At 36.8% G+C, this 127,394-nt stretch overlaps 2 protein-coding genes across 9 annotated transcripts; both read left to right on the top strand.

The window, feature by feature from the left end:
- Positions 1–31,365: 31,365 nt before the first annotated feature.
- LOC121417545 (2-hydroxyacyl-CoA lyase 2-like) lies at positions 31,366–81,085 on the top strand. Of its 3 annotated transcripts, XM_041611281.1 has the most exons (14): positions 31,366–31,505; positions 59,524–59,682; positions 62,178–62,348; positions 63,817–63,955; positions 65,592–65,703; positions 66,132–66,232; positions 66,975–67,084; positions 70,647–70,754; positions 70,941–70,956; positions 71,293–71,387; positions 73,019–73,173; positions 74,971–75,108; positions 76,054–76,327; positions 79,776–81,085. In XM_041611281.1, the coding sequence occupies exons 1-14, from the start codon at positions 31,389–31,391 to the stop codon at positions 79,959–79,961; spliced, it is 1,881 nt and encodes a 626-aa protein (XP_041467215.1). In that variant the 5' UTR covers positions 31,366–31,388; the 3' UTR covers positions 79,962–81,085. The 3 variants fall into 3 exon arrangements, with proteins under 3 accessions (XP_041467215.1, XP_041467214.1, XP_041467216.1); XM_041611280.1 differs by lacking the exon at positions 70,941–70,956 and having other exon boundaries at positions 70,647–70,770; XM_041611282.1 differs by lacking the exons at positions 70,941–70,956; positions 79,776–81,085 and having other exon boundaries at positions 70,647–70,770; positions 76,020–76,254.
- Positions 81,086–89,063: 7,978 nt separating this feature from the next.
- Positions 89,064–121,073, top strand: LOC121417544 (MYG1 exonuclease-like). 6 transcript variants are annotated; one of them, XM_041611275.1, is made up of 9 exons: positions 89,064–89,217; positions 101,186–101,311; positions 102,794–102,899; positions 111,077–111,307; positions 113,843–113,921; positions 115,183–115,323; positions 115,674–115,855; positions 118,029–118,263; positions 118,380–121,073. In XM_041611275.1, the coding sequence occupies exons 1-8, from the start codon at positions 89,070–89,072 to the stop codon at positions 118,201–118,203; spliced, it is 1,188 nt and encodes a 395-aa protein (XP_041467209.1). In that variant the 5' UTR covers positions 89,064–89,069; the 3' UTR covers positions 118,204–118,263; positions 118,380–121,073. The 6 variants fall into 6 exon arrangements, with proteins under 6 accessions (XP_041467209.1, XP_041467208.1, XP_041467207.1 ...); XM_041611274.1 differs by having other exon boundaries at positions 115,180–115,323; positions 118,029–118,254; positions 118,383–121,073; XM_041611273.1 differs by having other exon boundaries at positions 115,180–115,323.
- The last annotated feature ends 6,321 nt before the right edge of the window (positions 121,074–127,394 follow it).

The following is a 127,394-nucleotide window of genomic DNA, read 5'->3' as shown; positions in this document are numbered from 1 at the left end:
TAAGATAGAGAGGGGCTCCTTTTTTCCTCATGTGAGTCTTGTAAGGTAAAATACCAAATAGCCCCGACAAGCTCGTTAAATATAACCCCCCCCCCCCAATTACATTAGGTTGCCTTTGGACTGTATACGTGTCTATTCAGAGACGAAAACAGAAAAAAGGATAAAAACGGAAATATTTCACAAGAATAACAAATGAGAGAGAATCAACGTCAGAAACTAAAATGCGGAGATTTAATGTAATCTCACAAAGGGCACATTTTATTTGAAAAGGGGGGGGGGGGTTAAAAATACATGGGGGCAAGTGCCCCTACCCCTTACGGTTCCACTACCCCAACAAAAAGAAACGGTGCAGATTGCAATTACCTTACATTAACTGACTAAACATTTCGAATACACTAGAAAAGAAAGGGAGCATTCATCATATAAGAATATGGATATATTCAAATGGGACGTCAAAGGTGAAAATATAAGAATAGGTATTCATTATTAAAAATAACCTAATACGGTAAGAAACACATTTAACAATGGGCCACTTCCAGAAAGAAACAGCAAGCTAAATAAGGAAAAGGGGTGCTGATCGGGCCCGAAAATATCAATACAAAAACAACTTATCTGTAACGAGAATGGGCACTTTCATGTAAGAAGGCAAAATTACATTAAATTACATTATAAACGTATTTAGTGTAATTTCGGGAGCATTTTCTTGGGGAAAGGGGCACTTTTTATCGGTTCAAAAAGTGGGAAACTGTGCCCCCCCCAAGGATAGCCGCCCCTTGGTATAAGCTCATACATTCAATCTAAAGTTATCACCCATCACTATTTCTTAAAATAACACTCCATCATTCAAGTAAATTCTAACATAATAGCGATCCCTTCCCAATATTTTTTAATTAATATCTTAATTCTAACTTTATCAATTAAAACAAACGAATTAATAAAGAAGATATACCTGTAAAGACAAATTGTAAGCTGTCCATTCTAGAACAGAGAGACAGTCTAAATAGTTTGAACACGTGTATTCTGTTAGTATTTCTTTAATACAGGTATGTCCTTTTCATGTATCCGTTATATTGATTTCCTTTAATTAATTTATTCTTTCATTTACTTGAATGTTTGGGTATTTGTCGTAGCATTATTTGACTTGATACTGTATTTTGAAAATGATTATGTTATGATGTTCTTTATTTGCCATATTGAGATGTATGATATTCTCTTTTGCAATCACAACAACTTTTACATTGTGTTTTATGACGTAGAGCTTTTTTAATCTTTATTTTTTCTTTTATTTCAATAAATTTTATAAAAAACATTAAGTTTCTTTAAAAAAATGATATTACATCTTTTTTTTCACCTAGTTTCTTTCACGTTTATCATTGATATTGATTTGCATGTTGAAAATTAAAAAGGTGATGAAGTGAGTTCCCTATCTTGACTTGTCATGATGTGATATAGCCAAATCCACTTTGTCCATACATTTTAATTAATTTACAGAAATTCAAAAAATAGCCTGAAAAAAAAATAGTTCCGATGTGTACGATTGAAAATAATGCAACTTGTTGCAATATAATAATACGTGATTTAGACAAAAGCTTTGATATAAAAGTGATATATGGAAGGTCTTAAACTAAAAGCCAAGCTTATAAGTCCCGATGAGATATATTAAGCTAATAATATATTACTATACAACATAAGATTTATACATGTAGATTGTATTGAATACATCTCCAGCGCACACACCCCGAAAATTTATGAACATTGATAAAAATTTAGAGACATGTGGCCAAACAGGATATCAATGCTATATTTAGCTATTGCCTGTATATTCAGAAGGTGTTTAAATACATGCACAGCATTTGTATCTGTCAAAGACATTCAAAGGCGCATTTTGTTGGAGCCATCCACAGCCAAGCTGGGTCGCCGAGAAGGGGGCGCACAAAGAACTGTGACCCGCAGGTCTCTCCTCTCGATGTAACTTGTTGGGGAATGCAGGTGGACCACTACCCCGGCGTTTCCCCCTACTCTTAATGGACTAGTGCAGTGGGTTCTTAACGTGCAAAGGTGGCGACTCTACTCTACACAGGGCATTCATTTAACGTCCTATATGAGGGACAGAGTGTTTCCACTGTAACATAGCCTGCGTCTATGAAACATGGGAGAGACCTTTACACACAATGCACTGATTTCAGTCATCATCCCGGAGTGGACTCGAACCTACGATCTTTGGTTCGACGGGCAGACACTTTACCGACTGATCCAGGCTTCGCCCTCACTCATGTGCTCTTGTATTGTTTGCTCTGACCACTCTCACCCTCATGTAAAGGTTATTTTGTTTAACGATTTGGTTTCAAGCACATATCATTTGGAAGTCCATTTTCCGTACTTAAATCGAAAAAAGCAAGTAAAAAAAATATATTCTTTTAAAAAAAAGTGGTTTGAGCCAGTGGCAAATACAACGATATACCTGAAGAAGTTGGCTATTTAAGACACATATTCTAAAAGAAATAATACTCAATTGCATGTGCATTTAACCAAATTGTTAAACAAAATAAACATACCTTTGAGAATACACGATGGTGAGAGTGGTCAGAGCAAACAAAACAAGAGCACATGAGTAAATGAATTCTTTTCGCAAATAATTCGATAAAGATTATATACAAAACAATTGAAAAACATTAAATGGATAGGAATTATTCATTGAAACTGAAAATGAATGCAATGCAACGTACCACAATTTCTTGATTGAAACGCAAGATTGGAAAGACAATGTTGGTTGTTGATCGAGCATATAGCATATAGCTTGTTAGAATTCCCCATAAACACAGATCCAGTATAAGCACACATTCAGAGACGTAGTCAGAAATGCATATGATATAGTTACTGTTTCTATATTAGAAAATGCATTTGATGCGCGCTGTGTTACTAGACAACATTGGTCTCAGAGCTAAGGGAGGCTATCAGATTTTCATGGTGATACCACAGCATGGCCAAAGTTCATTGACCCCAAATGGCATTTTACCTCATCTCGGGCCCCGGGGGCTCGGGCCCTAGGCTGATAATCGTTTTAAATGATCACGTGATACTTCTACCCTTATGTGTGAGTTGCATAAAATAGGATGTTACATTTTCAACCTCATGGCGAAATTTCAAACAATTAACGTTTGGCATGGGTAGCGATGACAACGCTGCAGTCAGCGCCCATATCTCGCTTCTGCTTTGCAGAAACCCATCAATGTGAGCAGAAATCTAAACAATTATAATGATAAAGATAGGCATATACCGCCATATCTAGAAATTATCTATTCCAAGGCCCATTATTATCATTACTATTACCCCGGCTTGGGCTCGAGCTACCTTTCAGCGCTCAATGTATTCAAGGAATCAATCCTACCAGGTACCCATTCACCTCACCTAGGTTGAGTGCAGCACAATGTTGGTAAATTTCTTGCTGAAGGAAACAGCACAATGGCTGGGATTCGAACCCACGTCCCTCTAGTCTAATTGAACGACTGGATTCGTAACCACTAGACCACAGCACCCCCAACAATCTAAATCATATTTTGAATGCACTGATTTTATGTGATTTGTTAGATGAGGAATCATTTTCGGAGGTTCGACGGTTGCAACAATGTTTCTTTGAATCATGTGGAAACGAGTTTTGTTTATTATCTTGCTGACTCATATATGTATAGATTCACCTGACTCGTTAGACTAGACCTTGATCATAGTCTTTGTACCATACCTTGGTGATCTTTAGCTTCCGAAATTATTACATGGCTGATCTCGTATTGATCAGAATTCAACATAAGTCTCTCCTGTTGGTTATACAGTTCATTATTATGCGATTGCATTTGATCATTTGATACTATTGTTGTTGATTGGGCTTTTAACATGAACATAGATATTATCGATAGCTTTTAATATGGTAAAAGGTCTGGGAACGATTTTTTTGTTTCTACAAGGGTTGCTGATGGAACTTTGACAGGCAAAAAAGGGGTTACACTAGTAAAGAAGGTAATTTTACTCCCGGGAAATTTGACAAGCAAAATATTTAAAAAAAAGGTGATTCACTACAAAATGAATGTTTTTTTGGGGTCCCAAGAAATTTGAAAAGAAAAAAGAAGAAGTTCGCTACAAAATGAAGTTTTTTTTTACATCCTAGAGGTGCTGCCTACGGAAAATAACACACGCATGGTTTGTCCCTTGTCGGGAATACGTAGTGCCCTAAACAAATTAGAAACATGGTCTCTTTTTTAACCGCAGAAATGGTATTCGATATTGTGATACCTGTTTATTCTACGAACCAAGGCGTCTTCCTATCCTAAAGAGGAAAATGCCAGATGACAATGGGAGAGGAGAAATAGAAGGTGAGGGGGGGGGGAGGGTGTTCTGCTGTGCAACCCCTTCACTCGAGGATAGTGTTCTGAATGACTTGAGTGTAGAAGGGTCTGTGTCTGAGAAGGGAGAGGGAGAGAGAGGGGGGGGGGGAGTTGAGTTGAGGGAGACAGGGTACAATTAATCTGTGATAATCTCTCTCCTGTTTTAGCATCTTTTCTCTCAGTGTGTATGACCTTCATAGATGGTTGATCATGGCAATGATTAGATGACCATACAACACGTATAATGTGATACTACCTTCTATTCAAGATTATGTTGCATTTTTAATTTTTTTTCTGCTCACACGCCTGGTGTTACTATATTACTATATTACTATACCTTTCAAACGCCATGCCAAAATGCAAGCTTCTCAGGAGGGCAAATCTATACCCCCAAAATACCTTGATTTGATTTTTTTCAAAGAGTAGAATCGAACAGGCTTTACGCTAGAAATATCATCCATTTCGGATGTAAAATACGAAAGATAAGATTTCAAAATTTCGCTTGATATGTTACAAAACAGTTCGGTATGCAAATGAGGGAAACGAAGGCGTCAACCACTCATTTTGTATTCTTTTATAATAATTAAATGCGTTTAATTTCTCATCACGTTTAAGGTTGAACACATTTCGAATCATCAAAATACAGAAACATGTGAGCGTACACATCATACTGATACCCCGGACTGATACTCATTAAACTAAGCAGGTACAGTGAACAACAAAGGTAAAGCGAAACAAAAACCTATTTGTAACATCATAAGGCCACATTGTTTGCCAAAACATGTAAAACTCTACATTATCAAATTAAAGAAATGCAGTACTGAAGCACGGGAAAACGTCAAAGAAGAGCCATTATGACTGAATTACGTGCATCGTGCTTGATTAAAATAAATGAAAACAAAATAAAAACAATTACCTCATCGCTCCTCAACATACACCATAGCATTCCCAAAAGAAACACCCATGTTCACGAACAACTGAACGGAAATAGGAGTGGCCTTGGTAGGCTAACCTTGGAAGGAACTCCTGATCGCCTTTGTTCTCCATTTATGATGATTTGCTTTGCAATTATGTTGTCTCCATGTTTTCTGATGAATGATCTGATTTATTGCTATCGATCTATCTCCCTTATTGTTGTACTAAGTGTTATTGTGTGGAGGTGCCGTGGCCGAGTGGTATAAGGCGCCTGGCTATACACATAAAGTCCGGGGTTCGATCCCCGGCCGCGGCACTTATGCTCGTGAGCAAGACATTTAATCTAACAATGCTCTTTTATCCTGCTTTCAATTAAATGGAAATGCTACATGCATTATTGGTAACTGGGTGTGCGTCTATACGAAACAGGGGAGAGACGTTTACACACAACGCATGGCTTCAGTCATCCGTCCGGAGTGGACTCGAATCCATGATCGTTGGTTCGACGGGCAGACGCGTAATGCCGACTGAGCCTACAACGCTCTTGAAAGGGAGGTTTTAAGCACTCTAACGTCAATATGAATGGAAATTGTGGGGAAAATATTGATTTCGCTAAATGCGAGCGCAAAGTACGAGCTGATTTTTTGTTTTTGTTTAGACTTTAAACCGGGACATTCTTATCACTGTCGGTACAGGAGCTGAGAACTTTTGATGTTTTGACTTGAAAACTATAAACATTTCCACACGTTTTTTTATATAAAGTACAAACTCAGATATGCATATGCAATTTAATAATCTGTGTATCTTAATGCGAGCGCGAAGCGCGAGCGGAAAATTTTGATATTCTGAGGGAAATTTTAGCAAAATTTTCACCAAATATATGATGCGAGAGCGCAGTGCGAGCTGATTGTTTTTTTACCTGATTGATTTAGACCTTGAACTGAGACTTTTTAATCATTGTCGGTAGCCTACAGAGAGTTCCCCACGATCACATTACGAAAGAAATATGATTACAATTTAACGAAAATAGCATGCAGTTTGACATTACTTTACCGACAAAGATAATGGAACTTAAAGACCGAGTAACAACAAGGTACATATGGAGCATTTGGAACAGCCATGAGTGACCGGACACTTTTTAATTTTTCGGGTCATCTTCCCAACAAGCGTCAGCCCTGCGCTTGCGGAAAAGACAATTTACCAACATCTCAGACTCCCCATCTTTAATTACACCGAAAGACTGAGGTCCCAATATGTGTCTTTTTTTACAAAGATCCAAACGACAGAACGATCACTTCGTGATAAAATTTCAATAGATATCACATAAATAACAATAATAACATAACAATAATTATAATGATCCATTGATTAGACAACTAGATAATTGGCGCCTCATAAACGCTATGTATGTATATTTTTATTAATCGATATTATTGAATCCTTATATAAGCCATAAAATACTAGCTTTAATCGAAAGTAGATTGTTGCCATGGGAACGAAACTTGAATAATCTTTGGATTTGGGGATAGAAACTAAGGCTTTGGCCCCGGATACTAAAATAGGTGTAGGCTTGGAATCTTCCTAAGGTCAATGTCACTATCGATTGAGGAGTGGTCCCTTGACGTCATTCTCTGTCGTAGTCTAGAATCCAGTCTTAATTAACAGGTCAGAATTTCACAAAGATTATTTGAAACCGTGTTTAAACCAATGACGTAAAACACCTATATGACCAATACAAACACCCTTCCCTATTCAACACACCCTCACCCATCTCAAACACACCATGACACAGATAGAATGGTGTGGCCAAATCGGTAAAACGATGCGCTATTGTGAGTGCAGTCAAGATCATTGACGCAGCTTCGAGGTTCACCTTCAACGGTTTTTCAACATACTTTAAAGAAAGAAAATGTTATTTCTATGTCAGTATTATTGGTATAATAATCGGTCATAAGTAACATGATTGTCTAAAGTTCATATTCTGTAATAGCTCTATCTCAGTCATCCATACTCTCATGTCCCATTACATCCCACTGCTGCCACCATGTAAGTGTGGTGGCATCGTTATACAATGTTAAATGATTCGATGGTGAGTCTGATGTTGATGTGTCAGTCAAGTCAATTGTATAAGTCGACGTGAAAAGATAGCGATGCAGTTATCGTATTACACCGACTGAAATCGCTTTGGCTTTTGGTATATTTAATGCAAACATTATTTATTTCTGTTTTTTTAGACAGGGTGGTCTCTTCAGTATATAAAAACTGTTTTTCAAGAGAGCCCTGTACGTATAATAATTTATATATATATATAAAAATACATATAAATCATAATACAATGGTGAACAATTACAGAATTAATTAAAAAGAAAAACTACATGCAATATAAAAGAAAACAAATTCAAAAGCATACATATCAAATTAGAAATACACAATAGATGCAAAGAGTGATCGAAATGTTACGTGGAGCGTTGTGGCCCAGTGGATTAGTCTTCGGACTTTGAAACAGAGGGTCGTGGGTTCGAATCCCAGCCATGGCGTAATTTTCTTCAGCAAGAAATTCGTCCACGTTGTGCTGCACTCGACCCAGGTGAGGTAAGTGGGTACCTGGCAGGAATTTATTCCTTGAAATGCCACCGCGCTGTAAAAGGCTGCGGGGCTAAAGCCAGGGTAATAATATCCAATGGAGCGCATAGGGACGCATTTGGCAGTGATATGCGCTATATAAGCATGTTGGTATTATTATTAATGTAACAATGAAAAAAAATAAACGTGAACATTAAAATAAAAGGAAATAGCGATAATGACCATGCTACTGGCATGAAAATAAAAAAAATATTAAAACTGAGAAACAAACAATCAAATAATAGTACAATTTATTAATACAGATAAAATAATTAAAAACGAGACAATATTGAACTAACTCCTTTAGTTTATCCTAATATACTCTCCTACTACTACCCAAAGATGTGTATCCTAATATACTCCCCTTCTACTACTCAAAGATGTGTATCCTAATATACTCCCCTACTACTACCCGAAGATGTGTATCCTAATTACTACTCAAAGATGTGTATTCTAATAATTTTTGATAAAAAAATATGACTTAATCATTGTCATATAAAAATATGGGAGAATATGCTATAACATTTAAAGACCTTCAATGTAATAGATGATAATCGGTGTAGCCTGGTTTAATTGATCTGATATTTTTGTAAACTGACACCATTGTCTCTGGTGACTGATGTGACAACAACAATGTGATTTATCAAGTCACCCTAAAAAGGGAGTAGACAAAATAAAAAAAAGTTTTTACTGGCAAAAGCGTGCATTCATTTCTGGACTATTTCCATATTCGGAAGGCAATTGGGACCTTGTCCTGAGGATACTTGAATAAGAAGGGCATTTTATACTCAATTCATTTTATTGGTATATTGTGTACGTTAAAAAAAGGACAATTGCATAAATTTTGGAAATAAAAGACTAAAATAATATGGAACTGAAGATCTCAAGTTACCCATCTCGCAGATGAATATCATCAAGAAGAAGGAAAATATCACAAATATGCTGATGAGCTATATTTATGAAGAATAAAAATTCTCTTTCTATATTTAATGGAAGAATTAATACTATTTGATTCAAATGCTGGGCCAGGGATTAATTTGCGAAAAAAAAAGTTATTGAAGTTTATATTGATATTCTCCCCGGAAAAATAGATGTACTGAACAACCGATAAAATATTTAGGCGTGTATGTTTTGGAAAAATTAGAAAAAGTTTAAGATTATAATTGGCAAAATAAACAAGATAAAATACAAAATATTAAAGTCTGGAAATTCAGACATCTAACATTTGTTTGAAAAATTATTATCCTCAAAACTTTGTTGGTGTCTCAAATTTTTTACCCTGCATGAGTAAGTATAGAGTTCCTCCTAAAATTATCAAATCTCTAAATAAAATCATATATGTGAGCCATCCTGGTAAAATGGGTATTATAGGTGAAATTTTGGATTTCGGTGTTTTTATGTTTTCTGGTACCTGGACACATGTACAATGTGTGTACAAAATATTAGAGTCTAATTCATGTTTAAATTAGAGATATGGCCAATTGAATCAGGGGTACCCCCCCCCTGCCTGGCTGTAAGGGTAGTCATGGTAGTCTGGCATATTATTCATCTTTTCATGAAAGGGAAATGTTGGTTCTCTTGTAACGCCCAACATACCTGGCCTAGGCGAGGTGATCTTTGTAGTGCAGACATAATTTCATACATACACACCGAGGCGAATACAATAAAACAAATTATTATGCATATTCAACCACACCCACACTAGAACCCACACCCACACACTCACATTATATGCAAAAAACACTTATGGAGACCATTTGTCATACTACATTCGTCATAGCGCGTAGTTTTAACATGGGAGGAGATCACCAGATCCAATGACCAGGGGCAGATGGGGTTGGATTATTTATCTGAATTCTTTTTTTTTGGGGGGGGGGACAGCTTATCATTATTTTTTTGGGGGGTGCCCACCCCCACATACGCCGCAGAATATTTTCGAAAATGGGAGGGGGCTTTACATGTTTATATATGCGTTCTAGGTAAAAAAAAAGTGGGGCCAAAGCCCCAGCCCACCCCTACCCTACTAGATTCGTCCCTGCCCATAAGCCCCCCCCCCAAAAAAAAAAGACACTACCTTGCTGTTTGTCCATACTTTACTTTCTCGCAAAGTAAAATCTAAAAAAAATCATGCTTAAGCTTTGGAAAATAAACACAAACAAAATTCAATTTTGCAAAACCAAGTTTTTTTATGTGGCAATAAAGCTGATGCGAGGTACATTTCATAAAGGTTTAATATGACAGCAACTCTTGACGAAATATCAACTTTCATTGAACGAGCGAATCAGGAAGCAGAAGTTTCACTGTTTTCATGGTAGTTTTCATTCGAGCAAGGGATCATAATTACCAACATTTCTTGAAATGGGCCACAGTTGGTTTCTTTTTAGGGATGGGGCAGTCATGGAAATATATTTCACAAATTAGTGCCAAATTATATGGATCACTGAAGGATTATGATTTTTTGGCACAAATTTGTATAAAAACTTGTCTCCACATATTAAAACGACAGGTATTATAACTAACAAATAATCACAAATACATAATCTTCTTTTCTATGCTACACTCTGTACACGTGTGAATGAAATGCGTTGTAAACATCTAATGCTTGAATAAAAATATAATTTCAGAGGTTAATTCTTGATATGGAAGAGACTACATACATTTACTCTTTTCTATGCAACAGTTTTAGGAAAACTCAGGGATGTGCATCGCTCTCCACTGTCCAAATTTGCACTAAAAAGGATATTAAACACGACAATCTCTCCTTAGTGTGTGCCTTTAGTATTATTACACACTCCTTAATACAGTAGCAAACTTACCACATTTCAATTTTTTACAATGACATCCTTCTAATGGGTCAGCAAACGTTATAAATTAAGTTTAATGTTTTTTAATCGAAAAATTTCATAGAGTTTGTTCATTCAAAGAAAAACATGTATTTATTTTTCCATTTCCTCCCCAACCGAGGAGGCCGAGGTGCCTTGTCATCATCTAAGATCTTTCCATATATCCTATTCCTTCTATTTGGAAAATCCAGTTCATATATATGGGAGTATCTGAGAGAGTATGTCAGCAGGGTCACCAAAAGGGATAATTTTCGTCCTCTGCATTGTTTGCTTTCTTCATGTCCCGGTCTTAAAAATGCCACGTTCAGATGACTCGAATCTGCATGTTTGATGAATGCAATTGAAAAGTTCACCGATATTAATGTGTTATAAAGACAGTCACATTACACTCTTATTTCTTCATGATTCATGGACATTTATCAACAACATGATATTTAACATTTCACTCTTTGACTGTGTGTAAATGTTATTTGTATTTCTAATAATGGTGGAAGTACTCGCTGATGTCATATTTTTCTACCAAAAATAATAAGATTAAACTATTGTTGGGTAAAAGAAAAATTGAATGGCGGATGTCAGCTGCATTGTGGTTCTGAGATGCCTTGTCCTCACTGCACTAATACAGTTGCTCTGTAGATCCATGATGTGCCTTTAACATGCTTCACATAACGAAATAAAGGCCAATTAGTTAACAAATTTTCAGAGTTGAAGTTTATTTTTAAAAAAGACTTAAAAAAAAATATATTTCTGTTATTTTCAAAAATATTTCTTTTTTAAACATTGAATGATTTTGTGTAGAAAGTTGGCGAACCTCATGTAATGTAGCTCGACTAGATGGTAGAAAAAATAAGAAATAACCCCCCCCCCCCCAAATAAAAAAAATATATATATATATATATATTGTTATTTTTGAATAAATTTCTTATAAATTGTGACAATCTGTTTTCTAGTTATAATTTCGATATCATTTGCACAGTTTTGGTAAACCTCATACAAATGAACCCCACCCCCTCTGAAAAAAATTAAAATCAGAAGTCCGACAAATAAGAATTTGTTTTGGAAGGGGATTTGAAAATATCCATAATTAAAAAGGATACTTCGAGCTTAAAATGATCTCATCAAACGTACCGGTACTAAGATACAACAAGCAAATGCTGCAAATTTCATCAAAATCTGATAACTAGATCTAAAAGGGTTTTTCATGCAATATAAGCACGTCTTAATAAATATTCGCTAGATGGGCTGATGATGTGTCATCCCTACTTTAATTTTTCTTATGTCAAAACATAAAATCATACTTATTTATTTTGTCATACGTGTGTGAATGATAAATCACCCTTTTTGCATTCATTAATATCTAGTCTTGGAGGCGGAAAATAGAACAAACATAATTTCATGTAATGATATACAAAATAACATTCAAGTTGGAACATCTTTGCATAAGTTTGTCAAGTAAATTCATAAAAAATCATGCATAGAACTGTTTCACCGAAATAATCCATATCTTTAAATTATCATGGCTTTTTTACTCCTTGTCCAATTTTGATTTTTTTTAATATATATTTTTACAAACTTATTGCATGTGATAGATTTAACTTAAATGGCTATGTTACATACAAATGTGTAACATAGCCCGTCCGCACCTACTTAGATAGTCCGTCGCCACATACAAGTATGAAACGACGGACTATCTAAGTTGGTGCAGATCTAGTTGATAGCCTTGGCAGACATAAGTTAGATCTTAAAAAGGCCGTCAAAGGCCCGGACAAATACCGCGAATCGCTTCAGCAGTCGCATGTAATTTGAAGTTCCTAAAAAGCTCTCTCTCGATCGATCCACATAAATACGCAACACAAAATTCACATTCAAGTGTTAAGTTGCCATATTCCTCGCATCACAATTATCAATGAATCTAACAAAACAACTCAATCTGCAACATAAATTCAACTTACCTTCATGAGTTTGAGCCAGGGGAATTAAATCCAATCAACATATATCCGAACCCGCCACCAAATATATCGAGCAAATATCCACTGTTCTGAAAAATAAAAATGCGCCTGACATTTTTTTTATTTCCCGCGGGTTGTTTGTTTTGTTTTTCCTCGCGACGCGCGCCAGACAAAAGTTTGATGACACGCGTATTTAAATGACGTCCTAGCGCATTTATTGTCTCTCACCAATAGTCTGGTTATCGCGCGACGCCACACATATACTTTTATTTGGAATTCTAAAAAAGAAAAGGTTAAAAGAAATGTCTGTGTATATAAAACAAATGAAGGTATGGCCAACTTGGAATTAAAAAAACATCGCTAAAGATTTCATGGGTAAGCAAGTTATTAGAACACAGTGATCGCAGTTAGAATGTCTTTTTTTTTAGTTATTGGTTATTTAAAAATCAATGAAATTCCTTTATGTTTTTAATAATGAAAATAATAATCCGCTTTTTATATAGCGCTTAATACATCGGAACGACGTGTCGAAGTGCTGTACAGATATATTATTACCCCGGTCATCGGATTCAATCAGTCATTCCCGCGCACAATGTGTGCACATCCTCCACTCCCTGGGGAGTATTCCAGTCAGTCGCCTGTGAGGCGCACACAGTACTAGACAAGCTATACAATGACTTTCACATCCTACCGGGTACCCATTTAGCACCTGGGTCGAGAGTGGCAAAGTGTGGATTAACGCCTTGCCAAAGGCGTTAGACCGTGGGATTCGAACACACGACCCTCTGTTTACAAGGCGAGAGTCAGAACCACTAAACCACGACTCCTCCACAATATAACACAATATATCTACAATATATTATATAAATAGTGTACAATCTATTGTACAATATACTGGATTATATGTACGACAAATATAAAATTATCCCGAGTGCAGGTTTATTTCTCCGAGGCCGAAGGCCGAGGTGAAATAGGCATGCACGAGGGATAATTTTATATTTGGAGTTCATATAGTCCAGTAATATTGTTTGATAGAACGTTCACTATTTATTATAGTAAATAGATCCCTCAATCTAAGCCCCCATCATGGATTTTGCCATCCAAAAATCGAAAGTTATATTGTACATATGTACAATATAACTTTTTGAAGGGAGGTCACGTGGTACAAATCCAGCCAATCACAGCTCGTATTTTACTACCACTATTTACTATATATACATATATAACAGAATACAATACATATAACAGAATACAATATATCTACAAAAGATATTAATTGTCTTTGTGAAAATTGGGACAGTCGCCTAGTCTTTACCATGATATTTTATGTAACTCGTCTCGGATAAGATATTAGTTTAGTTGAAGTAAAAAACATTGAAAATGAAATTATTTGGAATAATAGTAACATAACATTTATTAAACGTTTATTAATATATGGGAAATGGAAGCATGCAGGTATCCTCAGAGCCTATTAATCGTCAATGTTAGCATCAGATTTTATTTTACTTAGAATATGCTAAATTAGAAAGTCTTTTCCTGTCTATCGGGTAAATAATATGTTTAAGTAAAATTATATACTCAATCTAAGTGAAAACTTTAATTTTTTTAAATGTAAAAAAGTAGAAAACGCAAACCTTAGATTTTTTTACCTACAAGAAAGATATATTCATTATTATGTACAGAGGTATCTGAAGAACCAGTAATTTTATCTGTTTGGTATAATCTTTTATCATTACCACATTCCATTAATCAGAACCTTGTATTCTTGCATTATTGTAGATAACAGGATTTGACAATTTCGTTTAAATTTCTGAAAAAGATTGCAAAATGATTGTATTTATTTATTTATTTATTTATTTATTTCGTTTCTGCATGTCATGACAATGTACACAGTGTGATCATAACAAAAGTAAATACATTACTTTTTACACAAAAAAAGATGTATAATTATCAGCATTTACATAACTGATTATACCAAGCTTACAGACATGTAGTGGTATGACAATATAAGCTTGAGCCGTTATCACACATTTGGATATATAAAATCCATACATAAATATAGAAAAAATGCTAAATAGTCAAAATGAAACTAGCTCACGATAAAACAAAGAAAAAAACAAAACAAATCATTATGTGCCACAACGTTTTACAAATATTCACAAAGAGTGTGTGGCGTAATGATACTTATATCAATCTTTAAGTTGAAAATATCCGGTACAACAAATATTAGTCTTGCTAGAGAATTACATCTTGAAGATAAGTATGCGTTTAACTAGACTTTTAAAGGAATGGACTGATAATATATTCCTAGTACTAGTAGGTAGGCAATTCCAATCATCTGGACCATAATGTCTAATAGATTTATGAGCCAACAGCGTATGAGGGTTATACAAATGTATATTAGATGCTTGTCTTGTGTGGTAGATATGGATAGTATTATTTTGTTGAAACATAATGGAAAAGCAGGTAGGTAACATTTGGCATTAAATCGATTCATAAAAAGGGAAGTTTGAAGAAACTGGACATCATCAACAGTCTCCAGCTTCATAAAGTGAGAGACTGTTGATGATGTCCTGTATAAGTTAAGTACCTTGAACCTAATACTGTATCAGTTATATACTTTACATTTTGTACAATACTCTTATTCTATACTGCAATATTACTTGGGCAACATCAACGAGTGTCTCAAACCCAATTCTTCACGGTAACCATCTCCAGCACAAATACGAAATGCTTTCTTTTACAACAAAAGAATTGGGTTTGTGACACTCGTTGATGTTGCCCAAATAATATTGCAGTATAGAATAAGAGTATTGTACAAAATGTAAAGTATATAACTTATACAGTATTAGGTACAAGGTACTTAACTTATATAGTATACCTATTTTTCGAAAAAAAAATGGTTTACTGATGTGTTTCAAGTGATAATCCCAGTTGATCATTAATGTAGACCCAGGATCCTAGTAGACGTCTTTTTCCCCAACAAAGCATTGTCAAGATTCAATGTTAAATCATGGTCAGCACATGAATTTCTGTCTAATTCATAATAATTCAATTCAGTGGCGTGTAGTGAATAACAACACATGTAATATATCCCTTCATGAGCGAAAATCGGGCAGATTAAAACGTTTGGGGCAAACGCCCCAAAACCCTTTTCTGGTTCTGCTCACGTAGACAGGAAAGGGCGCTAATTGAACCTCACATTAGCAAAGTGAACATGCATGCTGAATGTTTTGAACAACTAAGAAAAGGGGCATTTATCAGAAGTAAATAAGGGTATACTCACACGAGGGACAGGGTACTTGATCAAAAATTGAAAAGGGACACACTTCAGAAGAGGAATTCGATATAAAGAGAGGAGCTAAAGGGAGCAATAAAACCATTTGAAATGGATTATCGAATTAAAAGATGAACTTACAGAACGGAATTGAACAGGTAATAAGAAAAACGGGCGCTGATCTGATATCAAAATAAGAATGGGCACTTATAAAATGACAAAGGGGCACTGTAAGGGGACATTTTTTTCTGTTACGAAAATTCGGAACACTATGTCCCCCTGCCCCACCCAGGCCCCTGTAATCCCGTATTCATAATAGTCTTAATGGGGGAAATTACTTTTAAGTAAATTTGATTATTCTAGTTTCATATGACAACTGAAAACAAACTCTAAACTACCACAGACTTTGAAAAAAATGTGAAAGTAATCAGGATAGATTTACTGAGGAAGTTTATCCGACTGTTTCCGTGACCGTCTGCCTGTGGAATTACTTCAAGACAAATTTCCACACAGATATTTTATTTTTCTATTTACAATATTTACAAATTAAAACACCTTGCTAGAAGCTTATTAGATCACGTGGTTTCCTATATTCCATCCGGCATGTCCTGACAAATCAGTCGTCGGTGTAATAGAGGGCCAAATATGGTAGATAGAAAAAAATGACCCTGTTCAATACAATAACCTAATTCTGTCATTTTACTCTTCCTCTTCCATTTCTTTCTTTTATTCTTTCTTTCTTTCTTTCATTCTTTCTTTATTTCTTTTATTCTTTCTTTCTTTTATTCTTTCTTTCTTTCTATTTCTTGGTCGTGAAACTTTTTTAGGGGCATGACCCACTCAGCTCCCCCTCCATCTGTACGCCATTGGTAGAAATAACGCAAGCGTATAATTTCCTGGATTATGAAAATAGCGTATTTTAGCATCTCCTTCGCAAACGCTTTTCGAAACGTTTAGAACCTATTGAAGTGCCCGTCAAATCCGAGATTAGAGGTCATTCCTGCAAATCTTTTAAGATTGGAATGGAATAAACTATTATAAATATGTCGTTAGTCCAGACTCCAGGACGACACTGCTGTTTTGATTCTCGACAAAGACTGATTTGTTATGAAGGATTTTTGATAAAAAGATTGTCAGTGTTATAGAAATCGTCTGTGAAGTGATTATCACTCACTATAGATTAGATGAAGTGAGAACAATGGGGATTGCTAAACAGTAACTGGGAAGGGACCTCGTCTTACAAAGAGTTACGATGGATCTAATCAATCACAACTATGGAAAGCCAGCAAAGTCAACATATAAAATGCATGTTTATTTATTTTTAATCTTAGATATGAATGTATATCCATAAATTCATTGATTTCTTGGCAATTTGGTGTGATCTCCATTGTTTACAAACAACATTTTGCAAATTTCCTGTAGAAAAATTATGGCAGTGAGGGGTTTCTATATAGTTACGATTGGTTGGATCAATCGTAACTCTTTGTAAGACATGGCCCTGATCTGTACAGTAGTAGTGGAAAGGATAGTAAAAACTGTGCAAGAAACTAATTCTTTGCACGTAGAGGAGGAGTGCAGGACAGAGTACCCCCACCCCCTCAAGTTCAAATAACGAGTAAACATAAAATGAGGAAAAGAAGGCCACTTGAAACACCTCTGACCTAAATTCCTGCTATTATTATTTTTTTTAGAACACTGAATTTCCTCTTCCTATTCATTTCTGCATAAAAATGAAGCCAACAGGAAATAACTTTCAATTATTTCATTGTGTTTTTTCTTGTTATTAAAATGCTCAAATTGAAGATTGGAAATACACAGAACAAACTGGAAAAGTACATCATGATAGTAATAACTATCATCACGTAGTTGAATAAAAAAACAAGTTGAGTTTGAAAGGAAATGACTCAGAATAAAAGCCTTGTTACTAATCGTGCATTGTTTTCTCGCCCTTTTCTTTCTTCAACTATTTGATTTGCTTTCTCCCAGGGATGTTACCATAATTCGTTTATATTGCACTTAACCTCCTTATATTTTTTCATTATTTTTTCCTAATGTTTTCTTTCTCCTTCTTGTTGTTGTTTGTTTGAGAGCATGGAATTCTCCTGCAGAACATGATGTATATACCTTCTGTATTTTTTTTCTCTTTCAAACTCAGTCTCAAGTTTCTCTTTAACTTTATTTTTATTTATTTTTTAAAAATATCTTTTAACTTTGCCTTCTATTGTACTTTCATGCTTCATAATGATAGCAAAAAAATTGTTTTCACTAATTTTTCCTCTATGTTTTTTCTTCATTTCCCACATGTGCTCGAGAAAATTACTGGAAGTAAAAAGAACAAGGTTAAACGTTTCACACATCCCGTGATTTTAATAATAATATCCCTGTAATCATGGAGCTATTACAGAGATAGCTCTATGCTGTAATGAAATAAATAAAGTAAATGATTTAAGAGGAAATGACTAAAAAATAAAGCCTTGTTTATAATTGACACTGACTCTATTTTGTCGCCCGTTTCTTTCTATCCGTGTTATGCAGTCTGTTTTCAAATCAGTCTGATCCTGTAAATATGTGATACGATTGATCAGACTATTCCCCAAAAGAAATATTTCGTTTGCTTCTTTTATCATACTTCATTAATCTTCCACTTTATATTTATTCATATCCGTATTATTCCTTATTAATTTCCTCTTTCAAATTTTCTTTCTACTTATACGGATTAAGATACATTTCCTCCTTCTCTTAAATCTAAAGGGATGCCCCGGGCTGAAGATACTTATATCTAACTAAACAGAGTAAAATAAAAATAAAAATGCTGAAAATTTCATCAAAATCATATGACAAATAACGAAATTATTGAACAGTTATATGCACGTCGTCATGAATATTCATTAAGGGGGCTGATTATGTCACATTCCCACATTCCATTTTCTTATACGTTATTACATGAAACCATAATTGTTTAAATTTTTCATACATAAGTTAAGTTTTTCATACATAAGTAAACGAATTGTCTCCAATATGATGAAATAAGTTGCAGTAATAAATAAATAATGCGCTTAATCAGTCGCATCGGGTGTTAAAACTGAAACACCAAACACTGTAGCGACTGCATGGAGTGTTAAAACTGATACACCAAACACTGCAACGACCGCAGCTGTTAAAGCTGACCCACCCTGTATTATTCAAATAAGAGATTAATTATAACACAAAAAACTTTACACTTTATGGTGTTATTATCAAACAAAGGTGTTGTAACAACATTCGTCTCGGCCTAGAGGCCTACTGTTTCTACAGCAGTCTTGAGAACACATGTAATCTTAACGCACTGTGTAATTTTACATGTACTGTGCATTTTGTAATTTTGTGTAAAATTACAGAAAATTGGCATTTGGTGTATGTAACCTCACAAATTTATTGTAATAAAACTTTTGCCCCCTTTTTTAAAACGGACATGTTCTGTGAAATTCTAGAAAAAATGTCTAAACCAAATCTTTCCTGTTGTAACAATTTACAGAATGGTTTCGTTAATTTCTTTCAGTAAAATCTGTTTTTTATTATTTTGTTCCATTGTAAAGTCTTCTATTTATCTAACAGTGTAAATAACAACATTTTAACAACGGAGTGATATGTACACCAATCAACACCACTTATTTTGACAGTGTTATGGGAGAGCGAGTCGGTAAAGTCTGTCTCCCTGTCCCACTGTCCCATAAATACGAAACGTAAACGACACAGCGGACGAGCACGATTACGCCTGTAGCTCGCTCCGTCTTAATCCGGTCCATAAATGGACAAAATTTGCGAAAAGAATTGGCGTTTATGCTAACGGACATGGGACTCTTTTGTTGCTCTTACACGTGGCGGATTTATATACATCGCACACGGTGGAAAGTTCATCCGTTCTGAAAGTTTTGCGCGGATGAAATCCAAGTGGACGGACGCTCGGTGGACAGAGCATATGAAATATAGGTCTATGTAATGAGTACACAACGGATGCATAGCGACGGACGGCAAGATTTCTTCCCCGTTTTACATCCTCTCTGTAAGCGCAGTGTGACCGGGCATTATATGGTCGTGGGTTCAAGTCTACCCTGGGAGAATGACTAAAGCCTGTATTCTATGTAAACGTGTCCCTCTCCTGTTCCATAGATGCATGTTATGTTACAGTTGAAAACACTCTGTCCCTCGGATAGGCCGTTAAATTGACGCCTTGTGTGAAGGAGCACGTTAAGAACCCACTGCACTATTCGTATAAGAGTTGGGGACACTAGCGTACCTATCGGGGGGGGGGGGGGGGGGAGACTGTCCCCTTGACGAGTCACAACCCATGCAAGGGACGTATCCCTACCCCCCCCCCCCCCTGACGAGTCACAACTGATCCCTGACGAGCCCGAAATGGTACCCTCCTATGAACTTGAATTTCTTTTTTTTTTTGCTTGTAATTTTTTTTTATGGTGCAAAATGTCCTTTATATGCGGTTGAAGACCCTTTTTTTTTTGCTTGTCAAATTTTTGGCGAACGAATTTGCCCCCTCCCCTCTGGATAATCCTAGGTACGCCACTGGTTGGGGAAAACCCCGGTGTAGTGGTCCACCTGCACCCCTCCAATCAGTTAGTATTATCGGGTCATGGTGATTCAGTTCGCTCTTTGCAGGCACAGGTGATGCCAGACAAAATAATAATAATAATAATATAGTAATACAAAGGAATATGGTATTTATAAAACTTAGAGCAAAGACTAATAACTGATTGGAAGTAAACCCATCCTGAGATCGGAAATGACTCACAATACAATCCATTCTTTCCTTTATTGTACCGTGTAAATCAAACGTAAACTCAAGGTTTAGTCAAGAATGTAAATTTAATTCAAACCGAATCCAACCACAAAAAGGATCCCAGAATGTTTTCATTTATACATTGCGTATCAAAAAAGGTTTACACTCAGAAAGAATCCTGTAAAATTATACATTTGTAATATCCTGAAGATTTTTCCACAGTTTAACATTGGTACAGATCCATTTAAGTAAATGATGATATAACTGTCGAAAAACATTTCCACTTAAGTGAGCACCACTTACTTTTGAAAAGTTAGTGAAAATTATTTGCGCAGAACTTTGAAATAGTTATGCGAATAAAAGTATACCTTAATCACGAATAACACGTGGAATTTAGCTGGTAAAATTGATTTGAAGATATCTTTTGTCTTTTTTAACTGGTTTCCTTGCCGAAACCACTTCGAGGAGTGCATTGCGCCCCACCCAATTCCCCCACACACCGACCGAGGCCATTGTGACGATGTTTGCTTTACACTGAACTGTAATTTACATAAAATGGCTTAGGCTTGATTTTCGTTGTGTTAATCATTGTCAAGCTTGGGAAAGGTGTAAAGAAACAAGTATTAAATGAAAAATGAAAAGTAAACCCACTATATATCTTAATAATTCACTGAGCAAAATGCCGAAAATTTCATCAAAATTGGACAACAAATAACAAAGTTATTGAATTTTAAAGTTTAACAATATTTTGTAAAAACAGTCGTCATGAATATTCATTAGGTGGGCTGATGATGTCACTTCTCCACTTGTTCTTTTGTGTTTTATTATATGAAATTAGGTTTATTCAAATTTTTCCCTCCAAGAACTAGAAAAATTGGATTGACGACTGATTTAGTGCATTAGATATTTATTGCTGCAACTTATTTCATTATAAGGAGCCATATTATTCACACAAGTATGAAAAAATTTGAATAAACCTAATTTCAAAAAATAAAATACAAAAAAAGTGGAGATGTGACATCATCAGCCCACCTAATGAATATTCATGACGACTCTTTTCACAAAATATTGCTAAACTTTAAATTTCAAACTTTATTATTTGTTATCCGATTTTGATGAAATTTTCGGCATTTTGCTCAGTCAATTCTACTCTATGTATTAAGATATAAATATTTTCAGCCCGGACCATCCCTTTAAATGATAAAAAAATAATTAGTGAAAAAATGCTAGAGAATAGATGTCTGGTATAAACTTTTATTCAGATTCAGTTATGTCCTCAGATCCAGCTGGCACAAAAAGGGTAAAGGTTGTGTTTACTAAGTGTTGAAAATTCAATTTTGGTGGAATAATTGTTAGAAAATGCTTAAATGTATCCGTTTTATTTCAATTGACTAAAAGTGCAAGGGAAATGTATGAGAAATGTTTCGCAGGGTTAGTTTGATTTCGCCCTTTCCCCTTGACACAGCGTACAAACGAGCATTTCTGCGCAAACAGATTTCTGCGAGCTTTTCAAAAATGGACAGTGCCCGCTCAAGTGTAACATTCTATCAAAACTTTTACTTTCATTGGATAGATGAGACCCAAACCCAAGATTATATGCGAAAAAATTACCAACATGTTGTATATTTTTTAATTCCCAGGGCCTTTTCAAAGTGTAAACTTAACTTTTTTTGATACGCACTGTATGTTAAAGACTGGTGAAGAATGAGTAATTATGGAGTATATAATCTTTTTTATAAAAACTGATCCTTCTAGGGCATCTACTTTTCCGATTTTCGGTGCGAGTGGGTTTCCATTATTCCAATGAAAGAGGGAGGGGGCAAAAATTATTTAATTAATTCAACTTAACACTTTCTAAACACAATATTTCTTCACATAAAATGTATACACTTTGCTGTATTCTGAGTGGTTACTGTTTGGTTTCTGGAAATAGCCATAACAACGGAAATCGCAAATATTTTCTGCTTTAATTAATAAACACATGGGCTGATCTTTCTGTACAATCAATATCAAAGCATAGTGTGTTTATGTATCAAACCTCTCGTATCAGCGAGCACATGAAGTATGGTATATCCGTACTCCTGTCATAGACACAGATAATTACGTGTTTGAAAGTTATTTTCATTTTTTTGGCAGGGCTAAAAACTACAAGTGCTCCTTAAAAAAACATGTTTTAACACAGATTCGATTAAAAGCTGATACATATTCACGGTACGCTCTATATCCTCATGTATCTTCTCATTCGAATCCTCCGGTATACGCGCAAGAATGAGATAGCTATTCATTGTCGACATATAGGCCCGAATTCTGAAGTCGGGTTTAAGTTAAACTCAGGTTTAAAGTTGGGGTTTAAGTATGGGTGGCCGGGATGGGTGGCCAATTGTTACATAAATCACTACCAGTAGAGATATCATATTTCAGCTCATTTGGCTCTTAAATCATTCATAATTATCTAGGAAGAATAAATAAATGATTGTTTTCACCATCGATGAATCAGGAAAGAGCAGAGTCAACATAAGAAACGTACAACTTAATAAAAATGTTGATACTTTTGGCCACCCATACTTAAACCACAACTTTAAACCTGAGTTTAAGTTAAGCCCGACTTCAGAATACGGGCCATTATCAGCTTGGACTATTGGGTTTGAATTGGAAATAAAACTGGTCCGAAATTATGGATGGACAATTGTGTCACAAATCTAGAAGTTCAATTCGACAGCATATAGTTTTTACTTAATTCACAATAGTGTTCTTTTAAGCGTGGAAAAGCGCAAGATAAAATTAAAACTTACAATATTCCTAATAATGTTAACCAAATTTTATTCATTTATTTTGTTTATCTTGTAATTTTAGACGCAGTGACGTAGACAATAGTCTCTATACAGGTCTATATTATAAGATCAACAGATAAAGACTTCATACGCAGACTACAACAAACAGATGGGAAAATAATGAAAACAGTTTAAATGTATTAGTAAATGGTAATGATAGTTGGGTGGTTAGTGTGGTATGTGCGTTATAGTATTACCACATGTAGTCATACGCTATATCGCCTGCTCTCGAAGGGGGGAGGGGGGGGGGGTTGAGGGGGCACAAAAAAGGTGACGGTATTGTTCTCAGCATAAATAATCTCGATGACTGCAATGCCAATAAAAATCAATTCACGAATTCACGCAGCTGAAAAAATGCATTAAACAACACGGTTAAGTGAAAGTGTAGATGGTTTCACTCAATATTTATTTTGTATTTCATTCTTGAATCAGCCGTTGGAGTTACACGGTACTTAAGAGCATTGGATTAACACTTATTTCAGCTCGTACCTTTCCCTTAACCCTAAAAAGGACTGGGCTATTTGAGATATATTGAAGACTGGGGGCCATGATGGCCCCCTTTCTGATCTCGGCCGCCGTTCGCGCGATCGCGCCGAAATTTGGCACGCACATTCTTTACCACATAAACTACAAGCTCTCATACAAAAACAAAAAAATAATAATAATTTCTTATTCATTATGAATAAAATATGCCAATTTAAATCATTTCTTATTCATTATGAATAAAATATGCCAATTTATTTATGAAAAACATTATTTGCAAATTTAACACCCAATTTCACAAATTTTCTTCTTTTTGGCAGATGTCATCTTTGTAATCTAATTGAAAGGTTTCCACAAAGAAAAATTGCGAAAGCCAATCTTTTGACTTATGTATTTCTTTGTTTTTCATTTTTTTATAATGGAAATTATTACAGACCATTTAACAACTAAATTAATTAAGCAGACCAATTAGAACAAAAATAATCGCCCTTTTATTTCCTCTCCCATAGACTTTGTACACAAAGTATAAAAATGAGCCATTTTCGGCATGACATTGTTTCGTAAAAAATTAAGTGATGTCGCGATGCTATACCCGTATGTCGTGAATTTGGTCTAGTTGCCCTGAGATATCCTGGCCTTCGAAAATTCTCATTGAACTAAAAGAGGACGCACATCTCAGTAAATAAATAGTGGGAGCGAGCAGCGCGAGGGAAAGACTAAAGTTTCTCTTTTTTGCTTTAACTTGTAAATGTGGGTTTCTCATCTATCCTCAATTTATTTTCAATAATACTAGAGGCATGAGAAGGAAGCGTGAGTAAATTTTTTTTTCATGGGGGGGGGGGCAGGGGGCAGTCGCCAGCTGAAATTTTTAAAACTAACATTTGGTACTTGAAATTTCACAAAATTCACCAGAGTGAACAAGAAATTCTTCAATTTCACAAAATACAATAGTACCTGATTGAAAAGCTCGGTTGCTTAATCGCTCCCTCGCTTTCGAGTTTCTTCGAAATTAAAAATCTGCCCCTCCAACCCCCCCCCCCTCCTGAAAAAAAATTGTGCGGGGTTGATAAAAGAAAGGATACATTCTGAGCATCGCCAGAGTTCATGAGGAGTATATAATGCGAGTGAGAAGCACGAACTCAAAGGTGCGCGAAGTGCACGGGGGGGGGGGTCGTTTTATGAAAAAAATTGGTAGGTGATAGATCCATCCCATAGGTGGATCCAGGGGGCCAAGGCCCCCCCCCCCCTATTGGCGGAGCAAAAAAAAGAAACAAAAGGGGGAAAGGAAGAAAAAAGAAGGGAAAAGAGAGGGGGAATGAAGGGGGAAGGCGAGGGAATAAGATGAGGGGAAGAACTGGAAAATAACTTTAATAATCTTTCATGTCACTATATACAGAATAAAATTTTTGCACGCACTTCGCGCTCGCATTGCCTTTTACGTGATTTAGCTTAAATATCAAATTTTGAAGTCAATATCCATAACATGTTTCAGCTCGGAAATTGAACTTTCATTATTCATTCTTCAAGTTTGATTTACAAATTGATTCTCAAAAAGTGCTCTGTAAAAATGTATGTTTTATCTTCCGTATATTAACTTTTTCTGCTCGGGTTGTCAGGTGCTATTTTTTCCCTGTATTCCATAAAGTTCACAAATATCCCTATTCATGTCAAATTGTCAAAACGTATCCGCTATTACTATACGCTCGCATTTTGATTAGTGATTTGATATGTATATCTCAATATTAATTCTATCCCCATTTCATAAGAGTTTATCGAAAATTTTGGCTCGCATTTATTGTTGAAAATACATTAACTCATGTTATTGTATCTTATTCATAATTACAAAAGTGCTTTAAATGTCCAGTTTTTAGGCCATAATAAATTAACTACATTTCGCGCTCTCATTAGGCTTATTAGATTGATGAATAAGATTGTCCCTTTTTCAGAATGGAATATCGATAAGTCTTATCTCCCGCTTAGGAAAAGAAATAGGGAGATAGTCATCATTTTCATATGATTACATAATGTTCTTAGAATGTCCCTGTCCTATGTCAAAACTCAAAGTAATCATTATGAATCATATCAGATTTTTTTAAACTGTGATTCATATCAACCTCTTGATTTCTTCCTACAAAGTAGAAAGAACTAGAGCTTAAATACAGAACTTAAATTGACCCCTTTTTCAGATCGGAATATCAAATATTTTTAATTCGCGCTCTTCGCGCTTGTTTTATTGATTTTCATGATGAAAAAAGGTGTTTAGAATGCCCAGATTCTAGGTCGAAATCTGAAACACGCGCAAGCATGTTCATTCAGATACGCAGCTTGTTCTCTATTTCAATCATTATGAGCCTATATAACCAGTGTCACATCAGAATATCAAAAAAATTCTGCTCACGCTATGCGCTCGCATTATCAATGTAGGAAGATACCAAATCAAACCCAATATTTTCTTCATCATTTACAAATTATGAAGAGAGTTTCCCGTTTTTAGGTTTGAAATCTAAATTTTCTCCGCTCGCGCTTCGCGCTCGCATCAATTGTTTGGTTATATACTTATACCGTTCATGCTTACAAAAAGTGCATAGAACATTATTTTTTAGGCCAGAACGTCAAAAAAAAATCAAAAATCAGCTCGAGCTTCGCATTATTTAATCATTGAAATATGTATCGTCTTAATGGCCAACGGCAAAACGTCCTTAACAGGTCTCTTTTAAACAAGGCCAGAACGCATTATAATTATTTAGTTACATACGCATCTTCTTTAGGTTCACAAATATTGCCAAGAATGTTCAATTTTCAGGACAAAATACATAAAATTTCAAAATTGTTCAGCTCGCACTTCGCGCTCACACTATTCAAATAGGGCTTATGAAATTGCACATTTATGTTGTTTATAAGAATAAAGCTAAGAAATTACTGTTAGGATAAGGCCGTTCCCCCCCCAAAAAAAAACTCACGATCAAGAAGATAAAAGAAAAAAGAAAAGGGATAAGGGTGAAGTATAATATTATTTTCCAAAATATTATGTCAAAATCTATCACGAATTTGGATTTTTGTAATAAAAATGTCAAAATATTTGCTCGCTCGCTCGTAACATCTTATTAATTTTACACGATACGCCATATCGAGCCCCCACGTTTTTTTTTTGCTCATTACGCCACTCGGACAACCAATTCAAAGAAACAAACAAAAAATCAACTCTGAGCGGCCGATCGGGGAAAATATGGGTAAAGAATCCCCCCCCCCCTATTGGCGGAGGCTGGATCCGCCCCTGCATCCCTCTTTTTTTTTCTTCAAATACTCAAGTATCTAGGATCATCTTAAGATTCGCATTGGAATGGTTAGTTTTTGTAAACTGTATCTTTATCATGTTTACTATTATTCAGAAAATAAAATAAAACCACACCAAACAAATAAACCTTGTTATACATGTTATATGTCCGTTTTCAAAATCCATGCATGGACGAGTGTATCGATATCGTGTACAACATTGGTCGCATTGATCTCCCATTATTACTCATCAATTGTTTTATCAGAATGTCTACAAACAACACAATTTAAAGACAAAATAACGATTATTTACCTTTTTAAATGTAAAGATTTAGTTGCAGGCTTGAATTCCCCCTCTGCAGGACAAGTGATGTTTGGCTTTGGGCAGCTGTTTCAGACACAGATATGTGATTGCTACTCCATCTGTGTTTCTATAGCCTGGACAATGTTCACGTTGAAGTAGCTGTGGTAGAGTATGACTGGCTTGTCTTTTTAATCTGATGAAGTTCAGATAGAAGTGTTTCGCAAGGTAGGCCCCCTAGCCTGGCTACCTGATTGTACGGCCCTTGGATATTGTCGCGAATCTTAGTGAGATATGGAAAAGTAATTTTATGTCGTTCCGCTGTAACGAATAAAACGTCGCCACAACATTTTCCCAGTCGCGAAGGTTGAATGATTAAACCAATGAGGCCGACTCCTCTATCAACGGGATATGTGTGAATCGAATTTAATGTCAGATGCATTAACCAAACGAATTCCAGATCGGATCAACAGAGCAAAGCTATTGCGTTATTCTGTTTTTTTTATCAACATGTTAACTACAGTAGCCATCATACAATAAATACCTTTGATTCATTTCATTTATTTGTACGCTAAAACGGATAATTGTATAACTTGACAATTCTTGCAACAAACATAAAATTCACAGAATAACATAACAATGAACATACCAGAATAACATGAACATAATCATCGTGATTGTACTGAGTTATAAAATACATGTAATGTATACATGAATTAAAATCGATGACTTTGCTAGCATAGCTATTGAGCATTTATTTATTTCTTCAGCTATTTATTCATTCATTTATTGGTTGATTATATTTTTAATGTATTTTTTTAATGTATTATATTTTTCCCCATCCCTCTTTTATTTTTATGTCCCTTTCCTTCCTTTTTAAGAGGGAAGGAGGATGCAGAGAGGGGCGGTCTCTCCCCCTTGATCCCCCTATATGCATTAGTACAGGGGAGGATCCAGCTTTCGCCAATAGGGGGGGGGGGGCAATTAAATTCACCCATATTTTCAGCCGCTCAAAGTTGATTTTGCTTGTTTCTTTGAAGGGGTAGTCCTACCAGTCCCCCCCCCCCCCGGGGGGGGGGGGGCACTTCCATTGACGAGTGGATACCATGCGGGACCACGGGGTCTCGACTGAAAAGCATCATAAACACGTATTTTCCATATTTTGAAAATGCACCCCTTAAAAAAGTATTGGCGTGTGAAACCCTATCCTTAACAAGTATTGGAAACAAAACGATACCCTTCGCATTAAGTTTCCTGAATTGACCCCTAAACAAGTACAGCGATATTTCAATTGTTATGCCATGGTACCAGTCACATTATTCTTATAACACAACATGATTGTATAATAATCACATAAGCCCTAGAACGTGCGAGCGTAAAGCGCGAGCTGAAATTTTTGGAAATTATTTTGTCCTGAAAAATTGAAAATTCTGGGCAATGTTTGTGATCCTGAACAAGATTCAAATTTCATATAGGCATACGTTCTATATCATTATCATGTCAAAATACATATTGGCCCAACGTTGTGTTTTCTACCCATTAGCCAACATTTCGCGACTGGCGATATTGTTGCTTGTATTTATGTTGGCGCAACAGGCCAACTCTACTTCTGCGATTAATAGAAGTTATGGTGTTGGTCGAATGTTTATATGTAGACACTTGCAGAACTTTTCCTATTGTCAATATTGTGATGTTTGGCATGACGTTGGACGGAGTCAATTTTGCGATATCATAATCACGTTTAAGTATTTGCTGTGCATGGCCCAAAGTTCCGGGCCAAAATTTATGTTTTTGAGCCTTTGTCAACATTTTGCAACTGACGAAGTCGATGACGTTCTGCAACATTCTAAAGAAGTAGACGTTAAAACGTTAGCCCAATATTATACGTTGACAATTTGCTAACCTTTCCCCTATTTTCAATATTGTGATGTTGGCAAGACGTTGGACGGATATCACTAATTTTTACGACATCATTATCAGGTTAAATATTACATTGGCCCAATCAATGTTATATTTTTTACGAAATGCCAACATTTCGAGATTGACGACATTCTTGACGTTGCATTGATGTTTTCCCAACACTACTTCTGCGACATCATAAAAAAGTCGAGATTAAAAGTTGGCTTAACATTCTAGCACAAGAAAGGATCTTCAGTCATGCGTATGCCGTCATTGGTATCTTGAAACACTCACCTTGGTTGATGTGAGTAAATTTGGCTGGGAATCGAACACACGTCCCTCAAATTGATAGACGAGAGTTATTACCACTACACCACGATCGACGCCTCCACCTGTCCACTAAGACTTAACACATGGAGGAGGGGGGGGGGGGGGGTAAAGTCGACTAATCAAATTTTCCATCATCAACTGGAATAGTAATTGACATACATGTATGTACGGGTGTGTGTGTGTGTGTGTGCGTGTATGTATGGGTGTGTGGGTGGGTGTGTGTATGTACGGGTGTGTGTGTGTGTATGTATGTATGTATGTAATTATGCCCATCTACACTGAAAATAGCAGGTGTGTTTTTTTTTTTACTTACAGAGACAATATCTTAAATAACATTCACATTTTCACCTTCTAATATTTTGTTTAAAAGGGACCTGCATCAGGCAGCTATAAACATTAATAAGCATGGGTGAATTAGATGTGAAAAAGTTGCGTGTCACGGTAGGCCTACAACACGCAACATTCAGAAGATGGTCAACATTGTCGGTTGTCGTTTTTACGAGACGTAATGTACAGTATAGTACTTTAACATAAAAACAAATTGAAATTCCTCGTTTGATTGGACTATATTGAAATATATTGTAAAAATTGCTATTTTTTCGTGCATGGATTCGTGTAGTATATAATTTGGAGCCTCGAAAGGAAATTTAAACAGTAGTGAATATTGGCGCAGCGAAAATGACTAAAGACGAATATTTCCAACATTACATTAAAGAAAACAAACATGATTCAAGAAAATTGTGGAAAAATCTAATGGAATTGTGAATTAAGTATAGCGAAGCCAATAACGACAATTTCAAAGTAGTGGTATATGAAAATAAATTGGCTCGTGAATCGTGACCCCGTTTGTTATGGACACAGAAAAGTTTGGAATTAATTCACCACTTTTCCTTATTGATATGTATCTGATATCACTATAATCTTAGATTAATTACATCACTTTCAAAATATCTCGCTTTAAATATTTAGTTTAAAGAAATTGTTAAACCTTACAAGGATTGAGTTTTTTCGAAACAAAACCTTATTCAAATGTCCATTTTGCAAATTAAAAAGTAATAATGGATATTGAATGCCTAAAATTTGATAACAGAGCATATTTTGCATCTTTTCTGATGTTTAAAAATTGGGAAAAATTGTAGGCCCTATTTTGTTCATATGTGAGGACAGCGATTTTTACGATGTTTTATTTGAATGCAGAGGCTATTACGGCGCTAGTGTCATATAAGGAGCTAGATAACAAAAATGTTTATTTATTTATTTATTTATATATTTATTTATTTATTCATTCATGTATTTATTCATGTATTTATTTATTTATTCATTTGTTTATTTATTTATTCGTTTAAATTCATTCATTCATTAATTAGGCGAGCGAGTTGCCAGTTTCCCAGATAGCGCCAGCTTGTGTTGGTTACGATAGTTTTGGTCCGAAACCAATCAATTGCGCAATATTTTGCGGAATACGATTACTAGTTCTAGCTCTTGACTTTGAACTGCTGCTAGCTGCTCGATAGAATGGCCTCTCTAATTTTCCTGTGTATTTGTGGGATTTCTATTATTCCCATTCTCCTCCTTCTTGCGTTTGGAATCATCGTATGGAAGAACAGCATACTATATCAGTTATTTCACCCGGTAAGTAAACACCTGTCATGCCTGTGTGTCTGTGAAACAAAGTACCGGTATGCTACAAACATGTAAATGTGATCTGAGATTCTTGGACTTGTGACCCACCCGGACTCGGACGCTTGTTCCGCTGAGCCTGAGTCGCTCGCTGCCGAACAAACGCTTCGGATCCACTCAACATGCTCAAGGGTTCATTACCATCCTGCCTGTGGGGAATCTACACTGGTAGGACTGTATGCCAAATGCTGTGCAAAGCAAACAAATGAATAAATATCATTTTTGTGAACAAAAATACTAATTTCCGTACAGTTGCAATTCATTCTTCCAGAGCTACCAAGTCTCACGCATTATGCGTGAGACTCAAGCATTTTGGACTCTTGTTCATCCCCTCAAATCTCTGTCTCACGCAACTATCACAGCCTATCCCCATAGACATTGTACACAATGTCTGTGATCTCACTCAGATTCACAGAAAATCTCACGCATAGCTCGTCTTTGAACTTGGCATCTCTGTTCTTCATTTCATTAACTTGGCCTTGGGGTTAATTTTTGTATTCACCAGAGCACTTGAAAACCACTCATTCAATGAAAAAGGTTATAATATAACCTTGTTCTCACTTATATCTCCATGTGTGGCAAAATAAGGGTGGCGAAGTTTGGCTTATTTTCTCTTTTTCTTCGGGGCAAATGCTTGATTTCTTTACACCGACAGTTTCCATTACACCTATTAATTATTCATACAACTTGACTCTTATTTAAATTTGATTCTTTAAATTATTTTTTTCTTAATTAAATTAGAGATCAAAAATGAAAATTTTCTTGCCATATTAGTTATTACTTTCCACCAATAGAGGGCGTACAAGAAAATATGCCCAAAATTCAAGTTTTTGAGCGCTCTGGTAGTGGTGAATACAAAAATTATTCCCAAATTACTAATGAAAAATAAATTGCAACTGTATGAAAATTAGTAATTTTGGTCACAAAAGTGATATTTTAATGATTTTTTAAAGTGTGTGCTCTGTACAACATTGGCATACCATAGTCCCACCTGTAGATTCCCCACAGGCAGGGTGGTAGCAGTGAACAAGTGTTGAAAACATGAATTTTGGGGATATTTTTGTGTACACTAGTCTTGAGGACGCAATGATGATGATTTTTTTAGATATGTCATATACTTCTTCATCATTGACGTCTTGACACTCTCTCCATAGTGTCTTCAGCGAAGGACCAAAACAAAGATGGATTCCCAAAAAAAATCCATCTTTTTAAACCGAAGTCAAGAGAATTCATTTAATTTTATTAATTCTTACACCTTCCTACGCCTAATGCGTAGGAAGGTTTTAAATACTACTATTTAAAAATGTAAAAAAATGAAGATTTCTTACCTAACTGATGCCGCGTAGACCCCTCGTTCCACATGTAAACAACAGAAATACAATAGCGTCGACCCTTGAACCGCTTATGTATGACGTACTTCCGGAAAGCAATGCCGTCTTAACGAACAATTTAGAGATAAAAAATCTTATTTAACAAATATTAAAATTTATTTCGTGATCATAAATAATTCATATCAATACATATAAATTATTTATGATCACAAAATAAATTTTAATATTTGTTAAATAAGATTTTTATCTCTAAATTGTTCATTAAGACGGCATTGCTTTCCGGAAGTACGTCATACATAAGCGGTTCAAGGGTTGACGCTATTGTATTTCCGTTGTTTACATGTGGAACGAGGGGGAATCCATCTTTGTTTTGGTCCTTCGCTGAAGACACTATGGAGAGAGTGTCAAGACGTCAATGATGAAGAAGTATATGACATATCTAAAAAAATCATCATCATTGCGTCCTCAAGACTAGATATTTTTGTGTACACATCATCTATCAGCATTATCGTACTTTCTGACTCCGGAAACAAAAAAGATCTGGGGTACAAAATTTCTTACAACGTCTATAGTCTCGACAAAGGGTCTGAAGTTCCATCCGCGCTCGAGTTGGCTCACGATCAAAATCTGTGCGTCCGCACGATCGAGGCTATACTTTCTTATCCTCTCTCTCACTCAAATATCTCTCATTTTCTTTTTCGCTTTTCGAGTGTTGGCTTGGACTTAAATAAAGAAAAACATATTGGAAAGTGGTTTGTTTGATTCTGCTCTTTTTTTTCCCAGAACGTTGTTTTCACTGACGGGATAATACTGACTAAAAATAAAATTCGTGTTTATCGAGGAAAATGCCTCACACTTTGTCAAATCATTCTTGACTTTCAACAAACTAAATGAATATCAATAATCCCTGCAGCTCGATACACAGCTTTCACAAAATAATTACTTCCCCAAAAATGATATTTACATGATATGTATATTACAAGTGTGCATGAATGCCTAATTCAATAGACATGTGCATGCTTGTTAATTTCTCATGCACACCTGTTGATTGACAGAAAGCAGAATTTACAGTTGTCTACTAAAAGTTGATAGAATCAAAATCGTCCTAAATTTATTTAGTCAGTGGTCGACAATCACATTGATGATCTTCCCAATTCAAAGTTCTGTCTTATTTTGTCAGCCAAGTCAGGCCTCATGACTGACTGACTTAATTGACGGAATCTGAATAAAATGATCGGCCTATTTATTTAGTCAGTGCCACAAATTTTATTAACCTACTAACAATACATCTTAAATGTAGGAAAGGAAAAAATCGAATTATAAAAAAAACCCTATCATAAGACTTACATTTTATGCTACAGTCAGCGATAATTAAGCCAAGTTTACATTTTTTACTCCACTATTCATAGAAATTTCACTGTCATTTAATTAACCCATCGTTTTTTCTTCTTCACTCTTCAACTTTTTATAAGTCACAGTATATCAACTGTCTATATATTTATCGTTCTATTTGGCTCCACTTTTCCAACTAAATACGCACGGTACTTAACCTGTATATTCCATCAACCCCTCTTTTCCCTTCTCTTCAAAACCACTCTGCCACTTTTAGACAGTTGGCTATCCACTAAATAAATCAATTGAACTGTCTATATCTTTATCCTCCTTTTTGACTCCATTTTTTAAACGATACGCACGGTAATTAACCTGTATATTCCATAAACCCCTCTTTTCCCTTCTCTTCAAAACCACTCTGCCACTTTTAGACAGAAGGCTATCCACTAAATAAATCAATTTAAACTGTCTATATATATTTATCCTCCTTTTTGACTCCACTTTTTTAACGATACGCACGGTAATTAACCTGTTTATTCCGTCAACCCCTTCTCTTCAAAACCACTCTGCCACTTTTAGACAGTGGGCTATCCACTAAATAAATCAATTCAAACTGTCTATATCTTTATCCTCCTTTTTGACTCCACTTTTTTAACGAAACGCAGGGTAATTAACCTGTATATATTCCATCAACCCCTCTTTTCCCTTCTCTTCAAAACCACTCTGCCACTTTTAGACAGTAGGCTATCCACTAAATAAATCAATTCAAACTGTCTATATCTTTATCCTCCTTTTTGACTCCACTTTTTTAACGAAACGCAGGGTAATTAACCTGTATATATTCCATCAACCCCTCTTTTCCCTTCTCTTCAAAACCACTCTGCCACTTTTAGACAGTAGGCTATCCACTAAATAAATCAATTCAAACTGTCTATATCTTTATCCTCCTTTTTGACTCCACTTTTTTAATGATACGCACGGTAATTAGCCTGTACATATTCCATCAACCCCTTTTTTCCCTTCTCTTCAAAACCACTCTGCCACTTTTAGACAGTGGGCTATCCACTTAATAAATCAATTCAAACTGTTTTTATCTTTATCCTCCTTTTTGACTCCAGTTTTTGTCTCACCTGCGAAGCAAAGTGAGACTATAGGCGCCGCTTTTCCGACGGCGGCGGCGGCGTCAACATCAAATCTTAACCTGAGGTTAAGTTTTTGAAATGATGTCATAACTTAGAAAGTATATGGACCTAGTTCATAAAAATTGGCCATAAGGATAATCAAGTATTACTGAACATCCTATTAGAGTTTCATGTCACATGACCAAGGTCAAAGGTCATTTAGGGTCAATGAACTTAGACCATGTTGGAGGAATCAACATCGAAATCTTAACCTGAGGTTAAGTTTTTGAAATGTCATCATAACTTAGAAAATATATGGACCTAGTTCATGAAACTTGGACATAAGGTTAATCAAGTATCACTGAACATCCTGCATGAGTTTCACGTCACATGACCAAGGTCAAAGGTCATTTAGGGTCAATGAACTTTGGCCGAATTGGGGATATCTGTTGAATTCCCATCATAACTTTGAAAGTTTATGGATCTGATTAATGAAACTTGGACATAATAGTAATCAAGCATCACTGAACATTTTGTGCAAGTTTCAGGTCTCATGATTAAGGTCAAAGGTCATTTAGGGTCAATGAACTTTGGCCGAATCGGGGGTATCTGTTGAATTACCATCATAACTTTGAAAGTTTATTGGTCTAGTTCATTGAACTTGGACATTAGAGTAATCAAGTATCACTGAACATCCTGTGCTCATTTCAGGTCACATGACCAAGGTCAAAGGTCAATGAACTTTGGCCGAATTGGGTGTATCTGTTGAATTACCATCATAACTTTGAATGTTTATGGATCTGATTCATGAAACTTGTACATAAGAGTAATCAAGTATCACTGAACATCCTGTGCGAGTTTCAGGTCACATGATCAAGGTCAAAGGTCATGTAAGGTCAATGAACTTTGGCCATGTTGGGGTTTTTCGTTGAATAACCACCATCATATCTCTGTAAGTTTATTGGTCTAGTTCATAAAAAGTGGTCTAGTTCATTAAACTTGGACATAAGAGTAACCATGTATCACTGAACATCTTGTGCGAGTTAGAGTAGTATTCATAGTCAGCACTGCTGCTATATTGAACCGCGTGATGCAGGTGAGACGGCCAGAGGCATTCCACTTGTTTAACGATACGCACGGTAATTAACCTGTATATATTCCATCAACCCCTCTTTTCCCTTCTCTTCAAAACCACTCTGCCACTTTTAGACAGTTGGCTATCCACTAAATAAATCAATTCAAACTGTCTATATCTTTATCCTCCTTTTTGACTCCTGTTTTTTAACGATACGCACGGTAATTAACCTGTATATATTCCATCAACCCCTCTTTTCCCTTCTCTTCAAAACCACTCTGCCACTTTTAGACAGTGGGCTATCCACTAAATAAATCAATTCAAACTGTCTATATCTTTATCCTCCTTTTTGACTCCACTTTTTTAACGATACGCACGGTAATTAGCCTGTACATATTCCATCAACCCCTCTTTTCCCTTCTCTTCAAAACCACTCTGCCACTTTTAGACAGTTGGCTATCCACTAAATAAATCAATTGAAACTGTCTATATCTTTATCCTCCTTTTTGACTCCACTTTTTTAACGATACGCACGGTAATTAACCTGTATATATTCCATCAACCCCTCTTTTCCCTTCTCTTCAAAACCACGCTGCCACTTTTAGACAGTTGGCTATCCATCCAATATAATTTCAACAAGCTTATTATTTATCTTCCTTTTTGACTCCAGCGCGTGTTATCGCGTGGCCAAAACTCATAGATGGAGCCAAAAAGAACGATAAAACTAAGATTCTAGGTTTTATCCTCATTTTTGGCTCCGTCAATGGGTTTTGGCAGCACAATAACACGCGCTGGAGTCAAAAAGGAAGATAAAGTAATAGTACGCTGAAAATTATTGTGTGTGACTGTGTATGATATTATATCATCTGGGATGATCCATTTTGATTTGGGGATGTGATGATGCGAGAGTTATCATGCAATGTCGTGTCAACGGAGGAATTGTCCCACGTGCGAGAGTCTTGTCCGTGAGAGAGCTAGCCGAGTGAGCTTGCACTGAACGAAATAAATCTATTGAAAGTCAACGAGGCGTAGTCGTGCTTAGTGAAATTCAGGTACTGTATACTTTATGGCTCCGGAGTCAGCATTCACGATATTGCCCATCTATCACATCTATTGTATTGGAGGAAAGTAATATGGCCAGACAATTATAGTTTTCAATCTCTATTTTTTATTAAGAAAAAATAATTCAAAGAATAAAATTTACTTAAGAGCCAAGTTATCTGATGATAAGTGCTTGTACTGTGAAAAACTGAAACTTTTGCCCCTGAGATTTCTATTTTCATTCCAAAAGATCTAGCCCTAAATCATTGTAGATGGGATACAACTTCATTCCCAACATTTCTACAAAATCGATTTAATTTTTTATACAAGATTCATTAAGAAAAGAAAAATATGAAAAGACAGGAAAACTTGCCACCGTTTTTATGTCGCCATCTTGAATTCTTTGTCTTTCGCCAAGGATACAGCATGCATATTGCAGTGGATACGTCATCAGCAAGAGAGGTAGATAGGTGTGAGACTGCGGGGGAGGGTAGAATGATGCTAGTTTTAATATGAGGCAGTGGGTCGTTACGTCATCAGCAAGAGAAGTAGATAGGTGTGAGGAAGAGTAGAAGGATACTAGTTTTAATCTGAGGCAGTGGGTCGTTACGTCATCAGCAAGAGAAGTAGATAGGTGCGAGGAAGAGTAGAAGGATACTAGTTTTAATCTGAGGCAGTGGGTCGTTACGTCATCAGCAAGAGAAGTAGATATTGTGAGGAAGAGTAGAAGGATACTAGTTTTAATATGAGGCAGTGGGTCATTACGTCATCAGCAAGAGAAGTAGATAGGTGCGAGGAAGAGTAGAAGGATACTAGTTTTAATCTGAGGCAGTGGGTCGTTACATCGTCAGCAAGAGAAGTAGATAGGTGCGAGGAAGAGTAGAAGGATACTAGTTTTAGTCTGAGGCAGTGGGTCGTTCTGTCATCAGCAAGAGAAGTAGATAGGTGCGAGGAAGAGTAGAAGGATACTAGTTTTAATCTGAGGCAGTGGGTCGTTCTGTCATCAGCAAGAGAAGTAGATAGGTGCGAGGAAGAGTAGAAGTACTAGTTTTAATCTGAGGCAGTGGGTCGTTCTGTCATCAGCAAGAGAAGTAGATAGGTGCAAGGAAGAGTAGAAGGATACTAGGTTTAGTCTGAGGCAGTGGGTCGTTCTGTCATCAGCAAGAGAAGTAGATCGGTGCGAGGAAGGGTAGAAGGATACTAGTTTTAGTCTGAGGCAGTGGGTCGTTCTGTCATCAGCAAGAGAAGTAGATAGGTGCGAGGAAGAGTAGAAGGATACTAGTTTTAGTCTGAGGCAGTGGGTCGTTCTGTCATCAGCAAGAGAAGTAGATAGGTGCGAGGAAGAGTAGAAGGATACTAGGTTTAGTCTGAGGCAGTGGGTCGTTACGTCATCAGCAAGAGAAGTAGATAGGTGCGAGGAAGAGTAGAAGGATACTAGTTTTAGTCTGAGGCAGTGGGTCGTTACGTCATCAGCAAGAGAAGTAGATAGGTGCGAGGAAGAGTAGAAGGATACTAGTTTTAGTCTGAGGCAGTGGGTCGTTACGTCATCAGCAAGAGAAGTAGATAGGTGCGAGGAAGAGTAGAAGGATACTAGTTTTAATCTGAGGCAGTGGGTCGTTACGTCATCAGCAAGAGAAGTAGATATTGTGAGGAAGAGTAGAAGGATACTAGTTTTAATATGAGGCAGTGGGTCATTACGTCATCAGCAAGAGAAGTAGATAGGTGCGAGGAAGAGTAGAAGGATACTAGTTTTAATCTGAGGCAGTGGGTCGTTACGTCATCAGCAAGAGAAGTAGATAGGTGCGAGGAAGAGTAGAAGGATACTAGTTTTAATCTGAGGCAGTGGGTCGTTACATCATCAGCAAGAGAAGTAGATAGGTGCGAGGGATTGCCAGATGGTACAGTCTTTTCCAGGTGGGGTAGTTGATGCTCAGGGGGTTCCAGTTTGATATGAGAGGAACTTAAGCGATGAGTGTATTCAGGAAAATCCTTTGCTCGGTTACTGTCAGTAGGTAGAGTTGCCCGAAGGTCAGTAAGGTGTTACTTGCAGATAAAGATTCAAGGAATCAATTTTTACTAGGTACCTCACATTGGTCGAGTGCAGCACAGTGTGGATGAATTTCTTGCTCAAGGAAAACACGCCATGGCCAGGATTCGGACCCATGTACCTCTGTTAGAAAGACGAGAGTCAGAACCACTACACCACGACGTGCCCACTAGCTTTATTACAGTATAAAGTGAAAGCAACATATAATTTGTAAAATAAATTATTTAAAATATTTAAAGATTATTAAGTTTACATCTGGCTCTACATGTGTGTGCATGCAAATCATTCACAGCGATCAATGCAAATTGATAATCTTGAAAATGTGATTACATAGTGTACAGCCATCCTGATTGACATCTGCAGCCTGAGACGTATACAATTGTTCAATTATTTTCAAGCAAAATACTTAACTGGCAAGAAAACAAATAAATTAGCATTTTTCTGTCTGTTCTCCTAAAAACTGGTTGTACAGTAATTTGTTAATTTTACCTTTCAATATGGTTATACTTGTAGGGACTCTGAAATTCAGGAAGTCTAATGACATGTATTGGTGATTTTATCCTGGATGTCATTGTGAACTTCCCCTTTAATCAATCTGTGATCACTTTAGACTTTGAACTGTTTAATTATCCCAGGTCAGATTCTTTTGTTTTATACCTTGTATACACGTATCTGACAAGTAGGTCTGTTTATCACATGATCAGGACACTGAACAACTTTACTCCTCAACTCAATGTTAACAACATGGTACATGTATATTGTAAACTTTTAGCAATGAAGTATGGATATTGCATTTTTTGCATGAATTCAGAATTCTAAGGGGTAAGGACATTTCTTAAAGGCAAGTCCACCCCAGAAAAATTTTGATTTGAATCAGTAGAGATAAATCAAACAAGAGCAATGCTAAAAATTTCATCAAAATCGGATGTAAAATAAGAAAGTTATGATACTTTATAAAGTTTGCTTATTTTTCACAAAACAGTGATATGGGCAATTCCACAGGTTGGTGGACATGAGCTTAAAAATTAAAATTCAATATTTTCCTGATTTTTTTAATACTTTAAGTCCTTCATGCATGATATTTTCAGGAACAAGAAATAAAAAGTTTAGTTTTTGTTTCACCTGCGAAGCAAAGTGAGACTATAGGCGCCGCTTTTCCGACGGCGGTGGCGGCGTCAACATCAAATCTTAACCTGAGGTTAAGTTTTTGAAATGACGTCATAACTTAGAAAGTATATGGACCTAGTTAATAAAACTTGGCCATAAGGTTAATCAAGTATTACTGAACATCCTATTAGAGTTTCATGTCACATGACCAAGGTCAAAGGTCATTTAGGGTCAATGAACTTTGGCCGAATTGGGGATATCTGTTGAATTCCCATCATAACTTTGAAAGTTTATGGATCTGATTCATGAAACTTGGACACAATAGTAATCAAGCATCACTGAAAATTTTGTGCAAGTTTCAGGTCTCATGATTAAGGTCAAAGGTCATTTAGGGTCAATGAACTTTTGCCGAATCGGGGGTATCTGTTGAATTACCATCATAACTTTGAAATTTTATTGGTCTAGTTCATTAAACTTGGACATTAGAGTAATCAAGTATCACTGAACATCCTGTGCGCGTTTCAGGTCACATGACCAAGGTCAAAGGTCAATGAACTTTGGCTGAATTGGGTGTATCTGTTGAATTACCATCATAACTTTGAAAGTTTATGGATCTGATTCATGAAACTTGTACATAAGAGTAATCAAGTATCGCTGAACATCCTGTTCAAGTTTCAGGTCACATGATCAAGGTCAAAGGTCATGTAAGGTCAATGAACTTTGGCCATGTTGGGGTTTTTGTTGAATAACCATCATATCTCTGTAAGTTTATTGGTCTATTTCATACAAAAGGGGACATAAGAGTAACCATGTATCACTGAACATCTTGTGCGAGTTAGAGTAGTATTCAAAGTCAGCACTGCTGCTATATTGAAACGCGTGATGCAGGTGAGACGGCCAGAGGCATTCCACTTGTATATGTATACTTTGGAAAAAAATGGTCAAAAGTTGTGTCTTCCATTCTGTACCAAAATACATGAAAAATAGTGAAAATGAAAAATGCCTTATTACCATTTTTTTATTGCAACAACATACCACTTTATATATTTCTGAACTTAAGAAGAGTCAAATTACCTTAAATAAACAACAGCTTTTCAAGTAAATTTGTAGTACTCATTCAAAAATGAATATTGCAACCTGCTCAGGTGATGTAACGTGAGTAACCGAAAAAACTGACTTTGTTTTCTGAGAGAAAAAATCTTCACAGTTAATTGGTAGGATTTTAAATTCTCTTCAAACAATCTTTGACACAGTGATGACTATCAAAATCAATAAAAAGTACAATTTTCGTCTCACCTGCATAGCAGAGCGAGACTATAGGCGCCGCTTTTCCGACGGCGGCGGCGGCGGCGTCAACATCAAATCTTAACCTGAGGTTAAGTTTTTGAAATGACATCATAACTTAGAAAGTATATGGACCTAGTTCATGAAACTTGGCCATAAGGTTAATCAAGTATTACTGAACATCCTATTAGAGTTTCATGTCACATGACCAAGGTCAAAGGTCATTTAGGGTCAATGAACTTAGACCATGTTGGAGGAATCAACATCGAAATCTTAACCTGAGGTTAAGTTTTTGAAATGTCATCATAACTTAGAAAATATATGGACCTAGTTCATGAAACTTGGACATAATAGTAATCAAGCATCACTGAACATTTTGTGCAAGTTCCAGGTCTCATGATTAAGGTCAAAGGTCATTTAGGGTCAATGAACTTTGGCCGAATTGGGGGTATCTGTTGAATTACCATCATAACTTTGAAAGTTTATTGGTCTAGTTCGTTAAACTTGGACATTAGAGTAATCAAGTATCACTGAACATCCTGTGCGCATTTCAGGTCACATGACCAAGGTCAAAGGTCAATGAACTTTGGCCGAATTGGGTGTATCTGTTGAATTACCATCATAACTTTGAAAGTTTATGGATCTGATTCATGAAACTTGGACATACGAGTAATCAAGTATCACTGAACATCCTGTGCGAGTTTCAGGTCACATGATCAAGGTCAAAGGTCATGTAAGGTCAATGAACTTTGGCCATGTTGGGGTTTTTTGTTGAATAACCATCATATCTCTGTATTAAAGTTTATTGGTCTAGTTCATAAAAAGTGGACATAAGAGTAACCATGTATCACTGAACATCTTGTGCGAGTTAGAGTAGTTTTCAAAGTCAGCACTGCTGCTATATTGAACTGCGTGATGCAGGTGAGACGGCCAGAGGCATTCCACTTGTTTATAAAAATGATGAAGAAAAACTGTAACGTGAGTAACTTTGTAACGTGAGTAACCATCATGTAATGTGAGTAACCAGTAAAAATTATGCAGTAAGGTAACATTTTCTGTGGGATGTCAAGTTTTAAATCTCATGGTGAGTTGTGAAGTTATTTTTGATTAATTAAAAGCAAAATGAGGGTACACCTCTTTGTTGTGACTCTTTGTTCATCAAAATATCAGTGATCATACAATCACACAAAAAATTGAATATTAGTAGAAGTATTCACAATGCGAGAGTGCATTAGTAAGACTTGGTTTTGATTAACCATACTTTAGAGTGTTGGAACAACATGTATTGAATGTCCTTACCTGTAACCCTATCTAGGCTGGGGTAGTTTGGCAGTTAATACATGTATGGCCGGGAGGGGGGGTGGGGCCTCCCAGGCCCCCCTTGAGATCTCGGCCATTGGCCGCATGATCACGCCGAAAAATTTGCACGCAGGTTGTCTTGGACATAATCTACAATACTATACAGTAATTTATTTCATGCAAATTGGTATTAAGCGATTATGCTAATTTATGCATAATTAGTAAGCAGAATCATATTTTTCCCTCTTACTCCCTAATAAAGCTCAAATTGTTCCATTTTTTGGTATAAAATCTCTTTTTGATGTTCCTAGCAATGAATTTTACACACATTATTGAATTTGTAATGACATTTGTGTTGTGAACCATACATGGACAAAATGTAACATGAGTAACTGTAACGTGAGTAACCATATTATCTGCACCCAAAGTAAAAACCATGTGTTCTTTATTTTTCTAATTATGTACAAAGTTGTCTCCCTAATATACTTCTTTGAATTGGATATAATCAACTTTCATAAAAGCCTTGAATGAGGAGACTTTTTACTTATGTCGACTTTTTATTTTATGCATGTCCAAATCATGTAACGTGAGTAACCGACATATTCCAAACATTTGCCAGGAGCATAATAAAATTTCCCAAGTTTTGTTTTTATACAAAGGATAGTCAGACTGTGTACTTTGTTGTAATAAGGAGATGTTTAGTTCCTATCAATAATAATGGAGTTACAGCTCCAAGTATGAGTCAAGGTGTCTCCAAATGTAACGTGAGTAACCGTGGAATAGCCCATATGCATAACTAAGTGATATTCAAATGAGAGAGTTGATGATGTCACTCACTATTCATTTTGTCTTTTATTGTTTGAATTATACAATATTTCAATTTTCACAGATTTGACAATAAGGCCCTTCTTGGTTGAACCACAAAATGTTCAAACAATGGTAATTCCACATGTTCATGGGGAAATGAAACCTTGTTTCTCATGAAAATAAGGAGAAAATTGAAATATTTCATATAATAAAATACAAAAGAAATATTGAGTGGATGATGTCATCATTCCCTCATTTGCATACCCACCAGGAGTTGTTTTGTGAAATTATTAAAGTGAAACTTTAAAATGTCATATCTTTCTTATTTTACAATTACATCTGACTTTGATGAAATTTTCAGTGTTATGCTTGTTTGATTTTTCTCTTTTTATTCAAATCAAATTTATGTTGGGATGGACTTGTCCTTTAAATGAAAGAGAAGGTGGTGCTCACCTTGGAGACTTCAGTCCAAGGGAAGGTGGTGCTCACTTTAGGGACTTCAGTCCAAGGGAAGGTGGTGCTCACTTTAGGGACTTCAGTCGAAGGGAAGGTGGTGCGCACTTTAGGGATTTCAGTCCAAAGGAAGGTGGTGCTCACTTTAGGGACTTCAGTCCAAGGGAAGGTGGTGCTCACTTTAGGGACTCCAGTGGAAGGGAAGGTGGTGCTCACTTTAGAGACTTCAGTGGAAGGGAAGGTGGTGCTCACTTTAGGGACTCCAGTGGAAGGGAAGGTGGTGCTCACTTTAGGGACTTCAGTCCAAGGGAAGGTGGTGCTCACTTTAGAGACTTCAGTGGAAGGGAAGGTGGTGCTCACTTTAGGGACTTCAGTGGAAGGGAAGGTGGTGCTCACTTTAGGGACTTCAGTCCAAGGGAAGGTGGTGCTCACTTTAGGGACTCCAGTGGAAGGGAAGGTGGTGCTCACTTTAGAGACTTCAGTGGAAGGGAAGGTAGTGCTCACTTTAGGGACTCCAGTGGAAGGGAAGGTGGTGCTCACTTTAGAGACTTCAGTCCAAGGGAAGGTGGTGCTCACTTTAGGGACTCCAGTGGAAGGGAAGGTGGTGCTCACTTTAGAGACTTCAGTGGAAGGGAAGGTGGTGCTCACTTTAGAGACTTCAGTGGAAGGGAAGGTGGTGCTCACTTTAGGGACTTCAGTGGAAGGGAAGGTGGTGCTCGCTTTAGGGACTTCAGTCCAAGGGAAGGTGGTGCTCACTTTAGGGACTTCAGTGGAAGGGAAGGTGGTGCTCACTTTAGAGACTTCAGTGGAAGGGAAGGTGGTGATCACTTTAGGGACTTCAGTCCAAGGGAAGGTGGTGCTCACTTTGGAGACTTCAGTCCAAGGGAAGGTGGTGCTCACTTTAGAGACTTCAGTGGAAGGGAAGGTGGTGCTCACTTTAGGGACTTCAGTGGAAGGGAAGGTGGTGCTCACTTTAGGGACTTCAGTCCAAGGGAAGGTGGTGCTCACTTTAGGGACTCCAGTGGAAGGGAAGGTGGTGCTCACTTTAGAGACTTCAGTGGAAGGGAAGGTGGTGCTCACTTTAGGGACTCCAGTGGAAGGGAAGGTGGTGCTCACTTTAGGGACTTCAGTCCAAGGGAAGGTGGTGCTCACTTTGGAGACTTCAGTCCAAGGGAAGGTGGTGCTCACTTTAGAGACTTCAGTGGAAGGGAAGGTGGTGCTCACTTTAGGGACTTCAGTGGAAGGGAAGGTGGTGCTCACTTTAGGGACTTCAGTCCAAGGGAAGGTGGTGCTCACTTTAGGGACTCCAGTGGAAGGGAAGGTGGTGCTCACTTTAGAGACTTCAGTGGAAGGGAAGGTGGTGCTCACTTTAGGGACTCCAGTGGAAGGGAAGGTGGTGCTCACTTTAGAGACTTCAGTCCAAGGGAAGGTGGTGCTCACTTTAGGGACTCCAGTGGAAGGGAAGGTGGTGCGCACTTTAGGGACTTCAGTCCAAGGGAAGGTGGTGCTCACTTTAGGGACTTCAGTCCAAGGGAAGGTGGTGCTCACTTAAAGGGACTTCAGTCCAAGGGAAGGCGGTGCTCACTTTAGGGACTTCAGTGGAAGGGAAGGTGGTGCTTACTTTAGAGACTTCAGTGGAAGGGAAGGTGGTGCGCACTTTAGGGACTTCAGTCCAAGGGAAGGTGGTGCTCACTTTAGGGACTTCAGTCCAAGGGAAGGTGGTGCTCACTTTGGAGACTTCAGTCCAAGGGAAGGCGGTGCTCACTTTAGGGACTTCAGTGGAAGGGAAGGTGGTGCTTACTTTAGAGACTTCAGTGGAAGGGAAGGTGGTGCTCACTTTGGAGACTTCAGTCCAGGGGAAGGTGGTGCTCACTTTAGGGACTTCAGTGGAAGGGAAGGTGGTGCTCACTTTAGAGACTTCAGTCCAAGGGAAGGTGGTGCTCACTTTAGGGACTCCAGTGGAAGGGAAGGTGGTGCGCACTTTAGGGACTTCAGTCCAAGGGAAGGTGGTGCTCACTTTAGGGACTTCAGTCCAAGGGAAGGTGGTGCTCACTTAAAGGGACTTCAGTCCAAGGGAAGGCGGTGCTCACTTTAGGGACTTCAGTGGAAGGGAAGGTGGTGCTTACTTTAGAGACTTCAGTGGAAGGGAAGGTGGTGCGCACTTTAGGGACTTCAGTCCAAGGGAAGGTGGTGCTCACTTTAGGGACTTCAGTCCAAGGGAAGGTGGTGCTCACTTTGGAGACTTCAGTCCAAGGGAAGGCGGTGCTCACTTTAGGGACTTCAGTGGAAGGGAAGGTGGTGCTTACTTTAGAGACTTCAGTGGAAGGGAAGGTGGTGCTCACTTTGGAGACTTCAGTCCAGGGGAAGGTGGTGCTCACTTTAGGGACTTCAGTGGAAGGGAAGGTGGTGCTCACTTAAAGGGACTTCAGTCGAAGGGAAGGTGGTGCTCACTTTAGGGACTTCAGTCCAAGGGAAGGTGGTGCTCACTTTAGGGACTTCAGTGGAAGGGAAGGTGGTGCTCACTTTAGGGACTTCAGTGGAAGGGAAGGTGGTGCTCACTTTAGGGACTTCAGTGGAAGGGAAGGTGGTGCTCACTTTAGGGACTTCAGTGGAAGGGAAGGTGGTGCGCACTTTAGGGACTTCAGTCCAAGGGAAGGTGGTGCTCACTTAAAGGGACTTCAGTCCAAGGGAAGGCGGTGCTCACTTTAGGGACTTCAGTCCAAGGGAAGGTGGTGCTCACTTAAAAGGACTTCAGTCCAAGGGAAGGCGGTGCTCACTTTAGGGACTTCAGTCCAAGGGAAGGTGGTGCTCACTTAAAGGGACTTCAGTCCAAGGGAAGGCGGTGCTCACTTTAGGGACTTCAGTCCAAGGGAAGGTGGTGCTCACTTTAGAGACTTCAGTGGAAGGGAAGGTGGTGCTCACTTTAGGGACTTCAGTGGAAGGGAAGGTGGTGCTCACTTTAGGGACTTCAGTGGAAGGGAAGGTGGTGCGCACTTTAGGGACTTCAGTCCAAGGGAAGGTGGTGCTCACTTTAGGGACTTCAGTCCAAGGGAAGGTGGTGCTCACTTTAGGGACTTCAGTCCAAGGGAAGGTGGTGCTCACTTAAAGGGACTTCAGTCCAAGGGAAGGCGGTGCTCACTTTAGGGACTTCAGTGGAAGGGAAGGTGGTGCTTACTTTAGAGACTTCAGTGGAAGGGAAGGTGGTGCTCACTTTAGGGACTTCAGTGGAAGGGAAGGTGGTGCTCACTTTAGGGACTTCAGTCCAAGGGAAGGTGGTGCTCACTTTTGGGACTTCAGTGGAAGGGAAGGTGGTGCTCACTTAAAGGGACTTCAGTCGAAGGGAAGGTGGTGCTCACTTTAGGGACTTCAGTCCAAGGGAAGGTGGTGCTCACTTTAGGGACTTCAGTGGAAGGGAAGGTGGTGCTCACTTTAGGGACTTCAGTCCAAGGGAACGTGGTGCTCACTTTAGAGACTTCAGTCCAAGGGAAGGTGGTGCTCACTTTAGGGACTTCAGTGGAAGGGAAGGTGGTGCTCACTTTAGAGACTTCAGTGGAAGGGAAGGTGGTGCTCACTTTAGGGATTTCAGTCCAAGGGAAGGTGGTGCTCACTTTAGGGACTTCAGTCCAAGGGAAGGTGGTGCTCACTTAAAGGGACTTCAGTCCAAGGGAAGGCGGTGCTCACTTTAGGGACTTCAGTGGAAGGGAAGGTGGTGCTTACTTTAGAGACTTCAGTGGAAGGGAAGGTGGTGCTCACTTTAGGGACTTCAGTCGAGGGGAAGGTGGTGCTCACTTTAGGGACTTCAGTCCAAGGGAAGGTGGTGCTCACTTTAGGGACTTCAGTGGAAGGGAAGGTGGTGCTCACTTTAGGGACTTCAGTGGAAGGGAAGGTGGTGCTCACTTTAGGGACTCCAGTGGAAGGGAAGGTGGTGCTCACTTTAGGGACTTCAGTGGAAGGGAAGGTGGTGCTCACTTTAGGGACTTCAGTGGAAGGGAAGGTGGTGCTCACTTTAGGGACTCCAGTGGAAGGGAAGGTGGTGCTCACTTTAGGGACTTCAGTGGAAGGGAAGGTGGTGCTCACTTTAGGGATTTCAGTCCAAGGGAAGGTGGTGCTCACTTTAGGGACTTCAGTCCAAGGGAAGGTGGTGCTCACTTAAAGGGACTTCAGTCCAAGGGAAGGCGGTGCTCACTTTAGGGACTTCAGTGGAAGGGAAGGTGGTGCTTACTTTAGAGACTTCAGTGGAAGGGAAGGTGGTGCTCACTTTAGGGACTTCAGTCGAGGGGAAGGTGGTGCTCACTTTAGGGACTTCAGTCCAAGGGAAGGTGGTGCTCACTTTAGGGACTTCAGTGGAAGGGAAGGTGGTGCTCACTTTAGGGACTTCAGTGGAAGGGAAAGTGGTGCTCACTTTAGGGACTCCAGTGGAAGGGAAGGTGGTGCTCACTTTAGGGACTTCAGTGGAAGGGAAGGTGATGCTCACTTTAGGGACTTCAGTCGAAGGGAAGGTGGTGCTCACTTTAGGGACTTCAGTCGAGGGGAAGGTGGTGCTCACTTTAGGGACTTCAGTCCAAGGGAAGGTGGTGCTCACTTTAGGGACTTCAGTCCAAGGGAAGGTGGTGCTCACTTTAGGGACTTCAGTGGAAGGGAAGGTGGTGCTCACTTTAGGGACTCCAGTGGAAGGGAAGGTGGTGCTCACTTTAGGGACTTCAGTGGAAGGGAAGGTGGTGCTCACTTTAGGGACTTCAGTCGAAGGGAAGGTGGTGCTCACTTTAGGGACTTCAGTGGAAGGGAAGGTGGTGCTCACTTTAGGGACTTCAGTGGAAGGGAAGGTGGTGCTCACTTTAGGGACTTCAGTGGAAGGGAAGGTGGTGCTCACTTTAGGGACTTCAGTGGAAGGGAAGGTGGTGCTCACTTTAGGGACTTCAGTCCAAGGGAAGGTGGTGCTCACTTAAAGGGACTTCAGTCGAAGGGAAGGTGGTGCTCGCTTTAGGGACTTTAGTTGAAGGGAAGGTGGTGCTCACTTTCGGGACTTCAGTCCAAGGGAAGGTGGTGCTCACTTTAGGGACTTCAGTCGAAGGGAAGGTGGTGCTCGCTTTAGGGACTTCAGTCGAAGGGAAGGTGGTGCTCACTTTAGGGACTTCAGTCCAAGGGAAGATGGTGCTCACTTTAGGGACTTCAGTCGAAGGGAAGGTGGTGCTCACTTAAAGGGACTTCAGTCGAAGGGAAGGTGGTGCTCGCTTTAGGGACTTCAGTCCAAGGGAAGGTGGTGCTCGCTTTAGGGACTTCAGTCCAAGGGAAGGTGGTGCTCACTTAAAGGGACTTCAGTCGAAGGGAAGGTGGTGCTCACTTTAGGGACTTCAGTCGAAGGGAAGGTGGTGCTCACTTTAGGGACTTCAGTCGAAGGGAAGGTGGTGCTCACTTTAGGGACTTCAGTGGAAGGGAAGGTGGTGCTCACTTTAGGGACTTCAGTGGAAGGGAAGGTGGTGCTCACTTTAGGGACTTCAGTGGAAGGGAAGGTGGTGCTCACTTTAGGGACTTCAGTCCAAGGGAAGGTGGTGCTCACTTTAGGGATTTCAGTCCAAAGGAAGGTGGTGCTCACTTTAGAGACTTCAGTCCAAAGGAAGGTGGTGCTCACTTTAGAGACTTCAGTGGAAGGGAAGGTGGTGCTCACTTTAGGGACTTCAGTGGAAGGGAAGGTGGTGCTCACTTTAGAGACTTCAGTCCAAGGGAAGGTGGTGCTCACTTTAGGGACTTCAGTCCAAGGGAAGGTGGTGCTCACTTTAGGGACTTCAGTCCAAGGGAAGGTGGTGCTCACTTTAGGGACTTCAGTCCAAGGGAAGGTGGTGCTCACTTTAGGGACTTCAGTCCAAGGGAAGGTGGTGCTCACTTTAGGGACTTCAGTCCAAGGGAAGGTGGTGCTCACTTTAGGGACTTCAGTCCAAGGGAAGGTGGTGCTCACTTTAGAGACTTCAGTGGAAGGGAAGGTGGTGCTCACTTTAGAGACTTCAGTGGAAGGGAAGGTGGTGCTCACTTTAGAGACTTCAGTGGAAGTGAAGGTGGTGCTCACTTTAGAGACTTCAGTGGAAGGGAAGGTGGTGCTCACTTTAGGGACTTCAGTGGAAGGGAAGGTGGTGCTCACTTTAGAGACTTCAGTGGAAGGGAAGGTGGTGCTCACTTTAGAGACTTCAGTGGAAGGGAAGGTGGTGCTCACTTTAGGGACTTCAGTCCAAGGGAAGGTGGTGCTCACTTTAGGGACTTCAGTGGAAGGGAAGGTGGTGCTCACTTTAGAGACTTTAGTGGAAGGGAAGGTGGTGCTCACTTTAGGGACTTCCGTCGAAGGGAAGGTGGTGCTCACTTTAGGGACTCCAGTGGAAGGGAAGGTGGTGCTCACTTTAGAGACTTCAGTGGAAGGGAAGGTGGTGCTCACTTTAGAGACTTCAGTGGAAGGGAAGGTGGTGCTCTCTTTAGGGACTTCAGTTCAAGGGAAGGTGGTGCTCACTTTAGGGACTTCAGTCCAAGGGAAGGTGGTGCTCACTTTAGGGACTTCAGTCCAAGGGAAGGTGGTGCTCACTTTAGGGATTTCAGTCCAAAGGAATGTGGTGCTCACTTTAGGGACTTCCGTCGAAGGGAAGGTGGTGCTCACTTTAGGGACTTCAGTCCAAGGGAAGGTGGTGCTCACTTTAGGGACTTCAGTCGAAGGGAAGGTGGTGCTCACTTTAGGGACTTCAGTCCAAGGGAAGGTGGTGCTCACTTTAGGGACTTCAGTCCAAGGGAATGTGGTGCTCACTTTAGGGACTTCAGTCCAAGGGAATGTGGTGCTCACTTTAGGGACTTCAGTCCAAGGGAAGGTGGTGCTCACTTTGGAGACTTTGAACAGTCCAAGGGAAGGTGGTGCTCATTTTAGAGACTTCAGTCCAAGGGAAGGTGGTGCTCACTTTGGAGACTTTGAACAGTCCAAGGGAAGGTGGTGCTCACTTTGGAGACTTCAGTCCAAGGGAAGGTGGTGCTCACTTTAGGGACTTCAGTGGAAGGGAAGGTGGTGCTCACTTTAGGGACTTCAGTGGAAGGGAAGGTGGTGCTCACTTTAGGGACTTCAGTGGAAGGGAAGGTGGTGATCACTTTAGGGACTTCAGTCCAAGGGAAGGTGGTGCTCGCTTTAGGGACTTCAGTCCAAGGGACGGTGGTGCTCACTTAAAGGGACTTCAGTCGAAGGGAAGGTGGTGCTCACTTTAGGGACTTCAGTCCAAGGGAAGGTGGTGCTCACTTTAGGGACTTCAGTCCAAGGGAAGGTGGTGCTCACTTTAGGGACTTCAGTCCAAGGGAAGGTGGTGCTCACTTTAGGGACTTCAGTCCAAGGGAAGGTGGTGCTCACTTTAGGGACTTCAGTCCAAGGGAAGGTGGTGCTCACTTTAGGGACTTCAGTCCAAGGCCATCTTGTGACAGTGTGCAAGGGGTAGGAGGATTGGGCGGGTTTGGTGCATGCGCCATATGGGAGGGGTGGTTGTGGGGTTCCGCCGACGGTCGGCTACCGACGTTCAGATCTTGACTAGTTTCATTTAGCTAGTTACCCGATTGATATACATGTACATGTAGGCATACAAAACTCTGCTGTGCAAGTTGTGTTATGCTAATATATCGCGCCTGATACTAATTTGTTAATATTATTGTTATTAGCTCATAAGCTTCAGATGAAAATTTTTACAATTTTTAGAACTTTTTAAACTCAAACATAATTGAATAGGTTTACAGTTTTTTTTAGTAATGATTTTAATGCATGCATTTCACATTGTAACAACAAAAAGGAAACGATGTTTGTTTTTTATACCAATATTTTACTCATTTTTATCAAAATTTTTCATGTGATGGAAGACATATTATTTTACAAACTACGTCATCCTTTAAATTTTAAGTAAACGTTCTCAGGTTTGAGCAGGACGGATTCTTTAATTTTATTTTTTTATCTGTATGCTTAATGAGTGCGAGGGGTGACTGCTGGGTTGGTGGGTGCAGTTGTTTGATTTAACGTGCTTATGGTTGCTGGATGAATGAGGAGTGTGGTATGAATGTGAGTGTGTTTTGTTTTGTAAGAGATTGTTTGTCGGCCCTATTAATGCATAGCTCCAGTGAGGTTAGCTGACCCTAAGTTCCGCCTGAGCGATGGATTTGAATAACCAATTCCATTGCCCAGGTTGAATGGTGTTGTTGCGGAATTGGCATTCCCTGGCTGCAGCTGTGCATTGAACTTGACTGCTCGATCGTCCCAAAACACCCTCCTGTCTTTAGTTCTTGTTAAACCCCTTTTCCACTAGGGCCAGGACAGCGTCAGGACAAGGCGCGGAATGTAATAATTACAATCCGCGACCCTTCCGCAACCTGTCCGGACATTCCTAGGAGTGTCCGCACGCTGTCCTAAACCCTTCCTGGTGTTCGGGAAATCAAAATTTGTCCGCATCCAAATTTTGGTCGAGACCAAAATTTGGACGCGGATAATGAATTCCTGACAGCTTCGGGACCCTGTCCTGACGATGTCCTGATGATGTCCTGCCCTTCCTAAACCCTTCCGCGTCTTCCGGAAACCATCCGCAATCAGGTCAGCTTCAAGAAGGAAAGAAGAAGCCATGCGGATTTTATCAGGAACATGCGGATTGGAATAGGAAGGCAAGCGGACAGTTTCAGGAACGTGCGGACAGGAATAAGAAGGCAAGCGGACTGTTTCAGGAACGTTCGGACTGGAATAGGAAGGCAAGCGGAGTGATTCAGGAATGTGTGGATCCAATGCTAATATGTATGGAACGAGTACACAAGTAACAAAAACCATTTGCAAAAGCACTAGATGGGGCAACGGGATAATACAAGACAAGAAAATTACAAAAAGTAAAGAAATACGGGGTCAAGGGGCCTAATTAGTATATACTAAACAAACCTGAGAACCTAGTATTTCAAGCAGTGTTTTAAACATAATTACGCGAGCGCAAAGCACGAGTTGATTTTTTTTTTTGGGGGGGGGGTTACAGACTTGAAGAAGGAATATTTCAAGCATTTTCTACTGATCTGAAAAGTGGACTTTTAAAATATTTCTTGCAATAGTGAAACTGGCAATGATTTGAGCAGATTATTTTATTCTGTACTGAACATAAAAAGATGTTTCATGCAACGTTTGATTATGAACTAGATTATTTTAATGTACTCGACTGAAAAAAGGACCTTATAGGCAGCGCTTGACTTTACAAATAGGACAAATATCATAACAAAATTAATAATACAGGTGTAGATTCCAAACTGAAATTCAAGTGTATATTCCTATTACATTTTAAGCACTTTGTTCGATCATGAATGAGGTGTCATTAATAAGAAATAATAATAAATGGTAGCAAGTTTATAAATATCGCTTTTATCAGAACGGCTCAAAACGATTTACAGCAGGGGCAAAACGATTTACCCAGGATTCATTTCAATCCCGCATGAAAAGTGCACAATTTCCACACCCTGGGAAGCATTCCTTGCATTTATCCCGGTCTAAAAATTGCGCTGGCAAATTCAAGCATACAATAACTTTCGCTTCCAACCGGGTACCCATTTAGCACCTGGGTGGAGAGTGGCAAGGTATGCAATACGTCTTGCCAAAGGACGGTTTAGACCGCGGTGAGAATCGAACACACGACTCTCCGTTTACAAGGCGGGAGTCAGAACCACTACGCCACGACTCTTTACAAAAAAATAGGCCTTCCTGAAAAAAGTCGTGCACAGAGCATGTTTCTCATTAACATAAAATATGAGCGCGAAGCGCGAACTCACTTCTTTCAAACATCAAGGACGAAAAAGAAAAGACCTAAGTATTTTTCGTAAAAAATGAACAGCGTGCACAATCTTCTTATGATTAAACTATTGAAAGTATGAAGCGTGAAATGGACCATTATTTTCTACAAATTGAACTAGCTGAAACGCAGATATTCTCCCCGTCTGCAGGTTTGTCAATTTCTTCACTCTTCTTCCTTTTTCCCCCTCTTCTTTGGTTACTCCATTTTTCCTATTTTACGCAGTCAATAGGGCGTAGCGTTCGCATTCGGCCTCCTTGAATTGCCCATTTACATTTTCTTACTTAGTCTATTTCAATTGGTACAAGAGGAGGCAAAGGCGATTAGACACTGGATTCACATTTTCGTCTATAAATTAAAACTGATATTTCTAATCTTACACTTTCATAATCTCGACCAATTATTTTCTGTTCATTATCGCGAATTTTTTTCCTCGATTCTATTTCACCTTATTTCATTCATCTCCTTCGTTTATTCTTATTTCTTTTGTGCTGTTTGTATATCTATTTAATACTGGGAGGGGTAAGCCAGCAGCAGGGAGAGGAGGGCCGCATCAGCACGGCACCCCCTTTTTCTTTTCCACCATATCATTTTTTTTAAGTTTCCCTTTCCATTTCACTTATTTTTCTTCTGTTTGTATTTTTTAAAGGGGGAGCAAGACCACCTCACCCCTTGATCCGCATGTGCCTGTCGAATGCAATTTGCATCCTAACTTCCTGTTTTCTTCCTCTGTTGTAATATATGATTATGTATTAAATTGTAAAAATAATTATAAGAAAGTAATGTTATAAAGAGAGCCCCGACTTTGCTATGAACATATGCAGTCTTTTTAAAGTTACCTTAGTTGAAAAAAAATCAAGATCCGAGATAATTTATTGTTATGTATAAAAATGCACAAAATCTGCTTTCAAAAAGTGAATACTACATTACACCGCTAACACACTTTCCTTTATCCTCCACATTTCAATCAAATAATGCGAGCGCGAAGCGCGAGCTGAACATTTTTTACATTCCTACCTAAATACTGGGCATTCTAAGCACCTTTTACAAGCATGAACAGGAAAGGAGTATGACTATACACTTGATGTGAGCGCGAAGCGCGAGCCGAAACAAAATTCGACATATCACGTTTTGTAAATCAGAAAAAGGATGGATAATTGGATAGATGGATAATATTCCTACATTAATAATAATATTTGGTAATCTCATCTGAAACTGGGACAAGATTCGTATCTAAATAAACATGCATGCGTGTGTTTAGATCCGGACCTAGAATCAGGAACTTCCAATGACATTCTTTATTATAATATCAATAATAAGAGCGCGATGATCGAGCTAAATATATTTGATTTTCAGATCTAAAAAAAAAATTTAAGCGCAGTTACGAATTGGATATTGATCTCGCTTAATAAATGATGCGAGTGCGAAGCTCAAGTTTATATTTTTATCATTACATATATTTTGAGTAGCAACCGGGACATTTAAGGCCATTTTTTTGTCTTCAAATGACTATGATGACTATCTTCCTAAGCGAGATATGAAACTTGTCGATATTCCATTCTGGAAAAAAAAAACGGACAATGATTATTAGGAAATCATGAAAATATTGTTACATGACTTATTAATCAAATGAGGGCTCGAAATTGATATTAAGGTCAGATAACTGGACATTTTGTAATCATGAATAGGATACATGGGTTGATATATTTTTAACAAAAAGAATGCGAGCGCAAACTGTGAGCCGAAAATTTTAATAAACTGTCATAAAAGAGGAATTTAAAATAATTTGTTACAATTGATACAGGTATACATAACTCCCCAATCAAAATGCAAGCGAGCAGCTTTAGCTGATACTATTCACAATCAGACCATCCTAAAAAGGGATATTTAAAAAAAAAAATATGGAATACACGAAGAGAATAGTTTTTTGACAAATCAAATAATGCTAGCGCGCAGCGCGAGCGGAAAATGTTCATATTTAGACCATAAAATATAGTCATCTTATAGAAAACTAGAAAATCTATTTGTAAATCAAACAAATTGAAAACTTAATTTCCGAGAAATGTTTTGTAATTTACCTTAAAACTTGACCTTTTAAGCTAAATATAAGTCTATTGAGCAAGTTATACATCTCATAGATTAGGCAATGCGGGCACAAAGCGTGAGCGAAAATTTAACATAGTGACATGAAATCCCCCCCCCCCCCATCTTATATAATTCACTCGTCTTTCTCCTCTTGTTTTTCCTCTTCGTTTTCTCTTCTCTTTTCCCTTCTGGTTCTTTTCCCTCTCTTTCCATTTTTTTTTTCTCGTTCCAAATATTGGGGAGGGGGGCATTTGATATCAAATGCCCCCCTTCCAAAAAGTGAGGGGACGCGTCGCCCCTGTCCCCCTGGGATGTCCACCAATGTATGCAATTTGATTTGAAATAAAAGAAAATCCTATATAGTCTTTGTAGTCGAAGAAAACCAAAATAACACCCCTAAATTCATAAAAAAAAATATATGGATGATAATTTTCATGGAGTATTCGCAAGTTGTCCGATTGTCCTAGTCCTTGAATTTACCACTCGTGACGTTGTCCTAAATGTCTCCGGTTCTGTCCTAATACGATCTGCATGCTGTCCGCACCGAACGCCGACAAATTTATTTAGATAATCTTGTCCTAGGACAGTCCCAGGAGTGACCTACGACAATACGCAGACAGTCCTGGTTGTGTCCTAGGACAAGATTATTTGCATAATCTTTTACGGAATTTGGTTGCGGACAGCATGCCGAAATGACAAAAGTAGCTTCCGCAACCCTTCCTGGTCTTGTCCGCGCCCTAGTGGAAAACCGCCTTTACCTGCTTAAATCTACGTTTTTATTGTTTGAATTTAAATTACGATGTTTATCAATAAGCCTCCTTCCACCACCTTTCAGTCTTCTACATGTATTTGTATTGTTTTTTTACTTCATCTTCTCCTTTTAGTATACATAATATGTTAAGTTGCATTATATTTTCGTAATCATTTCAAGTTTTTGATGTTTTTTTAAATCTGTACACTCTAAATTGTATGCAATTCAGCCTTTTGGCTGCAAAGTGCAATAATTTTGAATAAAACCTTTTCAATTTCAATTAAAAAGGGCATCAATTAAAAGGGCACTTATTTTGTCCTAAATGTAATTCTGCAAATATTTGGTTAGGCATCAAGGCTATTCTGAGGGCATTGGAGGCCATAACCTTGTACATGGCCTTCCAAGGTGACTTGCATGCTTGTTAATATTGGCCTTCATGTTTAGTGTAAGTGTTGCGTTATTCAAATATTTGCAAAAATGCTTGGGGCAAAGGACACTATTAAATATTTTTATTTTTTTAAATCCTCATTAGATTGATTTTTAAACTGTTTCTCTTTCAATATAACCTAAAACCCTGTAAGGACTGTGGGGGGCATGATGGTCTCCCATGCTTTATTTCCAGAGCGTGAAAAGATAATGCCGCGAAATGTTTCTTTGAAGTCTCAAGTTTTTAAGACCACATTCAAGCTGTACGGGTATAGCATCGCCATGTGTCACGGCCCTGTTAAGGAACCCGTAAATAAGAGAAGGAGATTTTAGGACAAGAGATCAAATAATAGACTTTTAAGACTTTGAATTTATTTTAAGTACATTCAATTCAATTAGAAATCAGTTCTTTGATGTCACATACATGTACTCAGTGAAATTCCATTATCAATAAATTAACCATATCCAATTAAACAATGAATTTCTTTTTGGCGAAATTGATCTGAAATGAAATCTAAATAAATCACCCAAACACTCAATCAAGCACATTCATACAAGGGGAAAACCTGAAAAAGTTCAAGAATGGGCCCGATGTCCATGTGGCATGCCAAAACACAACAGTCCAACGATATCAATGTCACGATCCACCGACGCGGCGACTCCTCGACGATTCCGTAGCGTCCCACCGGAGACAGTGCCCTCTGACGTCTACGTTGCGTGTATCGGTGAATGCTTCGACTGTCCTTCTGACGTCATACTCTCAGCAGTTTTAAACCACAAGTAAAACTCTGTTTGAAAGAATAATTCAAATTTTCATCTAGAAATCTCGTTTGAAAACCATTATGATTTACTGAATGTCCTCTGAGCACAACCACTCGCATTCATATACATACACACCAATCCTATCTCTGCTTAGAAAAACAAACAATGAAAATGTCGATAACAGGAATGCAATAAAATTCAATTATTCCTTGTGTCATAATAGATAATTTTTCACACTATAACATTTCCCAAAAACTATTAAACCATAAGCGATACTTTCTATCATGCTTGTATAATAAGTATTAATAGATGAATGATTCAGAACCTCTAAATACACATTATTTTCTGATAAGCAATAAATAAAGATTTCAATGAATGCTTACCACCGCACGTGAGTTTTCCAAGTTTTTTTCCAAGCAAAAGAAATGTATTGGAACTGGAGTGTAGGTTTAGCTGTGTCATCTTCGACAACAGAAATTAGCAAACACTGGCTTCAAACAAGAAAACATAAACCATCTTAGCTTTCCTTAAGCTTGCTGGCAAGAACTGAAACAGAACATTTCCGAATAAACACAAGAAACGTAATGACGGGTTCCTAACCAAACGCACGTAGCCTTGCCCGATCTAACGCGACAGGTGTGGCTCGTGACCTTTACCCCAAACTCATTTGCGTAATTTATGTTACCACGGGCAAGCGGTCATAAAGAATAGAGTTCTACAACAGTGATCACATATTACAACAGATCGCTCGCTGCAAAGAACTCGCTTTCACAGCTTTACTAAATTAATCAAATCCTTGAAAATTATTCTAGCTCCTTAAACTAAATTAGGAATATAATAAATCAGAAAATGTTAATTTTGACTATCCACTTGTGACACCATGCCATGACTTATTAAGAGACAACAAAACGGCTCATTTGTGTGCAAAGAGAGATGAAATTCATATTAAAAGGGTGACTATTCATTCTAATTGGCCTGATTAATTAATTTAGGTTTAATTTAGTTGTCAAACAATAGGTCTATTGTAAAATGATGATGCACAGCATTTGTATATTTGTCAAAGACAATTAAAGGTGCATTTTTGGAGGAGCCAGCCAATCTGGATAAAATAATATTTGGATTATAGAAAAATAAAAGTATTTTTCTTTTGGCATTTGGCTTTTGAGATGAGTGTGAGTAATAGATAGTAGTTGCTTGACTCAAGAAAGTGATTTCATGTTTTTGACATTTGAACGTGCAGGTGGATAAGACAAGCAAGCGTACAGGAGGAGAGTTAGTAGCTGAGACACTGAAGGCTCATGGAGTCAAGTTTCTTTTCACGCTTTGTGGTGGTCACATATCACCTGTCAATGTTTCTGCTGAGAAACTTGGTATAAGGGTTATAGACACAAGACATGAGGTAAGTCTATTCAGTCTATTTATGATAATAAAACTTCTTCAAATTGTTCATTCTTATTATTTGTTACATCAAAAAGAGGGCAACAAAAGTATATATGAAAAATAATTAATAAGCCTCCAATTTACAATTAAATATAGACCATCAGCTCAAAACCTAGCAGGCACAAATCCTGAATGACATTTTTATCAACATTGGGTCTCAACACAAGATTCCCATAATACTCAAGTAATTTACAGAAAATGATATGCACTGTATTTATGGTATACTGCTGGATAGGCCTGTTCAGTTTTGAAAAACTGCTTTACAAATTTATGTATTTCATACTGCGGGGTAATGAAGGCCTGTTTAGTTTTGAAAAAACTTATTGATGATAGTGCCACGCAGTTTGACACCATTCATCACCATGACATAAACTACAATAAATATAATAAACATCATAAACTATTAATAACATGAAAAATTGATTAATCTTGAAAGTATCAGTGCGTCCCACAAAAAAGGAAACCCGTTTTTAGCTCATCCGGCCTGAAGGGCCAGTTGAGCTTATGCTGTGGCGTGGTGTCCGTCATCTGTCCACAATTTCAAAATGCTTCTCCACCATTTCAAGTCTGATTTCAATTCTGTTTGCTTCATATGATAGCACTAGGTGGGGGATTCAGAACTTCAACACCAAATTTTGAAACTCAATAAATATGCTACATGTAATTTATGCACATTGTTAAAAATTAAAAAAAAATGCTTCTTCTTTGTTGACCGATTTTGATTTTTTTTGCTTCCATCTGGTAGAGCTACACAGAATTTTGAAATATTGACTTAAACAATTTTTATGCTAAATTTTACAAAAAAAATCATTTATTCATATTTTCAAAAATGCACATAAAATGCTTCTTCTTTATTTGTTGACCAATTTTGTCTTTTGTCTCACCCACCAGAGGTGAAGGCGAGACTTAGGGATCCAAATGTTGTCCGTTGTCTGTGGTCCGTCCGTCATAAACCTTATGACACATAACTCCGCAACCGTAAGTCACTTTTCTTCCAAACTTGGATGGTAGATGGACTTAGGGGACGTGCATGCTATTGTCTTTGGAGGTCACATGGTAGGGTCAAAGGTCATTTTCAGGTCAACGTTAAAGTTTACAGGCAAGACTCTTAATGACAAGTGTTATTCCATCCCAGTCATTTCACTATGAAGTTTGATGTTATGCTGCAGTCGGAGGTCACATGGTAGGGTCAAAGGTCATTTTCAGGTCAACGTTAAAGTTTACAGGCAAGACTCTCTTATGACACAATTCTGCAACCGTAAATCACTTTTCAACCAAACTGAGATGGTAGATCTACAGGTATTGTCTTTGGAGGACACATGGTACGGTCAAAGGTTATTTTAAGGTCAATATTAAAGTTTACAGGCAAGACTCTTTATGATGACAAGTGTTATTCCATCCCAGTCATTTCACAATGAAGTTTTAATACAATTCTGTTGCGTGCCCTCGCAAATCAAGATATTTTTGGTTATTTTCATAAGTGGGCGAGACACAAAATCGTTCAATTTTGTTTGCTTTATATGATAGCTCTAGGTGGTGTCAATACAAAATTTCAACACAGAATTTTGAAACTCATTGAATATGCTAAGTTATTCATATATTTTCAAAACTCATAAAAAATACTTATTTATTTGTTTATTGATTTTGATTATTTTTGTACCATGAGAGCTACATGAGGTTCACCAAGGTTCTACACAGACTTTAGAAAAAATTTTACTAGAAAATTATTATGTTTAATTTATATGAAATTTATTCATAGATCACAAAATATGCTTCTATGTAATTTCTTCATCAATTTCAATTCTATATCCTCAATTTCTGTCACCAATATAATTCACTACAGTGTCAACTGGGCTGAAATTAAAATTGTGTTAAATTTTGTTGCGAGAGCTTCGGATGAGCTCCACATCATTGATGTGATAGTTAGAGATAGATTTAACAATTATTAAACATGCTTTTACTATTAATTTGATACACATGGCAAGATTAGAATCTCGTCTCTAATTTAAACCAGCAGCTTAGGAAATTGTTCACGCATGGCAGATATAAACAATAAATTTGAGAAGCGATTTGCGTAGAAACTCACGTGTGAATCTGAATCCACTCTCTTCAGGGATTAGTATATAGAGAATCTTAAAGCATACAAAAGAAATGCTAATGAGCCAATTCATTGTTGAATAATCACGATCGTATCACAAACCAATCTTGTCAAATTGTTCTGGGCAACCTGGTTTTGACATTAAAATTTCAAACTCATCTTGCTCATTAATATGTGAAGTGTTCGTCTCATTAGGTATCAAAATAAAGAGAAATGATTGAATTATAAATGTAAATGATATCATAAATCATTTGTCTTTGAAGAATAAAAACATGGGAATCCCAGTTTCCTTTTTTCTGGGATGCACTGTATACATACATGTTGTAGTGCCCTTCTAATACTACCTGTATGTTTAGGCGACAGCAGTGTTTGCAGCTGATGCTGTAGCTAGACTATCTGGGGTGATTGGAGCTGCTATTGTTACAGCAGGACCAGGTCTTACTAATACTATCACAGCAGTCAAGAATGCACAGATGGCAGAATCCCCTCTTATCTTAATGGGAGGAGCCGCAGGTACATTATTAAAGGTAAGTTATGGGTGAATTCGTTCTTAGGAGGGGTGAATGCTATCAAAAAAATAAATAAAGCTAGTGATAAATACGTCAATGAATTATTCAAAAATTTGATGCTTGCACAAAAACCTTACTAATGAAGAAATGCTTTTTTCTAAAGTGGGTAATGTTAGAGATCAGGGAGGGATGTACATGTATTCTTAATGTCAAGAAAAAATGATTTGTAGCCATATGACATCAAAATACTAAAGCTATGATATTCACTGATTCTATGGATGTGCTAAATCTTCATAGAACTTTATACTTTGCATCATGGCAAACTTCTTCATTTGAATTCATTATAAAGAGCTTATTGATAAAACTACTGATCTAAAAAGAGATTTCAATATTATTTGTTCAAATTGGTTTTAGATGATATCTTGACATTAGAAGCATTGAATACTGAGTATCGTTCAAAGGTTATTATACAATCTGTGTTCTGTTTGTGTGAAAAGATAGAGAATAGATTAAATACTGTACAATTGATGATTTGATCTTTGAACTTTCAGTGTTGACCAAGACCAAGTGATCAATGTATCACCAAACTTATCATGCAGTTGCTATTCTGATGAATCTAGTACATGTAGGAGTTATCATTTCTATTTTTTTAGATTATTTTATTCATTTATTTATTGATTTTTTTTTTTTTTGGGGGGGGAAATCTTATACCGTATTACGATTTCAGTACCAACACTAGCCTATAATCTAGACCAGCGAATGCCCGTGTTTGTGCCGTCATTACAGTCTTGAATGGCAGTTTAACATTGATTGAAATCATAGATTAAACTTAATCAAATATTTAAAGAATATTTTATTATTTTTATAAATTTGTTTTTGATCCTCAAATCAGCATCAGTTTGGATGTTACACCCTCTTTCAGAATTTGAAAAAAGTGTTATGAAATATAGCAAGACTTAATGAAATTAATTTGGACTATTTTGCTTGAGTTTGAGATCAATTGATTTTAATCATTAAAATTAAAAAATGATAAATTTATCTTTCGGGTCTACGTACTAATTAAAAGATCTGTGCATAAAATCATGTTTTTGTGCTAGTTTGGTCTGACGTGCACCTGCAAAATGTTGTGAAATTTGGAGCGTATTCCCATGTTCGTCCCATGTTTGTGATTTGGTCTTGAAAATTGCATGAGACTTGAAGGTCTTGAAATATTGGAGTGTGAACATGTCATGTTACACGTTTATCACAAAAATATGTTCAGGGGGTTGTTTGTTTCATGAACAAGCATTCATGCCCTCTTAATAATCAGGTAAAGTTACTAACCTTTCATAATCATGTATGCATGACATCACAATTTACAAGTAAGGCTATACATTTCTGTTTCATCATTGAATAGATTTTATGATAGGTATTTTAATTTGAAGTATTTGCTCCTATGACATGCTGTATTAATAATTTCTGTATACACTATTTTATTCTTTTATAGGGTCGTGGAGCACTCCAAGATATTGACCAAATGGCATTGTTTAAACCACTATGCAAGATATGTATTTCAATATCACAGATAAGAGATATCATACCAGCTATGAGAAGAGCAATACAGGTAGCACAGTCAGGTACACCAGGTATGTTAGCTTTTACTCTGGTTCATTTTATCAGCTCACTCAGATCATTTATAACTGGGAATAATAATTGAATTAATTATATTTTTTGTTCTTGAAGCATGAAAGAGCACTTTGAATGCAGGAAACATTTGGCTTCCTGTGACCTACATGTATAAAGTTATTAAAACTAGACTTCAGAATACAGGCCTTAACAGCTGTAGTCATATCCTTCAACTCCTCTTTGTGATTTTGAAGGAGCTGCTGCTAATATCTCTGCTATGAATGAATATTGTTATGCTAATGAAATTGATTAGTTTTAGACTTCATTCAGTTGTTGCAGAGATTTCATCTTACTTTTAATAGTCAGGATTTTCTTATCTAAGATTGTATTGCATTTTAAGGAATAAAAAAAAATATCACGTAAACACAGTAAAAAAAAATCAACAGAAGCAAGACAAGAAAGAACAGATCTTAGTCTTGCTGCATTAGACCTACATGTATTACCTCTGTAGGGGAAGGTGGGGTAAGTTGAGCCACTACTCCCAGGCCAGTTTGAATTAAAGGTCAGACATTTTGATGGTGATTATATTGATGACCCATTGCATAACATCTAACTCCACATTGTTTTCAACATTGAAACAGAAAATAGTTTTTCAGAGGAAAAAAAAAAATTTTAGCCAAAAAGTATGAATGTAAAACAGATAAGTGCATTTTATCCACATTATGCATCTTTAAAGGACATGAGATGACAATAGTCCAGGTATGGCTCCTCATTTCAGTCTTTTACATGATAAGTGAATAAGTAATATGTGGATGCGTGCATGTTTTGACTAACAAGGGTACATGTAGGTTGAGCTAGCTAACATGGAGCAAGTTGAACCATGGTTATTCATATGGTAATAAAAACAAACACATCTTAAAAAACAATTGATGTGCAGGCAGAAAGAACGTCACAAGACAGAACTCGTTTTAGTAGTTGTAGAGAACTACCAAGTGAAAATACTTTTAAAATGAAAGTTATGCTGGTTCTTGCCCCATAGCCTTTTTACATTTTTTTTGTGGCTCAACTTAGCCCAGAAGCTGGCTCAACTTACCCCATTAGTAGGGCAAGTTGATCCATTTGACTTCTATTTTGTCAAATTGACGTTGCCTTTCAGTGTGGGCATAGAAATATTGGTAAAAAAATGTTTCCAAATAATTAAATTTTACGGCAAGGTACTTGTACAAGATTATTAGCCATATCAGTCCTAACATGCAAAAAACAAAATAATGGCTCAACTTACCCCGCCTTCCCCTACCATATTTAGTATTTTAGCTTCAGCCTCCACATTGATTACAGCTTTTTCCATCACTTACCTGATATTAATGATTGTTGTTTGATCCTCACTCTCTTCATTCTGTACTACAATACTCCATGGAGGGTGCTACCAATATCTGTTAATGTCAAGTTTCTACCCTACCAATGCTATTGTCTATCAACATCTCACCATTAGCATAGTAGCTTTACACTAGCTTAGAATAAATGTATACACAGTATCATCAGGTACATGTAGATCAGAATATGTACAGGTACATGAATGTCAAGTGTGCATGTCCTTAATATTAAATCTGATTGTTACTCTGTTAATAGTTTCTGCATTTCTAATTTGTTTTACAGGGCCAGTTTTCATTGAGTTGCCTATTGATGTTCTTTATAGTTATGAACTAGTTTTGAGAGAAGTAGCAGCGAAAGGCAAACAATCCGGCTTTGTTAATAACATTGTAAACTGGTAAGTTACTCATTATCAGTCTCAGTTTGTCTTGTTTAATAAAATTTTAAACTGGTAAGTTACATGTACACATTATCAGTCTCAGTTTAAGGCTTGGTTGATATAACATTGTAAACTGGTAAGTTACTCATTATTAGTCTCAGTTTAAGTCTTGGTTAATAACATTGTAAACTGGTTAAGCTACTCATTATCAGTCTCAGTTGAAAGCTTGAGTCAAGCTGGTTTTATCTCACCTTATATTGGTCGAATGAATAATAATAATGATTATACATGTATAAACATCACATCAGAGCGGCTTTGTCTAAATGCCAAATGTTTCATGAAATGCTGAGACTGTTGTCAACCATGATATTTTCACCATGTTAACATGCTCGCAAGTACATGTAAAATGCATTAATTTTTACCATGACAAGTTCTCTTATTTTTAGGTACATCATGACATTTGTTAATAATATCTTTGCTGGAGCCTTTGACAAACGAGACCCCTCCCCCTTGCCTGTAAATCAGCCTCTAGCCACACCCCTTCAAGGTAAGTAGATAACTAAAGAAGTATTTGAGGGCTCTACTTTAAACTTGGCCCATGTATTCATAAGGGAGTGAAGATGATTTGATAAGATTTTGGTTTCTTTTTATCAAAGGTCGTATGTCACAAGGTCATTACATAAAATGTACACTGAAATAACTTTAAGACTATTGAAGGGATCAACTGGAAAATTCAGTTATGTACCGGACTTTGATACGAATAGATTTTGGGGGTCATTTAGTCAAAGGTCACGGAGGTCATGTATACCTGAAAATATTACGTTACTACAAAATAATACAAACATGATTTATAGGAAGCCTTATACGAGTGTTTCAAGCCGTACAGGTGCTGACTTATGTACACAATGAATCAATAAAAAACAAAAGCAAAATAACAAACATACCAACAAACCATCAAACAAACTGAGCAAGTTTGTTGAAAAATGATTTGATGAAAAGCTGTTTGATGGTTCAAATTCAAACTTGGTTGAGTCACAAGGCCATATAGTTGTGTAATTTATTCTTCATCTGGCAGTGGGAGAAGTTTTTTTTACTCCATGCAGTTGTGAATCCATCTTGTTATTTTTGTTTCTACTGTAATGTGGTTGGTCCAGACATAGTTTTTGTCAGAATATGATGTAGGTATGCTTTGGTGCTGAATTGAAGTGGGATGAATCTGTCTTTCCTTGAATAGCTGGCTTGTCTAACATAATGAACATTTATTTCTATGTTTTTGTCTGTTTATATAGTTCAACAGGGTATTGAGATTATTAGCAGAGCCAAGAAACCTGTGATATTACTTGGTAGTCAATCAACACTACCGCCTTTACCTGCAGACAAGCTTAGGGCAGCTTTAGAGGTAAGAGTTACTGATATTACTTGGTAGTCAATCAACACTACCGCCTTTACCTGTAGACAAGCTTAGGGCAGCTTTAGAGGTAAGAGTTACTGATATTACTTGGTAGTCAATCAACACTACCGCCTTTACATGTAGACAAGCTTAGGGCAGCTTTAGAGGTAAGAGTTACTGATATTACTTGGTAGTCAATCAACACTACCGCCTTTACATGTAGACAAGCTTAGGGCAGCTTTAGAGGTAAGAGTTACTGATATTACTTGGTAGTCAATCAACACTACCGCCTTTACATGTAGACAAGCTTAGGGCAGCTTTAGAGGTAAGAGTTGCTGATATTACTTGGTAGTCAATCAACACTACCACCTTTACATGTAGACAAGCTTAGGGCAGCTTTAGAGGTAAGAGTTACTGATATTACTTGGTAGTCAATCAACACTACCGCCTTTACCTGTAGACAAGCTTAGGGCAGCTTTAGAGGTAAGAGTAACTGATCATTTTAAGGCATTATGAACTGATTGGTGGCTTTCCCCTTCCACTCTCTAATGATCTCGGTCATCTTCTGCACACAATAATTTAACTCATAAACTTCAAACATGTATTATTATGAATGAAGCATGCAAACTTATTTGTGAGAAACACTTGCCCATCCACTTTATCCAAAGATTTTCACCAATGAAAATTGGCTTCATATCCCCCTGTAGAATATTGAGAGAAGGATTGAAAAGGATGGGGCTTTCGTGCAATATTTTACATTATCATCTATTTAGAGCAGCGCTTCTCAAGCGGGCAACGAGAACCTCCAGAGAAGAAAAAAAAATAGGAGGAAAATTCTAGTATATTTAACATGTTCTATTTAATGTCCGAAAATGGTATATAGGTTTGATCGGTCTCCGTGATGGGTCAAACAGAGCTAAATGCACTCCTAGAGGTAGCATGTTGTGATATAGCCTACATATATACACATTCATTGTATGATGGTTTCGATCTAATTTTGATGTGAACCTCAGGGCCCCGTTGTAAAAAGAGATATGATTGATCCAATCAATCACAACTATGGAAAGCCAGCAAAGTCAACAAATGAAATGCATGTTTGTTCAAACAAAATTCTAAACATGAATCCATATCGATAAATTCATTGATTTCTTGACAATTTGGAGTGTTCTCCTTTGATTACAAAGGACATTTTGCAAATTTCCTGTAGAAAAAAATTATGACGCTGATGGATTTCCATAGAGTTACGATGATCGGCTCAATCGTAGCTCTTTGTAAAACGGGGCCCAAGCCTCAAGTGCATGCATATTGTGTATGTAGTTTATTATCGCCCATTCACCGGGCCTTTGCAAATGTATTTATTTCTCAAACTGATTGTTTCGAATGTGCTTAAGAGCTTCATGTTCAAATTTCAAGAAACATACTTTCATCAAAATGGACGGAAAGGGTGAGGGGGGGAAACACTGATCTACTGTTGAAAAGTCTCAGAAGGTAACTGCGAAAAATTATGACCCTGAATACATTAAATTTGGATTTATCATAACTGCGCAGTGATTCAAAACCAAAATCAATGTGTTTCGAATGTGCTGAAGTGATTGTCCAATAAGATGCTTATACCGTCAGAGCTTCAGAGAAACCTAAACACAAAACATCCGAAGAGTGCAGGAAAGCCAAAAGAGTGTTTCGAGAGGAAAGTCTGGATATTATTCACAAAGGAACATTTGCGTCCAGATGGAGGGGGGGGCTCTTGGCCCCAGATATTTCATGAGCAAGTAACAAATGAAAAGTAAAAGGAAAGAAAAGAAAAGGGATAAGGGTGAAATATGATATTATTTTTCAAATATTGTGTCAAAATCTATCATAAACTTGTATTTTTGTAATTAAAATGTCGAAACCTTTGCTTGCTCGCCATGCTCGCACGCAACATTTTATTAATTGTACACGATACAATTTTATTTTTTTTTGCTCATTACGCTACTGCAGCAGAAGATCATCAAGATACGAACTAATTATGCTCTTTATAATTGTCGAGACGATCTTTGAGTCGAGACAAGTATTCATATTTTCTTTTCTTAAAGTTTGGGAGGTGGGCCTCGAAAAAAATCTGAGAGTCAAAGTGGTCCTCGAGTAAGAAAAGGTTGAGAAGCACTGATTTAGAGTGTTTTAGCGATGCATTAAAATGCATATTTTGGTCTGCATCAATTGCCCGTGCGGTATCAGAGCATATACCTAAAAAGGACCGAAATCTGACGAATATCCTATAGGCCGGTGTACAAAATTTGCTATCAAATATAAAAGGTTATTCAACAGTTTATGGCGCATGCGCGAATGCGTGATTACAACGTGTACAACAATGAAAGCAATGCGATGCACAGCATAGAGCACAACTACCCTCAATGACATAATGAACTATGTGCAAGTCGCATGTCACTACTAAACTTGATCCTAAGTATGAAGTAAAAATGGCATAATGTGATAAGTGATATGACTCTTTAAATCAAATTGCTCCCTCTTATATTGGATGGCTTTATTTCATGAAATACCAGAAATATTCCACTCGTTAGGACCAATATTCCACTCATCTGCGATTCATAAAATATTTTCCCGAAATCTTGGAATATTTCTGGTATTCCATTCTGAGCCATCCAATATAATATAAATGCATTAGAACATGGCTGTGTTTCATTTTGTTTTCTTTGAACCCTTCCATGTATGAGGAAAATGAAGAGAAGGAACGATGTCTTATGAATTTAGTCATGACTAATCTTAAGATTGTATCCTCAATTGTACTCATAAGAGTTGCTAAAACTAAATTTATATTGACTAGTAATACTCTAATTCTGATTTCATGTGGGATATAATGCATCAATGTTCATAGGAAAGGTTTTAGAGTGCATAAAAATCAATCCCAACAAAAAGTTGATTTGAATGAAAAGAGAAAAATCTTACAAGCATAATACTGACCATTTCATTAATATTGGATGTAAAATATTAAAGAAAGTTATGACATTTAAAGTTTCGTTTAATTTCACAAAACAGATATATGCACATCCTGGTCGGTATGCATATGAGGAGACTGATGACATCATCCACTCACTATTTCTTTTGTATTTTATTATATTAAATATTCTAATTTTCTCCTCATTGTCCATGGAAACAACAATTAATTCCTTCCTGAACATGTGGAATTAGCATTGTTTAATACTATATGGTTCAGTCAAGTTGGTCCTTATTGTCAAATATGTAATAAATGAAATATTGTATAATTCAAACAATAAAAAACCAAAGAAATATTGAGTGATTTACATTTTCGATTCTCTCTTTTGCATGTGACTAAATTTTTGCATATAACTATTTTGTGAAAATAAGCGAAACTTCCAAATGCCATACTGGGGGTAACTTTTTTATTTTACATCCAATTTTGATGAAATTTTCAGCGTCATGTTTGTTTGATTTTTCTCTATTTATTCAAATCAAAATTTTTCTTGGCTGGACTTGACCTTTAATCATTGAGATTGCTAAATATTTGTCTGTTTGCTTATCTTGTGAAATGCTTTCTGTTGCCTTTATATAGGCCATTGGTATCCCATGTTTCTTAGCTGGTATGGCCAGGGGCATGCTGGGAAGGAATAGTCCGCTTCATATTCGACAACGTAGAAAGGACGCCCTCAAGGAGGCGGATGTTGTCATCTTGGCTGGTTAGTAATATTAAAAAATTTAGAAACTGTGTGTAGGGTTGAAGTTGGTATACCCTTGAATTATTAACATTGAATTGGGTTCTCTTTTTTTTTTGGGGGGGGGGATAGTGGTGTACTCTCTAAATGTCAATAAAAATTGAATTAGTATTTGCTTGGAAAAAAGCTATGATGTTGTTATCTTGGCCGGTTAGTAATATTACAAAATTTAAAAACTGAGTTTAGGGTTGAAGTTGGTATAATCCTGAATTATAAACATTGAATTGGAGGGGGGGGGGGGGGTGTGGTGTACTCTCCAAGTGTCAATAAAAATTGAATCAGTATTTGGTTGGAAAAAAGCTATGATTTTGAATAAATCGGTGTTCTGGAAATGGGATAAAGCCAGGGTAATACTGTTGCATTATTGTAGTGCTTAAGAGACTTCAGTAACTTTTAAGTATTATATATGCAAAGTATTTATATGTGTTATTACTTTTGTTAGTAATTACAAATTTTTACGAAATCTTTTCTTTTTTTTCTTTGAAGGATCTGTGTGTGATTTCCGTCTGAATTATGGCCGATCATTAAGCAGGAAATCAAAGATCATTGCTATCAATCGTAACAAGGAACAACTTTACAAGGTTTCTCCCTTTCCTTTCTTATATCAAATAGCTACTAATCACACACATTTACTAACCAAACATTGCAAATACATAGTCTGTTGTTTAATACTGTACAAGCTGTTATTTTTGTGTACAGAATTTTTTGCGAATTGCGGGGGTTCCCAATATTTTTGCAGGTTGTTAAATTCTAGTGCAAATCATGTGCAATTCTGCACTCCTCAAAGTCCTCATGTTGATGTGTCTTTTGTACATAAATATGTCCCTGTAAAAACAGTTACAAATTGGGGGAAAAGGTGGCTTAAATCTCACTTTTTTAACCTTTAGATCTGAAAATTCATCATGCCAGTTTGATCTGTAATCTATAGGGTTAAGCAATCTTTGTAATTTTTGCTTTGTTCGATTCATTTTCAAAAAGTTGGTAAATGTGCAAAAATGTGGAATTTTGTGAACAGAATCTTCACCTGCAAAAGCTCTGTTCATGTGACTTATGGTACTTAATGAGCATGCAAATAGCTGCCATACGTGTGTATAGAGACAATCAGATGACAATAAAATCAAATTATTTCATGGAAAATATATTTTGATATTACAGTGATGTGAATAAATATTGATAAAATAATGTAAGAAAATAGTTCAGGCTCTGATTTTGTTTGAGAAATTAAAAAAGTGAAATTCATGCTAACTTTTTGAATCACTAACTTTACTTCTAAGCCTTATTTTTTGTACATGTAGAGGAGCATATCTTTAGTTACTCACTACACAGGATGTTTTCAATAGCAAAGCTTTGCTGTTGGGGATATTGACACTGACTATGAAATGTGTCAATATTTTCGCGTGTTGTTAAATTTTGCGGCCAATGGGCAATTCACGAAATCCGCGAAAATAAAACCCCCGCGAAAATAACAGCTTATACAGTAGTGTGATCTCAGTATAATTGTGGTAAAAATAATTTGAACTTGATTCAAATGGATTACTATAATGGTAGGAGACTTTCCTTATTAATACACATCCCTATCAGACATCTGATCTATATTTCCTGATTTTCATGAATGTTTTAATAAGTGGGGTATAATATTTCTACTTTGCTTGGTCTATAAAGACTCTGCATACAGAGATATTGCACAAACATACCTTTGTATTTCCTTGGGTCTTGCATCTTGACATATGAATACCCATACAAATAGATTCACATCTTTATTATTCCATTCACCAACAATCTATTACATAATTTTATCGTAGCCTATTGTTTAAGGATATCTCAATTTTCATGAATTTGCCTGATTTGGATTGATAATAATGGTATATTTACCTAGGGTAGCCACTTACATGTATGTTCCGAAAACTTCTCCCAATGGGCTCTGCTATTATTATCACCCAGCTAAGCTAGGCTACTGATTCAGGTGGACACAGCTTTTTGAGGAATTATTTCCTGCCGGTACCTATTTACCTATAAACCTGGGTTGAGTGCAGATAGTGTGGATTATAATGAAATGATTGATTGACTCGCTTTGTGAACATTCCCCTTGCCTAAAGACCTGTGCCAATATGATTCTGTTGTGGGATATTTATTTTATGTTCCCTCGAGGCCAGTCAATATTATATTATTGTTGGGTGTTTGACCAAGCTGATGTTGTATATTTCTCTACTAGAATACTGATCTATTTTGGAAGCCCACACTAGCCATCCAGGGTGATCCAGCCAGTTATTTAGTTGAGATTCAGAAAGGTCTAGGTTCATATACATGTAATGAAGATTGGATTCAAACACTCAGAGATCGTGATCAAGAAAAAGAAACAGCTAATCTGTAAGTATGCTTTCCATATTCAGATTCTATAAACAGTATCTAAACTTTGAAGTGCACTGAAATAAGTGTACACTGGTCAAGTTTTTAGCTATTAGATATACAGAATGCACACAAGATTATTAAGTAAGGGTTTTAAACTTCTATACAGCAGGGATTAGGGGAGCGTTTCATAAAAGGATTTACTAAATGTTCATTTGACAGTTACCATAGTAACAGTAAGACACCTTTGCTCCTTGGCCAATCAAAATCAAGGTAAGATGTATAAAGACAATGAATATTCATGAATTGTTGTCTGGGCTTACTCACTATTCAGCTGGTAACAATAGTATATCTTACACCTTTTATTCATCAAGAGGCAGCTTTATCTACAATGTTTCTATCATTCAATGGTTGATCCAGGGGGGAGGGGGGGGGGGGGGGGGGGGCAGGGATAGGATGCACAACCCACTTTATTTTAATCTGCACCCCCCCCCTCTATTTTCAAATTTACTATTTACTGGTGCTCTCAATCTAATCCATTATCCTGGATTTGATACTAATATCCAGTGATCATCAAGTTGAGTTCATTTGTAAATCTGCTCACTACTCTTTTGTATTTTTAGTAAAGTGTATTAACTCAATAATCCTTTAGTGTTAACTTCCTCAGTATTAAGAGAGGCTGCTATATCTGAGTGTGCCTGAAATGATTGTAAGATTTAAAAGGATGCTTCGGGCTGAAGATATTTATATCCAAATTAATTTTAAAAAATCACAGAGCAAACTGCTAAAAATTTCATCAAAATCAGATAACAAATAAAGAAGTTATCTACAATGTTTCTATCATTCAATGGTTGATCTAGGTGGGGGTGGGAGGGGGCAGGGAAAGGATGCCTTTTTATTTTAATCTCCGCGCCCTCTATTTACAATTTGCCGATGCTCCCTTTCTATTCCCAAATCCTGGACTTGCTAGGTGGGCTGATGATGTCATATCCCCACTTTCAATCAGTGTCAATCCAATTGTTTTAGTTCTTGGTAGAGAGAATTTGAATAAACCTAATTTCATATGAGGAGGCGCGATAGCTCATTTGGTAGAGCTGGGGTTTCGGATTCCAGTGACCCGGGTTCGATTCCCGAGTGGTGCGCTAGTACCCTTTGGTAAGGCATTTATCCTCATTAGCAGGTCCCTCAGAGAGGACCTTAAGCTGTCGGTCCCTTGGTTGCTTTCTTAGCAGTCAGGTAAAAAACCTTGGTATAACAAATGACATCATCGGCCAATCTAATGAATATTCATCAAGACATGCCTGGAACTGTTTCACTGGAATAGTGCAAATTTTTAAAATTCAGTAACTTTGTTATCCAAGTTTGATCAAGATTTCAGCATTTTGCTTTGTGAAATTTACTCAGTTTATTGAGATATAAATGCCTTCAGATCAGAGCATCCTTTAAGGCAAGCACACACTGTGCAGTGCAATTGCACTAAGATATGATTGCAACAAGTTGTCACTTGGATCTTAGGTCAATCATGTCACATAGTAATTTATTTATTTTGATGTCTTGCATAAGTATTATTCACAAGCAAACATGGAGGGCTGTACACAAATGGTTGACACATACTAAAGCTATTATGTTTTCAATGTTGGGAGTCAAGATGTGAGTAATAATTCTGAGCAGTGAATCTTTGCATATTCTTCCGAAACAAACTGAAAAAAAATGGATGGAAAAATCAACAATATTTGTGTTTTTAATTTTTTGCACTGCTGATGGTTCTCATTTGCATTAATCTCAACCAACTCAAATCTCAACAATTTTATTTTGTAGAACGAAGGCATCGGAGAAAGCAGATAGATATCTGAATCCTCTAAATGTTTTATACCAGGTTGAAGATGTAATGGAAGATAATAGTGTAATTGTAGCAGACGGCGGAGACTTTGTTGGAAGTGCTGCTTATATACTAAGGTTAGTAATGTATTGAGATGATGATGATTATGATGAAATAGTTAAGGCAATACTGCTGATGCTCCAATAATACATTAATATTAATTGGTAGTGTTTAGCAATATTTTATTATGCTGCTGATATTTATTTGACATTTTTGAAAAATTGTTCAGTGTATCCATTTCATATTTGCTAGAAATTTGTAATCTTAATTTGAATTTTTTAGCTAAATCTCACTGTCAAGTGCATCACATGTAAAAAAAATTGGTAATTGGAGCTAGCACAATAGCAAACACTAACCAAGAAAAGCCCTAAATAAATCGTCTTTTATCCTAGTTTATAACAAATGTATTCAATTTTCTGTAAAAGCTGACATTGAAATTCTATTCAAATTGGCCATAGTACTAAAGACTATTGGAAGCCCAAAGAAATATTGGAAAGCTATGCAGATGAAAAATATAACATTGCAAGTTTCATTTATTCTTACTGCTTACCAGATGAATTTTTGTGCATTGTATGTGATAGATAACAATTATTTGGTAAGACCGGTGTGTTGGAAGGGCATCCATCTGGGCGGTCAGAAGTTCAAATCTTGGCCGCATCAGACCAAAAGATGTTAAAGCTGCGAGTTGCTGCTACCCTATTTTGTGCCCAATGAATGGAGGGATAGAGCTTCATCAATCTGGCACTGCCGGTCCCACGATCGATTGGGCAAAATGAATTTTCGGAGGATATCTATTAATGGATGAGATGGTGCACTGGGTGATGAGTGATGTTCATTTTCAATGTCAGTAAAAATGAATGTTTGTACAGCAAATATTCAGCTGATAAGCTGTGAAAAATGAGAGAATTGGCAAAGTGAGTTGTTACATCTTGTCTTAATATTAGTTATTCTAATTTTTAGCATATAATCCGTCAATTTACTTTTTCAGTTGGTGTATAACTGGTGTTGGTTTTCTTACACAGACCAAGAGGTCCTCTAAAGTGGTTAGATCCTGGTGCATTTGGGACTCTTGGCGTCGGTGGTGGCTTTGCTCTTGGTGCCAAACTTTGCAACCCTGATGCCAACATCTGGATTGTTTATGGTGATGGATCATTAGGTTATAGCTTGATTGAGTTTGATACGTACAGCCGTCATAACACACCTGTTATTGCAGTGATTGGCAACGATGCTTGTTGGACTCAGATCTGTAGGGAACAGGTCCCAATATTAGGATCAAGAGTTAGCTGTGATCTAGCTGTAAGTACTAAGAACTGTAGACTATAGTATTTTAACAGTCAATGGAAGTTTATCCTCAAGGGATTCATTCATTGTGTTCATATGCTTTTTTTAAGCATGCATAACTTGCTTATTTCACAACTAATTTTGATGAAACTTGTTTTAAATTGTTCCTCTTATTTTACTCTTTCAATAAGATTGTTTCTTATATTGGGTTTTGGTTTCCTTTAATGTTCCCAAATTCTAAATTTCATAACTTTCTTGGTCTTTTGCTTGATTTTTCTCTTTTACATGAATCCATCTGGTTTCAATGACTTCAATTTTTCTTTAAACTTAACAAGTGTCGAATAGGGATGAAATACATTTGTCTTATACTTCCTATGGGGATCCTCAAATTGGCAAACATGCTTTAAAATGGCTGGTTTTGTGGACAAATCTCCACTTGTTTTATACACCATTTTTCAGATTTTCCCTATTATCTTTAAAATTACATATTGCCTCATTCTGAGCATAAAATATGTATTGGGAAAATATAATTTACACCACATATGTCAAGGCCAGGAGGAGATGATGTGAGTATGCACATTTAAAATGAAGGGGAAAATGTGTACAAAACAAATGGAGGGTTTTCCACAAAATCAGCCATTTTGAAGCATGTTTGCCAATCTGAGGATCCCCATAGAAAGTACAACAAGACTTTTCAAACTTCCATAACTCGCTTATTCTAAAACTGATTTTGCTGAAACTTGCTTTAGATTGTTCCTCTCAACAATATGTTTGCTCCTCTTCTCTGCTGGATCCCTTTACATACCACCCCATGTCACCAACATCTCTGCTGCTGGATCCCTTTAATGCTTTACATACCATCCCATGTCACCAACATCTCTGCTGCTGGATCCCTTTAATGCTTTACATACCATACCATGTCACCAACATCTCTGATGCTGGATCCCTTTAATGCTTTACATACCATCCCATGTCACCAACATCTCTGATGCTGGATCCCTTTAATACTTTACATACCATCCCATGTCACCAACATCTCTGATGCTGGATCCCTTTAATGCTTTACATACCATCCCATGTCACCAACATCTCTGATGCTGGATCCCTTTAATGCTTCACATACCATCCCATGTCACCAACATCTCTGATGCTGGATCCCTTTAATGCTTTACATACCATACCATGTCACCAACATCTCTGATGCTGGATCCCTTTAATGCTTTACATACCATACCATGTCACCAACATCTCTGCTGCTGTATCCCTTTAATGCTTTACATACCATCCCATGTCACCAACATCTCTGATGCTGGATCCCTTTAATGCTTTACATACCATCCCATGTCACCAACATCTCTGATGCTGGATCCCTTTAATGCTTTACATACCATCCCATGTCACCAACATCTCTGATGCTGGATCCCTTTAATGCTTTACATACCATCCCATGTCACCAACATCTCTGCTGCTGGATCCCTTTAATGCTTCACATACCACCCCATGTCACCAACATCTCTGATGCTGGATCCCTTTAATGCTTTACATACCACCCCATGTCACCAACATCTCTGATGCTGGATCCCTTTAATGCTTTACATACCATACCATGTCACCAACATCTCTGCTGCTGTATCCCTTTAATGCTTTACATACCATCCCATGTCACCAACATCTCTGATGCTGGATCCCTTTAATGCTTTACATACCATCCCATGTCACCAACATCTCTGCTGCTGGATCCCTTTAATGCTTTACATACCATCCCATGTCACCAACATCTCTGATGCTGGATCCCTTTAATGCTTTACATACCATCCCATGTCACCAACATCTCTGATGCTGGATCCCTTTAATGCTTTACATACCACCCCATGTCACCAACATCTCTGATGCTGGATCCCTTTAATGCTTCACATACCACCCCATGTCACCAACATCTCTGATGCTGGATCCCTTTAATGCTTTACATACCATCCCATGTCACCAACATCTCTGCTGCTGGATCCCTTTAATGCTTCACATACCACCCCATGTCACCAACATCTCTGATGCTGGATCCCTTTAATGCTTTACATACCACCCCATGTCACCAACATCTCTGATGCTGGATCCCTTTAATGCTTTACATACCATCCCATGTCACCAACATCTCTGATGCTGGATCCCTTTAATGCTTTACATACCATCCCATGTCACCAACATCTCTGATGCTGGATCCCTTTAATGCTTTACATACCATCCCATGTCACCAACATCTCTGATGCTGGATCCCTTTAATGCTTTACATACCATCCCATGTCACCAACATCTCTGATGCTGGATCCCTTTAATGCTTTACATACCATCCCATGTCACCAACATCTCTGATGCTGGATCCCTTTAATGCTTTACATACCATACCATGTCACCAACATCTCTGCTGCTGTATCCCTTTAATGCTTTACATACCATCCCATGTCACCAACATCTCTGATGCTGGATCCCTTTAATGCTTTACATACCATCCCATGTCACCAACATCTCTGCTGCTGTATCCCTTTAATGCTTTACATACCATCCCATGTCACCAACATCTCTGATGCTGGATCCCTTTAATGCTTTACATACCACCCCATGTCACCAACATCTCTGATGCTGGATCCCTTTAATGCTTTACATACCATCCCATGTCACCAACATCTCTGATGCTGGATCCCTTTAATGCTTCACATACCATCCCATGTCACCAACATCTCTGATGCTGGATCCCTTTAATGCTTTACATACCATCCCATGTCACCAACATCTCTGCTGCTGGATCCCTTTAATGCTTTACATACCATCCCATGTCACCAACATCTCTGATGCTGGATCCCTTTAATGCTTTACATACCATACCATGTCACCAACATCTCTGATGCTGGATCCCTTTAATGCTTTACATACCATCCCATGTCACCAACATCTCTGATGCTGGATCCCTTTAATGCTTTACATACCATCCCATGTCACCAACATCTCTGATGCTGGATCCCTTTAATACTTTACATACCATCCCATGTCACCAACATCTCTGATGCTGGATCCCTTTAATGCTTTACATACCATGTCACCAACATCTCTGATGCTGGATCCCTTTAATGCTTTACATACCATCCCATGTCACCAACATCTCTGATGCCGTACATTTTCCCAATTACCCTTATTAGTACTTATTTTATTTCAGTTGTCTCTTATCTAGTCTATTGCAAGATCTGGTATTTTTATTTTATGAGATTACTTGAGTCTAAAGGGGAGAGTGTGACATCACAAATCTTATTTGCATTGCCAATGTGAGGATTGCCATAGCACATCCAAATGTGTGTCCAATTTTACTAAAACTTTTTATTATCATATTCTTTCAGTATTATGTTTTCAAACAAACTAACTTGTTCCATATGATTTATTCTTTCTTAACTCTTTTTGAAAATAATTTTCCTGACAGTTCTGTGACTATGACAAGGCGGTTGAAGGAATTGGTGGCGTAGGTATCAAGTTAACAAATGAATCTAAAGATGAGATACATCAGAAGCTGATTGAAGCTCAGGAGATCAGTAAGAAAGGCAAACCAGTCCTCATCAACTGCCTCATTGGAAAAACCGACTTCAGAAATGGATCTATATCGGTCTAATCAGTCTATGGTCACAACTAGACGTCTTTGTGAATTGAATCTCAGCATATCTCTTTCATCCATACATTTAAAGGCACACCTTATGATTGGTCCGTGACTAGAATAACACGTAGTATAATTTGATGCTAATATTGAGACATGAAATACCTTACTGTATAATGTTCTAAATCATTGTACGAATACATATGTTCAAATCTGTGAATATGCTATCATCTTTCTTAGAATAAAAGTAAATTTGATATCTAGTTGTTATGATGTCATAGCGGTTGTACGGTTAGCTACGATTTGAAACTTAATTGGCCTTTATTCCAAAATAAAGGCTTGCAATCTTTCAAAATGGTTATATTAATATTCTTTCAATTAATTTCAACCTGTAATAAAATGTGTTCCATTCATATTCTCAGAATACTAGCAAAATGGGATTTGTTCCAAAATCGGATCGCGAGCAGCCGTAAGGCGTGCGGTTGCCTTAAGATTTCTTCTCTTAGATCTATACACCCTGAATAAGTATGATCCATTTTATCTTGAGGCACACACACCAGACCTGCAAGGCACTAACAACATGCGTCTGGCTTAGTGTACAGCTAAGGAGCTCAGATGAACTTCTCAATCTGTTTAAAATGCGTTTGCAGTAAGAAGTACATACAAAATAAAAATTCAAATGTACATGGTGAGTTCTGACCAGTTCATAAGGAAACAATTTACTCCGTTTTCCTGAATGGAATCAATATTTATGAGCAATAAACCTCCTTGCCTCACGTGGAAAATTCAGTCATATATTCTTTGTTCAATTAGCTGATAATAATGATAATAACATTTGTATAAAGGCACTTATAACTTCTGTTTCTTAGTGCACAATATTACCTGGATCTAAAATTTAAAGCGTAATTAAAGAAAGCTTAGCCATGAATTTATTAAAGGATTTGTATTGCTTTTCTCATCGCTACAGGAATCATGCTTACTAATCCTTGCATTTCATCATAGTTCAAACAATGGTGCTTCATTTGGGAAACATGCCGGCATTGTTAACATTGAATCTTAATCAAGATTAAAGTTTTGAAATGTCATCATAACTTTGAAAGTATATGGACCTTGTTCATGAAACTTATAAATGAGAGTTATGGTGTATCACTGAAGATCCTGCCTGAGGTTCAGGTCACATGACCAAGGTCAAAAGTCATTTAGGGTCAACCAACTTCGGCCATGTTGGGGGTATTTGTGGAATTGTCATAACTTTTAAAGTTTTTGGATATAGTTGAAGTTTGGACATACGAGCAACCATGTATCCCTGAATATCATGGGCGTGTTTCAGGTCACATGACCAAGATCAAAGGTCATTTAAGGTTAATGATCTTTGGCTGTGTTGAATTGGCATCATATCTTAGAAAGTTTTTGGATCTAGTTTGGTAATCAAGTATGAATGATTGTTTTTCACATATTTTAGGTCATATGATCATGGTAAAAAGTCATTTTGGGTCTATGGGCATAGTATTTTATTATCATATAAATGTTTTGTTGTGTGAATAATTATTCAATAGCTGTTTTCAAAGTCAGCACTGCTGCTATATCGAATCGCGTAATGCAAGTGAGACTGCCAGTAGCGTTCCACTTGTTATTATTAATGTAGGCTTTCTTCTTTAGTACAATCCATCATTGGATGTTGTTTGAAGGTTTGCATGGTGGCATGTACAATTGCTGATGTGGTTTACGGTACACCATGTGGAGTGTTATAGAAGCAGTGGATAGAAGAAGAGAGGAAGTGGATAGGCGAGAAAGTGGAGATTTTGAGAATAGAGTATTCTTTCTTGAGAATAGTCCTGAAAAGGACTGTAAACCAGAAGGAATGTTGAGTGAGAACAGCTTGAGTAGTAGAGCTGATGAGGAGATGCTGGCTTGCGTCGGCGAGTAGAGATGATGAGTAGTAGAGAGACTCGACGTTTCGGACAGGTTGACTGTCCGTCTTCAGGAGTGAAGACGGACAGTCAACCTGTCCGAAACGTCGAGTCTCTCTACTACTCATCATCTCTACTCGCCGACGCAAGCCAGCATCTCCTCATCAGCTCTACTACTCAAGCTGTTCTCACTCAACATTCCTTCTGGTTTACAGTCCTTTTCAGGACTATTCTCAAGAAAGAATACTCTATTCTCAAAATCTCCACTTTCTCGCCTATCCACTTCCTCTCTTCTTCTATCCACTGCTTCTATAACACTCCACATGGTGTACCGTAAACCACATCAGCAATTCCATCATTGATATGGAAATATTATGTTATACATGTCATTATGTGAAATTAGCTTTGTTTCACTGTCATTGTCCTATTAGAAATAATTTCGGGCACCACTAAATTGTTTGAGTTTTGCGAGAAAATTATTTAATATCGGCATGTTTCTAGTTGCAATATTTAATCGTTGGCCCATATTGCTCTACTTTGGCAAGAGTGTAATGTATTTTGTGTATATATACTATCCATATCTTGATCAGTGTGTTTGTATGAACACTATATGTTATGTACATGTATGTCAAAGTAGGAAAACGTAGGCTGCGTTTATGCGACCTCGAGCCAGAATCATGATTTGAATCATGATTCAAAAGACAAACATGAATCACAATATCACAGAATCAGCGTTAGATGACCTTCATTCCAATGCTGTTTCTTCTCAGATTCGGGCCAATCCAGTGCGCATCACTAGTGCGCAGTTTGACAGAGGAAGTTTTTTGCACGTGTTTCGGCTCTCGAAAAATCTTTTGCTTCCAGAATTCTGTCTATGCCTCATTTTGTTTACTTCTATCATATAGGGTCCATATGCTTCTATTCATCTTGTTAGTTTATCCAAAATGGTGTTCGGAAGTGAATTTCAGCATAGATCCAATTTAATATTGATACTGTATACTCAACAACAACTAAGATCATTGTCTGTCCAGTTACTTACTAGAACTTGAAGTTGAAGACATGACCAAAAAATGAAAAGTAGTGGACGATGCGATGTCCAACACAGAACTTGAACATGACAAGAAATGCATGCATAGTACATAATCATGTACATACAATGAGCATATAGAGCGCCTTGAGCTTGGCAAGAGTCAAACCGAAAGTAGCCTGACACAACAGTGAGGTCATAGAATCATGATGGTAATCACGATATCGTTTATTCGAACATTTTTGTACGTGATTCTGCAAACACGTCTTTCCAAACGCCCCTTTTTTCGTGTTTCATGTTTGTTATTCTAATCATGATTATATTCAATTTCGACTAAATTCAATCGTGATTCTGCAGAATCATGATTTGAATCATGATTCAGATCATGATTCTAGGGTTAAAAAAGTGGCGGATAAACGCACCCCAAGTCAGGGCCAGTCATTTGTGTTTATAAAAAATTTTGTTAATCCTATCATAACTGGGTTATTTCAGACCAACATATACTGGGGGGGGGGGGGTCAATTTGACCCCCCTCCGTCAGATCTCTGTCGTTGATTGCGCAGGCCCATGGAGCCGGTTAAAACTGCAAGACTGTTCAGTAAAATTAATTGCTTATAGTTTTTTTATTAATCAATTATACAAATAAGCATATGAAATTTGCCCTTAATTTTGTTTTTGTGTATGTTTTTGCCTTTAACTCAATATATAGCTAGTAGAATGCTAGAATTTTTGGTGAACATAAAGATTTTCACATTTTTAGCAAAAATCTGCAAAATAATTGCTGAAAAATTATTAATTTCTTATGTATCTTATTGTTTTTTAAATTATGTATTTCTTTGTTTTTTCAAACCTTTGTCTTTTTCAATGAACTTTTTCATGGAACCTTTTGCGATCATCTATAACATACAATAAATCCATTTTAACCAACAATAGTAAAAATAATCATATTTATGATTTTTGGTTGAAAAACAAAATTTGCATTGACTTTGTACACATAATCAGCGTTTTTGAGCTGATTTGGGACCGACATGTGCTTACAAAATATTGCGTACTTTCGGAACCATGAACCCGGGCATTGCAAATTTGGTCTTAAAAGATGCGCAAGACTTGAAAGTAAAAAGTCATCAAGCGGCGTGGTCCAAAAAATTGCGCGGCGGCGTAGCGGCGAAATTTACTAGTTTCAAGTTTCTACATCATCCTTTAAAGCACTTGAGACTCAGGTGAGGTCATTCCAGCCAGGAGTGTCATATCTAGACTGATATTTAACCATTCTTATTATAATTATCATCATTATTATTTACCATTTCTCATCATCTGGTATTCCAAATTATGAGAAATTAGTGCATTACAATCAATTATTCACCGCATTGCAAATCATAGTACACCTGGCAAGGTATGTATATACAGGAAACTAATTTTCAGTTACAAATAAATCTATTTAGTTCATAGATTGCTATTTTTTGTATTGGTTTTTGTTAAGACACTGAGGCCTGTTATGGGGAGCTAAAAATTCAAAACTTCTGTTTAAGTTGTATATTTCTTATGTTTACTGTTTTGTTTCCTTTTGCTTTCATAACAGAATAACACTTCAAATGACCATTCCCATACAATTATGAACAATTTGAGTGCCATATATGTAGTTTACATCCACCTCTACACTTGTGCAATTTTTTGTGCCGATCTTTTGATTAGCAGGCAAGATCTGAATGGTGATGATCATACAGGTCATAAGACAACAGATCAGGCATCTTACACAATTTAAAAAAAAATATGTAACAAAAGTTTTTCGAAAATGTATAGACTCATTCATAGCAAAAAAGAAACAAATATGCAAAAAAAAAGAACTTTTTGCACCACTTGTCTAGACTCAGGTTTCCTCCTATTGAACATGTTTGGATTAGTTTCAAAGCTGTATGATAAATAAGAATCTTTGTGTAATTTTATACCTGTTTAAGAAAAGATTGTTTGTGTATATTTTTGTTTCATGTTTGAAGTTCAGTCATTTTCATATGAAATTTTGTTTATTTTGATGTAAATTGAGTTTAGCTGGTAACAATCTTATGCAACAAGTGCTACCAAGGAGCTAATGTGATACCTCTTTAAAGGAAAATGAAACCTTTGGGACGAGGTACCTTGTGCAAAAACAAAAATTCCAAGAAACAGATCAACAAGAATTTGAGAAAAATTGAATATATAATAAGAAAGTTATGAGCATTTGAAGTTTTGATCATGATTGTAATGTAGATCCTCCTATTGGCAATGCAACAAAGATGTGTGATGTCACTTGTGAACAACTTTCCATTAATTTTGTATATACAATCAGCCGCTTTTATCACATCTATTAGTAGATTATGCATTCTTTATGCAATGAGGGCATGTAATATAGATTTTCAAAGAACACAAGTATGGATGAAAAGTTTATCTCACTATAGGAAAGAAAAAGAGACATTTTGAATACCGGTAGTTGTTCACCTGTGACATCACAAATCTTTGTCACATTGCCAATAAGAGGATATCTATGGCATTAGTGATCACAACATTAAAATGCTCATAACTTTCTCATTATTTGTCTGATTTTTCTCAAACTTTCTTTCATCTTATTCTTTGATTTTTCTGTTTCCACACAAGCCCACTCATTCCAAAGGTCTTAACTATGTATTTTTTACTTTGAGTTTGATTTTGTTCAACATAAGTGAGCATTATGTCCCTGTGATTAGATCCAAGTTAAATCTCAAATTCTTTGGCAAATAATGTTGATATGATTTCATCACTTAACCTATAGGGAGGACTTTTAAACCTTAATCCAGGGATATGTCTCCCTGTTTAATATTTGGTTTGTGATATGTAGGAGACTTTTTTTACTGAATAATGGAAAATGAAATAGCAACAAGATATTGGCTATTAAGATTTTTTTATTCCTTGTGATGAATTGTGATGGTGGTGATAGTGATCATGGTGATGGTGATGGTAACAATGGTGGTGATGGTGTTGATGGTGATGATGATTATGTTTCTTATAATGGTTATGATAGTTATGATGATGATCATGGGCAAAAACTGTCATATTGGAGGTGGACACAGTTGAGTTCTTATACAAAGTGGAGATCCAGCTTGCTAATAAGGGGGGGGGGGGGGCTGAAAAAATGTTTAATCTTTCCTTCCCTGCTAACTTCTTCCATTCACATTTTACTTTATTAATGAGTTTTCATTCAATACATTTCAAATATTTATTCTCAATTTTTGTCGTTATGGTTTGAAATAAAACACTGTTTTGGACACCATCCAGTCTTCAAACCACCTGGAAATTTGCTCGCTCGCAAATATTATTATGCATGGTCAGCCCAATTGTAATTCAGTAGTTTGTCACACTTAAATCCGGATAAGCTCTAAAAATCACAACAATTGTGCAAATTTTGACAAAGCATGAATCTCTCACGATTATTAGGATATGCCGTAAGATTTATTTTGAAGACGGGAGGTAAATTTGTAAATGCCATTTTTGGCAGTTGCCATGGCAACAGATTAATTTCTGAAAAATAACATACATTATCATGTAAATGGTAAATAAACAAAGATATAGATGGCCAAAAAAGATCATTTTCAAGCATCCAAATTATTACATATGAAATTTAGAAATATTCAAGATGACTGGGATAGTTCCAGTTGGTCTGTTGCCATGGCAATGGCTTTTTTTTTTCCACCAGAAAAGAAAAAAAAATGATAAAGAATATTTGTAGAATCTGACATATCTTTAATTTCCCCTATATTTAAAGTGCTCAACAAAAATATTTTGGTTGCTTAATGTATAACGTCTTAAGCCATTGTCATGGCAACCAAATATCCACATAATTTTATGTTCTTTATTTGTTCCTTTTCCCGCTTTTCATTTTTTCTTTTCCTTTTCCCCTTTCCTTCCCCTTTCCCTTTCTGTCTCCCTCCCTTTTCTCTTTTTCCCGTTTTTTTTTTATTTTCCCGGTGAAATCTGCCGGGGGGGGGGGGGCAGCTTGCCCCCTCTATCATTTCCCCCATCAGGGCTTTGCCGACTTGTGCTCCCTTCCCCATAATGGGCCATACTCGAAATTCAACGCATAGAGTTATATAAACCTAAACGTACATTTTTAAAGGGGATAATCCGGGCTGAAAATATATCGTAATAAATAGAGTAGAATTCTCAGCAAAATGCTGAAAATTTCATCAAAACGGATAACAAATAAAGTTATTGAAGTTTAAAGTTCAGCAATATTTTGTGAAAACAGACGTCATGAATATTCATTAGGTGGGCTGATGATGTCACATCTCTACTTTCTGTTTTCTTATATTATTACATAAAATCATATTTTTTTCATTATTTCATACTTGTGTGAGTAATATGTGTCTCTTATGAGATAAGTTTCAGCAATAAATGTCTAATGCACTAAATCAGTTGTCAATCCAATTTTTCTAGTTCTTGTAGGAAAAATATTGAATAAACCTCATTTCATACAATAATATACAAAAGAACAAGCGGAGATGTGACATCATCAGTCCACCTCATGAATATTCATGACGACTGTTGTCACAAAACATATTGTTGAACTTTAAAATTTAATAACTTTGGTGTTTGTTATCCGATTTTTAAGGAATTTTCGGCATTTTGCTCAGTGAATTCTACTCTATTTATAAAGCTATACATACTTTCAGCCCGGACCATCCCTTCAATTCTATGATTCATCGTTTCATTGCGCGCTCTATTTAGAGTGTCCGGTCTCGATCCCGCGCACGGCGGCCCCTGGCCGGCCCGGCGGCGCGTTTCCGTTTTACACCCTGGCGAAGGCATTTTCCGGAAAAGTAGCCAAAAAGCGACTAGTGAAGAGTCTACACACGTTGCTGGTTGCATGCAGCGTGCGACACAGGCGAGTCCACCACACTGATCTCTATAAAAAATCACCACCGCATGCAATTTGCACAATACTGATCAGAGCACAGAGTTCCTCGGCACTTCATGTACAGAGAGAGCGGCAGTCAGGAGTGAAATCCGAACATGCTTTTGCAGTCGCGTTGTTTATGATAGTTTTTTTTTCTAAAAATGAATTATTAACTAAATGAATAGAATGACAGACAAAATCAAAATAAACAGATAATTATAATGGAAAGACAAATTGAAGTTTGATGGATTGATACACTTAGAAGCTGCCGAAAGATAGAAATAGAAGACTGATAAATAGATAGAGACAAGATAGACATATATAGATAGATAGATAGATAGAAATAGAGAGGGAGAGAGGTGGATAGATAGATAGAAAGAGAGAGAGAAAGAGGGAGAGATGGATGGATAGATAGATAGAGAGAGGGGGAGAGACAGAGAGGGGGAGAGAGAGAAAGACAGAGAGGGGGAGAGAGAGAAAGAGAGAAGGATAGATAGATAGATAGAGAGAGAGAGAGATGTAGATAGAAATATGGACGGACAAAGAGAAAGAGAGAAAAAAGACAGACAGATGCTAGAGAAGGAGAGAGATAGAGAATTTGAGAGACAGATAGATAGATGTTAGATAGATAGAAAGATAAAGAATGAGAGAGACAGAGAAGATAGACATTACAGACAGATACTCTAGTTAAAAAATAGATAAATAGATAGAGAGAAATAGAGAAAGACAGACAGATGGATAGATAGATTGATAGAGAGATAGATAGAGAATTTGAGAGATAGATAGATGTCAGATAGATCAAGAATGAGAGAGAAGAGCGACAAATTAACAGATAGATACTGTAGTTACATAGGTAGGTAGAGAGAGAGAAATAGAGAAAGACAGACAGATGGATCGATGGATTGATAGAGAGAGATAGAGAATTTGAGATAGATAGATGTTAGATAAAGAATGAGAGAGACAGAGAAGATTATTAGATAGACAGATACTGCAGTTACATAGATAGATAGAGATAGAATTTGAGAGATAGATATATAGACAGATAGAGAGAGAAATAGACATCAGCAAATCGGCAAGGCAAATGAACCTGGAAAGCTCAGCTTGCAAGTACGGTATGTTCTGCGGATAACTTCGGTGAGGACTTTGGATCGCGCGCCCAGCTGATAATGTAAACAAACGTAGACGACTAGACGTAGACTCTTCACTAGTCGCTTTTTGGCTACTTTTCCGGAAAATGCCTTCGCCAGGGTGTAAAACGGAAACGCGCGGCCGGCCCGGCGCCCTTGATGATATCTTTGTCTACCACGTTCCGGAACGTTATGGTGTCGTGCAGACGTCCATTTATTGGTATTTTTCGGCTCCATTTGGTTGATCGTCAGAGAATTTCGATACGACACCAACTTAGCAAATTTCTCCTAAGGAACTGTGATAGCGGTAAGTGTTTGGGCAGTGTTTGTCTGTCTGTCTTTATGATCATGTCATCAGTTTTGTAAATTGTTTATCTCTTAAATCTTGACTCGAGTCTTGACCACCCTTCCTGTTTTATTTAACCCAGGGGGCAGGGAATTCCCTGGGACCGGACTGGGTTACCTGCCTTTCACTGGTATTAGCTGTAGGGAATCTACAGGTAGGTACCAGTACGGTACATTTAGAACTATGGTATGCCAATGTTGTACACAGTACACCATTTAAAAAAATCATTAAAATATCGCTTTTGTGAGTTTGTGACCAAAAATATCGGTATGGTTGGAACTACTGTACCCCTTATCGACCACCTTTATACCGTTTATACCTTTATACCGCATCTACTGGAAAAATACAGTTGTGTCTGCAGTCAAGTTTCCAGGTCTATCTTGTACTGTACGTTGTCTTCCTAGCTTGGATAAATCGCTATCTGTGCTATTTGTCCTTTGCTGTGCCAATGCAGTGACTAGTACTATTCCCATGCATGAGCATAATGCCATGCAGACCAAAACTTGTCTAGTTTTGTTTTGAAGTGATTGACTGTTGATGCTGTGACTACTTCAGCAGGCAAAGAATTCCAGTCGCTCACCACTCTAACACTGAAGGTGTTTTGCCTCACACTCAACCTACTCCTTTTCAGAAAAAGCTTAAAAGGATGACCACGGGTTGCTTGAGTGGAAGCTGATGTGAAGAACAGGTCTCTATTCACGTCATCAATGCCGTGGATTATCTTATAGACTTGAATCATGTCACCTCTTCGTAGTCTGTACTTGATGGAAGGTAATTTCATTGCACGCACGTAGCCTTCTGCCATAGTCCATTTCCTTCAGGGTTGGTACTAGCTTGGTTGCTCGTCGCTGGACTTTCTCAATAGCCTTCAGGTCAGAGGTATATCTTGGGTACCATATCCCATTTGCATATTCCAGAATTGGTCTCACAAGTGACTTGTATAACCTCTTGATGTTGTCTTTGTCTCTATGCACAAAGGTTCGTCGAATCGTAGCAAGCACACGGTTTGCTTTCAAGACTGCACTGGCTACTTGGGAGTGGAATTTCAGTTGAGAGTCCATGATGACTCCCAAGTCTCTTTCCTCTGAAACTTCCTCCAGCATATCTCCATCTAGATGATACTGATGATGGGAATTTTGATGACCAAGATGGAGGTATCTGCACTTTGCTGTATTGAACTGAAGCTGCCACTTCTTGGACCACTTAGCTAAGTTGTCTAAGTCAGCTTGCAGCCTGTCACAGTCCTCCTCCATTCTGATCTCTCTGAACAGTTTGGTGTCATCAGCGTATATCTTTACGATACTGCTTACTACCTCAGGCAGATCGTTGATGAACACAACAAAGACCATCGGTCCGAGAACACTACCTTGAGGCACGCCACTTCTAACAGGTAACCATTGTGATGATTTTCCATTGATGACAACTCTCTGCCTGCGGTGAGTCAAGAAACTATAAAGCCATTTCTCCAGACTACCTGCTATACCATAAGATCTTAGCTTGCTCATTAGTCGTTCATGTGGCACAGAGTCGAAAGCCTTACAAAAGTCAAGGTAGATGGCATCGATTTCACATCCTTTATCAAGAGAGGCAGTCCACAATTCCATGACCTCTAGCAGTTGCGTAATACAAGACCTTCCTGGAAGAAATCCATGTTGTGCATCACACAATAAATCATTCTGAATTAGTTGCTTGAGGATGGCGTCACGCACAACAGATTCCATCACCTTGCCGATAACTGAGGTCAGGCTTATTGGTCTGTAGTTTTCCACTGCATCCTTCTTTACTTTCTTGTGAATAGGTGTGATGTTAGCATCTTTCCATGATTGTGGAAGACATCCTTCTTTCAAGGACTTTCTGAAGATAAGCGCAAGAGGTATGCAAATCGTTCCAGCAGTTTCTTTGAGAACTCTGGGGTGAAATCCATCAGGCCCAGATGATTTTGAACACTTCAGTAATTTCAGTTTGTTCTTCACAGTACTTGTGGTAATGTCCAAATCGGTTAAGAGATTACCTTTGTGTCTGTCTACCAAAGTTGGGATCTGCTGCACATTTTCATCTGTAAATACACTGTTGAAAAAAAGGTTAAAGAGTTCAGCTTTGTCCTCATCCTTCTCAGCAGTGATTCCGTCTTGATTTTTCATGACCCCAAAATTAGCTCTGCATTTTCGTGAGCTATTTGCATATCTCCAGAATGCTTTGGGGTTAGACTTGATATTGTCGGCAATGTCCTTTTCAAATTTCCTGCGAAGATTCCTTGTCATCTTTCGAAATTTAATAGCTTCTTCTCTTGATCGCAGATAATCTACATCATCGCCACTTTTACGAAATTTTTTCCAAGATCTATGTTTCTTCTTTTGTTGTCTGAGAGCTTCTTTTGTCATCCAGACTTTCTTCTTCTTTAGTCTAACCCCTGTGGTCTTGGGGATGTGGCGGTCTATTGCTGCTTGATAGGTGATTGAGAAGAAGTTCCACGACTCATCTACATTCATGGACTCCAATTCACTATACCAATCTTTGTCAATGATGGTATCATTTATTGCCTGGTAGTCACCTTTATGGTATCGATACCTTTCCTCTTTTCTCAATGTTTGTTCTGCGTATAAATTTACATTAATAAGGATACATTGGTGATCGCTTAAACCTAGGCCAGGCAGGTAAGATATTTTTCCAATCATTCCTTCTTCATTGGTGATCAAAAGGTCCAGTATATGTGGTTGTTGTCCTGTCCGGTATCGTGTGTACTCATCTATATGCTGATGAAGGAAACAGTCACTCAAGCAGTCAATAAACTTCTGTTCATGCGAAAGATGGGATGTCCAGTTCTCCCAGTTGATGTTTGGGTAATTAAAGTCACCAACGATGATCAGGTGCGAAGGATTGCTATCTGCAACTTTATACAGCAGCTCAGTCACCATATCAGTATTTGAATTATCTCTGTTAGAAGTTGGACTGCGGTAGATGCCTCCCAGAATTAATGAGTCCATTCCTTTCAGCCTCATATTTACCCACACACCTAATCTCCTAAGCATCGTATCTGCGAAAATATTCACCAATTTTACCCAGTTTTCGTCTCATTTGTGCAGAAAATTGAGCAGATCAGATTTCCAAATTCCATGTTTCGCTCGGCGACTCCGATTCAATCCGCGTATATATCGACGAACAACGAATGCGACGATTGTACATTTGCTGCCGTCTTTTGAAACCGACCACCAGCGATACACTAAGTTTACGGTCGATTCTTGTCGCGGCCGCGGTGGCAAAATATTTTTTCTCTTTCAAATCAGTTACATGACGTCAACATGCTAAATGATCGCCTCACTACTTCCACTGCGAGCTCTGGCGCATGATTTGACGATTGACGACGGATATACAGCCACACGCGCGTGTCTTTACCATCCAGCCACACGCGTGTGGTTATATCCAGAACACCTATCTGTGGATACCATACCGCCACACGCCGCCAGTAATAACAGTAAAACACGTATGTCTGACCGTCTATATCACGATCAAAATAACCTCATTTCTTCATTAAATTCTTACATTCTAAACCCCTTTGATATCCTTAGATCGTTTCAATTTCATTCTCACCGTCTTCTCTCCTTGAAAATTCCTGGCTACGCCAGTGGTTATGATGTATATGATGGTGGGCCCCAAGTCTGCGCACCTAACAATTTGAGTTCAGATTTAACATGAATTTCTTCCTATTTCACAAAATCTTTCAGTTGATAATGTTCCTTACATCATAATGAGTTAGTGTGCCAAATATCTCATAAAAATTTGAAAGAAATATATAATTTTCTTGGAAAAAATCTCGGGCAGTCATTTTCAGATTGAAAAAAAAATGGTATAGTCCAGTAGACGGTCTCATAGGCCATGTACAAGACCTGGGAAAGTTGTTAAGTACAAGGTTTTTTGGTTGATTCGTGTTCTAGATGGGTATTGAAGTAAATTCAGCTTGGTTGCCACCTTGGCAACCTTGAGCAATATTTTTAATTAGCATAATTAGCATACTCATCTAATTAGCATATGTACGACATGTAATATACTACTTCTCTAAAACCAGAAAGACTAAAAACATAAGTAATATCATTTTTCTAAGAGGTCCTGTGACGTTGAATCCATGCATAACTATATTTTAAATATCTAAGTTATGCAATTAACGTAATTAGCCTAATTAGCATAATGAGCTAATCAGCATAAGTGTAATACACTGTATATGTGTATTTGTGGATGTCTATCCAGAAAATTCCCAATACGTAAATAATGCAACCCTTTTAGTTTTCTACAGCGAGGAATTCATTTCTGACATTATTTTTTTCATTTTAACCAATGTAATCGCCGTAATTAGCATAATTAGCACAATGCAATAATTAACATATATGTGTGTAATATATATGAAATACATGTTTCTTTGTCATTTCATATCGAGAATGTCCGAAAAATTGATAATACTTCTTTATGGTTTTCTATGGCGAGGCTCATTTAACCAATGCAGTCGCTGTAATTGGCATAATTAGCATAATCAACCTAATGCACTAATCATCATATATATATATATATATATATATATATATATATATATATATATATATATATATATAGAGATTTATTTGTCAAAGTACTACAACAGTCAGAAAACATAAATGATAGAGCGATCCTATGGTATTATTCTATGAGGAATTCTTTTATGAAATTATTTTTCCCGTTTAACAAATGTTACTGTTTTAATTAGCGTAATTAGCATAATGCGCTAATTAACTTATGAGCAATATTTTACATACTAATATATATTCCTTTGCCATTTTATATCAAGAATGCCTGAAAACATGAATAGTACAGCTATCCTATGATTTCCTATGACTATAGGAATTTAATTTATGGCATTATATTTACCTTTTTACCAATGTAATTTTCGTAATTAGCATAATGCGCTAATAAACATATATATATATATATATATATATATATATATATGTATATATATATATATATATATATATATGTATGTATGTATATATTCCTTTGTCATTTTATATTAAAAAATGCCTGAAAACATGAATAATACAGCTATTTCATAGTTTTCTATGACAAGGAATTAATATGATATCGTATTTAACTTTAAACAATGTTAATGGTGTAATTAGCTTAATTGGCATAATGAGCTAATCAAAGTGGAACGCCTCTGGCAGTCTCGCCTGCATTACGCGATTTTATACAGCAGCAGTTTTGACTTTGAAAACAGCTATTGCATAAAATATTCACGTAAGAACAATTCATAAGATGTCCATTGATCCAAAATGGCCTTAGACCATGATCAAGTGACCTAACATGTGTGCAAAACAATCCTTCATCCTTGATTACCCATATGTTTATATTTCATGAACTAGATCCATAAACTTTCTAAGATATGATGCCAAGTTAAAAAATACCCCTAACATGGCCAAAGTTCATTGAACTTATATTACCTTTGATATTGGTCATTTGACCTGACATGCGCACAGGATAGACAGGGATAGGCCTACATGGTTGCATTTATGTCCAAGTTTCATTAACTACATCTGGATCCATAAACTTTTAAAGTTATGACAATTCCACAAATACCCCTAACATGGCCAAAGTTCACTGACACTAAGTGACCTTTGACATTGGTCATGTGACCTGAAACTCAAACAGAAGTATTACTTGATTACCCTTATGTTTAAATTTCGTGAACTAGGTCCATACACTTTCTAGGTTATGAAGACATTTCAAAAACTTATCCTTGGTTAAGATTTTGATATGTATTCCGCCAACAAGATCTTAGTTCATTGGCCGTAAATGACCATTGACCTTAGTCATGCGACCTGAAACTGAGGCAAGATGTTCAGTAATACTTGATTAATTTTATGTCCCAGTTTCATGAACTAGACTCATATACTTTCTAAGTTATGATGACATTGACATTGCTTGGTTTATATGATATCAATGTTGACGACGCTGCCGTCGCCGCCGCCGTCGGAAAAGTGGCGCCTATAGTTTCTCTCTGCTATGCAGGCGAGACAATCCAGTGACAACGAAATATATGTATTGCACCTGTATTTTAATTACCACTAACCATAGGATAGCTGTATTTTTCATGTTTTCAGGCACACTCGATATAAACTAACATATGAAAAAAAATGAAAATCCATAATTTATTGTTCGAAATAGACATGAAATTAAATACTCCGAAGATTTGCTTTGTCCAATTGATCGTGGGCCCGGCAGCCGCTGAGCAGGGCCAGATCGAAGAGGCTCTATCCCTTTAATCGTTGAACGTCAAACAGGGTAGCAGCAACTCCCATCTTTTAACGTCTTTTGGTCTGACGCGGCCGGGGTTTGAACCCCCGACCTCCCGATTGTGAGACGGACGCTCAACCAACTGAGCCAACACACCAGTCATAGGAATATATACTTGATATATTGCACATAGATGTTAATTAGTGCAATGGGCCAGTAATTCTAATTGAGGCATTGACATTGGTTAAAATGGAAAATTATTGTCATAAATGAATTCATCAACATAGAAAACATTAGAAGAGCTGTATTATATATGTTTTCAGGTTGATGTAGACAGTACTTTGACACAGAAATCTATCTATTGCAAATATATATTAATTAGCGCATTATGCTAATTAAGCTAATTATAACAAAAACATTGTTTAAAGGAAAAAGATGATGTCACAAAAGAATTCCTAATCATCGAAAAACTAAAGGATAGCTGTATTATTTATGTTTTCGGGAATTCTCACTCAGTATAAAATGACAAAGGAATATATATATTGAACATATATGTTAATTAGCGCATTATGCTAATTATACCAATTACGACAATTACATTGGTTAAAAAGGGGGAAAATAATGTCAGAAATTAATTCCTCGTCATAGAAAACCATGTGATAGCTGTATTATTCATGTATTCGGGCATTTTCGTTATAAAATGACAAAAGAATATATGTAATGCACATATATGTTAATTAGCGCATTATGCTAATTATACTAATTACGACAATTACATTGGCAAAAAGAGGAAAAAATAACGTCAGAAATTAATTCCTCGTGATAGAAAACCATGGGATAGCTGTTTTATTTATGTGTTTGGCATTTTCGATATAAAATGACAAAGGAACGTATATATTGCACATGTATAATGGTAATTAGCGCATTATGCTGATTATGCTAATTACGACAATTACATTGGTAAGACAATGTAAGAAGGGAAAAAATGTCATAAATGAATTCCTCGCCATATAAAACAAGCATAGGGTACCTGTATTAATCATGTTTTCGGACATTCTCGATATGAAATGACAAATAAATATATATTTTCATATGTATTACACATACATGTATATGTGTTAATTAGTGCATTATGCTAATTATGTTAATTACAGCAATTACATTGGTTAAAATTGAAAAATAATGTCATAAATGAATTCCTCGCTATAGAAAACCCTAAAAGGGATGCATTATCTACATATTGGGCATTTTTTTGGATCATCCTCAAATACGTATATATTACACTTATGCTAATTAGCTCATTATGCTAATTAGGCTGATTACGATAATTGCATAACTTAAATATTTAAATTATTGCTATAAATCGATTCCTCGTCACAGGACCTCTTAGTAAAATGACATTATTTGTGTTTTTAATCTTTCTAGTTTAAGAGAAGTAGCATATTACATATCGTAATATGCTAATTAGATGATTATGCTAATTAGGCTAATTAAAAAATTGCTCAAGGTTGCCAAGGTGGCAACCAAGCTGAATTTACTTCAATACCCATCTAGAACGCAAATCAACAAAAAAACCTTGTACTTAACAACTTTTCTAGGTATGAAAAATATCTACTGGACTAGTACCCCATGTCTGCGCACTCATTCACTTTGCACACGATTCGAGGATTTTGATGACAATAGCTGTATTTTGAGGCTGTCACATGAAATGCCCTGAATTCATTATTTTTCCACCATTTTGAGTCGGATTTTTTTTATGAATACCTGTCTATGTAGTGCCTGTGTAATGTTCGTGCTCGTTGCGTATCTTCTGTAACTGAAATCGCGCAGATACGCGGGTGCGCAGACTTGGGAGACCGCGCAGACAAGGGGGAACTGACCATACATTATGACCCTCTCCCATCACCAGAAGTCTAAGTTTACCTAGGTCTACTTCTTCATTTATTTATTTATTTATTTATCCAATCATTTGCTGTATGGGTCTGCCACCGCGAAGGAAGCCAGAATCGACACAAGTAGAAAAAGAGAATTTGCTGTTAAACAGACGACCGTTTGTAACAAGACAAGAAAAGCAAGGAGAGAAGACGGTGAGAATGAAATTGAAACGATCTAAGGATATCAAAGGGGTTTAGAATGTAAGAATTTAATGAAGAAATGAGGTTATTTTGATCGTGATATAGACGGTCAGACCTACATACGTGTTTTACTGTTATTACTGGCGGCGTGTGGCGGTATCCACAGATAGGTGTTCTGGATATAACCACACGCGTGTGGCTGGATGGTAAAGACACACGCGTGTGGCTGTATACACTGCCTTGTTCTAAAGCCGTTTCCTATCAGATTTCTTGGTTTTTCAGCGGGGATTGGGTTTGGTCAATACAATTTTGATTTATTCTACTAGATTTCTACTTTTTGTTGCTTCTTTTTTTCTCGTAAAATCGATTTTTACCGTTTCTATGGACACTGCACCTACTCTCCCGCGCGTATCGTTTGTAATACACAATTTTAATGCGCGCAAGGTGGTCGGTTTCAAAAGAGGTGGTCGATATGTGGTAGTCTCACCATACTAATTTCCGTAGAGTTGCAATTTATTTTTCATTATAGTAACTTGGCCGGGGTAATTTTTGTATTCATCAGAGTCAGAGAGCTCAAAAACCTGGATTTTGGGCACATTTTGTGTACGCCCTCTATTGGTGGAAAATAAATATGGCAAGACAATCGTAGTTTTTCAATCTCTATTTTTAATTAAGAAAAAATAGTCTTAAGAATCAAATTTACTTAAGAGCCAAGTTACATGATAAATAGCTGTAATGGAACCTGACAGTGTGAACAAATCAAGCATTTGTCCCAAAGAAAAAGAGAAAATAAGCCAAACATTACCAACCTTATTTCACTACACAGGGCACTCATTCAATGAACAAGGTTATGATATAATCAGAGATGCCAAGTTCAAAGACCAGCTATGCAGAGATGCTAAGTTCAAATACCAACTATGGGTGAGATTTTCTGTGAATCTGAGTGAGATCACAGACATTGTGTACAATGTATATGGGAATAGGCTGTGATAGTTGCGTGAGACAGAGATTTGAGGGGATGAACAAGAGTCCAAAATGCTTGAGTCTCACGCATAATGCGTGAGACTTGGTAGCTCTGTATAACCTTGTTTTCAGTTATATCTCCATGTGTGGCAAAATAAGGATGGCAATGTTTGGCTTATTTTCTATTTTTCTTTGGGACAAATGCTTGATTTTTTTGGCATTATCGTGATATTGGGAACCATCGTTCACATCGGCAACGCTTTATTCAGTCACGCATGGTTCCCTATTTCCACCTCTTTTTACTTTGTACACAAGTGCGCATATCGACGAGTGGTTCCCAAAACCATGATTTGGCCATTTTTTTTACACTGACAGTTTCCATTACAATACGTGTCAATCGTGTGAGAAATTAGGAGTTTGCTTCATAGCATGATTTAGCAGGGGCTTCGATCCATTTTTCAGATGGGGGGAGGGGAGGCAAAATCATGAATCGAAAGGTGCTCAATGACACAAAACAAACTCACCCACACATAGGCCTATATATGATTCACATCAAATTGAATTTTTCTAGTATCCTGATCTGAAAACAGGAAAAGGTACCTGTTCAGGACTGTTTGTAGTGTGCCGAGAGCGAGCAGAAAGTTCTTTATATTCTGATCTGAAATTCTAATGATTCTAATCATTTTTGGTACCAATGATTAAGATAGGTTTCTAAAAGAACAATACACACGAGCGTGGAGCTTTGTTTTTGAAAACAAAAGTTGTGACGTTCATGACATTGGCACCAAGGTGCACTAAACAATGCGTATAGTACATTGGCATATATGGAAGTGCCCAACAACACTCCCCAAAATTACAGACGCTGCTGAAACAGACATAAAAACACACTTAGCGTCAGTAGATTTCTTTCAAATTTCACCACAATGTACCATAGTTGACAATGACATTCCGAACATTTCAACTACATGTATGGTACATTGTGGTGAAATTTGAAAGAAATCTACTGACGCTAAGTGTGTTTTTATGTCACATGGTCAAGGTCATGTAAGGTCAATGAACTTTGGCCACCTCAATGAACTTTGGCCATGTAGGGGGAATTTGTTGAATTACCATCATATCTCTGTAAGTGTGTTGGTCTAGACTCTAGCTCATAAAACGTGAAAATAAGAAGAGTAGCCGAGTATCACTGAACATCTTGTGTGAGTTAAAGAAGTTGTCAAAGTCAGCACTGCTGCTATATTGAATCTCGTGATGCAGGTGAGACCGCCAGAGGCATTCCACTTGTTATTGAATTATCCGCATTACTCTTAGGCGGATAATTGGAGGATGGGTTTATGAAAGGGTATCAGCTAATCATCACCATGATCAGTAGAGACGCACGCACGGCCAATATGGGAGACTCTCTCCAATATTGGGAGACAATCTCCCATATTGGAGACTTCATTTGCAAAAGGATAAAACAGGGATGCAGAGCTACCAAGTCTCACGCATTATGCGTGAGACTCAAGCATTTTGGACTCTTTGTTCATCCCCTCAAATCTCTGTCTCACGCAACCATCACAGCCTATCCCCATATACATTGTACACAATGTCTGTGATCTCACTCAGATTCACAGAAAATCTCACTCATAGCTGGTCTTTGAACTTGGCATCTCTGGGGATGCCAGTTTTCAGGAGAAAGCCTGAATTCAGGCTGTGGCAAAAAAAAATTTTAAGCCATAGTTTTAGCATTTTTGTGTACAAAATATTGTATTCTAGGTAATTTTCAGGCCCTCTGATCAATTCCAACTATGGTAACTGTCGGATAAAACAGGACTTGATGGATAAAATGTCCGACAAGTCCTTTCATGAAACGCTCCCGTGAAGTAGCCCTAAGGACTCTGTGATGTCTTTTGTAAAGGCCAAGTCCGCCCAAGAAAAAAGTTTAAGGATTAAGATTATTTTAGTATAAATATGAAAAATGAGAGGTTTCTTACCAGACCAATCTTGTTTAGATCCCTCGATCGATTTGTAAACACTGCAAATACAATAGGCTTGATCCTTGAACCGCTTCGTTATGACGTAGCTTTGATATAAAGCGATGCTATAAAATGCCATTTTTAAGCACAATTTATTTAGATAGACTATATTATTTAACAAAGTATAAAATTAGATACTTGATTTTGAATAGTTATTTATAATGAAGTTTCAAATTTTATTATTTGTTAAATAATTCGTCAAGAAGTTTCAAATTTTATTATTTGTTAGATAATTTGACATTGAACATCCTTTGTGAGTTTTAGGTCACATGACCAAGGTCAATGAACTTTGGTCGTGTTGGGGGTATTTGTTGAATTGCCATCATAACTTTGAAAGCTTTAATATGGATCTACATGTAGTTTATAAAATGTGTATAAGGGTAGTCAAGTATCACTGATCATCTTGCACAAGTCTTTGGACATACAATCAAGGTCAAATGTCATTTAGGGTCAATGAACATAGTACATATTTTATTATCATATGAATGGTGTTTTTTGTGAATGATTAGTCTATAGTCATTTTCAAAGTCAGCACTGCTGCTACATGTACATTGAATCGCGTAATCATTTAGATTGTCAGAGGCGCTCCACTTGATATCTTTTTGTTTAATTCAGGTCAAAGCATAATGACGGATTGTAAACGTAGCTGTGTGAGAATAGGAACACACAATGGAACTTTTCACTGTGATGAGTCTTTAGCTTGCTTCATGCTTCAACAGCTTCATCAATACAAAAATTCAGGTTTGTCAAGAGAATTGAGCAAAAATGAGATAAATACAGACTGTATAGAATAATATGGAAGTTTGAAAAATATTGTACAATTGGGATCCTTAAATTAGCAAACATTCTTTAAAATGCTTGATTTTGTGGACATCTTCCATATGACATCTTGCTTGTATCAAGATCAGAAGGAAATGTAAGATAAATGTATAAAGCAGAAAATTGCAAATTTGAGGATCCAGAGCTGAAAGTCTTTTCATTCTATAATCTTTAATATTTTTAAAACAAATTTTGGTAAGCAGTTTTGGGGCTCTATTAAAACATTTACAGCCAAATTATGATTATATGCTTAAATTAGCATAATTAATCAAGAATAAATTTGAATATTGTTACAATTTACTATCGAATTTGGGAGATTACATTATGGGTGATGCTTGTGCCAAGTTTTGTTGTGATCACATGATAAGTACGGGAGGGGGAGGGGACTTACATTGACGAAAGGATACCTTGCCCGACCCCAAAAACACATAAAAAGGATGTCTTTTTCAAGATAGGGCATGTTACGTACGTAATGAAATAAGGGTGTCAAAAGCACTAACAAAAATGAAAAAAAAAGGTATTTATTTTGCTAGGAAAGCTTTGTGTTTAGGGTCAAATTTGCAATGATATGATAAAGACTAAAATGTTTTATAAAGCCTTTAAAGGATGTATTTTTGCCCAAACAGTCAACACTCCGTGTTTAGAGTCTGATTTGCGCGAGGTGTGGGAGGTGGGCCGTACTAAACCCAATGATGTATGTAGGTAAAGGTAGTGAAACCGACGTCCATGAAATATAACAATTGAAATATTGCTGTACTTGTTTAGGGGTTCAATTCAGGGAATACTTGCCAAGGGTATCGTTTTGTTTCCAATACTTGTTAAGGGTAGGGTTTCACACGCCAACACTTGCTAAGTGGTGCATTTTTAGAATATGGAAAATACTTAATTAAGGTGCTAGATTCCGTAGTCACGCATGGTATCCACTCGTCAGTGGAAGTGGCACCCCTGGTTGAGTGGCCAAGATAGAGGGCAAAAACAGCCCCCCATATACAATTGAAAGATATCCCTGGCTATGTAAAATTAGATTAGGAGGTTCTATTACTCTGTCAAGATTTCAAAAACTTTAATACTGTTTTTGTATAATTCTGAAACGTGTGTTGCGGAAGCAAAACGGTATTGGTCATAAAGGAAGAATTAAATGAAGTACTGTATTTGAAAATAACAGGATGGACTTTGATATTACTTGACACCTGGAGAAAAATTGCTCAGAGACTTGGGGAGATTAGGCCCCCAAAAGAAAGCCCTGGAAAGGAGCCCTGGAAAATACAATATTGCAGATTTAGACAGTATTAAAGTTGTAATAATTTTTGGCCTGAATGACACTGGTATGAACTTTGCTTTTTGGGAAAACCAAATAATTCCTTTAAAATCTATTTCTTGATTTTTGTTGGTTTTATGTTTTAGAAATAATTCGTACTAGAGATCCTGCTCTCCTCGAAATCTGTGACATCGTAGTTGACGTTGGTGGAGTGTATGATCCATCTCGACATCGTTATGATCATCATCAGAGGTTAGTAGTTCACAATGATCATTATCAGAGGTTAGTAGTTTACTATGATCATCATCAGAGGTTAGTAGTTTACTATGATCATCATCAGAGGTTAGTAGTTTACTACTATGATCATCATAAGAGGTTAGTAGTCTACTATTATCATCATCAGAGGTTAGTAGTTTACTATGATCATCATCAGAGGTTAGTAGTTTACTATGATCATCATCAGAGGTTAGTAGTTTACTATGATCATCATCAGAGGTTAGTCATTTACTATGATCACCATCAGAGGTTAGTCATTTACTATGATCACCTTCAGAGGTTATTAGTTTATTATGATCATCATCAGAGGTTAGTCATTAACTATGATCATCATCAGAGTTTAGTCATTTACTATGATCATCATCAGAGGTTTATGATCATCATCAGAGGTTAGTAGTTTACTATGATCATCATCAGAGGTTAGTCATTTACTATGATCATCATCAGAGGTTAGTCATTAACTATGATCATCATCAGAGGTTAGTAGTTTACTATGATCACCATCAGAGGTTAGTAGTTTACTATGATCACCATCAGAGGTTAGTAGTTTACTATGATCACCATCAGAGGTTAGTAGTTTACTATGATCATCATCAGAGGTTAGTCATTTACTATGATCATCATCAGAGGTTAGTAGTCTACTATGATCATCATCAGAGGTTAGTCATTAACTATGATCATCATCAGAGGTTAGTAGTCTACTATGATCATCAAAAGTTAGTAGTTTACTATGATCATCATCAAAGGTTAGTAGTTTACTATGGTCATCATCAGAGGTTAGTCATTAACTATGATCATCATCAGAGGTTGGTAGTTTACTATGATCACCATCAGAGGTTAGTAGTTTACTATGATCATCATCAGAGGTTAGTCATTTACTATGATCATCATCAGAGGTTAGTCATTAACTATGATCATCATCACAGGTTAGTCATTTACTATGATCATCATCAGAGGTTAGTAGTTTACTATGATCATCATCAGAGGTTAGTAGTCTACTATGATCATCATCAGAGGTTAGTCATTTACTATGATCAACATCAGAGGTTAGTAGTTTACTATGATCATCATCAGAGGTTAGTAGTTTACTATGATCATCATCAGAGGTTAGTAGTTTACTATGATCAACATCAGAGGTTAGTAGTTTACTATGATCAACATCAGAGGTTAGTAGTCTATTATGATCATCATCAGAGGTTAGTAGTTTACTATGATCATCATCAGAGGTTAGTAGTTTACTATGATCAACATCAGAGGTTAGTAGTTTACTATGATCAACATCAGAGGTTAGTAGTTTACTATGATCATCATCAGAGGTTAGTAGTTTACTATGATCATCATCAGAGGTTAGTAGTTTACTATGATCATCATCAGAGGTTAGTAGTTTACTATGATCATCATCAGAGCTTAGTCATTAACTATGATCATCATCAGAGGTTAGTCATTTACTATGATCACCATCAGAGGTTAGTCATTTACTATGATCACCATCAGAGGTTATTAGTTAATTATGATCATCATCAGAGCTTAGTCATTAACTATGATCATCATCAGAGTTTAGTCATTTACTATGATCATCATCAGAGGTTTATGATCATCATCAGAGGTTAGTAGTTTACTATGATCATCATCAAAGGTTAGTAGTTTACTATGATCATCATCAGAGGTTAGTCATTAACTATGATCATCATCAGAGGTTAGTAGCTTACTATGATTAGTCAGGTCCAGATTTGAGAAAAGTAGACTGCCTTAGGCAAATCGTGTTAATGCTGAATTTAGAAGTGTTTTAGCATAATTTGAGGGCGCTGAATCCAAATTTGCTGTTTGCCAACCTTGATTTTGATGTTAAAATCCTCAAATTGGCAAAAACAATATGGCCGCCACTCTACACCCATTTTTACTCTATTCTGACCCCCAAAACGTGGAACAAAAATGTTTGTCAACGATTTTTGGTATTATTTGATCTCAGAAATAACATACTAAAAATTCACCAAAATCCGGATCCGGGAAAGTGGTTTTTTTCAAGATGGCGTCTAAGATGGCCGCCATCAGCTGAAAATTAAAATAACCGGCACTTTCTCTACCCCAGACAAATTTTTCGGTGCATACATGCATTCAATGGTGTAGGGGGTAAAAAGAAAGAGTAAAAATAAGCACCCCAGGGTACCTAAAAATCAAAGATTGCATAAAAATGGCTGCCATATCCTAAAAATTCAAAATTCATCTATTACTTATTTTAGGGTCTTTTATTTGGGTTATATTCATCGGTGATATGCAAGGGTCAATAAGTAAACCGGGACAATTTACAAGGACAGTCAACGGTCCACTATGTCCAAAAATCCAAGATGGCTTTCAAAATTTGAGTCTGAAATAGCTGTTTTTATCTAAAAGCCCCTTAAAATCAGACATAGTTTGTTTAATATCTGCTTTGGGGATATGATGTTGGTGTCTCACCCGTTGTTTAATGGGTCAAGAAATACGTTGGGACAAGTAACAAAGATAATATAGTCCTCCATGTCAAAAAATCCAAGAAGGTGTGCAAAAATGGAGAATAAAATGTCTGTCGTTAATTACAAACCGACATAGTTTGTTTGATAACCGCGTGGAGAATGTGATTTTTTAGTATAACACATGGTTTAAAGGGTCAAGTATTAGATTGGGACAAGTTACAAGGACAGTTACTGCTTCCATTATGTCCAAAAATCCATAATGGCTTCCAAAATTGGAGTCTATATAGGCCGTTCTTACCGAAAAACTGACATAGTTTGTTTAATATCAGTCTGGGTATATGATTTTGGTGTTTAAACCATGGTTTAAAGGGTCATGTAATAAATAAGGATAAGTTACATGGACAGTCAGAGGTCCAGGATGTCCAAGAATAAAAAAAGGTTTCCGAAATTGGAGTCTAAAATGGCTATTGTTACCTTAAAAACTGACATAGTTTGTTTAATATCCGCCGGGGTGTATGATTATGTTGTCTAAACCTTGATTTAAATGGTCAAGTAATACATTAGGATAATCCGATAAGTTACAAGGGCAATCAATGGTCCCGTATGTCTAAAATCCAAGATTGCTTCCAATTAAGGAGTCTAAAATGGCTGCTGATACTTAAAAATTGGCATAATCTATTTAGAATCCATCTGGGAGATATGGTTTTTTGTCTACACTATGGTTTCAAAGTTTAAATATCACTTTTTTTATTAGTTACAATGGTATGAAGCTGCCATTTTACCTATTATTTAAAGATGGCTTTCAAAAATGAGTCTAAAAAGACTTCCATCACCTAAACATAGTCAAAATTAGGAGAACAAAATCTACACTATGTGGTTTAAAGGCTAAAATAATAAATCGGGAATAATAAAAAAAGATGGTCAGTTTTTCTTTTAGTCGTAAAAAGTCGAAAGCGACTTCTAAAATTGGGTAAAAATTACTGATGTCCCGTAATCTTGAAACCATAGGATAGTCCTAAGCACATTAGTGAATTATGGAACATTTTAGGTGAAAGTGTACGTTAGTTTTTAAAGTTTGTTTTTCGGATATTTACTTATTGTTGCATCACCATCTAATTATGTCACAAATTCTTGTAAAACGTATTTTCACGAATCTTGAAAACAGAGACACCAAAATAGTGGCACTAGATGAGATATGAAGTATTGTCGTTTTTGTATCAATGGTGGCCAATTGGAATGTAATTTTTGGAGCATTCTGCAATTTTCTACAAAATGGACAATGGTATATCCACGTAATTCGTCTTCACTTATATTTTTAAACCTTAAAATCGTGAGAAAGACACAAAAATGTTTCAAGGTAGAGAGTATATGCACTTTGCAGCCAGATTTTTAATGAATAACTATTTTTAGGTCATCATTTTTTTTTCAAAACTGCACAACAGATAAACCTTGAAATTTTTCCAATATAATTTGTTCCCTTTGGAAACATTATTTTTTTATATGATTTATTTTATTCTCGGTAGACCCCAAAGGTATTTGTACCAGGTGTATATATATATATATGTAATGAATTTGGACCTTTTCAAACTTACAACGTCCTGACATCCATTATTGACGTCATTTTGGCAGGTCATCTTGGATTCTCTGACACACCCACTATCCTGGAAACCTGCCCTGATTCATTATTTGCCTTGAAAGCCTTTTGATGAATTTGATTTCGATTTTGAGGATTTACTTTATTTTTGGAGTTGATGGTACAACGGCTGCCGTTGTGGACGCCATGCTGGATTTCCATGTAACCTTGACGACCTTCTATAACTATATAACCTGTCTCAATATATTTTGTTTAATCCTAACATGCCTAAGTTTCATGAAAAAGACATCTATACCCTAAAAGTTATGACATTTCAAAAACTTAACCTCGGTTAAGATTTGATGTTGATTTCACCGTCGGAAAAGCGACGTCCATGTCTTGCTTCTGCTATGCAGGCAAGGCAAAATGGCGGACTAAAGATATCACAATGTAAATATGCCAGCATCGCCCCAAAATTATCAAACATTTGGCCAAATTATTTATCAATCAGCAGCTGTGAATCATGGCAGCCATCTTGCACTGTTAATAAAAACATGATTTTACAGAAAATAAACAGAAGATTTTGCAGAAAGCAATAACAGAATCATTCTGTAAATTCATAAAACAGGAATTTTTCTGTAATTTAATAGAACAGGTCTGTTTAAAAAGGGGAAAAGGATGTTTTATTCAAGGAAATTTGTAAGATTCCATACTCCAAATACCAATTTCTTGTAAGATTATGCAAATCGGTAAGATTACAGGTGTTCTCGAGACTCTGCTGCAGGAACTTCTTTTATTTTGAGGATAAATTTTCTAACAGTGTGGAATTAAAGATGGCTGACGAATCAATCGGACACACTATGTTTGCCACCCTGGGTATAAAAAATAACACATAGATCCCAATTTCTGAAATATAATCACTAATAAACATCTTTTAATATGGGAATCTGCATTAAATACGCCGCCATTTTGTTTTTTGCCGATTTGAGGGTGAAAACGTCGGAATCAAGTTAGGCAAAAAGCATTTTTGGATTCAGCACCCCTGAATTACCTTAAAACAATTGATAAATCAGCATTAACACAAAATGCCTAAAGCACTTTTTCTGAGCACATTTTTTAAAATCTGGACCTGACTAGATCACCATCAGAGGTTAGTCATTTACTATGATCATCATCAGAGGTTAGTCATTAACTATGATCATCATCACAGGTTAGTCATTTACTATGATCAACATCAGAGGTTAGTAGTTTACTATGATCAACATCAGAGGTTATTAGTTTACTATGATCAACATCAGAGGTTATTAGTTTACTATGATCAACATCAGAGGTTAGTAGTTTACTATGATCAACATCAGAGGTTAGTAGTTTACTATGATCAACATCAGAGGTTATTAGTTTACTATGATCAACATCAGAGGTTATTAGTTTACTATGATCATCATCAGAGGTGAGTAGTTTACTATGATCAACATCAGAGGTTTTTAGTTTACTATGATCAACATCAGAGGTTAGTAGTTTACTATGATCATCATCAGAGGTTAGTAGTTTACTATGATCATCATCAGAGGTTAGTAGTTTACTATGATCATCATCAGAGGTTAGTCATTAACTATGATCATCATCAGAGGTTAGTAGTTTACTATGATCATCATCAGAGGTTAGTAGTTTACTATGATCATCATCAGAGGTTAGTAGTTTACTATGATCATCATCAGAGGTTAGTAGTTTACTATGATCATCATCAGAGGTTAGTAGTTTACTATGATCATCATCTAAGGTTAGTAGTTTACTATGATCATCATCAGAGGTTAGTAGTTTACTATGACCATCATCAGAGGTTAGTAGTTTACTATGATCATCATCAGAGGTTATTAGTTTACTATGATCAACATCAGAGGTTATTAGTTTACTATGATCATCATCAGAGGTGAGTAGTTTACTATGATCAACATCAGAGGTTATTAGTTTACTATGATCAACATCAGAGGTTAGTAGTTTACTATGATCATCATCAGAGGTTAGTAGTTTACTATGATCATCATCAGAGGTTAGTAGTTTACTATGATCATCATCAAAGGTTAGTAGTTTACTATGATCATCATCAGAGGTTAGTAGTTTACTATGATCATCATCAGAGGTTAGTAGTTTACTATGATCATCATCAGAGGTTAGTAGTTTACTATGATCATCATCAAAGGTTAGTAGTTTACTATGATCATCATCAGAGGTTAGTAGTTTACTATGATCATCATCAGAGGTTAGTAGTTTACTATGATCATCATCAAAGGTTAGTAGTTTACTATGATCATCATCAGAGGTTAGTAGTTTACTATGATCATCATCAAAGGTTAGTAGTTTATCATGATCATCATCAGATTTAAAGGAATAAAAAATTCACAATGATGGTTGAATAAAAGATTCATAGGCCACTACCATGTTAGCTTGGAATGTGAGATCATACTCAAATATAATTTACATGTGGTGTAATATTTATTAATATTGATAATTTATTGATAGATTATAAAGTATTTTCATTTAATTATCATTTTGATGTCATGTGATTATCTTTCATGGTTTCATATACACTTTTAGACTTGTGGGAATCATAAATGGAGGTTTTCTTTTCAACTGGCTTCTGAAGTCTAGATATGAATCAATAATGACCACAAGACATTTCATTTACCAAGTGTTATGCGTAATTTTTCGTCACTTCATAGATAAGTTTACAGTAACCAATCAAAATAAAGTTACTTTATTTTGAGCTGCCAACCGTAAGGAAAAAAGTCTAATTACATGTATTACGCTTTTCACACCAAATTACGGCAGTACACTTTTGATGTCTGTTACTATGCTTTTCAGCGCCAATAGCTATGTACAAAATTTTGATACACAAATAATACATTGCACAGTGGCGAAATCATCCGAGGGCAGCAAATACTGCCATTGCATGCAGCATTGTGTCGCTTTGTTGACATTTATGCGCATGTGAGGATTGCCTCTGCCATGGCCGGAAAGTGGCTAATGTTCTTTACGTACATGTAGATTGCGTGCATTGCCTATGGAAAATTCTTGCATGAATCCATATCCACGCATGCACATGCGCGGAAACAAGAAGTTATCTTTCTAATGCAACAAAGAAATCTGAGGATTGATTACATATACCCCCCCTCGCTGATCTGTTCATTGTGGATTAGAATTTGTGTCACTGTGGATTATTTCATGTGATATACTGCAAAAGGATCAGATATTAAACTGTTGGAAGATCTGGCGGCCACAGGTATCTCGCGCCTGCTTATCCAGCGAAGCCTTCAAACTAACTACCCCATGGCAGGTATTCTTTTAAACTAGTATCTGTTCATCCCATACCATTTCTATTTATGAATTTGCCAATAAGCTCCATTTTGCATCTGATCTAGATCTATACCTATTCAAAGAAATTTATTATAGAGTCTACTGCGCGGCGCGTTGGGGGAAATTACTTTTTTATCTCAAACTCGAAATTTATGATAGCGTATTTATGAAATTACTCTTTTTATCTCAAAATTAGGATTTTGTAGCTTTTTGGTTACTCTTACATTCAAAGGTTGGCAACTCTGAAAGTATCCAGATGACATCAGTATGGGTTTGGAAATATGTGCAGTGGATTATACACCCATAATTACCTCCATGATAACATGTTTCAGTAAAAATTCAGCACAGAGTATAATTGTGGCGCACTTTGAGCTCATTCTTGTCCACCGTGCAATGACTTAAATGCCTTAACACAGGGCACCAATTGGAAATCAAACCCAAGTTACTGGAACCTCCACTCTTCCCACAGAGCTATCATGCCACTTTGATTATTGACCCTTTTACCCCAAATTTAATTATCCTGTATTCCAAGTCACAGATTTTGGATAAGTGGAATTCATTCAGTGCTTTCTGGATACATTTTTCACTTTCAGATGTTCCAATGCAGAAAGTCATTTTATTGAGCAGAATTCAGAAAGAGAGGGGGCACTATTACTGACCAAAAAGTACCATTCAATGCAATTGGTGTAAAATTTACATGGAAATGTCCAAGATATAGATGTCCTTTTTATAGCAAATTCTGAATTGATATGGTTCTTTTTTTTCATCTTAATCAGATCGTTCTCAGACACCATGAATTCATTGAATCCTGAATTGCCATGGACTATTAAACTGAGCAGTGCTGGTTTGGTTTACTATCACTTTGGTAAGCAGGTTATCTCAACGACCCTTGACCTTTCACCTGATGATCCTGATGTGACCTCTATTTATAACAAAGTCTATGAGAACTTTCTTCAAGAGGTAGATGCCATTGACAATGGTATAAATCAAACAGATGAGAAACCAAGGTAATTCTTACTCAGACATTAAAGGGGAAGTTCTCCCTGAAGAAAAGTTTGTTGTAAACATAATTTACAAAATAATAAAAAATATTGGTGAAGGTTTAAGGAAAATCTGTTAATGATTAGGAAATTTATTAGAATTTAAAGGAGAATGAAACCATTGAAACAAGATAGCTTGTGTGAAAACAGAAAAATCAAAGAAACAGATCAACAAAAGTTTGAGAAAAATCAGACAAATAATGAGAAAGTTATGAGCATTTGAATATTGCGATCACTATTGCTATGGAGATAGCAAATTGGCAATGCGACAAAGATGTGTGATGTCAACTCTCCCCATTACTTTAGTATATATTTCACTTGAATTGCCTCTTTTATCGCATCTATCCATAGAACATGTGTTCTTTCTACATGAGGGCATGTAATACATGTTATTTAAGAATACTTCATGGATAAAGAGTTTGTATCATCATAAGAAAAAGCAAAAAGAAACATTTTGAGGGTATTTTATAGTCCACCAAAGGGAAAGTTGTTCATCAGTGACATCACACATCCTTGTCGCATTGCCAATGGGAGGATCTCCATAGCATTAGTGATTGCAATATTCAAATGCTCATAACTTTCTCATTATTTGTCCGATTTTTCTCAAACTTTCTTTATTCTTTGATTTTTCTGTTTCTACACAAGCCTATTTGTTCCAAAGGTTTCATTCCCCTTTAAGTTTTGGATTTGTGACATTATAAACGAGCAGCTGCCCCATATGTTATGTAATATCAAATACTTGAATTTCCTATTTGAATGTTTCTTGATGACTTATTTTGGTTTTCTTTTTATGATTATGTGTGAAATGATTTGTCTATTGATATATAAAGAGTACAGTAAAAAAAAAATTCAATTTTCTGAACAAATTACATTGATTTTTTCCATTTGCTAGGAATGCTGCTAGCCTACGTCATCACAAATCAAATAATTAGAATTCTGATAACTGTGTAATTCTTTGATGGATTTTCCTCAAACCTTCAGCAATAAACATTTGGTGAACTTACCCTTGAAGATCGGTATTCTGTTAAATATTTAATTGTAGTATGGATAGCCAACTGTGACACAATTTACTGTCTGGAAATGAATTAGTTTTCTTTGCATGACAAATAAAGACAGTGAAAATATGAAGCATACAATATTGATGAAATTTAGACATTTAGGCTTGCCATAATTTGAGCACAGAGATAGACCTTTGCCCAATCTAAACCAAACTTTGGAATGTTGGCAAAAGGAGCTGAATTGTTAATATCAACACTATTTAAATTCCATTATGTGTATATTTTAGATCCCAGTTTTTGCAATGGAGAAATAGGAAATTTTAAAGAATCACACAATGCCAGTGTAGTGAAAGTGGAGCAGGGCTAGAGATTCAGCCCCCCCCCCCCTTATGATCTCGGCAGTCGATGGCATTATCACAACTAAAATTGGCACATGCGTTACCCATAACATAATCTTATGAATGAGTGTCATCTGCATAGCAGTGACAAGTTATGTCATTCGAGCAAGTATGTTTTAATGATTGAGAGGGAAATGGAAATCATTGGGGACTTTATTCTGAACATGAACAATATGAAATACAATTGAGTTCAATCAGTTCAAGGATAAATGACCAAACATGAATTTTGGCTAAATTTGCAATTGCATTGGATTTGTACACAAATTCACTTTTTTGAGCAATTTTGGGTCTGCATTTACTTTCAAAATGTTGCGTAATTTTGGAATCGCGAACCCGAGTGCCAGAACATCGGTCTCAAAGGTTGTGCAATACTTGAGAGTGAACAGCGCAGTAAAAAAAATTATGCGGCAGATTTATCACAAAAAATGTTGAGGGGGGGATGAATTAGGGTTAATTTTAAGAGAATGATAGTAGCCTTTCAATTCAATATGGAATTTTCAAGAGTGAAATCAAATGTGTCATATCAAGTCATGCTCTACTCTTAAATCTCAGCATTGAATCAATATACTCAAATTTGAACATGTGAAACTGTAGTGAGGATTTGATATACAGGGAGCAATGAGCCAAAGTTAGTGAAGTATGTTTTTTGTAGAAATATGTGTATCACAAAATCAAATTGCCCAAGATTTATAGGGATATACAAGTTATGGTTCCACTTCATACATCTAGTATTCATTTTAAAGTAAAGTGATTTTGGGGTCATTTATTTTACTTCAATATTTTTTTTCCTTTTGGATGTTAATACTCACACCCAAATTTCATTTTTTATCTTTATTACTTAATGGGACTCATATATGATTTGGAAATGTATTACTTTTATTTTTAGTTCTCATAATAATTAATGACTGTGATTTTGGCTTGAAAGTTTTGTTTATTTAATTTTATGCTGGTCAGCTTGTTTATTAACAATCACAGTGGTTGTGTGTAGTGCTGTACCTGACAAGATCATTAGTTAGAAATAATACAAGTTAGGACTGGCAATGTCACAGTTATAATATTTGATTAAGTGCAGTTAAGAATTGATGAGTTTTTATTTTGTTTGTTAGGTATGCTGTAACAACCAATCTGAGTTCTAGAGTGGCACATCTTAATCCCTCATGGAATGATACACAACAAGACTTTGAGGTAAATATTATTGTCTCCTTTGCATTGTAGAGTCAGACTATAGGCGCCGCTTTTCCGGTGGCAGCGGCGTCAACATCAAATGGCTTGGATGTTGTTTGAAGGTTTGCATGGTGACATGTACAATCGCAGATATGGTTTACAGTACACCATGTGGAGTATTAAAGAAACAGTGGTAGAAGAAAAATAAATGGATAGGCGGGAAAGTGGAAATTTGAGAGTAGAGTAATCTTTCCTGAATGTAGTCCTGAAAAGGACTGTAAACCAGAAGAGATTGATGAGTTGAAACAGCTTGAGTAGTAGGATAGATGAGGAGATGCTGGCTTGAGTCGGCGAGTAGAGATGATGAGCAGAAACAGTAGAGAGACTACGTTTTGGGCAGGTTGACTGTCCGTCTTCAAGTCGACCCAAGCAAGCATCTCCTCACCCAGCCTAGTACTCAAGCTGTAAAAACCATTGAACCAAGGAATTTAAAATCGTCTTGTTCTAGGGTTGCTAAATTTACTCCCTGTAAGGAGAATGGTAGATCTTTCAGCTGATTCATAAGACGTTGGTGTGACTTTTTATTTCAGGTAATTTTAGCAGAAATCATCAGCAAATTCTCACCATTCAGTGTATAGCCCAAATTTTTGTTGTCATTTAGAAACTCAATCATGGGATTAAAGCATAACAGAAACATAAGCCAGTTCGTAGTTCTTTTCTGCACATGATCAAAAGATTCTACGCATGATCAGAGGAAGGTCATTTGTACTAAAGTGACATGGTGGTTTAAAATCTAATGAGATAAGCACCAGCTTTGGTGTCTTGATTATTCATATATTCTTTTGAATTGTCGTTTTCATTTACATCCACAAAAAACAATGCTTCCACGAACGACTGGTATATCACAGTTTGTCAAGTACATTGTGCAACATGCTATGATATGCATTCAAAGTAGGAATGCAACAAATACCTTCATAAAGTGTTCATTGGTGTGCTATTCTAGTCACCTGGTCTATTCAATTTCTTCATCCTGCTATGTAAGGCAAGCTTACATATCTTGCTTTGAAATCTGCTTATCATAATAAAAGAAATGAAAGTTCATTTGACCAAAATTGTCCATGAAGTAACTACGAACTAGTCTATTATGGGAGACAGGGGGTCGCCCTGAAATATTCCTTTGAATAGTTGTCTCCTCACATCCCTAGTTGTTTGAATCCATCCATCCATTCATTCAATTCATCCATTTTTCTTTATTTCTTTGTTAAATCATTAATGAAAGAAGACCTTTTGTTTTCTTCAGAGTGGTTTTCTAAAGGCAGTAGCATTGACAGGTGAGGAGTTTCTTGATAGAATCAATTATTATGCCAAGGTATGGCTACCAGCTAGAAGCGTCGTCAAGACAGCACTTCAAGATAGATTCAATGTAAGTACAATGCCTGTTGCCTCAAGTCACAAGCCAAGTCCATTAAAATTAATATAGTAAAATTTTGCATTGATAATTAGAAATTATTAAAATCATTCAATTTGATTGGCTGATACTATGATAGTATTAACTTGTAAAGTAAAGCTAAGAATTCAGGATTTCACAAAGTTCAGTTTATGTAACTAACAGATCTAGATGTGTGATAATACATGAAATCATTTGTTTATTTAGGTTGATGTATGATAATTGTTTATTTAGGTTGATGCATAATAAGTTAGGTTGATGTATGATAATTTGTTTATTTAGGTTGATACATGATAATACATGAAATCATTTGTTTGTTTTAATAGGTTGATGCATGTGGTGAGATCATCACCTTCCCACAAGGAGGCTGTCCATGGAAAGAACATTTATTTGAATTAGAACAGGTCTTAGAATTAGACCTACCAATCAAATATGTCCTCTACCCAGACAGCAATGGTGCATGGAGAATACAGTGTGTACCCATAAACAAACATTCCTTTGAAAATAGGTAAGGCTCAGTCTATTTCAATTTGTTTTGTTGTTTTCTAGGTCCCATGAGCTACAATTATTGTAACTCTTGCAATTCCCATGTAAACCTGCATGTTAGAATGTTAGCTGTAACTCTTTTTGAAACAGCCTCAGGGTGTAACATCCGTTATTAGCAATCAAAATTGCAATGAAAATAATTTCTTGTCTTGCTATGCTGATTTGTGAAATGAAAGTGCTGGCAAAAAGTAATTTTTAATTGCACAAAGAGACAAGCCATCCCATATTGACGGTTATTACGTGCTGTCTGTTTTACATGTATGTGAGCACAATCTGTCACTTCATGAAAAGATTTTGGAATTCGCGATACAAAATTTTCCTTTTTTATTTAAATTTAGAATCACTATGAGAAAATGACAAATCTATTCTGTGAGTATGCAGTGGAATGGTTTTCCACATTAATACCTTTGTTTGTGATCTCAAAGTGAAAACATTTTTAAAAAGAATTATCTTTTAGCAGTACGCTTTATCTGCCAGATCATGAAATGAAAGGAGATTTTGTTAATTTCTTTCTTCAGAATTGATCCAGAGATCTCATTGCAAAATAAGATTTTGTTCCAAGTCTCTTCAGGGTATTTCTGAAAAAATTTAAAGGGCCTTTACTCTGTGACCCGAGACAGTGCAAGCAAGGTGTCGAATTAAAGATATAGTTACAACCTCAAAATGAGTTTGAACAGAATCCAATTAAATTACCACCCAAGTATGTGCCCTGGTAGAACATGAGTAATTGCTGGGAAATGAGCAAAATAAGCACTGAATTCTATCAAATGTCAGGTATTTTTAATCTTAACCAAGGTTAAGTTTTTGGAATGTCATAACTTAGAGAAAGTATATGGACCTAGTTCATGAAACTTGGACATAAGGGTAATCAAGTATTAATGAACATCCTGCCTGAGTTTCAGTTCACATGACCAAGGTCAACGGTCATTTAGGGTCAATGAAGTAAGACCAATTTTGGGGAATCAACATCAAAATCTTAACCAAGGTTAAGATTTTGAAATGTTGTCATAACTTCTAAATTATATGGACCTACCTAGTTTATAAAACTTAGACATAAGGGTAATACTGTATCTCTGAAGATCCTTCCTGAGTTTTAGGGCACATGATTAAGGTCAAAGGTCACTTAGGGTCAATAAACTTTGGCCATGTTGGAGGTATTTGAGGAATTGTCATCATAATTTTTTATGGATCTAGTTCATGAAACTTGGACAGAAGAGCAATCTAGTATCTTTGAATATCTTGTGCAAGTTTCAGGTCACATGACCTAGGTCAAAGGTCATTTAGGGTCAATAAACTTTGGTATTGTTTGGGGTATTTTTGGAACTGTCATAACTTGAAAAAATTATGGATCTAGTTTATGAAACTTGGACATAGAGCCGCAGTGTATCCCTCAATACCCTGTGTGCGTTTCGGAACATGGCCAAGATCAAAGGTCATTTAAAGGTCAATGAACCCTGGCCATGTTTGAAGTGAATGGCATCTTAACGTAGAAAGTTGATGGATCTAGCTCGTGACACATAGATATAAGGGTACCTTAATCAAGTATGAATGATTGTGTCATGCATGTCTTAGGTCATAAGATCATAGGCAAAGGTCTTTTTCTGTCAATGGACATAATTTTTTATGATCATATTAGTGTTTTCTTCTGTGAATTATTATTCATTAGCTGTTTTCAAAGGCAGCACTGCTGCTATACATGTAGATATCAAATGGCAAATTGCAGGTGAGATTGCCAGAGGTGGTCCACTTGTTCAAAGCAATACACTGTCCCACAGTTGCTTTTTATCTGTGTTAGTGATCATCAGAATTATCAGTTTCTGAGCTAAAATTTCTATGATATCCCAAAGATAACAATATGGTGACAATTTTACCTTGATTTAAAAGACAGAAATCTTTGTTGAAATGATTGTTCTACTTTCTTTAACCTTTAAAGATGTTACTCAGTATTGTATAATAGAAATTACAAGAATACCATTTATTCTTGATATAGCTAACCTTTGACTTTCAGGTACATGTACATTTTTTTAGAAACACACTGTATATAAATATATTTTGTAAGCTATCTTTAAGCCTGTGAGGATTTATGCATCGTCCTGTACACATTTGTTTTTTCTTATGCTTTTTTTTTCCTCAAGACTATCTCTTCCTGAAAAGTGGCGTGGTATCCGTGATGAAGCACTGAGTGAGATTACAGGTATCTATGGATGCATCTTTGTCCATGCGGGAGGCTTTATTGGTGGCAACAAGTCAAAAGAGGGAGCCCTTCAAATGGCTAGGAAATCACTTCAATTAGGCCAAGAAATGGACTGAAAATTGTTCTACCTGCTTCTCATTGCTGTTAATATGCTTCCAGGGGGCCGTTTCTTAAAGATGTTCATAAGTTAAGAGCGACTTTAAGAACAACTGGTGAACCTTTATTCTGCGTTAAACAATTGCCAATGAAAATACCATTTAATACAAGAAAGGATCATCAATCGTTCTTAAAGTCGTTCTTAACTTTTGAACAGTTTTGTGAAACACCCACCAGTTCCTATTTATTGTGTGTCACTCTAGGTGTACTTGCACCTGAAAGCAGCCGGATGGGTGGATAATCAACAACCCCTCCTAAACATTTTCCAGGACCATGTTGGAGGTAATAAAGTGCTGTCATAACACACAGGGGTAATCGAGTATCAATGACAAGTCCTAGGTCACATGATCAATGTCAGATGTAATTTCGGGTTGATGAACGTAGTATTGTATCATTATATGAATGGTGTTTTTTGTTAATAATTATTTTATAGTAGTTTTCAAAGTCAGCACTGCTGCTATACTGAAACGCATAATGCAGGTGAGACTGCCAGAGGTGCTCCACTTGTTATTGGATAAACTTACTGAATTTACAGCTTGACTGAGATAAAATATCTGAATATTTTTGTCTTGTCTATATGAAACCTACATGGAATACACCCAAAATTTGGGGATATAATTCAATTTGTAAAGTAAATTGCTCATAAAAAATAACTTACAGAGAGAGAGTACCAGATTCCAATCTCATGTCACTCATATTGGAATGTTATATGGTACTGACTCTTTATTAAAGTTTAGACAGGCTTTATTAACTTGAAACAACATCAACTGACTTTCTTGAATGATTAAATGTCATTCCAATGCAAGTCCTTCACATTTGCTAGTTTGTATTCTTAGCATGAGACAAGATTTTAAAAAGGTTTTTATTTTGATTCCCGATATGGTTGTCTCAAATTCAGCAGTTCAGATTTGCAAGCAAAGCTGGAAATGTATTTTTGATGGCATCATGTTATTAATACAAAACACAAAAGCTTTCATGCATATTGTTCATGGAAGGATGTATTATGTGTTTTTAACCATTTCACTCTACATGGTGGAGTGGGCAGTTATTTGAAATTGAATTTAATTGAATTATGGAACATAATGTAAGTGCATGTCAGACCGAAAATTGCCTCAAAACATGTTTTTTCTGTACAAAGTAAATACAGTTTCTGCGCATGCCACTGTGCAAATTTTTGTTACTATTACATGATCTGTGGCCGATATTTTAAGCAGGCCATAACCCAGCCCCCTAACCCTCCCCAATAGTGACAAGAATAAAAATTCCCCAGGACTGTTAAGATTAAAAGCCTAAGAAGAAGCACAATTTGCCTTTTTTAATAAAACCTAGGCTATTTTATTTTGCACCAGATTATTATGCCTTTCTTTGTAACCCGTTTGACCCACCTCTCACTAATTCTCTTGTTATTCATCTCTTCCTCATACCCTCTTATCAGTTTTGTTCCAGATCCTGTTTGATGTTGCCTGCCTCATTATCTTGATCCCTCATAGCTTAAGGTCTTTCATTGGCCTTACTTACACTAACTTCACATTGTGTCTGCCTACTTCTTTTCTTTCATCCCCTTCACTAACCTGATTGGTCTTCTCTACTCACTAATTCCCCTTTTGTCTCCTTGTTTCTAGTGTTGCTGTTGTATGTCTGTGGTCTATATTATTGTTGTTCCACTTTAATGTTTGCCATTTTGCCTCCGACAAAGATTCTTCTAGGATCGAAAGCTTAGGCCCCTTTTGACTCACTATTTTATTTTGATCAGTTAAATCAGTAAGATTGAAAATGATACCTTTATAAACTTTTTCAATGATGCAAAAACAGCCCCCCTCCCACTTAGATCACAACAAAAGTTGTCATGCAATGTCACCCATTAGGTAATCTCACAGTCAATAGTACCTAAATTTAAGATATTGGTTTTTAGTTAATTATGTTAATTTTTGCAGGATATCATAATTTGGCTGTAAATATTTCAATATATCCCCCAAACTAATTTGGTCTGGATACTCTTCCAAGGTTTATTATCAAATTTTACTTTAAAAATTGTAATATCAAATTATTTGCTAAAGTATTTTATCGTTTCTTATGTATTTCTATGTTTTTCGACTTCATGTTTTGTTGTGATGGAAATCGTTGGCAACACTATTTTCTTTTAAACAGTGATTGTAAAAATAATGATACACTAATAAATTTTGGCTACATAAAGTATTTGCATTGGATTTGAACATGAAATGACGTTATTGAGCGGTTTTGGGTCTGCATGCACTAAAGAAATGTTGCATAATTTTGGAACCATGTACCTGGGGGTCGTAATTTTGGTCTCAGATGTAGTGCAAGACTTGAAAGTGACATCTTAAAAAAAATTGAAATTGATCTCGGGATCACGACAAAAATTAGCATGCGGTCACCCATGACATAATCTCCACAATTTCATTGACAATTGTACCAAAATTAAAGGTCAAGTCTCCAGAAAAACGTTGATTTGAATAAATAGAGAAAAATAAAACTAGCAGGACGCTGAAAATTTCATCAAAATCGGATGTAGAATAAGAAAGATATATAGTTTCCCTTATTTTTCACAAAACAGTGATATGCACAACTCAGTGACATGCAGATGAGTCTGTCGATGATGTCCATCACTCACTATTTCTTTTGTTTTTTATTGTTTGAATAATGCAATATATGATTTTTACACATTTGACAATAGATCAACTTGACTGAACCATGTATTAAACCATGCTAATTGCCCATGTTCAGGGAGGAATTAGTCATTTCACTTGTGGATGAGGGGAAAATTAGAGTGTTTCATATTTCATTTAATAAAATACAAAATAAATATTGAGTGGATGACGTCATCAGTCTCCTTATTTGCATATAAACTAGAATGTGCATATAGCTGTTTTGTGAAATTAAACAAAACTTTAAATTGTCATGACTTTTTATTTTATATTCGATTTTGATGAAACTATCAGTATTATGCTTGTTGGATTTTTCTCTTATTCAAATCAACATTTTGTTGGGGGTGGACTTGTCCTTTAAAAGTAAAATAATGCATAAAATCATAGTTTGGCTGTAAATCTTACAATAAATATATCCCCCAAACTGCTAGATTTTGGTCTGGACACTCTTCTTAAAACTATTATCAATATCATATGTATACCTAAAGGGGAATCCAACCCAAATAAAAACTTGTTTTTATAAGAAAAAGAAAAATCAGACAAGTTGATAGGTGAAAGTTTGAACAATATCGGACAAACAACAAGAAAGTTATGAATTTTTTAAAGTTGTAAATATCGGTAATCACTTTACCCATGGAGACTTCAAATTGGACACATATGGGATGTCATAGTGATGTAAGGCAAGGACTACTCTTTCATATACTCCAATACATATTATGGCTAAAATGTAATTTTCCCCAAAGTTTTATTTCAAAACTTTCTGTTTAATTTATTTTTCTCCTTCCCAACACAACATTTTATGGTCAAGGCTGGATTCCCCTTTAAAAATTGCAATATCAAATGACATTCATTGTTGTACAATGTAATGTGTTAAAGACAATCCATTGTGACTCCTGCAGAGATAAGGTTTTTGCCATAATTACTGTTTTTCAACAAAATTATAGTATGACAGTTTTCGTAAATTAGGATTTAACAAGAATATATGTATGTTAAAAAAGCTTCTCCCACAAATAAATGTTAATGGCACGTTAAATGATTATTATGTAGAAATGACTGAATCATATTTTATATAATTTATAATTGCAAAATTAGCATTGTTTTATACAAGTGGCTTAAATTTGATGAGATATGGTTCATTGAACATAGAGATATGTGCCTTCTTTCAGCATTCAGAAAACCCCTTATCCGTTATGTTAAATAAAGTGTGAAATCCAATGGTGTCTTCATTCACTCTTATTTTCATTTCCTTTTTGAGTTTTGGGGGCTTCAACTTGTGAGCATATCATTAGATATAAGTTGTTTAACCCTATCTAGGCCGGGGTATTTTGGGAGTTCCTATGGCCGGGGGGGGGGGCCTCCCAGGCCCCCCCTAAGATCTCAGCCGTCGAGCGCGCGATCGCGCCGAAAATTGGCACGCGGGTTGCCTGGGGCATAATCTACAAGATTGTATAGAAATTTATTTCATGCAAATCGCTATTAAGTGATTATGCTAATTTATGCGTAATTAGTATGCGAAATCATACTTTTTCCTCTAACTCCCTAAATAAAGCTCCAAATGTACTAATTTATGGTATAGAAACTCTTTGTGGTGTCCTTAGCAAGTTTACATGAAAAAAATTGTGATATCAAATCATTTTCTTATGTATTATATTGTTTTTTGCAATTTCTTATGTATTTCTTTGTTTTTTGACCTTTTGTTTTTCATTGTTTTTTCAATGAAATTTGTTGGGGACTCTTCTGTGATCATAAAAAGCATAAAATTAATACATATAGACTAGCAAAACTAAAAATAATCATACATTTATGAATTTTGGTTGGAAACACAATTTGCATTGACTTTGTACACGAAATCACGTTTTTGAGCAATTTTCGGTCTGACATGCACTTACATAATGTTGCGTAATTTCGGAACCACGTACCCGGGTGAAGGAAAATTGGTCTCAAAAGTTGCGCAAGACTTGAAAGTAAAAAGTCAGCGAGCGGCGCGGTCAAAAAATTTCGCACGGCGAAAATATCGCGCGATTCGTTGAGGGGGGGGGGTGGGGCCTCGGAGGCCCCCCCCCCCCCGGCCTAGATAGGGTTTAGCAAATTGCCCTGTCTTTAATCAACAAAAATTTTACTGAACAATAATTACACAGAAATTAAAACTTTTTTTATCCATGATATCATCTTGAAAAGTTCTATATTTTTCTAACTACATGTAGTTTGTATTTACGCTATTTACATGTATTATTTTTAGAGGCGGATCCAGGATTTTCGAAAGGGAGGGGGCACATTTCCAGAGGAAAAATTTGACAATTACAAAAAAAAGGCCTTTACTTTCTAAGGGGGGGGGGGGCAGGTGGAACACTTGTTTTAACTGCATTTTTACATTACAAATTTAAGTGCTCTCAAACCGTGAAAACGACATCCTTTTTACGTGTTTTGGGGGTCGCGCATGGTATCCACTCTTCAATGTAAGTGGCCCCCCCCCCCCGGGATATTTTCTGAATACCGGGAAGGGATTGGTATATTTGTATTTTGCTCGGTCTCTTATGCGTGTATTGACCCAGTCAGTAGCTAGGCAGATCCTCGAACATGGCTTCTTTCATCCAAGTGACATTCATGAGTAGAGAGGTTTTGCATACTTAATGAGCTGGGTGCGAACCAAAAAAAAAACCCACCTCTTTTTATTCGGACATTGTTGTTCTTAAATTGTATCAAAATTCAGGATTTGTTTGAATTTATATAGAATTTTGTAATATAGGTGAAACTTTTGATCTAAAACATGCTTCAAAATAATCATTTTCTACTGACAAGTTGTTGTTTTTGCACCTTATTTTTGCTTGAACCCAAATGATTTTTAGATCATGATAAAGCTGAATATGTATGCTTTAAAATCCCGGGGGGGGGGGGGCCACTTCCATTCACGAGTGGATACCATGCGCGACCATGGGGTCTCGAAAAGCACCCTAAACACGTAATTTCCATATTCTGAAAATGCACCCCTTAACGAGTATTGGCGTGTGAAACCCTACCCTTAACAAGTATTGGAAACAAAACAATACTCTTGGCAAATATTCCGAACCCCTAAACAAGTACAGGAACGTTTTATTGTTACGGGTCCTTCGGTCGTCGGCTTTACCTTATTTGGTTCAGTACGACCCCACCTTCTACACCTCGCCCAAATAGGACTCTAAACACGTAGTGTTGGGGCAAAAAGGACATCCTTTATAAAACATTTTAATTTTGTTTTATCATCGCCGCAAATTCGACCCTAAACACGTAATTTTCCTAGCGAAATAGATACCCTTTTTTCGTCATTTTTGTGTTTTTGACACCCTTATCACGTTACGTACGTAACGCGCCCTATCGTGAAAAGGACATCCTTTTTACGTGTTTTTTTGGTCGCGCATGGTATCCACTCGTCAATGTAAGTGCCCCCCCCCCCCCGGGTTTAAAATGATATATGTTTCAAAATAAGAATTAGTTTAATCGGGTCAAGATCACACTTCATCGACATTTAACAGCTTGAATATTAAACTCTGATTGGTCAAAGAGCCTACAGGCGCTGGATGTTCCCCTCAAGGTTAATCAACGTTATATGAATATTTCATCTATTTGTAGAAAATGAATTATTTACGTGTGTATAGATATAAAGAATATATTATTGTAATTTTCATATTCTCCCCATCTAGATAGCCAGAAACATTTTTTAGGGGAATATTTTGTTGAGAAGAAAAAAAAAATTGTCCCTTTGTCTATTTCATTACACGTATTGGCATAAATGAATGAATTTAGGTAATTGGGACAATTTTGAAGGTTATTTGAGGGTCAATTTAAATATATATTGTAAAGAAATGGATGAAGAGAACAATGGTAGGCGTTGCTTAAATCAAGGTTCCCCAGAGCTTTCTACCCTTTGGAAAACTTGGTGATGCCGAAAAAATGTCTCTGCCGGGAGTTGAACCCGTCTCTGTGGTCTAGTGGCTAGGGCACCGGCGTTCAAAGCTGGGGGCCTGGGTTTGATTCCCGGCAGAGACATTTTTTCGGCATCACTAATTTTCCAAAGGGTAGATAGCTCTGGGGAACCTTGATAAGCAACGCCTACCATTGTTCTTTTCACCCATTTCTTTACAATATATATATTTGAACGCCAGGATCACTGAATATTGTTTCTTAATTCCCAGATTTTTCTCATGTGGTATTAGGAATTCAATTCTTTAATGTTAAGTTATTGAAAATGCTTTATTCTGCTCCTCTGATCCTTTCAAGATCTTGACCATGCGCTTGCACTAAGCTTATCTTTAACTATGAACTCCAGAAATTTTGTATGAATGAGAACTTTATTACATTACAGTAGTAAAAGATAAAGATTCAATAGTGTCGCATCACGAGTCACAATGGAACACGATTGCACATTAAAAAATACCAACGTGCGTGGTCAAAACCTTGAATGGATTCATTGGGATGAAGGGGCCTGCCTCCTCCTCAAAAAAACCTAATGTTAATAATAGGAATAAGAGAGAGAGAAGGGGTAGAGGGGGGGGGGGGAGGAGAGTAGAAAGAAAAGGGGTAAAGAGAGAAAATGAGAAGGAAAAGAAATGAGAGAGGGGAAAGAAAATGGAAAGAGAAAGAAAAGAAAGTGAGGTGCAGGCTCGTAGGCGCAGGGGGGGGGTGTTCATACAAAATATCGAAATAATCTTTCCCTTTTGTTTCACATACCTTTGTATACGCCCTTCCTCGACGGGATGTATTATGGTATCACGCTCGGTGAAGTTTTAAACATGTCAAAATCCGTCACAAAAAATAATTTAAGTATTAAAAAGTATTCGATTTTGGATGTCCCAACATAAGCTAATGCTTAATGATGGAAAAACAGAGTTTCTCATAGTCGGGACAGGCAGGCAAGTAGCAAAACTGAGTGTTAGCAACATAACAGTTGGAGACTCAGAAGTTAAACCATCAAACTTTATGAAAAATCTGGGTGTATGGCTTGATTCTCGCTTAAACATGGAGAAACACATATCCAACATTAGTAGATCATCTTTTTATATGTTATACAACTTACGCCATATTCGTAGATACTTGGACCAGAAAAGCGCAGAAACCCTTATCCATGCATTTATTAGCAGTAGGCTTGATTATTGTAATGGATTATTGTTTGGTTTACCAGACTCACAAATCAACAAGCTGCAGCATGTTCAGAATGCATGTGCAAGACTTGTATCCGGTTCCTCAAAGTTTTCCCATATTACACCTGTTCTGATTCAATTACATTGGTTGCCAATAAGGCAGAGAATTGCATTTAAGATACTTTTGCTTGTTTACAAAGCACTGAATGGTCAAGCTCCGAATTACTTGTCTGCATTAATATCATTTAGGTCACATTCATATCAGTGGCGTAGCTACGGGGGGGCCTGGGGGGGCACGTGCCCCCCAGGTGCCCCCCCAGAAAAAATTGGCAGAGTAAAAAAAAAAGAAAAGAAAAAAGGGAGAAAGAAGAAAGAAAAAGGGAAAAGAAGAAGAAAGACAGAAGAAAAAAGAAGAGGAAAATAAGAGGAGGAAGACGAATGAATGAAATAATGTGAGGGGAAGACTTGCAGTTAAAAAAAAATCTTTTCATGTTACTATATAAAATTATTTTGCTGGCGCTTCGCGCCATAATTGCCTGTTCGATGGGATTCATATCTTGCTCAATATGCTGATGTGGAGCAAGTTTTGAAGTCAATATGCAAAACACATTTTAGATCGGACATCGAGCTTTCATTATTTTTTTTTCCTTTACAAATTTAAGTGCTCTGTAAAATGTCCGTTTTATGGTCTACATATCAGCATTTTAAGCTCACGCTGCGTGGTCACATTGTTTGATTTGCCAAGTTCATATTGTCTACGTGTATTCCATAATGTTCCATTTAACAAATGTATTCAGAATGCCCAGATTTTAGGTCTAAATATAAAACGTGCGCGATAGCGTGCATGTTCTTTATTTAAAATGTACTTAAATTATCCAGTTTTACATCAGAATATCAATAATTGCCTGCTCACGCTTCACGATCGCATTATTAATGATACCCAATTGACTATATCCTATTTATGACTTACAAAATATGAATAGAGTTTCCCGCTTTTAGGTCTAAAATCTCAATTTTCTTCCTCTCGCGCTTCGCGCTCGCATCAATTGTTTAGTTACATACCTATCCCATTAATTAATACAAAAAGTGCTTAGAATGACCATTTTTTTTAGGTCGGAATGTCAAAAAATCGCATTATTGAAATATATACCGTCTTCGTGGGTGACTGTAAGCAGTCCTTAACAGGTCCCTTTTCGATAATGCTAGAACAGTTGATAAAAATTTCTGTTCGCGCTTGGGGGTACATACGAATCTCGTTCAGGATCACACATAACATTGCCCAGAAAATTAAACTTCAGGAAAAAATACATTAAAGTAAAAAAAAATCGCTCGCGCTTCGCGCTCGCACTTTTTATAAGGCTTATGAGATTA

Source organism: Lytechinus variegatus, chromosome 6 (assembly GCF_018143015.1).
Source record: "Lytechinus variegatus isolate NC3 chromosome 6, Lvar_3.0, whole genome shotgun sequence".
NCBI lineage: Eukaryota > Metazoa > Echinodermata > Echinoidea > Temnopleuroida > Toxopneustidae > Lytechinus > Lytechinus variegatus.
The sequence above is the reverse complement of the archived record's forward strand: the minus strand, read 5'-3'. Positions and strand labels throughout refer to the sequence as shown.

What these genes read in the sequence shown, in the direction of transcription:
- LOC121417545 (XM_041611281.1), top strand. Translation starts at nt 31,389, where the DNA reads ATGGCCTCTCTAATTTTCCTGTGTATTTGTGGGATTTCTATTATTCCC. An exon ending in TCTAGCCACACCCCTTCAAG is followed by an intron (nt 66,233 to 66,974) that starts GTAAGTAGATAA and finishes CTGTTTATATAG; the next exon opens with TTCAACAGGGTATTGAGATT. An exon ending in GAAAAAGAAACAGCTAATCT is followed by an intron (nt 73,174 to 74,970) that starts GTAAGTATGCTT and finishes TTTATTTTGTAG; the next exon opens with AACGAAGGCATCGGAGAAAG.
- LOC121417544 (XM_041611274.1), top strand. Translation starts at nt 89,070, where the DNA reads ATGATATCTTTGTCTACCACGTTCCGGAACGTTATGGTGTCGTGCAGA. An exon ending in TCATCAATACAAAAATTCAG is followed by an intron (nt 101,312 to 102,793) that starts GTTTGTCAAGAG and finishes TTTATGTTTTAG; the next exon opens with AAATAATTCGTACTAGAGAT. An exon ending in CAAACAGATGAGAAACCAAG is followed by an intron (nt 111,308 to 113,842) that starts GTAATTCTTACT and finishes TTTGTTTGTTAG; the next exon opens with GTATGCTGTAACAACCAATC.